This window comes from Eutrigla gurnardus, assembly GCF_963514095.1.
Source record: "Eutrigla gurnardus genome assembly, chromosome: 7".
NCBI lineage: Eukaryota > Metazoa > Chordata > Actinopteri > Perciformes > Triglidae > Eutrigla > Eutrigla gurnardus.
In genome coordinates, this window is record NC_139921.1 from 30,045,934 (window position 1) to 30,173,906 (window position 127,973).

Genomic DNA, 127,973 nt, shown 5'->3' on the forward strand with positions numbered 1-127,973 from the left:
GTTTCTTGTGTTTAACACTTCCCCTGCAGAGAGACATGTGCTTTATGTTGATTTTAAGGATCCAATATAGAGGTCAGGCAGTACCACCCTGGCCTGTTAATGGGCCTAAACAGGCCCGTCGTCATGGTCACACAACAGTCCAAGTCATACATTTTACCATGATGTTATCATATTACATTGAAACATATCACCAGTGGAATTGAAATAGTGTACTACAAGGTTACAACTTATTATTTTTCAAAGATGAACTTTTCACGGCACATATGTGCACATCTATGAATTATTATAAAATATGATGTGTAATTAGAATGGTTAAATGTCAAAGTGGTGTTCAATAGAGCTGTAATCTCTGCATCAAATACACAAACACACACACACACACACACACACACACACACACTGTAATTTTAAATGCATGTTGACAAAATGAACACAGGAACCTGAGGAGACTTCCCCATTTTAATTTGCTGCATTTATGGGCCCCCTGGTGGCTGTGGGGCCCCAAGCAGCCATGTAATTAGCTGCTGCCTCAGGCCAGCTTTGAGGCCTAGTGAAGCGAAACGTGCTTTCAACAGCTATGCATATTTGCTTCTTGACATTGATGTAAACTTCTAACGTAATGCCTCTCCTTGACGTGTAGGCGTGTGTGTGTAGGTGTGTGTGTGTGTGTGTGTAGGCGTGTGTGTGTGTAGGCGTGTGTGTAGGTGTGTGTGTGTGTGTGTGTGTGTGTGTGTAGGTGTGTAGGTGTGTGTGAGTACATACAGCTTGGTAAAGTGCTTCATGTCTACGTGTTGTGTTGTATGTGGGGTGCATTTGCATATTCTGCACAGTCCATGTGCACAAACCTCAGCTTTTGCATCACGTTGGTCCTCTAGCCTACTGCTTGTGCAACAGTTACATTTCTACACTTTTGACATGTATTTTCCGTATATTTCTACCATGTTCTGTGTACTCTTTGGCTGCCGTGATACCTGCGATGTATTTAGGGATAAAAACAGTGTCCTCTTATGCTGTCTCAAGTTGAATTGACCCTTTTCACGACAGACATCCTGACTCATGGTCCACCCATGTGACTAATAACTTTAATTGCTGCGTTGCGTTGCTCCATTAATGTTATTAGTTACACCTATGTTTCCCCTGCTATGACGAATAAATGTCTGCTGTGTTTGATTAATCAGATTAATTTAGGAATAATAAAGAAACGAGAGTCCTCTGACAGTATCGAGCAAATCGATTCAGAAAGTAGAAAAAGGGCACGTAAAGTACAAACTTGAGAGACGAACTTGTACTTTTGCGACGTTCTCATAATGCATGAAGCATGGAAATCCAAAACAATGGAGTTACAGCTGGTGTGGCAGGAAATTCTTTGTCTTTTATGTATAAACCTCTGGAATTTTTATTTGCATTAACTAATAAGAAACATGTAGGAAGAGACCATTCATGTCTTTGATCATGTTACAGTATTTGAGTCAAATTCCGTTACGCTCACTTTGCTAGTTTCTCCAGTTTTGTTACCAGATCATTAAAATTCAAGACTTAGATTGTTTTCGCTTCCAACAGGGTACGACAAAATGAGTTTGGGAACTCCCGTCCTGTAGTCTACATTAAAGGGAGAATGCAAACTCCACCAGCGTGGATGTATCTAAACAACATTGCACACATTTCTCATGCTCAACAAGCAGCACAAGACTCTGTAAAGTAGATTGTCCAACATTCCTGGGTGCACCGGGCTAATCATCTATTCGGCCTTAAGCCCAGCGCTGACCCTGACCAGTTTGGCGCCCTAGGCAAGAATTTAGCTGGTGCACATTTCATCACAGCCAATTCTGTAACCATTCGTTTTGGTGATGCACGGGGCTGACGCTGCAGGCAACACGCAAAATAGGGCCTAATAAATAGGCCATACAGTTATGTTGTTGTGGACCAATATTTAGAAAATAGTATTAATAAAAAGTAATGAACACATTTAGATTTTATTCTCCCTAGCTTTCTCCTGTACTGCCTGTGACTCTGCATGAATCTGAATATTGAAACGGATGTAAGCACATGGCTCATCTCATGCATTCTCGATGTTACTCCTCTGAGCAGGATATTCGTCCTGCACATCTACATTTCATTTCCTAGAGTGCAGCTCGAACGCCGTGTGGACTCTGTTCTTACATGCATCTCATTACGCCGACAGCGACACTCATCCCGTAGACGCCGCTAGTCGGAGACACAGTGAGGTAGATGCTACAGATGCAGGAAGGTTAAAGGCAGAACGGAGCGGCTCCATGTGAGACAGATTGAGCGCACTTTAGGGGCAACGAGGGAGAGAGGAAATGTGTAGCAGCAGGCGGATGTGGTTCACTGATCTGGAAGCAGCGGCGTCTCTCCTTTCAGTTGCACCGAGTGGTTCAACTGAGGACAGCAGCCTCAGCCGCAGAAAAGACAAGCCACATGACCTACAGACAAGAGTGACCTCATTTCACCTGGATAGCCTTTGTCATTATCCGTGAGCCGGAACAGGAAAGAGGCCCGTTTGTGATTTGGGTCTGTAGGTGAAGCAGGAAAGGGCTTTTTGTTGTTGTTGAAACGTTTTAAAATAAGCATAAGCTTGTGAGGGACAGCTCGGGCACAAGAGACACATGGTTTTGTTTTCTTCCATGTCCATGAGAAACAAACCACTTTAACTGGAATGTGCGTACGTTTAAAACAACAAAGAAATAGAGTTATGTCTAGCTCCCTATGAGCTGAGGAAATTAAAAATGAGTTACAAAGAAACAGAAGGGGAAGATTTACGACTACACATGTGGCGATCCGACGATGAACACAAACAGTGTTCAGTGATGGGGAGAAGTCCTCAATGTAGAAATACTCTTATAGTCAAAGTTCTATGTTTAAAAAGTAAAAATTAGAGAAATATTATCAGCAAAATGTGCTGTTACTGTTTGCATAGTACCAAATAACTTCAGCTGTCATGTAATATATAAAAGTGTAATATTTCCTGCTGAAGAGGTGAAAGTAGAAAGGAGTTAGTTAAGAAAAGGGAAATAAAGTTACCTCAAAATGATATTTCAGAAATGTACCTTATTTCCCAACACTGCTTGGAAACGGTAAAGGGACCTTTAGTGATGATCAATGAAAACCACACCAACAATCAGGACATGAGCGGTCGAGGCCATATTTTAAATCTTTTTAATATATCTCACATTTGATTTATTTACAAAAGACAGTGGCTTTGTGACATAAAACTATGTTTAGTAAAATCAACATGAGAAACCAATGTGTAGCAGAAGCGTAACCGTACAGAACACATACATAGATAAGTAACATCAGGGGAGCGTCGTCATCGTGGTTGTCCTCCACGTTCTCTCTCTCTGCAAACAATAAAAGCATCAATGTGTGCACCTCGTTATGACCGGCTGCCTTCTATTTGTGTTGCCCCGAGTAGCTCTGACCGGCTGTGCAGGGTTGCCTCTATAGGCTCTCATGACATCAGTGAGTCTACCAGTAGATTTGGAATGTGTTGTCTGTCTTTATTAACTATTAAGTTTTTTTATTTGCATCTCCAGGCATTCAGTGATAAACTATGGGCAACAACAACATACTAATGCAGACGTATGTATGTATACCTGTCATTTGTATGACACACGATGTCTGCAAACAGTTTGGCACGAATGTAAAGGCTGAGCATGAGTTTCCCCAGAACACGTTAAATAACTAAATAATCTTTACAAAGTCACACATAAAGGCTGATGGATCATGGTATTTGTAACGGTTACTTTTATACAGCACTTTACAGAACAGCTACAGGCACAAACTGAGAGAATGAAAGAAACCTTTGAATTGAAATGCGCGGCCAGAATGAAGGGGAAGACGGTAACTCTTCAAGTTTGAATCATTTCTGCACCGTTTTTTTCCAAACATTTTGACAGCAGTGGTCACAGAATGTTGGCTCTTCAACTTTACATCTTCTTCTTGGTGTTCATTTATAGTTGGGCGTGTACGCGAGTGTGCACGTGAATCTCCGTTTTGACAAACTCATTACATTGACTATTACTGCACTAATACTAAACAATAATGACATAGAATAGAATGGAGAACTGAATAAAAACATCACGTTTAAAATGTGGACAACAGAGAAGCCTCTTTTTGTTCTTGACACAGTGTAGCAGGTTGTTGAAACCTTATACTTAGCTTATGGGATCGGCTTACTGCACACAACTCAACAAACTTCCTTTGAGAGCTGAGCATAATAATCTACTCCCAGACCTTTATCACATTGCATTGACTAAAACACCAAACATGCTCATTTTTGAGATGTATGGTGACCCTGAAGGACAAAAAACATGGAACCAGAAGACAAAAATGAAAAAGGGAAGACGGATGTGACTCAAAATGAACATCCTATCCGGTTGACAGCTACCTCTCACTTTGCTTTTCTGCCAAAGACACAAATTCACACAGACAAACTATATCCAAACACATGCGTCACCAAATAGCACTTCAGAACAAGTTCTCTCCTTCTAATGATCCACGTTCTTCTTGATCCAGCAATTTAATCTCTTGCTGCCGTTTCCTCTATATATTTATTGAAGTGTTTAATTCCGAAATGAGACAAATCGACCGGTGAAACCCTCCATTTTTGATCATCGACCTTTGACCTCCGAGGCCATCAACGTCTAGCAGTTAAAGGACATTACCAACATAAAAGAGTCGCCCTGCAGTCCCTGAGCACCTCATTGCACATAAACACTTTCAGTATTCCTTTATCAAGTAAATAAAGCTCTCCTTTTCCTACTAGCCTACTTGTATAAGTGTTTGATCTGTTCACTACAACTCACTGCCTCCTCCATGACTGTGTAGACATCCTGAGCTACTTCCCTACACTAGTAACAATAAGGACCGGGGCTGCCAGCCAGTCAGGTGTGTTCAGTTTTCACAGGGAGGAAATGAGACTCGGCTCATTGTTGTGTTTGTGGTTTTCTCTTAATCGGCCAGCCCTCGTATTTAGAAGGGACGCTCGCTGAGAGCACAGCAGCAGCAGCAAAGTGTCAGTGTGTGAGTGTTTTCATGCATACGGGGCGCCACGCTCTTTAGACGCCGCCTCTGCACACATTCATAGAAAGAATATTAGCATCATGGAAACGCAGCGGCGGAAAGGAACAGTTCAACATTTTGAGATTATTTACCGTCTTGCCGAGAGTTGGATGAGAACGTCAATACCATTCTCATGTCTGTAAGGAAATAGCTTAGCATAAAGACCCAAAACAGGGGGGAAAGAGCTAGCCTAGCTGTATCGCATTTGTTTTAGCTGTATAAAAACAAAGCGTAAAAATGGTGGTTTTGCCTGTCGGCCTCACTTTAACAGCAGGAAGGCAGGAAGTCACTGTGCTTGACCCAGATATAGGCCAGCAACTAAGATCCTGTAAAACAGTTGATGCTTGATGCTGGTAGGTGGGTTCTGTTACCTCTGGACAGAGCAAATCTAACTGTTACCCTGCTTCCAGTCTTTATGCTAAGCTAAGCTATTTAGCTGCTGGTGGTGGTGCTTCATATTTAGCTTCAGCACTCCTTTTACATTCCCACAGAGCCCGGCTAGCCGTTTCCTCCGGTTTCCGGTCTTTATAAGTAGAATAGAATGTTATTGTCATCGTATGAGTTTTGCTGTTCATCTCCAACACATTCACACAGCTGGTGGTTAGTTAGCTAGTGATGACTAGCTCACTAAGATAACCTTCTTCATGAGAATGGTATCGATCGGAGAATAGGTTCTTTTCCACCATAATGTCAAAGTATTATTCATTAAAACCAGAGCATATCCAGAATTCTGAAGGAAACTTCAGATTGTGAAAGTAAACCCACTCGGCCTGAATTCAGAGGCAACTTCTGACCCTCCAGCTGTCATCACAAACCCACAGAGAGCTGGCGTCGCATGGTAAATACCTACATCCAAACATGGGTGCAACTTCATGCAGAAATAATTTAAACAAATAATAAATAAAAAGAAAATACTACCGCTAATCATAGAAAGTCAATAACGGGGAACATATTGACCCCTTCATCCCGGGGTGGTCATGTGCTTCCAGTATTATATACAGAATGATCTGCTGCGATGGAACAGTTGGGGGAGAAAGCACAGCAAGCCATTCCTTAGCAGTCATGAGGGAAATCATCAATAATTACAGCAGTTTGTGTTTACAGGACAACATACACACTCGCTAATTAGACACATCTCACTACCTGCAAGATGTGAGGAGACTTTTTTTCACATAGTGAAATCCTGTTAGTTTACAGCATGCATTACTCTACGTGCTAATGCCAGGGGTGATTGTTGTTGTTGTTGGTGCTGATTCTTCCCGTTTGATGACTGTGTGTCCTTACAGGGCGGCGTGTTGTTAGCTTGTCCTCAGTGCTTCTGTACTCTCAATGTGCCTGGATTCACACAGAGAAGAGCACTTTTAGTGATGATGCCGGCCTGAGAGCCACGATGTGAAGAAGGGATGCATGTCTGTTTTTGTAGTAGTATTTCTACAGTGTGTTTTGGCGTGGCATCGTGTGGATGGGATGACTGGCTCTGAGAGATTAAAGTAGGGACTATGAGGTTCTGCTGAGACTTACCTCTGTCCCCACCGTTCCTCATAGTTGTCTCCTCATCCAATCCCACGTCATCAACTGAAAATAAAACAGCAGAAGCAGGTGTGAGAATAACAAACATGCAGAGAAATATATCTCAGCAATGACATTTACCAACAATTCTGATTGCTAAACATTTCCTTCTCAAATAAATGATCACATGGAAAAAAAGGAGAATAGGTGAACTGGGAGGTAAATATGTGTTTTATTTAGCTTTCTCAATTACAAAACCAGATTTTAAAAATATAATCCAACTGCATGGCAGTACCTCCAGGGCCCAGTAGATGGCGATGTGAGGCACAGTGGTTGAGAAACATTGGTATAAACTGACCTGAGTGGAGCTCTTTCACCAGTGACGACATGGTGTTTGTGATTGAATCAGCAGCAACTAATAGATCATTCCGGAGATTTCTAGGTACACCTAGAAAACAGACATTTTCAAAACTTCAAAACTCTACTATAAGACTTCATAAAAAGCGCTCCTTGTTTGGGGAGTCTGTGCACACTCACCCTGAGCAAAGGCCTCGAGCACGTCACCCCCCACCCCCGCCAGGCAGTCCTGTGGTGTGTGAGTCGGGGTGGACCCGGCCGAGGTGGAGCGTATGGGCATGGGCATGGAGCAGCCCGCACCGTGGCTCGGGGAGGAATGAGGGGAGCCTCCAGACTGGGACTGCAACGTCACACAGCATCGTCAGTTAGAAAAATGGAACCCAAAGAATCTGGCATTTGTTGTGAAACACGTTTATGAATCGGCCACAATCTTGATGAGCAACTAAATACTACATCACCAAAATAATAAGATATGCATTTTGTATTGTACACTCAACAAAAATATAAACGCAACACTTTTGTTTTTGCTCCCATTTTTCATGAGATGGACTTAAAGATCTAAAATTCATTCCAGATACACAATATTACCATTTCTCTCAAACATTGTTCACAAATCAGTCTAAATGTGTGATAGTGAGCACTTTTGCTTTGCTGAGATAATCCATCCCACCTCACAGGTGTGCCACATCAAGATGCTGATCTGACATCATGATTAGTGCACAGGTGTGCCTTATACTGCCCACAATAAAAGGCCACCCTGAAATGTGCATTTTTTTGCTTTATTGGGGGTCTGGGGACTCAGAACCAGTCAGTATCTGGTGTGACCACCATTTGCCTCATGCAGTGCAACACATCTTCTTCGGATAGAGTTTATCAGATTGTCAATTGTGGCCTGTGGAATGTTGGTCCACTCCTCTTCAATGGCTGTGCGAAGTTGCTGGATATTAGTGGGAACTGGTACACGCTGTCGTATACGCCGGTCTAGCACATCCCAAACATGCTCAATGGGTGACATGTCCGGTGAGTATGCTGGCCATGCAAGAACTGGGACATTTTCAGCTTCCAAGAATTGTGTACAGATCCTTGCAACATGGGGCCGTGCATTATCTTGCTGAAACATGAGGTGATGTTCATGGATGTATGGCACAACAATGGGCCTCAGGATCTCATCACGGTATCTCTGTGCATTCAAAATGCCATCAATAAAATGCACCTGTGTTCTTCGTCCATAACAGATGCCTGCCCATACCATAACCCCACCACCACCATGGGCCACTCGATCCACAACATTGACATCAGCAAAGCGCTCACCCACACGACGCCACACACGCTGTCTGCCATCTGCCCTGAACAATGTAAACCGAGATTCATCCGTGAAGAGAACACCTCTCCAACGTGCCAGACGCCATCGAATGTGAGCATTTGCCCACTCAAGTCTGTGACGGTGACGAGCTGGAGACCCCGATGAGGACGACGAGCATGCAGTTGAGCTTCCCTGAGACGGTTTCTGACAGTTTGTGCAGAAATTGTTTGGTTATGCAAACCAATTGTTTCAGCAGCTGTCTGAGTGGCTGGTCTCAGACGATCTTGGAGGTGAACCTGCTGGATGTGGAGGTCCTGGGCTGGTGTGGTTACACGTGGTCTGCGGTTGTGAGGCCGGTTGGATGTACTGCCATATTCTCTGAAACGCCTTTGGAGACGGCTTATGGTGGAGAAATGAACATTCAATGCACGAGCAACAGATCTGGTTGACATTCCTGCTGTCAGCATGCCAATTGCACGCTCCCTCAATGCTTGTGGCATCTGTGGCATTTTGCTGTGAGACAAAACTGCACATTTCAGAGTGGCCTTTTATTGTGGGCAGTATAAGGTACACCTGTGCACTAATCATGATGTCAGATCAGCATCTTGATGTGGCACACCTGTGAGGTGGGATGGATTATCTCAGCAAAGCAGAAGTGCTCACTATCACACATTTAGACAGATTTGTGAACAATGTTTGAGAGAAATGGTAATATTGTGTATCTGGAATGAATTTTAGATCTTTAAGTCCATCTCATGAAAAATGGGAGCAAAAACAAAAGTGTTGCGTTTATATTTTTGTTGAGTGTATGTATCCAAGCTGACCAACGTTATAGGCATGTCTTTGCTGGTGCATCGTTAGCCGATAACATGGCATACTGGGTAGTCTTCCATCTGCAAGCCTTTACATCAACAAGACCAATTTTGGAACGTCGACGCAGCAACGTATCACAGATTGCACTTTTGACAAGAGAATGGCCGCGCTTCTGCTTCTAAAGGTGACTTTTATTAAGACAAACACAGACACAGACTTGATCCTCATAGGGAGAACAAACAAAAAGCAAGAGACCCTTCTGGAAATCCTATACTGGCTGGCTATACTCCATGTGTCTACAGTGCACCTTTACTGCATCAAGGCAGTAACGAGAAGCATGTGTGGTGGGCGACTGGGCCTGAGCTGAGACGGGAGATGAGGCCGTATCTCACAGAGAAAGGATCCCTGTGTGTCTCGGTGACTGCAGGCCCAGGTCGGTGGCTCTGAGCCAGGCAGCAGATGGCCAGCCAGACTGCAGTCACATTAGACGGGAGGTTGTTAGTGCAGATGAAAGGAACAGGTCCCTGACATTTGGGCTTGTTTGGAACAACGACCTGAGAAGATTTTAAAGATTGTGTCGCCATCTGTAGTTTTAGTTCTGCAATGCTGGTGCTAGCAAGGAAGTGTTGAAGTAGCCGGATTAAGAAGACCAGATCAGTGTAACCCAGTTAGATGATGGGATCCTATTATCTTCCTGAAGATCCTTCCTTTAAAACACTTCCTTCAATCACATCTGTGTGAGCGCGGGAGTCAGTCGCATCAAACTGAGTGCTGAGACTGTGGTCGGGGATTTTAGCCTTGCAAACTGAATTAAGGGCAACTTACAGCCTGTTTCTGCTCCTCATCCTATCAGCCAGCAAAGGTAAGCAGTGAGAGAGAGCAAGAAGAGTGACAGCAACAGAATTAAAGTAAATTAATTACTTAAGATCACCACAAAATGAAATAAACATGCCACTGACTCATATAAATAAGATTAGCACGGTGCAATTCTGATTTAGGCTCAGTGTTTATGCAGCGTCCTACGATATTGTTTGATTCAGAGGGCTTTCACATCGCACCTGATTCTTCTAGAAACATCTGACCATCTTACCTTTAGCAGCCTCATGAGTCCCTCCAGCTGCACCATCAGCTCCCGTCTGCTCTCCTGCAGGGCCGACATACGCCTCTCCAGCTCGTCCTTCCTGTGTCTGCAGGACAGAGTTCAGGGCAAAGACACAATTCTTTAACAAAGTAGTACATCTTGTCTTTAAACCATTGCACAAACACGTGTATTTCCTGTAGGGTTTTTGTTTTGCTGCCAGATACCTGTACAGGTGTGTGTGAGGTGTTCAGATTGACCTGAAGGTCAAGGATCAGTTGCAGACACAGCATGTTGCATCATGTATGTGGAGTCATATTGCATTTGCATCATGCCACTGCAAAGTATTTTAACCACCATGGTTACAAATATCTATAATTATCGTTTTCCACTTTATTTTTAGGGTCGCTGCAGCGTTGGAGCATAACAACGGGCCCACACTTAACATTCACAAGCTGCACCTAGCTGTCTACTGGTCAACATGTGTAAATATCTGTGACCGACACAACTCTTATGAATTGTGGTGCACTTGACCTTTTTAAGAACCAAAAAGGCGTACACATGCGACTATCCATCACCTCGTCGGCGAGGAGAAAGCCGCCATTCACCAGGAAATCTCAGCAGCGTCAGTCGCTCTAAACAAGCGAGCAGAAGGGAACAATGTGTCCCTGTAACTTGAGTTTGACACAGTCAATATTCTGGCTTATTATCACCCTCTGGTGTTCACAACGGGTAACTGCATTTTGCAAAACCTCCAAAGAGTGTGTAGCAATCATCGTATGATCCGAGTCGACGTATCAAAACCTCTGATCTCTGAGCTCTGTTCTGCACCGCCAGACTGGATGAAGGCATTCATCGTCACAGACGTCCTGGTATAGAATGTGTGTACCGATAATGACCCAGCATCAAAGGGTAGCCAATAGTCTATGTAAGAAAAACTTGAATAAACATGAAATTAACATCGTTATGACGGCTGTTGACCGTGAACCTGACAGCTGATTCATTATTTAGGCCAAGCCTGAAAAAACAAGGAGTCATTCAGGGCTGTAATGTGTCCTCTCAGGGTGAGTTTCCTCCAAGAACTGAACCCAAGGGTGTCAGCGTCCTGCCAGCATGACAAATGATCCATCCTGCTGCTGCTGGTGCGACTAATACAAAAACACCCTCCAGAATTAGCAGGACATTAATTCACGGGCCTGAAGTACTACATGATTCTAATATATGGCTCTATATCCCTCTTATCGTTGGGAGGGAGGCGTTCTCGTGAGAGGGGCTCTGGTGCGAGCCGGGATGATACCTGAGGAGTCGCAGCTCGGTCAGAAGCGTGGGGTTCTGCTGGGCTTTCTCTGGGGTCGGCTGAGAGGCCTGCTCGTGCTCCAAACGCAGCCGCTGGATCTCCTGGAGGATCTCCCTGTATGAGATCATCAGTCATTTAAGCAAACGGATACACTGAAGGACCAGGGTGTAGGAAGCAGTGGCATCTACAGTAGCTGAATACCTCTCCCCTTCCAAGAACCTACGGTGGCCTTAAGGTGCATTTGTGCAACCAATTTCAAGCTGCCTGTAATGTACAAACACAAGAGGCCCTCTCTAGAGTGAGTGCTTGGTTTGTCTGTTCTGGGCTGCCGTAGAAACGGAAATACAGTCAAAATCCACCATTGGAAAAACAAATGAAAAGGACTACTCAAATTATTATATGTATGTTTTTATTGGATTATTATTTGTATTATTTTTCATGATTAAAGCAGCTTTTTTAACTGGTTGGCAAATGAATAGTATTCCATGTGTTGCATGTAAGTCTAAATCTGCAAAGTAAGTAAAAAATGATTTTCTGAGAATATAGTAGAAGTATGAATTGGCATAATAATACTCAAGTAAAGTACATGTACCTAGAAAGTATATTTAAGTGCAGTACTGTAATGGAACTGATGATACTTTGACGAAGGTTTCTTTACAGCGCTATCAAGCAACCAGCGAGTCACATGATGCTGTTTGATTCCAGTGAATAAGTGGTGTTTAAATGATGAACGGTACCTGTTTTTGTTCTCCAGCTCTGCAATCAGTTGTCTCTGTTGCTTATTGGCATCAAAGTTGAAAGTCAGATCTGTTGGAGGACACTGTTGCTGAAAAACCAAATGAGCATAGAATAGCATTAATGAGGACCTTCTGACCCCAGTGACCCGCTAGGACTCCCTGCTGGAGACGTGTCATGTTTCTGCATTAACAGGGAGCCGTTTCAGCTCACCACAGCTTTCCTTTCTCCTCCATCTCAAAGTGATGCAAACTCTCAATAAACCCAAAGCAACCCGACATCAACAGCTGTTTCTTGGGAGTCAACGCTTTGAAGATATAACGCTTCAGATTTCACGTCTTTAATAGTCATGAATCTATTCACGTTGGGTAATTATCTCTCCGTGAAGTGGTTTTTGATGGTAGCGGCGGAGTCCCCCATTCCAGCACTGGATTTACATTACCTCCATACAGTACACATGAGGCATTCACGCACAACCAGTGCATCGGTTGTATTTGTCACCGTGGTGATGATGATGATGATGTGTCTATAAAACAAGATTTTGACATTTTTGAGCACTAGTGTAGTGTTACACGGTGGGTTGCCACTGCAGCTTCAGCGTTGAAGTTCTCCAGCCACGATGACGCGGCGCTCAACGATAACTTGTTAGAGCATGAGGAGTGAAATGCGTGTTGACTGAAGCCCACGTCGGGGGGCCGCCCCGTCAGAAACTCACCGTGGAGTTGCCCGCCTCGGCTGCCAGGCGTGCGGCGTAGCGAGCGATGAGGCGGTGCTCTTCATCTAGCCGGCTCGGACTCTCCAACACGCTGCTTAAAGTCACAGAGGAGGAAGATGTCAGACACACACACACACACACACACACACACACACACACACACAGTATGTAAGACAAAAAGAAAGTTTGTCAAAGTAATTCTGTGACACTTGATAATCGAGGTGACCTTTAATATATTTCACTTAGTGTTGATAGACACATAATAGGCCGTAACAATGAGCTGAGATGGATATGAGCGGGGAGAATGCAGAACGGCCGGTTCTGGTCATCGCTGACAGGAAATGTCAAATAGGGCATGATGCTTTCAATGATCGTGGGCGTGGCATATGGCGTGGGCAGATGACGGGACATATGCTGTCCCTTTGCGGCCGGCGGTCTGCAATGGAGAGTGAAGGGAACTGAAATAGTGCAACTCACTCTGACCGGAGAGCTGATTATCACCATTAAACCCAATCTGGCTCCGAAAACCCAGCGCAGCAACAACCAGAGTCCTAAACACACTGCAAACCGGCCTTTTGACCCAATCCTGTAGGAACATCTTATCTTTCTCAAAGCTGCCAGTGTGATGAGATCATTTAGATCTTAAAATACTGACTACCGAGGATCATTCCACTTGTTCAAAGACGATGTCACCTGACTCAGCAAAAAAAGCATTCAGTTGGTCTTCAGTAGACAAGAAATGGGACACTCTCTAAATAATTCACTCTCATCCTCGGGCTACAGCGTAGACAGAGCCTGAGGTATTTTTGTAAAATGAAAGTAATACATTAACGCACATCAGGAAGCTGCTGGTTTGGCTCTGGAAACGCCGCGACCCAACGGGGTCTTGGGGAGCTGGACTGCGTGTCTGGATCTTTGGGCTATCTGTATAGAAGCGGCTCCGTCGGGGAGTTTCCTGGCACTACCTGATGGTTGTACTTGATGTTGTAGGTTTTGGACAAAGATGCATGAACTTGCCTTCAAGCCCTCCTGAACTGGCATCTTTCCCAGATACTTGTATTTTTGTCTCACATCTGAAGATGGCACCAGTTTTGTTACTCTCACACAAAAACTCAGACACCACTCGTCCCATAGGCCGGAAACATGACAGATTCTGCTCTTTAAACGGCGTGTTTTGATTCGCTGGATGGTAATAAACCTAAACCCAAAACAAATGTCATACTTTACTCTGTATTGCAAAGGAGGCATAGTAATCTCTACATCCCTTCAGTCATCCCGGCCTCGTGTTACCTTCCATAAAGATGATTTACATGAGTGGCATGCATGCATGCATCTATTGAATGCAGTGTTTAATTAATTAAATGTTAAAAGAACTTTGTTCCATGGTTACGCATTATGTCTAAGGAAACTCATTTTGTTAGCTTTTCTTTCAAATCTGTGTTTTTAATATAAACCTTTCTGTTTATATATTTTGAGCCCCAGTCATAGAGTTCACCTATCTAACAACATAGCTTAAAAAAATAAAAAAAATCAGTTTGTTCATATTTCTAACTTTAAATCCAATTTGTTTTTCTTCCTGGAAAACAAAATATGACACATACCTAGATCAGCTGGTCCCAACCAATCAGCGATCGCTGAATCAACCTGAGACTTCGGTTCTGCACGGAGCTAGAGAAGGTCGTAATCTTTTCAACCATCAAATCAAATTCCAGCCGGCGTTGTGTCCCGTTTCACTCAGAAATACGGAAGCTAGATACTCCTGAAATGCCGTTTCAGTTGGACGTTCCACTGGTTAAAGGAGTTAAAGTCTTATGTAACAAAGCCTCCTGATAGAAACACAAACGGCCGTGTTTCCATTCTGACTCACATTTGGTCAATTCTCAATTAACTCTGAATTAAAACTCATCAAGCTGAAGACAGCGTTTTCCTTTTTTTCTAACTCTGTCTTCTGCAGCCGCGGTTCTGCATGACTAACAGGTAATAAATTGCGGTTCGCCCTTGGAGGACAAGCTCGTGGTGAGCGATTGTCTGTGAGAGCAGAGCGAGGTGGGAGGGAGCAGATGCCATGTCAGCAGAGCCGACAATATCAGAGAGCACACTGTGATGGAGGCCGGGGAGCGTTCCAGCTTCAGTCCTGCACTGAGAACACACCATCATGAATGTGTTTTGTGTTTTTTTCCCCCTTTTGGATGTGAATGGGTCAACAAACAAGGACAGCACCGGTGCTGCTTTTTCAGTTCGGGGGCTCTTCAGCTGAGGCAGCGCCACAAGGAGCTCTGCATTATTCAGCAGCAGCATCTTTGACTCATAGGACACTCGTGTAAGAGCAGGCAGACTGGTGCCGGCTAATTAGAATAATATAATGGGTTCATAGCTAGGAAAACCAGGCCGGTCCTGAACTCTGCAACCTCTAACTTCCCTCCTCGTTCAACACCTTATCTACCTCTCAACACAATCTATTGTGGAAGCATCACACACAATTGTTGCCCTAAATGTGGCAGCTTTGTTGTTATTATTTCTCCCCAGGCAAATGGCATCATCAGAGCATGACATCTTCCCACAACGGCGCTGACTCACAGCAAAATGTCAAGACAAAGGTCACCAGGCTTCTTCACCGCTGCCACGGTGAAACACCTCAGGAGAGCGTCGCCTCGCTCTCGGACACGCCTGCAACACGTGACGCGTTCCACGGACCTCCACGGATCTGGATGCCGGCATCGCTCACTGCCTCGGGGGTCCCTATCTTCTCAGCTTCCCCTAAAAACCCGCTCTAATCTTGGAAACAAGGCTGCGCTGCAAAAAATGTCAATCTCTGCAAGAAACGTAATCCGGTATTGATCGTTTGCATCTTGTTTTTTTTTTCGAAACGCAGAGCGGAAATCTTCCCACAAGGTTAGATTCTTACACTCGTCATGTAAGTGAAGGAAGTACGGGATGTCGGCTCAGACTTTTGATACACATTTAAAGGTTCAGTCTCTTTTTTGCAGCGTCCATGCTGCCCTTCAGCAGCCGAGTTCCTGGTAGTACGGCATGAAATGGCAGCCACACACTAGATTTCAATCAAACACCTGATCTTAAACAGGGTTGATGTATCCGTACAGCAGACGGTAACGTCCCTTCTAATGTGCCGTGGGAAGCAGACTCATCCTGCAAACACACGTTGTCGGAAAGATGTGAGCGACAGATACTGTACACAAAGGGGAAAATTCCCCCAGCACAGACTGGCAGGACAGCGCGGATACATTACAGCAGCCTCAAAGTGCTCTCCATTATCATTCATAACCACAGCGATTCATTCCCACTGTGAGTAAATAATAACGGAGGTGGCCTTAAACTGAGAGGCTGAAACGAGAGGACAATTAGGAGGACGGGGCTCCAACTCTAATCAGAATCTTTCTGTCAAATCAACCTTTTAAGTAGGAGTGCTCAGATATTCTTCATGACTGCATGACAGATTTCTCTCTAAAAATACTCTCACAAGGGCATGCTGCTCGGATGCACAAGTGTGTAAAGTGTGGGGGATCGAATAACATCTGTAGTCCCATTTTCCTCGCTGGAGAATCTGTCACCTATTCTGAGCACCGACTGAATCCTGTGGGATTACGGGAACTTCTTTTTGCATGTGTGTAACTCGCCGTGACATTCCGCCATCTTCAGAGAATACATGAGCAAATCCCGTCTTAAAAAGAAAATGTGTGCGTTGAGCCCGGGGTGCTTACCTTTTGGTAGGCGTCGGCGTCCCGGAGGACATGAGCATTGTGTCGTTCATGTCGTTGGCCACTGGTTTGGGCTGACTAAAAGACAAGATTACAGGTCTTTAATGCTACGCTGCAGAGGCCTGTGGTGCTCGTCACCAGGGAACGGGGGTCGAGGGCATTTGCATTTTATTAGTAATCATGAATCAGCGATCCTGACTTCAATTGAATCTGTAAAAGAAGGGGGGCGGGGGGGTCATTATGAACTATACTAAGTGTGGTGCACAAAATGTTGTACTTGAGTTAACGAAATAATTGACTTTTGCAGGAACAATTTAAATGTTTTTAGGGCTATTAGCTTCAACCTAATTAACATGAGCAAGAGCAACAACAGCAGACAAGGAAACTAATTAAACTGGAAGTCTGTGAAAAACTAGCAAAGGTGACATTGTGGGAGGTAATTTGTGAGAGTAAACAAAGCGATGGGGTCCATCTGGCGGCGGATTCGATGGCCCCCAGCGAGCTCATCGGAGCCCGAATCCTTGGACCACAGAGTCTCATTAACGGATCACAATATCACCCTGCACATCTCCGGTGCTCCACAGACATCACAGCGTTTCCATGTCGCTGCTGTTCTCGTCTCCTGCACGTAGCATCCCTCCATAGTTGTTTAAAAGCCCTCGTTATCATGTAAAAGGCAAATCGCACCGAACAGCATGGTGTCCTGGTGGGCTTATTTGTCCTATCAGCATTTTTGGGCCAAAATCTAACTCCACATTGTACAGAATAATGTTATCAGCACAAGACACTGAGAGTTTGTCTGCTCCGATGCCTCAACAGCACACGATATTATTGTGCTGCTAAAAATAAGAGCAGGAGAGGCTGCATCCTTTCTGGATCACTAATTGTATTCAAACAATTTGTTAGTTGTTTCACGAACCAAAACATACGTACATATTATTCCCTGCATTCATGTGGATGCTCGTGTGGGTTTTGGCGTGTTCTTTTTAAAGACTCGCTGCAATTATTTATTGCTTTGTACATTTAAATGTCCCTCAGGACTAGCCTAACAAAATCAAAGACAACCCTGGAATTTATATATTAGAACACAATCCTGCTAATTCTTACATTTCAAGCAATAATAACAGGAAGAAGAAAAAGCAACTACTCAACACCTGCACATGCTGCCTTTTTTAGTCTCCTTCACAGACAAAGTTGTGATGTTTACCTCACATTTAACCCTCATGATATTACAATATAATAACAATAACAATAAGCCTGAAGTAGCAGACAGAGAAGAGGAGGCGTCACACTTACCTCTGTCAGGAGAGAGAGCACCTGCCCGGCTGGCAAAATACATCCAACTGCTCCTGTTGCCAGATGCCTAATCTGCCCTCAACTGAGCAAGCGAGCATCTCAATGTACTACACTGCTGCTGTCTCCAAGGAAACTCAGCGGTCACATGACTTCATGACGACACGGGTCTCTCTCTCTCTCTCTCTCTCTCTCTCTCTCTCTCTCTCTCTCTGGCTCGGTCTTTTCACCCCACTTTAACACATGAATTCATACTGGAAATTAGGAAAAGACCACTTGCAACTTAAACAAAAAGGCACAAATCTACTCTCATCCCTCCGGATGAAAAAACAACCCGGCCTCTGCAGTCTGTACTATAATTCCATTTACATATCTAAACTCTTCCTCGTACCTTCAGCGAGTTACATAAGTCAAAGCTCTTCACAGCTATCCTTCTATTAATAATCAGTCCTTTGCAAGCACAAATATAACTCCTGTGGAACTGTGGGGCGCGTTTAAAAAAGAAAAGAAAGAAAGGAGCTTCCTCTTATGTAAAAGTATTTCCTCTCAGATTTAGATTCATTTTAACAGACGTCCTAGTGGGTTCACGTCTGTCTGGAGCCTCGTGGTTCACTGAGGAGGAGGAGGACCGAAGAAATGCTGATTTAAAGACACAGTAACTCAGCTGGTGCCTCAGAGGTCAATGGGAGTGAATTAACACAACGTTTAGGCACTAAGAGATCAAAGTCTGCAATGCGCTACGCCTTGTGTTACCTGCGTGCGGTGAATGACAATGTGCCACCCTTTCCTGGCACTCGGCAGTTGGCAGGGGTACAAAGGGGGGGTGAAGTGTGGTGGGGCTGCACACACACATATTCACCTTATTTCTAACAAACCACGGATGCGTGACTGCCTTCGTTTGCCCTCAGCCTAAAAATAATACGCAGAAGTGAAGCATCCTCTCCTGCTGGCAGAGGTGCTCCTCTCTCCCCGCTGACTAATAGAAAAGTCATGCCTGCTCTCTCCATTTTAACCACATTGATGGAATTTTATTTAAATGTTTAAAACAGAAGAGGGCAGTTTAAAATGTAAAGGGATTTCTGGGGATTATATATGAACATGGCTAAATATTAAATGTGACACTATAGTGTATTTCGGTGCTTCAGGAAGTGCTGCTCAGTGTGAAGGTAAGAAGCCCCATGATAGATTTAAAGTCTCTGAGAACCCAACCTCTCACTCCTACCGACCTCCCAAACGTAACTCCACAATCACTGACAGTTTGAGTGGAAGGGAGACAAATTCTCAGCTCAGCTGTTGGCTTTGCTTTCAGACGCCAGTAAATATTTAAAAAAAGCAGCATCGGAATTCTACTTCAGATTCTTTGTCTGGAGAGGATGTTTGGAGGGGTTTGGACACCCGGGAGACTCATGTCCGTTCAGTTCGGGAGTTTTGAGCAAGTCTGACACTCTACCCTGATTCTGCCATTATGACTCAGTCACAGCCATGTCGTCAGCCTCACACACACACACACACACACACACACACACACACACACACACACACACACACACACACACACACACACACACACACACACACACCTGAGAGACCACTCTGATGTATCCTCTCCTGGTTCACAACATCAACTATCACCTCTTCACAGACAACATTTGTCAGGATCGGCAACTAGCTGCACTAGTCTCTCTCTCTCTCTCTCTCTCTCTCTCTCTCTCTCTCTCTCTCTCTGTTATATATCAATAAAATGAAGTGGATTCAGAATAAAATCGGAGGCTTGGCAGTTTTCCTGTGACTAATTCTCTGAAGGATCCAGTGAGCCAGCAGGGGAATCGTCATGGGAATTGGCAGGCGGACGATTACTGTATTCTGAAACCGACCATTAACAAGTGAGAATTACTCAATTAGTGCCGGCTTCCTTATGGCTCATGTCCCCGGAGAGTGCAGGCGTAGGATTTACCATAGGTGTGTTGTGTTTGAGGAATAGTTCATATGTTTTGCCCCGAGCTAGATGAGACGATTTACCTCTCTCACATCTCAGGTAGATATGAAGTTCTCTTAGCTTAGCATAAAGACAGGAAACCGCTAGCCTGGGATTGTTTAAAGAGGATCAAATCCACCTGCCAGCACTTCTACAAGTGTGTTAAGACACCGCAGTTGCCTCTTCATGAAAAAAACTCCATTTGTTTTATCGTGTGGGGGTTATGTGCAGTCTGGAATCTTGCACTTTGTGTTTGGATTAAACAAACAGGATCAACATGTTAATGAGTGAACTTTAGAAGCGCTGATAGGTGGATTTAGTCCCCGAGGGCAGAGCCTGGCTGGCCGTTTCTCACTGTTTTCAGTCTTCATGCTCAATGTCAAACGATGTGCCGCTTTCCAAACGAATGACAAAATACAATCTGGATATTTAATCAGGATCACAGCATTTTCCTTGCGTGTGATTTCCCAATCTGCACTGCAGTTTGAAGGCGTGCACAGTTAAATATGGAAGCGTTAAATCTGAGTCTAAATTCAGAATGGCAGTCACCGATGAATACGTGTTTTGAATGGTTGTCAGGGTGAGAAAAGATCTTTTCATGGCAACGGCGCTACTTCATCACCACATCCAAATGAAAACATAAATGCTTCTGGAACCAAAAATAGACACTTTTCAAACAAAGGCAGGACTTTTCACTATACAATAGAGACATGCACAACGTCTCAGGAGTCAACAGTCACATCCAATCTCCAAAAAGTCAGCGAACAAGCAGACACACACACACACACGAACACACACACACACACACACACACACACACACACACACACACACACACACACACACACACGATGCCACCAACCATGAAATGCCATCTGAGAGGGCATGAGAATGCACTTTGTCCATTAAAGTATTAAAGGAGACCAGAAGTTTCTTTTACTATATATATATATATATATATATATATATATATATATATATATATATATATATATATATACACTCAACAAAAATATAAACGCAACACTTTTGTTTTTGCTCCCATTTTTCATGAGATGGACTTAAAGATCTAAAATTCATTCCAGATACACAATATTACCATTTCTCTCAAACATTGTTCACAAATCAGTCTAAATGTGTGATAGTGAGCACTTCTGCTTTGCTGAGATAATCCATCCCACCTCACAGGTGTGCCACATCAAGATGCTGATCTGACATCATGATTAGTGCACAGGTGTGCCTTATACTGCCCACAATAAAAGGCCACCCTGAAATGTGCATTTTTTTTGCTTTATTGGGGGTCTGGGGACTCAGAACCAGTCAGTATCTGGTGTGACCACCATTTGCCTCATGCAGTGCAACACATCTTCTTCGCATAGAGTTTATCAGATTGTCAATTGTGGCCTGTGGAATGTTGGTCCACTCCTCTTCAATGGCTGTGCGAAGTTGCTGGATATTAGTGGGAACTGGTACACGCTGTCGTATACGCCGGTCAAGCACATCCCAAACATGCTCAATGGGTGACATGTCCGGTGAGTATGCTGGCCATGCAAGAACTGGGACATTTTCAGCTTCCAAGAATTGTGTACAGATCCTTGCAACATGGGGCCGTGCATTATCTTGCTGAAACATGAGGTGATGTTCATGGATGTATGGCACAACAATGGGCCTCAGGATCTCATCACGGTATCTCTGTGCATTCAAAATGCCATCAATAAAATGCACCTGTGTTCTTCGTCCATAACAGATGCCTGCCCATACCATAACCCCACCACCACCATGGGCCACTCGATCCACAACATTGACATCAGCAAAGCGCTCACCCACACAACGCCACACACGCTGTCTGCCATCTGCCCTGAACAATGTAAACCGAGATTCATCCGTGAAGAGAACACCTCTCCAACGTGCCAGACGCCATCGAATGTGAGCATTTGCCCACTCAAGTCTGTTACGGCGACGAGCTGGAGTCAGGTCAAGACCCCGATGAGGACGACGAGCATGCAGTTGAGCTTCCCTGAGACGGTTTCTGACAGTTTGTGCAGAAATTGTTTGGTTATGCAAACCAATTGTTTCAGCAGCTGTCTGAGTGGCTGGTCTCAGACGATCTTGGAGGTGAACCTGCTGGATGTGGAGGTCCTGGGCTGGTGTGGTTACACGTGGTCTGCGGTTGTGAGGCCGGTTGGATGTACTGCCATATTCTCTGAAACGCCTTTGGAGACGGCTTATGGTGGAGAAATGAACATTCAATGCACGAGCAACAGATCTGGTTGACATTCCTGCTGTCAGCATGCCAATTGCACGCTCCCTCAATGCTTGTGGCATCTGTGGCATTTTGCTGTGAGACAAAACTGCACATTTCAGAGTGGCCTTTTATTGTGGACAGTATAAGGTACACCTGTGCACTAATCATGATGTCAGATCAGCATCTTGATGTGGCACACCTGTGAGGTGGGATGGATTATCTCAGCAAAGCAGAAGTGCTCACTATCACACATTTAGACTGATTTGTGAACAATGTTTGAGAGAAATGGTAATATTGTGTATCTGGAATGAATTTTAGATCTTTAAGTCCATCTCATGAAAAATGGGAGCAAAAACAAAAGTGTTGCGTTTATATTTTTGTTGAGTGTATACTGTATATATATATATACAGTGTATATACAGTGTATATATATATATATATATATATACTGTATATATATGCAGCGATGTGAGAACTGCGTCAGAGAGCATGTCACGCCGTGGAACAGGAAATCCTGTGGATGTATTTCTGTTTGTCTGTGTTTGTTGATATTCACTGCGCCGGTTCCTCCACCGTGATGTCGCTCACTATCAATTACTCACTGACACTTGCCAGAAGCGAAACCGTATACAGGCGGCTTAGATTTATAGTCGTGACTGGAATATGAATGCGAGGATTTTGTCGTGAAATGCGCCGTGAGGAATGTCAAAAGTAAGTTGAGTAAAAGATTAAATCACTTTTTAAAATCTGAAACATTATAAGATTTCCATCTCGGCAGAGGCCAAGAGTTTTGGCGAAGCATGATGAGAGAAATATGACGTGACCTTTGCGATGTGGACTTCTGTGGATGTATCTCAGAGGTGGAATTGATTATGGAAATCATACAGTTTTTCAGCTGGACTGTAAATGAGCATGCAGGATTTAAGACGGCAGTGAAATCTAATGCATTTCCTATAATGACTTCATATGAGAGCGTCAAAGCACGGAGTGTGCTGCTGCAGTATATCACCAAATAATCACGGGCTTGACATCTCAGCGAGATGGCACTTTTATCAGTCAGACGGTGACAGCGGAATGGAAAGATGGCGGCAGTTACATGACGAGGAGCGGCCGTAGATCATGAGCACGCTGCCGGTGAATCGACAAATCGGACAAATTAATGACACAACTAGTGGTGGGATGCGTTGGGAATGGCACTCACACAGTGTGGCTGAGCTCCTGCGGTCTCTCGGCCTGCTCCGGGAACACAGGATGTGGCGGCTCTCCGATGGGGACGCAGCCCAGAGATTTACTGATTGCGTGGCTCAGCTTTTTGGCCGGAGACTTCTGCGAGGAGGGCGGGACAAAGAAGAGTATCTGTCACCTTGCAGGGCTCCACATCCAACATTGCCAACCAACGTTTAAAACATGTCTCTTTAGCTGTATTTGAGAGGGGATTCAGAGGTCTAAACAGGACCCAGACAGACTGGAGGTCATATATCTAGAAGTGGAGAGGGTATTGGTGTCACCCACAATCCAAGACTTCAATGCTGAAGGACTCAATGGATCTCTTGTGGGCAATTGGGTCCAGAAAATACTCTTTTATGAAATAAAATATATAAAAGGTGACTAAAAATGGAAACCATGTTTTCAGTTTCCAAAAGCTGATGCCTGGTTGGAAGTTAGTGTTGAGGCCTGCCTTGTGCGTCATTGTGCTGAAATAGTCAGTTTTAAGCAAAGAATAAGGAAGTGGCAAATAATTTCAGATAATCAGAACTGTGCTGGATGGTTTTTAAAATCAAATAAATAAAATGTGGTGGATAATGCCCCAGATGTGTTTCACATCTGTCACAAAAGAAGGAAATCATCCAGAATAGATTCATCCACCTAACGTTCATGACGAACATCATAACGTTTGTGTGTTACTGGTTTGTGTTTCATGTTATTTAAGTCCTGAGTCATTCTCTTCCGTGCAAAAACCGAGTGGGAAGGGAATTGGATTTGGGATCCAGCGCCTTTGATTTCTCTTGTTTCAATTCATAACATAATTATGAAGCTTGGCGGCGATGCGGCAACACAACAAATTCATTCTATACAACTTAATTTGCCAAAATGTGTGAAACCCCATAAAATCCCTCCTGGCTTCCTTTGACAGGACAACCTGCCATGTTGGTGGATTGTTCTGAAAAGGGAACAGCGCTATGTAAGACTGAGAGAGATCAGGGCTTCGCCTCACCCAAGACGAGTGCTCCTTCATCTGGTGCTGGTTGCTATGGGGACCATTGGCATGACCACGCCAGAAGCAGCTCTGGCAGAGCTGGTAGCCATGGCACTGTTGGCACCGATACCGGAAACCCATCATGCTCTCGCTCCGGCAATATGAACATTCCACCGGATGGAAGACTGTTGGGCAAAAACAACAGCTCACTCGTTTATAGTTTCTATTTGTATCCTATTGTCTTTATTGATATACTTTGAAGGCGATGGTTGGTCTGACGTTCTCCCACAGCCAGGGGTCGACATTTATTCAAGAACCGTACTTGGATCAAAGTTTGAGGCACTTGTACTTTACTTGACCTTGAACTTACTAATTTACATAAAATATATGATCATGTTAAGTGAGTCATTTCTAAACTGTTAGACTTGGGAACCTTTAGAAAGGCAGCAGTAGGTTGAGTCCGACGTCAGTATTGGATGAGTGCATCCTCAGTTAAAAGCATGCATTATTAATTAAACTCCAATATGGATGCAGAGTGAACACAAATATCTGAAGGTCCAGAACTCACCATTTTCAACATTAGCAAGTCGGTGCATGAGGGGAAGCCATACGAGGCATTGAGGTGGAGGATCTGCCATCAACACATCCAAAAAGGTGTTCAGCATAATCTTCTTCTAGATACAAACACACACAAACGGGTCATACAAATGTGTAGATTATTAGAGATGGAAAAGAGGAAAGAGGGCAGGGTGTTCAGGTATCCTCCTCATACCTGCTGAGGGAAGCACGTCCGCACCGAATGCTCCGTGTAGCCGAAGGAAGGGCCCTCGAACACCGCCGTGGGGAGTTTCAGCACCTCCCGGAGAAACTGGTCAAACTTTGCAAACATCATGACTCCTCCGGAGTCCGAGATCTGTGAGAAAATATCTGAGACAGCCGATGTCCGATTTATTACCAAAGTGCAGGCTTTTTGACATTGGTCCACAGTCTGTATGCTGCACTAATGATCTGCATACATGTTGCAACAGTGCCCCCATGTGTTTGACTTGTTTAGCTGCATGAAGGTAGTCGATGACATCAGATTTGAGAATATCTAGCTCATTAAAAAATGCAGCTCGTTCACGTACATATCTACTGGTAGCGAGGGATGTTTAGAAATGTACTTACAGCGTAGTTTGTCCACAATTTTCCCTCCACACATTGTCGACAGCATGGCTTTCATTGAGAACACGGTCAGCTTCCCATGGCTTTCACTGCAAGTAGAAAGAGAGGGTGATTCAGAGGCACTAAAACACACCTTTTTATTCAATCACTGACTGGTTTTGGTCTGATATAACCAGGAGGTTTTGGCTGCTGATCTAATTTTATAATGTCACCTCAGATAAAGTAATGCATACAATATGTACGGTACTGTATGTATCTAATAGTGTATAAAATGCCCAAAATCCTGAACTAAGCCTTAAATCACAGATTAACATGGCATATTCAGGTCAGGCTGCCTCAAGACCCCTTTAAATCATTTCAACTTGCCAAGAGAGACCAGTTCTTTCATTTCAGATTCATTTATACTCCGGTTTCCAAGAGGTGACAGAGGACATGAAAGCTCTTCTGCCTAATTCAATCTGGACCTCAGGGACAGATAGTGAAACTGCTTCCTGTGATCACAGATAGTCATTTCCACAAAAGTTTCTTAGAGATATGGCGGGCATGAATAATACCGAAGCGACACCAGAGCAGCCTGGATGAATGGACGGAGCCAGCAGCCGATCCGTTTGAGCACGGTACAATAATGAGAGAGCTTCACGGTCAATAATACAGCTCCGTGCTGCAGGATGCCGAGTGCAGTGCAGACATTAAGAGGAGGGAGATACAGTAAGGCATCGCCAGGAATACTCCAGCTGATTGGGAGGGTTTGGCATGTGTTGCTGTGACGTCTGAGGACTAGAACCTACAATGAAGTCAGAGTTACCTTGAGAACACTAACGGCATGTGCTTTGTATTTCTTTCTGGGATTTTGGGGGCGTTTACCTTCTATAGTTATAAACCTACACATGGATGATGCATTTTCTTTTTTTTTCTTCTTTTTTTTTTCCTGTAACCTACTTTCTGTAATTGACTTTCCTGGAAACAAAGAAGTATGTATTAATGCTATTAAATGCTATTAAAGCTGATAAGGTTCTGTGACAGTTTTATTCAGTCAGCTCATTAGTCTAAAGATTTGATTTTGACCAACAGTCAAAAACCCAAAGATAATTAATGTGCTATACTTTAAGAAAAGATACTCACATATTTGTTTTAATATTTTGCTATAAATGAACTTTTTTAGCTAATTAGTTGAAAGAAATGTCCTTCAACTGCTTAATTTGAATAATAATAATATAACATTGTAATCAATACATAATGCATAAATAATCCAATAAAATGTAGACTTTTGTTTTCGTGTCATAAAGAGTAATTCATGCTTTAATATCACAAAAATGACTAAACCATGAAGTGATTGCCATCATTTATACCAGGTTCAACACAGCGTTTTGTAAAAATGAAAGTGAACCATCAGTAAATTGATCCCAGTGATCACCACCGGCAGGGCGTTGCCGTCTGCCTGCCCCCCCTACCTGTCGTAAGTGGCCACCATGAAGTTGAGCAGCAGCCCGATGGACTGCTCCACATTGATCTGGTGGGTGGTGGGCAGCCGCTTGTTGAGCTGGTAGTAGATCGAAGACAGGATGGTCTCCAGCCGCGACACATTGATCTCGGCATTGTGGTCCAACGTGTTGAGGCCGTTGTCACGAAAGGCTTCGATCATGTTCCAGACATCCACCAGATGAACTGAGGGGAGAGAAAACCCACTGTGTCTTCAACATGTGTTTCTGAAGGCTTTGCAGCAGAACGGTTGAAATGGGAATCTTCTTACGGTTGCATCTCTTTTGCACAAAGCGGAGTTTGCAGGCAGTCCTGTAAGTCGACAGTCTGATCACATCGAAGTTTTGAGCTCCTGCAAAAGAAAAGCACAAAGAAAAAAACACTTTAGATCCCAGATGAACGTCCGGTTTGATGAAATAACATGGAGGTCTTATCAAACACAATCAGGCTTTTTCAGGAGGAACATTTCATCACGATCGCTGTGTGTGTGTGTGTGTGTGTGTGTGTGTGTGTGTGTGTGTGTGTGTGTGTGTGTGTGTGTGTGTGTGTGTGTGTGTGTGTGTGTGTGTGTGTGTGTGTGTGTGTGTGGGAGGAATTGTACTGTACGTGTGAATCTCCTGCACAGTCAAAGAATCACAAGAATCCGCTCCACTCACTCATCTCCATGAAGAGCTGCCTCTTCTCCACCATGGCCTTGCCCCGCTTGCTGCCTTCCTCGATCATTCTGCAGCAAACAGCAGAACATGCAGCGTTTACTGTTGCTTGTTCACGTCACAGCTTCTTGTCATCATCCAGAGTCAATCAGGAAACCACATGAAGATGATTAATAGCAATTTCAGTGCAATTGATGAAAATGTTTCAGACTATGACTAAGCTCATGAGTTCACATCTCAACAGGAAGATCTCCATGCGTGCGTTATTGGGATATTATATTAGTATATTCTATTTTCAGCTGGTTAGCTCCTGAACGCTGGTTTACCAGCAGTGTACATGGTGTTCTCTCATCTTTGTTATTTCCTCTGTACATCAAGGGTATTAGTCATCACTGGCTATTCACGCCGCTGTCAAACACAGAGATTATATGACTTATATGAGTTATAGAGATGATCTTAACGGGTATGTTTCAGTGTTCAACAGAACAAACAACCTGCCTACCAGCTCCTCTAAAGGTTGCAAAATAACACGAATTACAATCTTTACAAACGCTGGTTCCCGAGCTGGGTGTGTGGCAAACTGAGACAGTTCTGGAAATGTCTTTAATGTGTATTTAGCATTAAAATCTATTGCACAGGAATGATATGTTCATAATACCGCCGTCAAAAAATAGATATGAGATCAATATTCAGAATGCAGGTATCAGATGCCGAGTGGAGGATCACAAAGAGCTAATCGTCTCTTCCATACCAAAGACTCGTCTGCTGTGCACTTTAAACTTGAAGTCTGATTCATGATCAGTGCTGCCTCCGTGTCTGTGTCTAGCACTCCTACTGGAGGAAGAAAACAACATTCATTCCTTCCTTCTACTGTCTTCAACACGTGTCATCGGGGCTTCTAATGTCCTGATCCTTTCTTCTGGTTGCTCTGTGTTGTCATGAAATGATGATGATGGTGGTGGTATCAATATATTAGTGGCATAAAGACCATACATGACAGGGACTCTATTTCTTTAGACACATAAGATAAGTTAGGGATTCAACATTTACCTGTCGCTGATTCGATGTCAAACCAAGTGAAGCCTGAAATGTCGACCCTGTGAAGAAGAGGAGCCGTGATGGAAGAGTTAGTGAGGGTCTCACATTACTGTTAGATAAGACGTTCCTCGCTGACTTCTGAATAAGTGATTAACACCCCCCCCCTCCTCCTGTAGAGATATTGGTGAGCCGGCCGGGGAACATCTCCAGCACCGTGGTCTCTCTGCAAATGATGCTTCTCATCATCCTGACATGACGGCAGACACGGAGCACATGACGGCCGGCCAAGGCGTGAGAAACACGTCTGGATCACATGGTAGTTCAGCGGGGTGCGTTGGCTGGCCAGCAGAACGTGAGCACAGGAACCAAGGTTCTGCTACCCAGGAGGACATCTACACACAGGCAGGATTTCTCTATTGTTTCCTTCTCACACTGACCTCCACCGACAGATCCTCGTCCAGTCACTAACCTTCTGCTCTGTGTGGCTCCTGTTGAGCGGTTCTTATTGCTGGCTATTACAAGTTTTCCACTGACATGCAGTCACGCATCATAAGTGTTAGAATCAGGGTCACAACAAGCGATTCAGTCTATAAAAGTCAAAGAACATCACCAGAGCTGCAACGATGAGTTGATTCATCTACAACCGTATTATTTATATCAACAGGAAGCTAATCAGCTTAAATACAAACATTTGCTAATTGCAGCTTGACGGTTGTGAACATTGAATTTCTTTACTGTCATATGTTTGAATATTTTGAGGTTTGGGAGTGTTGATCGGGATGTATTGATCTGACTTTTTCAATACTGATACCGTTGTAAGGTAACGTCAGGATTCACTTCCACATTGCTTTCCTAACTTTGTAAAAACTGAATAGAACATACGAATACTAGATATAAATGTACCAAATTGTTATTTGTAAAAACGGATTCCCAATTCAGCTATTTGAGTCAATATCGAGCCGATGTCCGATGTGAGTCTCGGTGATCAGATAAAAGCTGAGAAGACGTCCCCTTGGCCTCTACGAAGGCATTTCCACTATATTGTGACATTTTATGGAAAAAACATTGACATTTAGGGGACATTACGATACAACAATAAGTCATTGATTGATTAATAATGTGAAGATGAATCAACAGTGAAAATGAGTCGGTTAGATGCACCATCCCCAGAGTCATCTTTAAGTGTGTTTTTCTCCCCGAACAACAATCCAAACCTCAGAAATGTTGAATTGACAACGATGTCAAACAGAGAAAAGCTCTTTCAAGAAGCCAGAGAATGTTTTTCCTGTTTGCATAAGAACTGACAGAAATGATTCCTCGTTTATATTCGTATCGGTGCGATCCATGAATTGACTGATATGGCTGCATTGTGAGAAAGCTATAAAACACACTATGCTGAAGTAAACAGCATTATTTTACTGCTCCGTGTGGCTCTTTGCAGCTCGGTGGGCAAATCACAGCAATAACCCAGTCAGGATTAAGGCTTCACGTAGAAAACACTCGGTCAGCCTAATTACATATTAAACGTCCTGATGGGGCCACACACACACACACACACACACACACACACACACACACACACACACACACACACACACACACACACACACACACACACGCTGCATTTTGTGTGAGGGGAGCAGTGCTGTACTTTGGGGGGCATTTGCTATGCAGTGGGAGACCCAACAGACACGTCAGCAAAATAACACAACGCTTCATTGTGAATATTGAAACTGCAGAAATCCAGGAGTGGGCGAGCAGGCGTCGTGCATCGGAAGGCAGTGATGGGGGGGGGGGGTGTAAGCATGCTGAATGATTTCACGTTGGATAAGGAAACAGACACAAGTTGTTAATAATTCATAGACCAGAATGAATCCACAGACAGAGTCAGGGCTGAAGTCATGGCCGTGCACATGAATAATCACAGCTTACAGTCACATCGTTGTCAGCTGTTCCTTTGTTGACGGTGTGTGTGTGTGTGTGTGTGCGTGTGTGTGTGGGGCCATTCTAAAGGTGCATGTATCTGTACTCTAACCGCACCTTGAGCTTCGAGCTAATGACAACATCCAGAAGGACTCGGTCACTGCAGTCCCTCCCTTCCGCTGAGATCATCCACCTTCCCGTTCCTCGCAGCGGAATCACATCCACACACGCAGCCCCTTCACCGATTTAACTGCCTGTTTACCTGGTTTCCGCAGCGGGAACGGGGTCGTGATGCTCATACGGTTTTGGGGGGGAGGAGGAGGGGGAGGATGAGGGGGAGGATGAGGGGGGGAGGGGGTTACAAACAATAGCAATCCTGCATCTTTTCAAATGACTCGCGTGTCGACAGTCGAATAAGAGGCATAGCGGAGGAGCTCGGCCTTTACCCGATCACGCAGGTTGCGTTTAGATCCTCCTCATCATCCTCATCATCCTCATCATCAGCGTCATGATCGGCAGCAGCATCCGATGGGAAGATGAGTGGTCCAGGGTGAACAGGAGATATTTCCTCCGTGATTCAGCCGCACTCTCTCTCACCTTTTAATGAATCCCGGGCGCGTGTCCGCCGCCGCCGCCGCCGCCGCCGCCGCCGCTGCTACAGCTGTCCGGGCGATGAGGAACGGCTCGGACGGTCCAGCAGCACCATGTCTCTGCCTCCTCCTCCCCCCGTTCATCCGGCTTCAGTGTTGAGAACTGCGGATGTGCGGCCGCACACGGAGACGTACAGCAGCGCCGCTCGGCATCATCATCATCAGCGACCAGCGGCAGAGGACGGCAGCGCGGAGGGAGATGCCATGCGCGCCACCTACTATACTTCACGCATGTGCGCACGCACGCTGTTAAAGGCGCACTACGTCTGCGTGTCGGTGTTCCGCACTAACGGACAAGAACGCTTATTCAATGGATCTTTGATACTTCCATAAAAAGACGTTTCTAAATAAGAATGGGCAAAACGCGTTATGCTGACTTCATGAATCAAGCTGCAGAAACACTGGATCCACGTTTCCCAGCATGCAATGCGTTTGCGTGGGAGTTTTTTGTTTTACCCAGTATTCAAATTTGGAATTGTTCTCCATTTTTTACATGTGTTGCCCCTGCAGGTTATGCAACAGTTTATCTGCCTTCCTCCACATCAATAAATCATGTTTGTCCGTCTGCATGCAGATGAATTAAAGTCCCATACACAACAATGCTCAGGAGCCTCAGCCTCGGTTGCCATGGAGAGGAAGGTGTCAAAAGTAAATTCAGTCATAAACAGAACAGCATCATAGTTGCTAAATTCATCCAAATTTGACCCAGAATCCAAAAGTACATTATTGTGTGACCATTAGCAGTAGTGGGTACAGAAATGCGATTTGATTTCCCTTTGCCAAAATATTAAAAGTGCTGAGATAACTCCTGTTATAGTTTGGCACTAAAAATAACATTTGCATAGAAAATGCACCCAGGAGTTATTAAATTCTAAATCAAAGGTTTTATTGTTTAAGGTTTTATACACAGAAGTTTTTAATAGTTAAGAACTTTCTGTGTAAACTACAGGTGACCGTTAACATCCCTCTGTATGAGATAAGGGCCAGTAACCACACACAAAATGCTTTTCTTTTCATTATTTATTCATAATAGTCTATAACTTCTGATAAAATACACTTTGTTTACAAGTGCTGATTACTATATTACATTCACCCGATGTTTAGATGAAGACAAAATGACTCGGACATGTAAATGACCAACGTGACATTTCAAACTGGTGGGGATTGCCCGTCACACTTTCTGCCCCGATTCTAATCTTCTGAATGCACAAACAACAGGTGACTGAAGGGCCAGCGGGGGCTGCTGCCCGACTCACGTTTTCAGTCTTTAACAAAGATTTCAGCTGCCTCGCGGGTTGGTTGATTGTTTTTGTTCATTGTCTTTGCAGTGCCATCCAGCCCCCGACTCTACATGAGTAAATACAACATCCTACCCTCACATTCAACCAAATAAGCCCTAAATATTTATTGGTGGGGGGGTACATTACATTTGTGTTAACAGAATAAAATACTGGTACACCAGTTTTAGTGAAACGACTATGTTAAATATGTGCAAACCTCTCTTAGCTAGCCCTGTAATCTTAAAACCAATTCGGACACAACCCCACATTTAATAAAAAACACGTTTAAGATGGACTTTCGATTAATCCACTGACCTAAAATGGTGATTTAATCGTTTTGTTTTCATAAGGTGACACAAATGTAGACAGCTCAAAAGCTACACACAAAAAATAGATCAGTGGATCCGTTAACAAAGCTGGGCCACAGAATGTAGATACCTGGGCAATTTGAATTATAAAAGTTATTCTCTGCATGGCGGTCTGTCCAGTTTAAACACAATTATAGGAAAAACAGACAGCCAGTATATTATTGTAGTAAATACCCTGTTGATTTTCAAAAACAATTAGCAAATAGATTTTTTTAATATCAAAATATATTAATTAAAATATATTACTTTATGATTACTATATTACTTTCTTTAAAGGTGACTTTGGCATATTACCTTGACAATAATTGCTATAAAACAAGCCTACTTTGTACCTCCAGGAGATTTCAAAATAAAGTTGATGCATCTTAATGAAAGATTAATTAAAACCTGCTGAGGAAACGCTTTACACTGACCTTTTTGCATGTTAATATGTGGTAAAGTATGCATTTATACTGTGTTAACATTCACAGTTTTCACCCCACAAATGTGCTCGTACAGTCTTGTACATCACACATGTTACTGTACATTATGTTAACATGATACAGTATTATTTTGTGTTTACTTCACATTAAAATTGAGGGCTAACCCTCAGTTCTCTGGGAAAAAGGCCATTTCAAAGGAAAGCGTTACACCCGCCAGTTAATCCGTTTGTACCTCCAAATCATTTTGTGAAGCATGCTATGCTGAATCATCATATGATAAAGCATTTAGCGTTTTAGCATAATGTACTGTTCTCCATTTTCTTTCCACAGTAAAAATGATTTCATAATTAACAGGATATATTCAAGCAGTGTGTGCTGCATGAATACAATAAAACATATTTCTACATCTAGGCATATACTGTCAGGTAAGCAAATATTTACAAAAAACAAAACAAAAATGTAATTATCTTCATTTTCTCCCCTCGAGTGTTTTTTTACCGTTTGCCACTGCTGATTTATCGATACAGACATACAGCCTCATCGGAGACGACATCTACAAACTTTCTGGGGGGAGAAAATGAAGCTTCACACACTAGGAAGTGACTCTAGACTTTGAATGGAAAATATCTCAATTTGCCAAAAGGAACATTTAGACATATATACAAATGATTATTTTTATCCCCTATGTTTGAATATAAGTACACAGTTACTACCATATATCCAGGTAGTTTTCAAGTGCTTTGCCTTGAAACTGTTAGTCAAAAACATTAAGTGATCATGTCCACATTAGTTTTATAGCATCATTCAAAATGTAATTTATTTGTCTTTCTAAAACTATAAATGGTCTTTCTAGTACTTAAATCTGAATTTGTTATGTACATATTAGATATAAAATATTTACTGTGAGTTGTATATTCCTGCCATGCGTGCATAAATGCCAGGAGGTACTCTACAACCAGTGATTATCATTCGCACCCTTTTTTTGCCTTTAAACCACAACTAATTAGGCCCAATAATAAAAAGTGTCAGTATTAAACAAGACGGTCATTATGTTCTACAAAAATAGCAACATTCATTTTTCCCTCTTTAAAAAAACCTACATATATATATATATATTTAAATCTACCAGACTAATCCTAGCCAAGTGCAAACGTTGCCAGATGTTATATTTGTCACACATCTGACAGACTTGATTTAAAATTGATTGACAACATATCTATCAAAAGAAATGCATGAAACAACTTCTTAAAGATGTTGGTTGAAACAAAAGACCCTCCAGTGTAAATCCTTGCCTCTCCAACAGCGACCGCATGCTGGTGGTTTTTCCCGTTGTGAGGATCATGTGCTTCCCTCCAGCACTGCTTCTGATCTCGTTGTTCATTTTCTATCATCGCACGACTAAACATGACACACACAGTTTTGAGGGGCCGATGCAGTCATCGTGGCAAAAGGCTCCACATCCTTTGCACATGATCATGGCCTTCAGTCGGCAGTAGCATTTAGACTGGACGTCCTCCATGTTGGCGCCCTCGATGAACGACTGCTCAGGTGAGGGCTCGACCTGGTGGCCGTGGTCTAACGAGTGACCGGCAGGTATGGTGGTGACGGTCACTGAGAAAGACATGACGCTCCCGTGGACGCCGCCGCCGCCGCCTGCCTCTGAAGAGGCTGTGGAAGAGCTGATGCCTGCAGCGCTGTGGTTTAAAGTGTGAGGTACAGACATGCTGATGGTGCCGCCATAGCATGACGCTGCCACCGCTTCCTGGTTATCAAGCGTTCTCTGGGTTTGGAAGGCCGACTGCCGCTGGTGACTGGGGTCTGCTTGGGTAAGGTATGGCTCGGAGCTTCCTTGGTTGCTGTTGCAGTGTTGGAGGTGCCTTCGGTGTGACTGAGAGGAAGTGCTGATGTCTTTGGATGTCACGCTGGTGCTGTTGCTGTTTGCCATATCCTCTGATCCAGGCTCAGTCTTTACATTGGAGCGATGCTGAATGATTGCTGCTTCGTCAGACTTGGTTATTGAGTATCCATGCTGCTCTGTTTTAATCCCAGAAGTGAGAAAGAAACATTTCCTGGCAGGTTCTTCTTCCTTCGCCACCTCCTCTCCGTCTGTGCTTTCCCTTTTCAGACTGGACACAGACAGGTTTGGGATGACAGATTGCTGCAGTCTCTTGCTCTCTGGTCCTCGGCCGTATGTGGACACATTGAGCAGATAATGTCCCGTCATGGCAGGCCTCGGCATCCTCTTACGACCTAGAAATCCTACCAAAATCCTGGATTGGTCCTGATGCTCTTCTGCATGCACCATCTGATGCACTTTGTACTGAGGGTGCTGAGGCCCCATACTGCCAGAGAGGTGGCTCTGCTGGCCTTTCCTCTGCATCAGAGCCTGCAGGATCTGCTCCTGAGTCTCCTTATCAGGAAGTTCCCTGTGGTGCCTCGTGTATTCAACAACCCCTGCTCGTCCTGCTGTATTGAATTGGTGGGACACCTGCTTATCAGCCTTGTGCTCAGCAGAGTGTGGCGTCTTGCCCTTACTACCAGAGGTTAAGTTTGACATCTTCACTTCTCCCTTGGATATCGGCTTTGGGAGGATCTGCTCCAACGGAACCTCTTTTCCCTGCAGCAGCTGAGTGACCAGCGGGTTATTTGCAGGAATACAGGCGCTGCTCTTGGTTGATGATCCAGCAAGTGCTGGGTTTTCCTGTCCCTTCAGAGCATGCCCAGGTGACAGAGTGTGCTGGATTTGAATGCCATTGGGTCCTGCAGGGACAGTACCAGCAAAATGGCTTTTCTGTTCTTCATCAGTTTTCATTGTGTGGGACCGGTTTGGGCTTAGCTGTCCAAAAGGGTCCAGTGGACGAGAAGGGGGTGTACTGGTGTGACTGCTGCCGCTGGAGGCTGATAACCTGCTTGATGCCTGCGGGGATGTTGGGCTGGGCAACGGCTGTGTCTGCTCACCACTGCCTCCCCCTGGGCCTGGGCCTGGCACTGCTCCCTTCGATGCAGCTGAAACTGCGGCAGCCGCGGCTCGCTGCGCTCGGGCAAGCTGAGCTTTGGCCTTGATGTCTGCCAAAGTGCGAGCGCCAGTGCGGCCCGGGCTGCTGAGCGGGACCGGGAGGGGAGTCCTGGGTGAGACTTGACTAGGTGACAGAGGGACGGGCAGAATTCGTGACACTGGAATCTGCAAAGTGACGGAACGAAATGTTAGAGAATGATTTCAAGATAAACATATATAAAAGAAAATGAAGAGAAACATCCACAATAAAATGTAAGTAAATGTGTTCTCCACAACATAGCTCATGAACTACTTTTATGTGGCGTTATCGTCTCCTCACAGCTAGAAAACCTTGGCAAAGGTAACTAATTCAGGCATTTAATAGGGAAGCTAAGACTATTTGGAATCTACTGAGCATAAAGATCAATGGAGAGAAATGCAGGAGGGTTTTGAGACATTTCTGTTAACGTTTTGAGACATTTCTGTTAACGCTTTGATCATTTCTGACACATTGACTCTCTAAGTGCTGTGAATCCACTCTGACTACAGCTGCTGCCCTCAGTGAAGAAGTAAGCTACAAACTTGTCAGAGCCAGCTTTCAAGCCTACAAGTGCCGAGTTATATTTGTATACTCAAAAGATAAGATGGATCAGAGGCTTTCACAAACAATTTCCCTACCTTGAGTGGTGGAACCCTTTGATTTGTTGCCGAAGTTGGTGTTGCGGGGCTGGATGTGGATGATGCTGGAGGAGATACAGAGGAGACCGAGGACAATGAGGAAACTGAGGACATACGTGGCCTTTTCTCTGGTGTTAATTCATCCACAATCTCACTGAAAGGTTTCCGCTTCAGCGGCTCCGAGGGGCCACTGGGCTCAAGAATGACCCCTTCGCTCTCCTCAGCAGGCTTAACCACAGACACTGGCTGATCCTCTTTTACCTCTGAAGGAGTCTGTGATGGGCAGCTCTTCTTCACAGGCGACTGGGGGAGTTCGGTTTTCTCCACATTCACTTGCTCTTTATGCTCCCTTTCAGGCCGTACAGCTACCGCGGCCCGTTCAGTCTGTCTCTCCACCTCCGGTGTTTTCGCTGCAGGTGCTGGTCCAGACTGTGCTGCTGCGTTCACCTTACGGTCCTCAGTGTACTGTGAGCGCCTTGTCTTCATGGGCTCTGTGGTGGAGACAGGCTCTCTTGGAGCAGGCTGTGGTTTCACAGAATCCTTTGGCGGCTTCGTGTCTTTCACAGCGGCAGCCTCAGTCCTGCTGCTGTCCTCGGTGCCCTTGGGATCTGCTGGTGCTTGAGTGGCAGGCCCTGTCTGATGAAGGGGGGACCGGGGCCTGGCAGACTCCTGATTCACATCACCCTTTGTCAGCTCTTTGGATTCCTCAAAGCTGAGCCCAGAACTATACAGACAGAGAGAGAAGAGGGAGGTAGAAAGACAGACAAAGAAATAAATCATACATTATACAGATACATTTTAAAGCAGCTGACCAGTAAATTCAATTTGATTTTCCCTTTCTTGAAGCGATATGATGTTACAAAGCAATTCAATACAATGTGACGAATACTGAGAACACCCACTGTGATTCTCTATTCACTTAGTACTTAATATGTTTGTGAGAATTAATCTTAGGGAGCTGAGGGTGGTGTTTAGATCCTATGTAACCTATGTAATCATTTCACACGTGCTGCTATTTAATGCGTGAGATTAGATATTCAATCATGTTAATGACATAAAGAAAAGTAAGACAATCATTCTACTGTTTGTAGGTCCTAGAGGGCTTTTAATGTGTAATGAATTGGCAAGAAAAAAAAATCCAACTTCCCCAAAACTGTATGAATAAATAATATATCATAGTGAAGACTTACTTTTCACCATAATAGTTTTCAAAGAAGGCTTCCTTCCAGTGCTCAACTCTCTTTTCCTTCTCAATTTCTTGGCGCATTCGTAGTTGCAACTCAGGAGTGAATTCCCCTATGAAGGAAAAAGTTCCATAATGGAAAAAGAAGAGTTATACCTTGGTTCTGAGTGGTGGCGCTGAGCCTAGCTGATGAATCGGGACTTTAATATGAACCGAATGCAGTTATTAGCAGTTGGAAAGCGTTGAACTGACCCTCAGCCAGTCTCTCCTTCCACGACTGAGCTGCTGATGTGAAGAACTCATTGTTCAAGGCAGAACTAGTGACCTTCAGAAGGCCGTCCATGCAAGCCTGGGGAGAGGAGGCACAATATTATGACTACCATCATCCCTATCACCATCACTGCGTCAGAACATTGAGTTATGCTTCCCATATGTGATGCACAGTTAAGCATGTAGAATCAGTGCACATTAGTTAATGCTGTACAGAGTTAGATGCGTGTAAAATGAATCGGCTTTTCCACATTGTAAAACAACTACTACTCAGTTTAACATATTATATGACGACTAACAGAAAGATGTGAACATCCATGCAATAATCTACATCTCTACATTCAGTGTTAGATAATGCAACAAAAGCATGAAAAGCATGTATAATTTCACAGCCACCTGCCGGTCAACTTCAGGCAGAAGTTTGAGCAGCCTCTGTTGGCAGTCTGGAGGCAGCACAGAGAACGTGTGCTTGTTGATGATCGCCCGCAAGTTGGTGTTAACCAAAATGGAGTCTGGTGTTTCCACATCTATTTTACACTTGGTACGTTTCAGCTGCCCTGCAACACAAAACAGGAAACAGATGTAAGCCAAGGCAGATCCAGCAACATGCCAATCTTGCAACTGACATCTTGAGTAATTTACTCTCACATGTGGTCATGTTGTTTGTTTTTCTCCGTAACACTGATGCTCATCTTAACGTGTTCCTTCTTGAAATGATGCAGTCGACTCCATCATAGTTCTAGCAACAGGCAGAAATAAGTATGCATCCAATTGCGAGACTATTTTAATGGATAAGTTGGTCGTGTTCAACATCGTGTCAAATAATCCAATGAAAACACCAAAACCAACAATGCATATTTCCATCTCTAAATATGTCCTCCTGTATATCAAACACAGTCAGAGTAGAGGGCTTTATAAGAATGTGTCGCAACTAAACCGATGTGATGGATTTCATGAGTGATGTTTTCATAACGGGGGTAACCTCTGGGTTGACTGAGCATTCAAGGATGTCTGTGTTTTTATACCCAAAATAAAAAGGCACAAAGCCCACAGCACATTCTTTCCAGCTGAAGAAATAAACCTTTATTAAATGCGTTATGTGAGACCACCAAAAATCCAGTCAGTTCACCCTTGAGTCCAGGTGGACATTTGTGCCAAATTTGAAGATATTCCCTCCAGAGTAACCATAAAAGTGTAGCCCATCCATCACCAGCCCCTCCATTCACTTAAAGTAGATGTCTGACGTACCTGCACTCAGGCGGCCTGACCTCTGAGAAACCTTCCTGGGGACCACCGGGTGGCATAGGTCTGTTGGACAGAAGGAAAAAACGTTTCCACACTGATGGTGCCAATTGTACAAGTGATGTTTGGATGATAGCACAATGCCTTTTGTTATGTAACTATGAAAACATGTAATAACAGGACACTACCTAAGAACTGCATCAACATAGGCTATTTAGTGTCAAAACTGTTCCATGAACATGAGTCAAATATCCAAAATTACTTCTACTAATTCCATTTAATATTGTATTTAACAGCTGCCACCTACCAGTCGTCGTAGTAATGTTGTCAGCCATATCTTTGATGGTTTTTAGAAGGAGTCTAGGGCTGGAGGTGGTTGGCATTCCCCCCTGTCTGCGCTGGTTTCTCTGTTGCTGCTGCTTCAAGGCCTGAAAACAAGCAAAAGAGAGGAGCAAGTAGGCAGCAGTATGAGAAAGAGAGAGTGTGAATGTGTGCAACCCTCTGCTTTCTTGCAACTATTCCCCTCGGGCCACTTGCCTGGTTAAATAACAGCTAAATAGCAGTGCAGCAATGAAACATAGGTTGCGTAACACGAGCATAAATCAACTCTGTGTTGGAAATCTGTCGAGAAGTCTGATCACTTCACAGTGTCGACAGATCAAAGAAGCAAAACAAGACAGTCCACTTAGTTTCGTTTCAGCTACACACAAACGCACAACCAGTCTCTTTCATTCAAATGGCCATCTTCTAGCGTTGCTTACGCCCCAATAAATGAACACAAATTGGTCATACAGAGCTGAGAAGTCCACAGCAGCACAGATGGAGTGAATTACAATCCGCGCAATCAAGTGAAATCTAATTAAATGAAACACGGCAAGCCGAAAGGAAAAATGGTTAACAGGGTGGATTACGAGGACTTAATACTGTAAAACCTGCTATAGGCATTTTTCCTGCCGCCTCATTGGTTTTAAATAATGTTTTACAGGCAGAGACTGAGAGGAGAGTTGGCGCCTGCTGACACACCAACATAGATTATGTTTACTGAGAGCATGTTAGCGAAAAAGGTTTAGACAAAAGTGCTGAAATGTAGTATGAGCATATATTTTGGCATGAATTAGAGGTGTGAGATTCAGATTCACATCAGCACTGATTTTTGATTGAAGAGAACCAGTCTCCTTTAAAAACTCTACACTTGGTATGTAAATGCAAGAAAAAATCCATGAAAATATCAGTACACTCAGCAAGAATGTATGTGTGTGTGTTGCGGCGTAGAGTATGAGGGTGTGGCAGGAACTTGTGTCCCATCTGAGAAGTGCTTACACAAGTACTCCATTAAGTAGCTGTTATTAAGAAGAGGTAATAAAAATAAACAAGCCCATCAGTACCTGTTTCAAAGCTTTCTTGCTGTGTTTCTGCGAGGGAGAGATGAGTTTACTGGGGACAGAAGGCGACGAGCATCGAGGCTGCGGAGAGGACGGCTGAGACTGCAGCTTGGAGGGAACTGCCAAATACAAAAGCACAAAACAGATGTTACCAGATACACTTCCTGAGGGTGGTGCACCAACTTTAGCACATCATGCTTTTGTTTTGGTGAAACTGAAACCAGTACAGCGCACAAAGCATCAGCTTGCATTTCCTTGCCAAAATATCATATGACTGAAAATGGGCTGAACATTTCAACAGGAAGATTGTTCAAAACAACCTCTCTGCTCTATATTTCTAATAAAACGCCCTTCCTACCTACCGTAGCTGCTCCACTTGTTTCTTTCTCAATGTCACTGCATTTCCTCTTTTGGCTCTTTGCATTGACTAGTTCAGAAACAAAACAATATCTGAGTCCTCTCACTCGGATATAAAACCATGTTTTTTGCTTGGCAGTTTCTAACTTGTGCATAATGAGGAAGTGGTCACAGGTCATACTGAGAAAATACAGTTTCCTGTTTTAACAGTCACTTAAAATATTCAAGAGGCAGAGAGAATTAATGAGTCAGTGAGAGAACAACCTCAACTGCTCGTTATGTCCAAAATAATTCCCATTTGAAGAAAAGCTCATTCTGCAAAGTTGCTCTGCAGTCCGGTGCAATCAAGTGTGCAATTCACAATAAAGTAATAATTTGACCGCACAGACACACAAAAGTGCACAAACTGCTATGAAGTGACCGTCTTGTGCAGCCGGAGGACGTGATGGATACAACATGTTTGCTTAAAAGATAAAGCCCACCTTTCGCTATCATATCTTTTCATATCTCAGTGTATTCCAGGAATTATTTTGTGAGGAGACGGTGTAATTCATGTTTGCCTGTCATCGTGCTACTTCAGCTGGGTTCCTGTGTTTCCACAGTGACTTTTAACAATGGCTGGGACGGGGCATTACCCCTCATAGTCACAACGAGGTAACCACCTAGCACAAAGGAGCTAAGACTCTACAGTCCTTAGTTACTGCATTCATTTTTATTGGGGCTGCTGTGGATGGAGAACAGAGTATGTTTCTCTTCTGAGGATTCAGCTGAATGATTGTTGAACAACAGTGACAGTGATGAAGAAACACACCTTTACTCTTTAATACTCTAAACAGAGCAGGCGTTTTTCTTTTCTTAAATTAAATGCTGTACAGAAATTCCGTTAATGTAAGCATTAAATATTTATGCATTTAAGCTATCATTAATGCAGATCTGTGATTCCATAATGAGCCATAAAAAGCTGTTTTGGGAAATAATGGTCTGTAAAACCGGTGCCTGTGCCCACAGTACCTCTTCGCATCCACCTCCCTCTCCTGCCCTCTCCTGCGATGGGACTGCTGTTGTTTTCTGTGCTTTGGGAGTCAGAAAGATTGTCGCTGCTCTCCTCAGAACCTTCCTCAGACAGCTCCTTTGCCACATCTGAGGCGTCCTTCTACATAGAAAACAGAGATGGTACAGTTAGAGAAAAGAAGAGCAGTTCTTCAAAAACATCTTGTGGGGAACACGCACATCATACTCAAAATAATGCAACCAAAGAATTCATAATTCAAAAGAATAGGAGTATGAATATCATACTTATGTCATGATTACTTTTTCCTGTCCCTAAAGTAGACGTAACGTTTACATAATAGGGCAGGGCACATAGTGGTAGCTGCTTTGTGTCTAACTAACCTTTAAAGTGTAGACCCCCATTCTGCCTGGAACTTTGTAGAAGATCCCCTCCTCGCCGCGAGAGTTCGTGTGGAGCATTGCGTTCAGACATGCCAGCGGCGAGGTTCCACTGGATCAGGAGAGAAAAATCAAAAATCAATGAAAAAATAAATCAGGCAACTGGGAGGAAAAGGCAAGGTCTGATATCTGGGGAGAAATTGCTGTCATGCGTCACATTTATGAGTTCAGGTCAGATTCACATCAGTGTAGTTGTGGATCATTTACTGAATGTTTTATACAGAATTATAAAACTGGTTCCAGAAGAATCTAATCATTGCAAGGACCTGTTATTTTCAGATTAAACTGGTCTGGCATAACTATGTGCTCTATTTAAATTAAACATATTCAAAACCAACTTGAGTTAATTAAGAGTGCACAATAATCCCTCAGCAGCCATGCAAGAGCTGTATCCAAAGGTACACAGTAAAGTTAAAATACATTGTTGTCAACTCACTTTTATGTCATTTTACACAGTGTAACATACGCTATATCACTTAACGTATACTAAGCAAACAGGTTTGGTAATTAATCACATTGTTCATTTAGAAAATTACACTAGTTAGGCTTAAAAAATCTCACTAAATGTACATTCCCACGACATATTGGATAATGTAAGTGCATTGAACATTTGATTTTATCGAATACAATCTAGCATCAGGATCCATGCTTCACTTTGTTAGAACGTTGTGCAATTAAATTATGTTTGTAACGCAACAGGTGGCTATAGCAAGTCTAGGTAAAATGTGAGTCTCACACCGTCTCATGGAACTGAACCTATTGTTATTGTTAAGAACATGCAAAGTGGCATTGCAGTGAGTTTGTTAAGATAAGGGGGGGCTAGCTTTTTCTTACCTTCTGGATGAGAACAGTGACAATGAAACAAACAGAAACAAAACAAATATTAATTGAGTAAAAAAATAACTGTTAAAATGGGAGGTACATGAGCAGTAACAGGGAGAAAGCTGCATGTTCCTCCGTCACTACGTGTCTGAAGGCATGTTGGGGAGCTACATGTCAGGACAACACTTACCTGATTTCCTTAAGCCTCTCTCTTTGGATCACCTGCAGGATCTCTTTGTGGCTCATGGGCGTGTTGGGGTACTTCTCCAAAACCTACAATTTGAACACGTCATGTTGATAAACGTACCGTGGTTGTCATGTGACCCTGAAGATGTCAGACACTGAAGCTTTCTAGCAAATGCAGGTTATCCCAGAATAATCACGACCAGCACGCTGTGGCTTTTAACCGATTATATCGCTTTAATGCAACGTTAACATGAGCTAACAGCAAAACAGTCTCACCACAAACAAAGTGAGGCAACGGAGCAGAAACTTTGGTCGTAAATACAAACATCTGGTGTTGGGCCAACAGCGCTGCTGTAATAACATGACGGTAACAACATGACGGAGAGACGTTATTACAATTAACTCTAAAGTTATAGCTTCGTTATATGAGCGAACTAATAGCAGGAACTCCGTGGAGCTGATGCATAACTACACGGTGGATGTCCACACAAGCAACCAACGCGTCAATGAGAAAACAGCGTTAGTTGTTGCTATTTTGCAGTCATTAGCATGCTACGCTAGACAGCTAGCTGCAATGCTAGCAACATTGCCGACTGTGTTGTGTATCGCCTAACGTCGGCAACAATATACGACGGTGCCGGTCTGTTGTGGGTGAACGTGTTGGGGGTTTCCTTTAATACAGACGCTGTTCGCGGCGTGTGTGTTGGATTTCAGCTGCTAGCAAACAAACTTGTTGACGAACGTTAGCCGGAGCTAGCGTTGCTAACCCTGACGGTTACTTTACTCCACTTCAAACCGTGACAAACACGTCACACACACACGCGCGCGCGCGCACACACACACGGGGGAGGATTTTATTTTCTCAAACATGCTTGGGGTGCACACAGCTGCCGGTCGCAGCATCGCGCTTCGCCGGGCTACGGTGTCTCGTGCCCGCGGTGCTCCCCGGGCGCCGGACCGTCAACACGGGCCTCGAGCAGCATCGTCTCCGCTAGCGGGTCATGAACTCACAAACACAGTTGTACCAGTGGGAGCGTTGGAAGAAAACAACCACAACAAACGACAGGTCCGAGTACCGTTTTAGCGGCCTCCGCCCACGTCCGGCCCTTCTTCTTCTTCTGCCTCTCCCTCATGTCGGACGCCTCGGCGCAGGGCGGCGTTGGTTCGGTCCGTCCAGTTGAAATGTTGCTGTAGTTACCGCGTAAGGGCCACTCCGTCTGCCATGTTGGACTTACTGTAAAGAAGTCACGTGACTCCAATGGAAACGTCACCTTTACTGTATAATGCTGTCACTGCGAATTAACTGCAATGATGACCCGGGAGCACAGGAAGTCGGCAACATAACGGCGGCTCCAAGATCAGTTTTTATTTTTCACACATGAGCAAATGCATAATTTCACAACTATGAAAAAAATAAGGCAGCTAATCAAGAGAGCATCGCATTAGTGAGGCTTTCTTCACTTATTTGGACTCACGATTTCATTTGCTAGAAACTGAAGCAACAACTCATCAGGCATACAGGCTAACCCAGCATGTAAAATGTGAATTCAAATCAAAATTAAAACTGTAAGGATACTCCAAAACCATTTACCGTATGTCTGCTTCATCCCATGATAAAGTGTTTGCTGTGCTATTTATTGAGACAGGGATACGCCAAGAAACTATGTGGTTTAGAGGCAACTGTCTTTCCAGTTAAGTTGAATACATGCATACTAAAGTGACTTTAACAAAGAAAAGTGAAATCAATTTAAAACAAGGCATAAGATCCCTCCCCCTATGTGGAACTAAGGCCAGCTCTGTGCAGAGTTCAGGGGCTTGTCTGGAATGAAGCTCCCAGTGGAAGACAGGAAGCAGAGGGCGGTCTCTGTCTCTGGGACGGAGAGAAGCTCTGAGACGCTGATGTCAGAGTGGTGGATGATGCCGACGATGGCATGGATGCTGCTTGTGATGCCTGATACCTGCAGACCAGGAAAAGTCACGGGGTTGATGGACAGCAATATATCACTACCCATTTAATCAAGTGCTGAGACATTAGACGTTTATCTATTTGCATAAACTCAGAAAAAGGAGAAGCTTTCAGAATCTGTAAAAGTCTTCCTTTCTCGGTTGTTCTCTCACCAGGATTGGGACTTCCTGACCCTGGGTGATGCTGTGCTCCTCTCTCTGAGGGTAACAGATACCAGAAGATCCGGCATCAGCCTGGGGGAAAAGGCTCTCTCCAGGTGAGTGCCATTAAGGTTCAAGGCGAACATGGTTGGTGGAGACATGTCCAGCTCCAACAGCATTATATTCTCAGCCTGTGAGGACAGATACACGTTGTAGTTTTCATATTATAAGTACATGTCCAAATAGATTTTTAGCGAGAAGCCTCCATCGGAGCAACTAAAGTGTAGACCATAAGGTGCTGTCATTTTTTTAGCCAACTGTCCGGGCACTGACCTGGTATCTAGATGGGGCACCAGTTGCCGTGGAAACAGCCATCTGTGCATATTGGCTGATAGGCCTCTTGTATCCCACAGCTGAGAGAGGCCTTCTCTTGACCTGTGTGGGTGCACTGGGATACAGACATGGGAGAAGAAGGATTTGCTTTCGGTTTGATGCACAAGCTTCTGGAACCTCAAGTGCCCCATATATGGTCAACTGACAGCTCCCACCAGAAAAATCCCCCGTAGTCTGCCCATGTATTATCTTTCATTCAGCTTTAAACCGTCTCAGGAAACAAAGGGTGTCTGCTCTTGTTTATTTAAATACATCCGTTTCCTGGAGAGGCACAGAGCATAATGATCTATAGCATGAAACGTCAGGTTGTTTACAGCCCCACTGTGTACGTTTTTAAATGGATGCTCTGACTTTGGCGACACCTTGTGGTTATACATCCACACTGTGGCTGACACGCAAAAACTTAGGCTACTAAATAATCTGACCGATGCTATAATCACAATTATACAACAGTAAACTCAAATGTATTGTACATTTTTTTGCCATGCTCACTGCTCTTCAGCCTGCTTATCTATTTATACTTCTGGTACTGATTTCCTGCATTTCCCAAAGGTTAACTGGCAGCCCAGCACATTCAGGTTCCAGCATTCAAAAACCCAAAAGGCAATAGCAGAGTTAAAGTTTTGCCAGTTTTAAAGAAACAATCAAAACGTACACAATATACCTTCCAGCTGCATTGTTTTATGGTCTATTTAGGTCACTAATGGTGCAGACACTGGTTTCAGTTTTTCTTACTTCACTAAACCACTTACAGTAGCTTACGTCAGCGATGTGAAATGAAATCACTGACCTCTCTGGTGGAATGACCGGCTGGAGCCTCCACTGATCCTCCTCACTGTCAAAGTGCAGCCTGTTCATGATCTTGTTCTTTTCCTCCGGAGGTATGAAGTTCTCAATCAAGAGATATCTGCAGTGACAAATAGAAGCGTGTCAGCTGAGGTGACAGGGAGCCTTCCAGAACGAGTGCCAGAGTAAACCATGACATACAGAGCTCTTTCCCTGGCGTTGTAACAGACTTTATATGTAAAAGTCCTGAAACTTCACCTTTAAAACAACAGAATCAAACAAACCTACTGTACGGAGTAAACAAGTATTGTACTGTAACAAGTACAGTATACAAAAAAGTCATCCAATAATCATCTCTTGTCCATTTATCCAACCAGGTTGCCAGGCAACAACAAACATCAAATTAATATCTAAAAATGGTGCTTCCTCTTTCTTCGCGTGCATGGAAATGACATAAACATAAATAAAAGACAAATCCACGTACGATGATGGTGACCAGAAGAACAAGACGACACATGATGCACACTCACTTGTACTTGAGTTCTCTGGTGAGTTCGGTCTGTGTCTGTTCGAGCTCCTGTCTGGTGACGACGTGTTCATCAATGACGTCTCTCACCTCTGCCTTCACCAACTGTAGTTTGGCGTACAACTGCACAAATACATTGCAATATTATTACTGTTGTCACTCGACAAGGTGTTGAAAAGGGACTAAATCAGAATGCAAAGTATAGCAATTATTCCAAAACACCAAGAAAGAGCTCCGTCACAAGTGTCACCTCCTCAGGCGGCGTCTCTCTTGGTAAAAAGGAACTGATTAAATTGTGATTAACTGCTTTTTGTGATAATAGCATTGGGATGCGTCAGCAGGTGAGTCATCTCACCCTCTTCAGCTTTTTTGTTTTATGTTCCACCTCCTGCTGCAGGGAGGAGAACGTCTCTCTCATTTCTAAGGTCTCCTCGTCCTGCAGCATCAGCTGCTGCTGGATCTCCCTCTCTCGCCTTATCTGGGAATCACACATTCATGAACCTTTATAAATATATAGGTTATCTTCCCGTGTGACTTCAGACAGCCCATGAAACTTCTGTTACGATAAACACAAAAAGTATGTTTTTTTTATGGATACCTGTTCTGCAATTTCTTGCCTCTTCAGCTCCAGCATTTTTTGCTGTTCGTTGGTGTGATCGATTATATTCTTTCCTCCCACTAACAGTTTACTCTCCATGGCCTGTGAAGAAAGACATACAATTAATTATTTATGTACATTTCTTTTGTTCCACCCGTGTCTCATTCATCACACCCCACGATCTCCACAAAGTACCTTGTATTTCTCGATGATCTTCTCCAAAGCGTCTTGATCCCACTGCATGTCCACTAAACTTTTCCTGTTGTCTTTCAGGTGTTTTAACTTCTCGCCGTTCCTCTGGCAGCTCAGAGCCTTGGGGAAGTCACTCTCCTCTTTCATGTGATGTCTCACCTCCGGTTCCTCCTCAAAAGCCTTCCACTCATCCGCCTCCCTCTCTCTGAGCAACTCCTCATCCATGCCGGCCATACTTCTACTCAGCCTTTTGCTGTTCCTTTTCCTCCTCCGCTCCTTGGCCAGCATCCCACGCTCCTCCAGCTGGGCTTTCAGCCGTGCAATCTCCTCCTGAAACTCCCTCAGCAGGGCATCTTTGGGGTCCTCGTTAATCCGGGGTTTGTTCTTGATGTTCTTGGCCCTGCTGGCGTACCTCAGGGTGGCCAGGGACTCATCAAAGTGCTTGTGCGATGGCCCCACTGTTGCTATCATGACCGTCTTCGCGTTGCCCCCCAGCGAGTCCTGGAGCAAGCGGGTCAGTTTGGAGTCTCTGTAAGGGACGTGGGTGCTCTTCCCGTCCACCAGGGCTGAGATGACGTTCCCCAGCGCCGAGAGGGACAGGTTGATCTTGGCTGCCTCCTTCAGTCGCTTCCCCTTTGCTCCCGTCTTGCTCTGGCGTTCGCTGCCTGCCAGGTCGACCATGTTCAGCTTCCCCACGCGGATGTGGTCCTCGCCGTCCGGCCCCGCTTCGCTGCACTCCACGGTTATGACGAAGATGGCGTGGGACCGAGAGCTGCGCTCGTTCATGTTGGTGAACCCCACGGACCTGGACTGGTTGCCTATGTTCATCACATGCTCAATCTCGGCAGCGTTCTTGGTGACCACCGAGGACAGGTCTCTCACATAAACACCACAGTCAGGGTTTTCCTTCAGCTCCAGCTTCTTGTTGTTGTCCTTACACAGCAGATCTCTGATTTCCTCCTGGTAGATCTCCATGTACGATGACCTCACCAGGTACTTCTGGTTCTGAGTTCTGGATATCTGCGTGAAAATGTGCTGGAATGAATTCGGTATGACCCCCCTCATCTCCGGGTCATTGGAGACCCCCTGCATGGTGTGCGTTTTGCCTGTCCCGGTTTGTCCGTATGCAAAGATGGTCCCGTTGAATCCCCGGAGCACGGACTCCACCAGCGGTCTGACGGCATCGTCGTAGACGTCGCTTTGCTTTGACTCCCAGCCGTACACGGAGTCGAACGTGAACACTTTGCTCGGCTCATCAGGTGGCGCCTTCGGCTTCTTGAGGGTGATCTGCCCCAGTCGGTCATCAATCTCCAAAACGTTCTCGGAGTCCGCCTGCTCTCGGCTGCTGAAGGGCCGGCAGCGGACCACCACCCTGACCGCCTCGCAATGCTTGCTTTTGGGCATTTTGGTTCAAATTAAGTCCTCACCCGTTTATTTTTAAGAAGCCGTTTTCTTGGGTGGGGTCGCCACTGTTCCTGCTGCGTACAGGTGCAGCTGATTCAGCTCACGCGCGCGCTCAGATGCAGCTCACGCGCGCCGCTCGCATCAGCATCCGGATGCACGCGGAGCATCTTTCAGGAAAGAGGCGATGTCACGAGAAGTGGAAAGGATGCTGCTCGCGGAGGAGAAAAGCAGCCAGACGCCCCGGCCCAGCCCACACAGCCTCCCGACGTACACACCCTGCTCTGCGGACAATGGAGCCGAGACATGTGACCTGCGCAACCAATTCGATTGGTGCAAACATATTCTCGTTGGTATACAGCCATGGTCTCATTCCGTTACCGTGATAAATCAACTCCCCAACCAGCACTTGAACGCACCTTGAGTGGAAAAAAAAAGCAGGTTTCATTCAATAACAAATTAATTTTTATTCAGGCTTCACATTTACATCATTATTCCTGTGCCAGGACGTCTTTAATGTACAAAAAAAGTCACTGAACCATACTGGTAGACATTCATAAATAATGAAGAATTAAATTGCCAGTTGGAAAATGTTTTAATTCTTTTGCCGCCACAGCCCGTTTACATCTGCAATGTGTGAATAACTAGCCTCCATCTGATCCTCAATCCATACATCATCATCATCAAGCAAATCAATGTTAAAGTACAAAATAAACTGACATTACACACTCCGTTGTCATTTTATTAGGTGCACCAGCTAAAAATCCTTAACACGAGTCCTGGAATAAATCTTACCTTCATGAAGGTTATAAGGTTGAGGCTTAGGACTGCTGTATTAGACTGCATTACTTTTAGCCAGGTGTAACTAATGAACTGCCAACATGGGGACATTTTAAAGATGTTTCCCACCCCCCCGCCCTCTTGTGGTATAAATGTTAGGCACATTCTAGTGGCAGGCTGGAGGTCTATTAAAAGCTACTGGCACACACGGTGAGTCGGTCACTTGTGAAATCTCTTGCTAGAATCCTTTGCATGATCGAGAAGGAGCTGGCACGGTGTGAACTGATTCCCGTAGACGGCTTCATAATGCCTCATCTTCTCCACCAGCTTGTCAGCGCCGAAGCTGTCCACAAAACGGAAAGGTCCTGAAAGTGGTAAGATGTTAGAAATATATTATTGCAGGATACATTAAATATTAACAACATTGTCCTAGGCTTGTTTTCATAGGACATGAGGATGCGGCTCATATGACCATGACTAAGGTTGAACTCTGACCTCCAAGGCAGGGGGGGAATCCCAGGCCAAACACAGCCCCGATGTCTCCTTCCAGAGGGTTTTTCAAAATGCCCTCCTGCAAACACAGCACAGCCTCGTTGACGAATCGGGAAACGAGCCGGTACTGCACGTCAGAATCCGACGAGCTGTTTCACGAGCAAAAAAAGGATTCACAGGTAAGAACAGAGTAAACGTGTTCAAAATCAGTCATATCATGGCTCAATAGGTCTCTCTTATAAAAGTAACAAATGGAGCAATTTATCCAAATCTACAGCATTCAATTTTATACTTGCAAAGACAAAGTGCGACTTTAATCACTTGGTTGCAACTTACACAGCAGGATTTGGTGGCATCTTGAATTTCTCAAGGATATCTCCGATTTCTGGGTTCACTTCCTTGGTCTTCAGTCCCGGCTGATAGACGTAGCAACCCTTTCCTGATTTGCGGCCTTGAGAATAAAAGAAGAGCAACAATTAATAGATTGAAATAAAATATGTTGCGTGTAGTATTTTATGCAACTAAAATTGGGCACCCATACCCTTGAATCCCAGGTCCACCATCGTCTTCAGAACCTCCACATTTCCACCACCGAAGCGGGAGCCAAAAGCTTTGCCGAGGTCCTCTGCCACATGGGCGGCAACGTCGATGCCAACTTCATCAGCCAGTGTGGCTGCGCCCACGGGGAACCCAAAGCTCGTGGTGAGTGCATCCAACTTCTTGGGGTCAACGCCTTCCTGTCGGTGCAAATGGATAGATGTATCATATCTATAACAGCTAGAGCAGAATGATGAATATGCTTTGTTCACGTGAGCTGTCAATTTCAGGTCCTATATCCTACCACCACAGTACATCACAAAGTCAGTCTTTTTAATTTATATTAATCAAACATCTAGTAATCATTAATGGTTCAGTACAGCATGGTGGTTAAGCTCATTACCGCAGGGTCAGAATATCACAGACATTAACATCACATTAGATGAATGACTGACGAGACAAGACAAAACCTACAATACATCTGCTAGGGTTAGTGAGAAGTGTTCAGAGTTCTTATTGCAGTGGGGAAACAGGATGATTATATAGCGCCTCCTAGTGGGCATCAGCGGGAAGAGGTGGGGGCTGGATGAGAGCGGACAGGGATCATTCAACTGATGGGAGCCTCTATAGTCTTGGATGATTTACTGAAGACGTGCTTGTTGTTTTGCGTGTGATTAGAATGAGGGGATTATGATGGTGGAGGAGGAGGCTTTGTTTTACTTGTGTTTAAGCAGGCTTTCTACTGATTTGCCATTTGAGTGTAATGTGGATGTGACAAGAAATCCCAGAGTCAGCGAGGGTTCTGGGTTCTGCTGAGACTGTATCCACAGTGTTCACAGCTGCGACTTGAACTGCAGTAATACTACTAACCTGAAGTACTCGTACGGCTTCAGCCAACATGGGAGCCAGACACCTTGTCGTATAGAATCCAGGTCCATCCTGAAAAGAAATGTGTGCAATAACGTTATAATTCTTATTTCATATTTCAAGATACTGTTTTTTGCTGAATCACCTTCAGACACTTGGTCATTTTTAAAAGTAAAATAAATAAATAAATACACTAAACCTCACCCCGACAACTATGATGACTTTGCCCTGCTTCAGGCCGACGGCCACAGCGGAGGCTGTAGTGTCCTTCGATGTCTGATCGGTGGTAATGATTTCCAGGAGCTGCATCTTGTCCACTGGAGAGAAGTAGTGCATCCCAATGACCTAAGGACACACAGGAAACCTTCAGAAACCTTTTTCTCTTTAGTTTAGAAGCACTTTTAACCCACAAGGCTCCCAGGTCCCAACCTTGTCTGGTCTCTTGCTGACTGCAGCGATATCCTTGATGGGCAGAGCCGATGTGTTGGTGGCGAATATGCAGTGAGGGGAAACCACCTGCAGACCAATGTTTGTTAGACTGTAGCTCAAAGTCACAACAATACTGTCTTGGATTTAATGCTGCAAATCTACATACAACGGGCTGATATTTACAACTAAGCACTTATGTTATTTTTGTAACAAAGCCTCTTTTCAGTCAAACTTACAGCCTCCACCTCCTTCAGGACCGCATGCTTGATGTTGATGTCCTCAAACACAGCTTCAATAACCATGTCGGCCTTTTTAAAGCCACTGTAATCCAGCTGGCCAGTCAAGCTGGACAGTATGGAATCCCTCTGAAATGACGTGATGCTCTTCTTTTTGGTCTTATCATTGAGCCTTGTTGAAAAGAAGACACATTTTAGGTCCCAACACATTTGTCCTACAAGATGTTCAACTACTTTTTGTAATATTTCATCTCTATACGGCCGAGAATGAGGCAACTCACACCAATCAAGACGAATAACTAGCACCATGGGTAAGAGGAAATATACGCATGTTTGATTTGAATGAACTGTCTCTTTAAGCTAAAGCATAAAAAAACAAAACAAACATTGCAATGAAACAGCTAATATTGAAATGACAGATATGATCACTGACCCTTTGTAAACCTGCTGTTCTCCCCTGGCCAGTCCAGACACGGTGGTGTCCTTCAGGATTGTGTGCACACCCTTGTCCACAGTCACCTGGGCGATACCTGCGCCCATCAGACCGGCCCCCAAGATGGCAAGGGTCCTAGCAGTCAACAACAACCACAAGTTATCTACCACCTAACACAAGCAATAGAGAATAGTGGAGGATTTGTTATTTTTAAGAAATAGTTACTAATTATTTTTGACATTTTAAATAGCAGAAAAACTATTCATAACATTCTACTCCCCATGTCATTTATTAAGACTTTCTACAGATTGATTTAGTATTATTATTTTCAGATTCAAGATGTTTTAAGATCAGTGGGAACCCTGAAAGAAACTGGTCTGACAGTTGAACACAAGACAATACACTTACTTTACTTCTTTTTGAGGAACTCCATAGTGGTTCTTCTTGCAGGCTACCTGGCCATGGTACAGACCAATCAGGGCTGCCGATTCTGAGGTTCTCGCCAACTGACCAAAATTCTGTGAGAAACGCAGAAGATTGGTGACGTTCACTTCAACAATGCAATACTGTAGATTGTAACTTGCCAAAGACGTAGGCCGACAGAGCACACCTGAGACTCAGCCAAGTATCCAGCAACAGGGCCTTGTTCTACTCCAGCCTTCACAGACTGAGAATGGAAAGAATGCACATCATGTTAAACATAAGACCAACTTTCTCAACATATTCTATAATGATTAAAGCAGAGAAAGCAGAAGTGACGTGTACTATGATTATAATTTTATTGTCATTGTTGATTTTTATTACATTTTGTACACAATCCAGAATTTAGACTTCTTGCTTGGAGGGAGATTTGACTTACATCGATTATTTTCAGGGGTGCCGGATAAAGTCCTTTGCTCTGCTTCATAACTTTCCCGTGGACGGTTTTGTAAATCTGATTCCGGACAAACTCAAAGCTCATAACGTAGTCTTGAATTTCTATGAAGATCATAGTTAGAAGAACATAATTATTCATTAACTTAAATGACTACAAAATGAGTCACATGCTCAATAAAGGCAACACAACTTACTCTGCATTTTGCCCTTCTCTTTGCGGAGAGGGATCTTCTTATTGGCAATCCCTCTGGCATACTCAATGGCAACTTCCTCAAGGTAGTCTATTGTTCTTTCCTCTGGACTCTTCAGCCCAGGTCCTTTAACACAAGCACAAATAGCACAAGAATCATGGCGAGTCCAATTTTTCTAACCTGAGGACCAGGTGGTAGAAAGTAAAATATTCTACAGTCAAGCAGTTTGACTAAAGATTACGATTTCTACAGGGGGGGATATTTTCAATCTACCCATTTGAAGCAGTTCAATGTTATTTCATAAGTGCGAGTCGAAGGTAACTTACCTAAGGGGTCTACAAGTTGGTCGACAAGCCCCATCTTCTTTGCTTTGTCTGCTCGGATATTTCTTCCTGTCAGCATCATGTCAAAGGCACTGGGTAAGCCAACCTACAGGTAATGAACAAAACATATCTGATTTATCATCAATACTGGACTTGTTGTGCTGCATAAAGTGAATCTTTTTTGTCATGTTATGGACAGGGGCTGGTTATGACCCTGTGCTTTGAAGGACACCGTTGATGAACACTAGACATGAGGGGCAGTGGGGAAATAAGCGGTTTGCAGGACCCTCAAGAAGCATCTAAACATCTTAAACCAATTATGAGCATTAACCAGATTATTTCACCTCACAGCCGAGCTTAGTCAGGTCTTGTCCTGACACAAGATACTATGTTATAACTTCAAATATTATGATGTGCAACATGCTGCATACTTAAATAAATAATTCAAACCGGAAACGTATGGAATAGAAGTCCAGTACTAACCATTTTAGGGAGTCTCTGAGTACCACCAGCTCCAGGTAGAAGACCCAGCATTACTTCAGGAGTACCAAGAATAGTTTTCTTGCTCTTTGTTGCAACTCTGTACTGGCAGGCCACGGCAAACTAAAATGCAAAAAGAGTCCGTTACCGAAGATGGTATCAAATCATTCTAGTCAAATATTTCCAATGTAGTCAAGCATATAGTTGGCTCCTGAAATAATGTAGTTTACCTCCAAGCCTCCTCCTAAGCAAGAGCCGTTGATGGCAGCGACAATGGGCTTCGATGATTTTTCAATCCGCTCAAACATCTTCTGCCCTTCCTGAGAAAGGGTGGTGACCTCTTCTACACTGTTGCAGGACTGGATCATACTGTAACAGATCAGAAGCATATCGATATATTATATTTATAGATATATTATTAATTCAGGCAACAAAGAGATGTAAACGGCAGTGGATTTAATGAGATTCATCTTACTTAATATCAGCTCCTGCAATGAAGCATCCTGGCTTTGAGGAGATGAGGACGGCACTTTGAACAGCGTTGTTGGCCCACACTTCTTCCATTACTTCTGCCATCTCCTTTTGCATTTGGATCGACAGTGTGTTAACCTGGAAGGAGAAGTCACCGTTTCACATACATCACACCAGGCACACAAGTGAGAACGGTCACATGCGTGTGAATGCGTGCACACCTTGGAGTTTGGGTCGTTGATCCGTACGACAGCAACATCGCCCTTGACTTCATAGTTCACATGGGTCCGGGCTTAAAAACATAAAGAGAGAAGGAAAACAGTGCAGAGTGAGAAAATGAATGAAGATTAATTTTTAACCAATAAACAACATACATGTTTAATTACCCAGCATTGCAGGAGCTACTGAGAAGGTGCGAGAAGTACCGCCTGCAAAAAAACAAGGTAAACGACAGGAAGGTTAGATTATTACAGTCGTGCGTGTCACTGTACACGTCACACAAGCTGCTGCACAAAGCAGCTGTTCACCGTCCATATGAAAACATTACATTAAGCCCCGAAGTGTGGACAGTTCTTGTTTGGGGTCCTCGTGACTATGAGCGTATACGTGACGTCCACACGGCATTTCCGTGACCTCAGACGGTCTCGGCCATGCTTCGCAGCCCTGCTGGAAGAGTGACCCTTCACCTACATTCTCCGCCTCCATTCTGACAGCCGCGACAGTAGGGAACACAATGGCGAATCAATGGCAGTGTTCACTTCCCCGTCTACGCTACACACGGGCCAGCGTAGTAGCCGAAGTGAGAGCAAACAGTCTGACGTTTAAACTTCGTAAACTCCGTAGCAGCGCGCTAACGTTAGCTAGCAAAGGCAGCAAGTTTACGTTCAACTTTGCGCATTAAAAAAAGCCCACAGCGATGCGCGTTTAAGTTAATAACCTGTTTAAACTTGGGATAACGGTTTCAACAAATGTTCGTTGGAAATAAAACGTTAATTGAAGCGCCGGCGTAGCTAACAGGCTAATCACCCATCTAGGACACATAGCAAACCCCGTGTTTTCGGTATCATTCTTCCCGCTCCTTCCCTGTAACGTGTCGACGCATGGATGATACCTGTGAAGAGAGCGTATCTCCTTGATGAGAGTCGGGACAGAACACCAAGGGCTCGAATACCAGCCATCTTGGGAGCGGAGGTCAGTGTGAAGTGAAGCTAGCTCGCTGTCAAAGTGCTATCACCGCGGATACTCCGAACGGAGGTTGGCGACTTTGTGCCACTTCCTGAACGCGATCCATCAGAACAGGATCTGATTGGCGTTCAGTGAAAATGCTCGCATACGATTGGCTGTCGCTCAGGAACTCGCAGCTCATTGGTCCCTAAATAACTACAAATCCTCTCTGCCCGCTTTCCATGCCTGACATGAATGAACCAGACATCTGAACGCAGACGGCTGAAAGGGCTTAGTTTTAGATTCACTTACTCAAATTATATTTTAATATTCGGGACAAATATGTGGTCATTAAAAATGTAAACATGTGGCAAACCTGCAGTGTAAAAAACGAGAAAAAACGACATGCAATAGCAGCATGCTGCCACAAGGCGGAGGCAGAAATCAGCATGTCTGATCTACACAATTTGGATTTCAGACAATTAACATTTATTTACAAAATCGCCAAGATCAGTATAGCCTCTCACAGAATCATCCACAAACCACAAATATGCGCATTGGCAGGGAGTAAAGAACCAAAATCATTTGGACCTTTTCATAATTCAACGTGTTGGTAGCAGTTCTACCAAAGAGACATTTCCCTTCTTAAAGTCTGTTTAAGAGTTTATCCAATATTGAACAAAATCAGAAAATATATATGGAAAGGCTGAAAAATGCCCCTTCTTCCTTCCTATATTCTCTATCGATCACAGCACGAAGGGGACACCCTGTGTACAAATCAGAGAACTGCATTACATTGAGCACTTTTATTGAAATGGACATATATCACGGGGTACATGGCAGCTGATTTAATGCTGAGTGTCCTCCAGGTTTTATGGTGGACAGGGATAATTATAGATGAATGATAACGCCCCAGTCCCATTTGTCATGTAGTGCTTTGCATTATGTTGCCCCCCTATAGCAGGCTCATAAGACATTTCATTGTTGCCTCACACAAAAACCTAAACTGAAAATGAAAAAAAGCAAAACTAAATAACCAAATCCAGCTAGATGAATGATTTAATGGTGATTATAATCTCTGGTTCCTGAGATGTTTTACCTCAAATAACAGGAACTGGCCATTTTCCTGATACTGTTTCTTGGAAAATGTATATTTCAGAAAGGTCGTTAAATGTTATGATATGTACTTCCCCCCCATGGCCAAGTGGTTACTTTAACTGAATACTGCTAGCATTGTCAATGATGAAATAATCCCAGTAATACTGAGTATAACCAGTATTTTTTTGTGTTATATTCGTGCAGTATTGCGCAGTAGTGCATGTAACGCATCGGTAATAATTTCTTGATTTCTGACCTTTGACAGAAGCGTGTACGAGGGACACATGAAGGCAGCGCCGTCTTTTTTAGGAAGGCGGGATCATGTGTCGCTAACAGAAAAAGAACCAATCAGAGATGAGATCTTCCCATAGCAACCCCAATCAACGGAGGGGGACTGGCTGGTTGCGAAGGTAGTGGTAGTGGTGGTGTGTTGGACGAAGTGTTTCCTTTGGACTTGATTGCTGGCAGGTTTAATAGCAACATTCTGCCCATTGATATGTTAAATATGGTGCCTGTCTAACAGGTTTTAGCTCATCATGTTTTTTTGCATGCTAACATTGCAAACCAGCGCGAGAGGTGAACGTAACCTCGTCTGAAACGTATCTTTGAACATAGCTGGAACACGACAGTACTATGCCATCCCCGATGGAGGGATCTTCCAGAGAAGGTGACCTCTTTACTGTGAAACACGAGCTGAAACACGGTAAGTTGGCCGCCAGCTGAACGGGCAATGCATTTCTGTGAGCCGTGTGTCGTTACGGGGGATGCTAGCTGGCTAGCTCGTAGGAGCTGTCACTGAGCGTTAGTGAGCGCTGCCGTTTACGTTACTCGAGTCCAAACATGGCAGAGGAAGGCTAACGTGAGCTGCCTGTCCTTATGACTCGCCAGGCTGCTGGTATCTCAATGCCGTTACCTAACCGACCGACACATGCAACGTTAAGTTCCTTGTTCATCACATTAGCTTACGCTAACTAGCTTAACTCGGCTATATCAAACATCGACTTCCAGCTGTTCATGATGCTGCCAACGCCTTCACTTAACGGGAACTGCTGTCAGTGATGGGTCGGTTTCCCGGTTGTTGTTGGTCGGTTAGTATACAGCTAACTTCAGTTAGCCAGCGAGGCTCTCCGGAGTGAATGTGGCTTCATGCTGGACGCGATACAGATGTGGAGACAGACACGCAGCCCCCGTTTGTTCGGGAGACAGGTACCTGTCTTCGTCTCTTGTGCCTGATGCTGCCGAATCCTTCTGGCTTTAGTTGTGGTCGTAATTGCTTCCCTGAATCGACAGTGGAAAGTTCAACCAGGAAGTTGTAGTTCACGTCACAGTTCCTGCGTGAAGCTGGCTGGTGTGAGCAGGCTGGCTGTCTCTGGCTGACTGCTGAATGCAGTTTGACAACTGCTTCAGCTACAATGGTTTAAATGACACAGTGCTGCTGTTCAGGCTGTAACATGATTATGCTGCACACCCATTCACTGCCCTAAACATGCAGTCAGGCTAGTTGTCACTTGTTTTTATATGTCAAAGGTCCTACAGCATTGTAGCTGCTTTGTACTCTCATTTAACCTACTGTTGACAACATAGCAAAAAACCACAGATAAACGTAGTCCATTCATTTGTTTTAATATTCCTGCTATATATCAAGGGTTTTTGTATGGAAAGTTGTAAAAGAAAATATGCTACAGGGGGCATAATTGCTGTGGTTTGAATAATATTATTCAGAGTTACTTTGCACAATCAAAATATGAAATATCCACTATTCCAAATGAACAGTTTGTTAAAAATATAGTTGCAATTAGATGTTGGGTTTTTATGTTTGATCACTCAGGAAACCAACCAAAACGCACTATTCAAAGTAAGCTTTTTTATTTTGAGGAACATTGACATTTCTCTTCTGTAGACTGAAGAGGAGCCTCTTGTCTAACAGTAAGGAAATCATCTGGACAGACACCGCTGTCACGCTATTAATAAACACTGAAATCAAACTTGGGCTTGGCAGATGAGTTTGACAAGTGTGTTATGCAACCTGAACCTCTGACCTCAGATGTGAAGGACAGTGTTGTTGTTTTGAAATGATACAATATTCTCTGTCTGTCTGATAGTTGCAGCATTTCTACTCCTGCGTAACGGGAGAGGGAGCGGAAAAGATTAAATCGGCCCATTTAATTGCTCGGTAGCCTATTTTCACAGCGTGAGACGGAAAGAATGTGTTCACTACAAAGGACATGCATGTCCAAAAGCGTGTCATGCTCAGTCATCTGTACCAGGAGACCATGATTTAGAAAGGCCACTGACCTTGTGTGCTGAATTCACTTGAGATTCTTGATGAAAGATAATGACATGTTTTGCTGGTTTTGATTTCAGTTGCAAGATTATCTCATGTTTTTTTCTTTTTTAGATCTAGGTTTACTGGTGATGCATGTCATTGTCTTTATACAGTTTTTGCACATTTACATGCATACAATTAACCGAAATCCCCTGTGCGGCCTCAGTCTGCTACTGTTGGCGATGCATTCATTTAGCAGTTGCTGTTTTTAAACACAGCATTCAAAATGTGCCCCTCCTCTCAGGCTCAATGAGGGAGAGAGAGAGCGTGAAGGGTGGTCGAGAGACTAAATGAAGAGGGGGACCGTGTGATGGTGAGAACAAAGTAGTGGATCAGAAGAATACAACATAATTTTCTGATTTGTTTCATGGCGGTTACGCTCTAAAGTGCAAACAACCCTGCAGAAAGGTGCCAGTTTTTGAATGATGCTCAGTGTGTCTGTGGTTTCCCTGTGAGGCTGCAGGGCCTGACAAGGGGGTGTTGGACATGTAACGAGAAGGGCTGTGCACACAATGTTCTTTGCTAATACCCAGAAGAGTCTTCTGGTGTCCAACGTTTGGCAAAGATGGCTTAAAATAGCGGATCAGTTTCAAATGTATTTACAACTTGGCTGTATCAGCGGTATTCAAGAGACAATGAGGATGTCTTCATTATGACCAGAAGATGGCCATTTAATTGTTGAAATGTCTGCTCTTTAGCTTTCTGGTTACCTCAGAATCTTTTCACCTTTTTTATTATTTCTGAGCAGAAAAGTCTATGATTAAAGGCAATCTATAGACTCCTAGTAATGTTTCTGTTAATTAACTCTTCACTTTTATACTCCAACCTGCGTTCATGTACTCATTCATATTTTTGCATTATTAGTGAATGACTTTTTGGTCATTGCCAATTCTTAATGTAGCACAATTATAGTAGGCGGGAGATTTATAATGCAAACGGCAATTGCAGATGCATACTGTAAAATGATGTTTATTATTTATTTTCTGAAGCATTGTATCACTTAAGCCAATTGTGTTGATATGAATTGAGTTGTATATATGATTCTCTTGTCATACTTTATTTCTGCTCTCCCTTCAGCCAACCTGACGGGCCACGTAGAGAGGGTGGGCATTGAAAATTTTGAGCTATTAAAGGTGCTGGGTACAGGAGGTAAGTGAAACTTTTAACTTTAGTGTCTCTCTTTGTTGACCAGAATATGACATCTACATTATAGTTTGCATGCCCGTCTGGCATCTGATATTTTATACTTTTGGAATGATAAGCATGTCATACCAGTCACTTAAGCCTTTGCTCTGCACTGAACTTTGCCCTCTGTCTCTGTTTATTTTAACCACCAGCATATGGCAAGGTGTTCCTGGTGAGGAAAGTGAGTGGTCATGATGCAGGGAAGCTGTACGCCATGAAGGTTTTGAAGAAGGCCACTATAGTACAAAAGGCAAAGACTGCCGAACACACACGAACTGAGCGGCAAGTGCTGGAGCACATCCGTCAGTCTCCTTTCCTTGTCACACTTCACTATGCCTTCCAGACGGATACCAAGCTGCATCTCATTCTCGGTTAGGATATTCTATAGGAAGCGACCTTCTGTTCTTATGTTTATACATGAAAAATAAAAGGTTAACGATTGTCTCTAACCGTGTGAAAGAAGTGGGTTTACACCAGCTAATTTCAAATGCATATTTACACCTCCCTGTAGAAAACTAACACCCATATACCCATATATTTTGGCTGAAACATGACATGCATGGTATCTTTTCATTATAGATTACGTAAATGGCGGGGAACTCTTCACACATTTGGTGCAAAGGGTCCGATTTAAGGAACAAGAAGTTGCCTTGTTCAGTGGAGAGATTGTGTTGGCACTAGAACATCTACACAAGGTAACCCCAGACCCAACACACCCAAGGCCACGTGTCCATTCACAAGTTAGATATTGATGCTTACAGGCTTTTTTTCACTTGCCCCTCATTTTCTTGTTGCAGCTTGGGATTGTCTACCGGGACCTGAAACTTGAGAATATTCTGCTGGATTCAAATGGTCATATAGTTCTCACAGACTTTGGCCTCAGTAAAGAATTTGATCAGGTACAGTATGTCTCAACAATACGTAGAGTATATGCAGAGTATTTGAGAGTTAAAAAATATATTTTTTTTTTCTTCCAAATTGTTGCTCATTTAGTCAAGAATATTAAACATTCGCTGTGGAATTTTATCTTTCTTTGAAAGAAGAACATTTGGAACCAAGGACTGTCTACGTGAAGGCACAGAGAAGACTAATATTCATTGTATTTTTGTTATATTTGGATACTAAAATGTGTCCATTTTGTTAAAACAGCTGGAAAGGGCGTTTTCTGTCTGTGGCACCATTGAATATATGGCTCCAGAAATTGTGGAAGGCGGAGAGTCTGGACATGACAAGGTAATTTGTGGTTTTGGGTTTTATTCTGTCGTCTTTTCGATCAATTCAAGCAGCCCACGCTCTGCTCTCCATATTCCCTGAATGTGTGTGTGCTCTCCACTGAGATTTTTCTTGTAGTCTGTTAAGCCAAAGTCACGGATGGTTGCTCTCATGCATTCCAGGCGGTGGACTGGTGGAGCCTCGGCGTGTTGATGTATGAGCTTTTGACTGGCGGCTCCCCCTTCACCGTTGATGGAGATGAGAACTCGCACACGGCCATTGCCAGGTATGGATTCTCTCTGATCATCAGCTGCAGTGATTAACTAGCCTTCAGTTCTAATCACTCCTCAACACTGATCGTATATGTCTCGCACACCACAGGAGGATTTCAAAAAAAGATCCTCCTTTCCCCAAAGATATGGGACCTCTGGCCAAAGACCTCATCCAGCGACTCCTCATCAAAGACCCAAAGAACAGATTGGGCTCGGGTCCTAATGGAATAGAGAATATTAAAAAACACCCCTTTTACCAGGTGGAGCTCATGGCTTGTCTTGAACATTTCACAATATTTAGAACAACTGAATGGCAGGGTGGGTTGTTACTACTAATGATGGGGGCTGCTTTGAGTGTTTGTATGAGCTACGTTGATCGAACATTTTCTTTTTCTAAACTCACTTAGAAAATAAGCTGGGAGGACTTGGCAGCTAAGAAGGTGCCTGCCCCATTCAAGCCGGTGATTCGGGATGAGCTGGATGTCAGTAACTTTGCAGAGGAGTTCACAGAGATGGACCCCACCTACTCGCCTGCAGCTTTGCCTCAGAACTGTGACCGCATCTTTCAGGTGGGAGAGTGTTCTGGCTTTGTTAGACAAGCGGACTATTTTTTGTTGTTGTGACTCATTGTTTACCAACTGGAACATTCCTTTGCGCTCCTTGCAGGTCATCGCACAGGACAGCATTAATACTTGCTTTGTGCTCAGGTTTGTCTGGGCTTTGGTTGCAGGCAGTGTGAGATGTTGACATGGGTGAAAAATTGCATTAGACATTATTCCCGTTTTGTCTGCGACTATATTTGACATACTCCACAGCAATTGAAGTCATGAAGTGAAGTTTTGAATGTCCTCAAAAGGTTGCTGTAAGTCAACATGAGTCTGTCTGTGTGCACTGGTATTCACATCGACTGAAGAGCCTTTTATTGAAGTAATTGCTGCCATATGCAGTTCTTATTGAAGTAACAGATGTGAATGACTATTTTTGATGTAGCTTTGAACCATAATATGGCCCACAACTCTGTGCCAGCTGATGGCTGTCTGATGTATTGCATGAAATTTCAACTCTGATTGCCTTCTGGATCCTTGAGCTTGGTAGATCAATAGATCCATTAACGGGCTTCTCTCATGGAATAAAAGGTTACACTTTGAGAGCATCACCACGTCTGTCTCGGTTACGCCTTCAGTCTTTGATTGCCAACTTCATCTTGGCTTTTTTCGCTCTCAGCTGCCATTCACATAGTCTGAAATTTTGTGGTCTTTATAATTTGCAAGCCTAGCAATCTCTGAAATAACGACAGCAATCCCAATTTTAAACTGTGCACTTGCTCCCCCACGGTGCCGCACAAAACAAAATTAAAATTGCATTAAGAGCGCCAAGATGTAATTTCACAGCAGAGCAATCAAATATTCAAGCCTGGCAATTTAGGGCATCTCATTCATTCACCACCCATCCTTCCGTCCATCCATGGCTGTCACTACATACCACACAGCTGTGTGTGTGTCGGGGAAAAGGCAGAGATTAATGCCAGCTCTAAGCTTTGGGCTCCCCACAGCTGGAATTAAGCAGGCAGCGCTCCACAATGACAGGTCTAACAATAGGAACAGATGGACAGCCACTGTCACTCACAAATGAACAGAACTCAGTTTATTGTGGAGCTGACAGTCTGGTTTGACATAGAAACATTTGAAGAAAAATGCACAACAATTTAAAGTTTTACAGTAAATATGGAACTATATAAAATGCAGTCAGTGTCTATAAATGTCTATAATATCTGAAATACAGTACAATCTGGGGGATTTTAAGGCTGCAAGCAATGGATGTTTCCTTTCCCTCCCTGTCCTTTTATAATCCAACCCTCACTTTAAAATGTAAACACTTAGAGTTCATGCGTTTCTGTGTGCAGGGCTACTCTTTCATGGCCCCCTCCATCCTGTTCAAGAGGAATGTGGTGATGGACGACCCTGTCCAGCTGTGTGGGGGCTCCGAGAGGCCGGGCTCTGCTGCCGTAGCCCGCAGCGCCATGATGAAGGTGAGATGAATGGACTTGGATCCCCGGCACAAACACACTTAAGCTAATGGTTGCTGTCAGAGACGGATATGTTCTTTTTTTTCCTCCACGCCACTTAAACTTCTTTCCTACAGTATTGGTTTTACTCACTCACACTCAGTCAGTTTTCAGGCATGAGCCTGTTTATTTAATGATATTTGTTCATTACAAACTTGCGTATCTGTTCAACAAAATCCTTTTGGAGAAAGAATGTTGCCTTTTGTGGGCTCATTATGTTTTCAGCTTTTTCTTCAAAATCCTGGGAACCTGCTGCAAAATGCATATATAATGAATTATGATTACAACAACAACAAACTGCTGGAATATTACATTTTTCATCAAAAAGAAAATCAGCATCTTGCCGTACATGTAAGCTTGGTCATAGGCTTCGACTCATTTAGAGCTTGCACTCTTTAAAAGGGGAAGTTTCAGCCGAGCAGTTGGCTATGATATGCTCCAAACATGCTTACAATCCCAGTAAAGCCTCTGCTCACTGGGCTCAACAGGTTTTTATGCCTTTTTCTGTCACAAACAGCAAGCTAGTTAATAGTTTCCTGTCTAGTGATCAGTATATATTATAATTGTAATTACTAGACACGCCTCCTTTTAATAATGTGACCAAAGAAGTTGTTTTTGTCCACTGACCCCCTCTGCAGGACTCGCCTTTCTATATTAGCTATGAGATGGATCTGAAGGACAGTTCTTTAGGAGAAGGCAGCTTCTCCATCTGCAGACGATGCACACACAAGAAGACTGGACAAAAATACGCAGTCAAGATTGTCAGCAAGAGGTACAAACTCAGATCCTGCTTGCTCGGATGTGTTTGTCAACCCAGATGCTTTTGGCTGTGAGTTGTTTATAGATTGACGGGATAAATCGGTCGGCCGCCCTCCTCTCCCTGGAAGAACTTGGACCCTCGTCAACCTACTCAAAACAAAATCTTATCTTAAACCAATGTATTCAGATAATATCGTAATTTAACTCATTGGTTTTATTTGCCCTATGAGTCTGTTAAAGGTTGTCAGATGTAGGTTAAATAAATATAAATGCATCTCCGCCTGGAAACCTGCAAAACGAGCTTTGATCACGTGTGTTGACCTCAGTCCTTCCCTAAACGCCTCCCCTCCTCCACTGACAGTGTGGCACCACATTATGGCTCTAATGAGACACAAGTGTATGCTCCTTTTTCTAACTGGGCCTTAGCAAACGTGCATTTAAAAAGGAAAGAAATTAGAACTGAACTGAACCCCGTGGGCTACCCGAGTTGAATTGTGGGGAACCAAGCAAAATAAAATGTTGTATAATGTCATACAAAAAGTAGAATGTTTATAGGTGTCTTCTTTTCTAATAATAACATGTCACACAAGACACTGCATAATTCAATATAAATTGCCCAGTTTAGTCACTTCCTCTCTCCTGTGTATGTGTGTATTTATGTTGAATTTTATGACGGTTATCTGGTTTCCTGTCTGTGTTTGCTGTAGGATGGAGGCACAGACTCAGCGGGAAATAGCAGCCCTGAAGCTCTGTGATGGCCACCCTAACATTGTCAAGTTACATGAAATTTACCACGACCAGGTGAGGTGCATCGCAGCAGATACATTTGCAGCCATACTTCTTTTTCTTTTCTTGAGCCTGTGGGAACCGCAACCTTATTAAGTCCTGGAACTGGAACAAGGCAGATTAATGTGGATGCTGGAAGCCCTCCAGCTCTTTTTTCTTTATCTCTTCATTTGTTGTGCCGTAAACATCCCCCTGCACGCATGATATTTCACACCAAAGGTATTTTTAAACTGCCGTTGTGCAAACATCTGTTTCCTACCACGGAATAGTAACAACCCAAGATTTCCTGGTGTTGCTAATAGAGCCGCACACTCAAACCAAACTGGGTGTGCGTGTGTTCCCACTGTAGCTTCCCTGGGTTATTGGGATGGAGTGTCTGTATGGCTGACTGTGTACAGGTTCATTAGCCCCGGCCCTTCAAGCCCAGGAGCACCACTTTAGTCCTGATGAGCTCAGTGGGGTTATTACTGTACCTCAGAGGCCTGTGACCCAGATCAAAGCAGCGCTGCCTGGCCTGGCCTCATCCGAGTCCTGCCTTTGTTCCCCAGACCCGGCACTAATGAGAAACTCTACCCTGCCGCCCAGACACATTATTTCCTTCCCACTTTGTTTGGCCCCTTTCCCTTTACTCAACACCATTATGGTTTCAGCTCAATATCATGGGATCAAGGATGGGCTTTTATTTTTGCTATTTTTCTTATGCAACAGAGAAATTCTCACCCACCGTTTCATACGCTAAGATTCAGCAATGTGCAGATGTTTGCACATGCTGTGCTATTTTCAGAGCATGTCAAAGAGTAAAGATTGGAATTGTGTGTAAATAATGGATCTGTGTGTGCGTTTGCTGCAGCTCCACACATACCTGGTTCTGGAGCTGCTCGGTGGAGGGGAGCTGCTGGAGAGGATCCGCAGAAAGCAACATTTCAGCGAAACCGAGGCCAGCCGCATCATGCGAAAACTGGTGTCGGCCGTCAGTCACATGCACGACGTAGGAGTGGTGCACAGGGACCTCAAACCGGAGGTATTGGACACACACTCAGCGGGACAACTGCTTGAAATTCTTTTTCTGTCCAAGCACAGTCCGTGTGTTTGCTGATGAATACGAGACACGCTGATCATAAGCTTTTAAAATAGAATGACTGTGTTTTTCTGAACTTTTTCTGTTGCCATTCTGACTCTGCAATCTTCCACAAAACAAGAGTAAAATTGTTTGACCCTTACATGGGTCAAAAGTACCTGGCCAGACAAGTCTTGATGTCCAATTTAGTTTGCCCTTGAGTGGACCATTTCTACTGAGCAGAAAGAAATGATCGCTGTCCTATTTCCAATTGCTTCGTAGAACCTGCTCTTCACAGACGAGAGTGAGAACTCTGAGATAAAAATCATAGACTTTGGCTTTGCTCGCCTCAAACCACCAGACAATCAGCTCCTGAAGACTCCCTGCTTCACCCTGCAGTATGCAGCACCAGAGATACTCAAGTACGACGGCTACGATGAGTCCTGTGACCTGTGGAGTCTGGGGGTCATTCTGGTGAGTACGTGTGGGAGACAACACAGCCATGCTCGGGTTAAAACAGAGTTGGATGGGCTGGAGAATCGTTCACTATTAACTTCACATTATCCTGAATGGAAGGAAACATCAGAAGCCCACTTTCTACCCAAATATTTAATATTTCTGCAATTTGAACAGAAATGTGTTATTTAACCAATTCAAAATCAGCCCGTGCCTCATTCAGTCGTGTTGTAATTTAAGACTGAGTTAACTTTAAGTTTGCTGATCATTTATTGGATTAAGGACGTGATTTTAGAGCCTCACTTCAGTACCTGCTCTTTTCTGTCAAACCGACTTGCTTAATGGAAGAAATAATTTAGAAGCTGTAAGAAAGTATTGATTAGTGCCAGCATTAATCCAAGTGATGGTTAATGGTCACCGATGGTGTAAATCCCATTGTATTAATAATTTATAATCGTCTGTTAATTAAATATCATCATAATGAATGTCTACATTATGCTATTTATTATTAAATGTGATGAGATTTAAAGTTGCTGTGGATACTTAACACTTAACGATGCTGCTCAGTCCGGAGTAAGAACAGATAACAGATCATTGATTAGCTCATTTCAGGAGCATTATTATTGATAACAAGCATTCTCGTTCCACAACACTCCATGAAAGTGACCTGATTATATAGATTTATGAAAATGTTTTCTAAATCCACAGCTCATACAGGCGTATGAAAGCGTACATGTGTGTATGCATGTGTGTATGTGTTCTCTTTCATCTGGTTTGCATGATATTCATCTCCCGCTCTTGTTCAGCACTACAACCTTCAGCATCCTGTGGTGAGCTGACACATTTGAACACTCGCCACAGAACGAAGAGCCGCCAGTCCGACGCTCAGAGCAGCAGAGATCTCATCCTAGTTCAACCTTCTTCTGTGTAGAGAATTCGGAGTAGTGTTTGGGAATTGGGTGAGGGGTGGAGGCAGAGAAAGATGTCTATACTTGGCCAGTCATCTGTACAGAGTCTGGGCTGTCTGTGCAAGTGCTGTTTCACACCAACGCCCCCTTGGGTGGAAGGGGGGGGCTTTGATGAAATGGCTACCGACAAGCTGTGTGCACAATGCCCTGGAAGCAAAGTGGGCAGACACGGAGAGGGAGGCAGAGCCCAAGACAGATCCTCCACTGCCAAAAGGGCTGTTCCCAACCACTGTCATTTTAATGAGCAATCTCAGGGCAGATGTAGGCAAGCCAAGGTGAGAGTATCCTGTTCATTCAGCAGAGCACAGACTGCTGTTGTGCTTACCGCTGATTCAACCACGGTCAACAACATGCAGAGAAACAGTGGGCCGTCGTGATCGCTCCTCTTTTAAAGCATCTGTTTCAACACCGGTGATACGTTCCCAGCTCATGTTAGGCGTTCCCCTTTGTTTACAGTATACCATGCTGTCTGGCCAGGTGCCTTTTCAATGCCAGGAGAAGAGCCTGACCCACACCAGCGCTGAGGAAATCATGAAGAAAATCAAACAGGGGGACTTCTCTTTTGAAGGCGAGGCCTGGAGGAGTGTGTCCCAGCAGGCCAAGGACCTGATACAAGGTGAGGAGGAATGAGAGCGATGTATTATATCACATCCACACCGGTTTAGAGGACATTTTAATGGATTAGTTACAGAATTTTAAGATTTTGTAAGCAATGTTAACCGGGTAAAATACTGTAATTAAAATACAATAATAAGTACCAGACCACATAGTCTCATGAAGTGAGTACAGTTGTAATCTCACAAAGGATATCATTAATAGCTTTTCAACTATTCATAATTGAAAATACAGGCTTTTTACTCCAATGTCTGATGTTAACTGATGTGAAGGAATCTTTCCAGCATTAGAAAACAACTTAGATTAAGGTGTTTATACAGAGAGTTGGTGTCCGACCTGTCAGCCAGGTTTGGAGTGACAACATGTCCAAAAATATTAGATCTTTAAAAAATGTTGTCAGCATTTACATTTGGATCCCAGATTGAACTTTTAACCTGCAAAGAAGCTCACAGTGTCTGAGCTCCCTCGAAATCACCTCCTTACTTGCGTAGTTAGAGCGCTAAAGTTAATTATGTGCGTCTCGTTCCTGCAGAGCTGCTCACTGTGGATCCAAACAAGAGGATTAAGATGTGCGGCCTACGTTACAATGCCTGGATCCAGGACGACAGCCAGCTGTCGTCCAACCCACTCATGACCCCGGACATTCTGGGCTCCTCCACTGCCTCCGTCCACACTTACGTCAAAGCTACCTTTCATGTAAGAAATAACCAGCAGGGCTTGCTTGTTTGCTTTTTGCTTTTTGAGTAGGTCAGGTCAGACACTTTGGGGCTCATGAACTAAACAGAAGCCCCACTTGAACACAATTGACCTGAAGATAGAAATCATTTTTTTAATGGTTAATTCTCCGAAGAAAAACAACATTGTTTTCAACAAATTCCAGTGAAATTTAGATGTTTTAAATGAAAAATATCAGCCAATTGGTCAATAAACCCATTTCATAAAATTTACATAATGGTATAGAAAAAAATCAGAGCTGATGTTGGTAAAGGATTAATCTTAATAACCGGCTCAACAATCCCCCTTTTTTTGTCCCAGGCATTTAACAAATGTAAGCGGGAAGGTTTCCGCCTGCAGACGGTGGACAAGGCGCCGCTTGCCAAGAGGAGGAAGATGAAAAAGACGAGTACCAGCACAGAGACCCGCAGCAGTTCCAGCGAGAGCACCCATTCCTCGTCCTCCTCCTCCCAGTCTCAGGAGAAGACTTTTCCAGAGGGCAACCCCAAGCTGCAGCCCTCCAACAACACGCCCGTCACCACGCCCGTCACCACGCCCGTCACCACGCCCGTCACCACGCCCGTGGCCCTGGGAACAGACTCTGAGCAACAACCAGCACATCCAGCCTTTCACTTCTCAGAAGGACAGTGAGACAACGAGAGGAAAAGGCAGATTCAGACGGTCAGACGGGATGGCTTGGACTAGTGTAGAGACGGCTCTCTTCTCTTTCTCTCTGTCGCCGGCAGATCTCTGCCTCTGGCTCAATTGCATGGACGTCCGCACGTCTCCAAAGCCAAGCATGCAGCAGGAGCAGCAACCGTCACCTCAATATCAATCAATCAATCAATCCATCATCACTAGCAATAGCCTAGCCCCCTCTCCCCCTCTCTCTCTCTCTCTGTCTCTCTCTCTCTCTCTCTCTCTCTCTCTCTCTCACAAACAGACTGTGTCAATCAGGGACTGGACCAGGAAGAAGTTGTCACCAGTGTCCAAACTGAAAAGGGCTGTCCTACTGCCCCAGGTCCAGACAGACAATGGAGAGACATCTTCGGTCTCGTCATCAAATCGCAGCTCACTCTCTGTCTTTGTCCATGCCTCCGGAGGTTTTAAAGGGAAAGTCGTAGTGTTTACATCATGGATGCTTTGTATTTTTCGTCAAAGGGAGAGAAGAAATGCACCGTGCTGCAGCTTATTGAAACTTTGGCCCACTTCTCTTTTCTGGGAAGTCTCTGCAAGATGCAGCAGGGTGTTTATATGTGAATTTTACAGACTGAGATTTATTTATGATAAGCTATATTGTTAACGTATTTATGGTTCAGACTGATCTGAAAAGAAATAATGGATACAGTGAGTCTTTAAAAAAACATGTTTTGTGTACGTGTGTGTTTTTCCCTATCAGCTCAACAGACTGTTTCCATGTAGTCAGATGCTTCAAATAGGTTATGTAGACTCTGTAAGTTTATTATAGGCAAGAAGAGATTAACACTATTAGCTACTGGTTGTCAAATAGTTGTAACCAAAGTCCTTTGGACTTTATTTATGGGAGCTGGTGACTTTTGGGATTGAACAGCAGCTGTGTCCAGTGGTCAAAAAACAGATGTCCTTGTTCATAAGGATTAAAGAAGCAAAAGTGTAAACATATTTATAGGGACAACCAAATGTGGGTGTAGTCTGTCCAGCCAGATCTGTGGTTTTATATGGTTGTATGGGGGAACTGCTGCCTGAGGGGATGTGACCCTACAAGAAGAGCTTTATTTAGACTTATTTTGACTATGTGAAGAGGCTCATCGCTGCCGTTCCACATGGTCTGATCCTCAAGAAAGTATTTAGGACTTAATTGTCTCATCATCTCTACCACCAATTGGATTGAGCAGAATGACCCAAATGGAAAATCACCGATCAGCTTAGTGATTTTTCTGAGATCCAAACGGAACGGGATCAAATTACTTTAAATGATTTATGTGCCCAAAAAAAGCAACTGGATAAGCTTGAGTCTATGAGTTAAGGGCGGTGATGCATTTGGACATTTTAATGCAATATAATGCAAAGAGTTGCCCTTGTGTCACTGCCCAAAGTCTTAAAACTACAGCAAAACATCTACCCTTCATGAACGCAGCAAGTCCCTGAGGACAGACCTCAAACACTGCTTCGGTTTTGACACCATCCCTTGCTCTATTTACCACGTTGTACTGCATGACTGAGATGGTGATCTTTGCACCGTGTGACAGCTCACACTTTGAGGCAGATAACTGGTTAGTATTAAGTCCCCAGTGCATGAAACTGAAACGTCAACTTCTTTTTTTCCTTTGTTTTTCATGGGCTTGATTCTCACTTGAGTTTTTGTGAGTTTGTTTACTTGCACATTTGAATATATGCCTGATTTAATTCAGGACTCTTTGAGGGGTTTTGATGTAAACGCCAAAACCCCCTTTTTTTATTTTACAATAGCTGAATATTGTAATGACCCGATGTTACAATACTGGTGTTAGCTAGGGGAGTTAGGCAAGTAAATGCCTTGCTGTGTTAATTGTTTTTTTTGCCAGTATGTGGTCGTCTGTTTCCATGGTGATAGTTGAAATACTGTATTCTGTTGATGTGTACAGGGGTATTTGTGTTTATTATGTGAAGCTGCCTAGAAACAGTTTCTCCTGCTCAATCAGGATAGAAATTCTTAGTTGGAATACCGTGTGCATTTAAACACACTCCCTCATCTTCTTCCATTTTAATGCACTCTGAATCTGAACCAAAGCATTAACTTCAAGGTAGCTGCTCTAAGCTGCATGAGATATTTCCTTTCATGCAAATATGCAAAGAAATGCTTCATTCATACATTCATACACACATATATATATATATATATATATATATATATATATATATATATATATATATATATATATATATATATATATATATATATATATATATATATATATATATATATATATTCATGCTTTCTATATGTTTTTGTCCAACTGGTGAAATATGTTAATGTCTTTAGCTCTGGTAATTTTATAATGGTGCTTGTTTTTTTTTTTTGTTTTTTTTTTGTTACAAGATAATTTATTGGATCTACATTATCCACATCCGGCACATCACCACGCTTAAAACTATGCATCTCTTCTCACTGTTGTGTTGCTTTGTTTTCCATTTCAAGAAGACCTCGACAAATGGGTCCAAACATAATGCTTAAAAGGGCGCAGCACCATGTACATACACTGTACTTTTAGTCTCATGGCATCGGCCACAATAGAAATGGCAAAGTGGAATCCGTGGCCTGGATGAAAAGCCGGAATCCTTGGAGCTGAGCACTACAAAGCTCTTGTCTAACTTAGTTCGCATGAGTTCCCTGTTGCTGCCTCATTAATCCTCTTTTCTTTTGTTTGGGTGTATTAATAGCTCAAGTGGAGGAAGAGGAAAAGTGGCCTATATTGAGCTCCCCTCTGGGAGCCAGGCTCTATTAGCTGATATGCTGCAGTGCTGTTTGTTCCAAAGAAAATACCGTACTCCACACACCGCCGCTGTGGGACCCGGCTCATTTCTCTTTTTAAGGGAAAAATAACCGCGTATCACAGGGAAGGGTTGCTTTAGTACCGAGGCCTCTTGAGGGTGGATTTTTAAAACTAGGTTTCCCCCTTTTTAAATGAACAACTTGTTCAGTGTGCCGCTGTGAGGAAGAGACGAGGGAGGCCAGTTTTCATTTGATGTGCTTTTGTCTTTGATAGGTTTTTTGTTTATTGGCTCTCTGGAAATTTAATGAAAGCGTTTTGTCTTGCGTACAGTGCTTTTATTCTGAACTAAGGTTGAAAGTAGCCCGATTGATAAGATAAACCCTTGTACCTCTTTGCAGCATTAATTAGAGGTACTGGTAGTTTGAACGGTTTTGCATAAACCATTGACTACGGTTTGGGATGTCCCTGTGTGCTGCTGTACTTCTGTGCGTATTGTGTGTGAAAGTGATGCCTTTTGTTTTAGACGGACGTTGTGACGAGTGGCTCTGGGATTGTATGGAGCTGTCCGTGGTGCTGAAGTGACCATACCTCTGGTGGTGCTGCAAAAACAAGCGGGTTTCCAAATTGACCGATAATAATGAGATGCTTCAAATGAGTGATTTATAACCATGAGTACAAGTACCCCAGGAGGTATCTGAATCATTTTAATAACTCCAATGTACTGCTCAGGAGGAGAAAAAACACAGAAATAGATTAGAAACTGGTATGAGGCTGATCTAAGAGGAATCCCACTGATTGTACACATCAAAGTTGGTTTACAGGTCTTTGGGAGTACTAGTACCACTACTACTACTCATGTCAAGTCTGGCCGTGTGGAGTTGGTTGGAAGTGAACAGACCGGACATGTTATTCAGTTTTGTGTAAATAATAGTGTTAAATAACATGCTAGTTTTTACAAATAAATATCCATAAACTGTGGGGTGACGACTCCAGACAAAGAAACCACTGCTTTAAATGGTCAGTTACACTCAGTTACAGAAGTGGCTGAAGGTAGTTTAAAAAAAGTTCACAGAATGGTGTTTGCATTATCCAAAGCCACTGGGACGTTGAAATAGAAATGACAGTGTTTCTAGTGAAATACTGAATGGGTCATTGTAATTTGGCTAACTGACCCGTTAATGATTTAATTTGATACTTTTCTCCTACCAGAAAGGTCAAACCACGAGGTCAGCTTCAGATTTGGACTTGAACAAGTGTGAATTGATTTGGTTTTATCAGTCCTGTGCGGCGCAGAGATGAATGCTACATAAGGAGGTTTTAGTGAAATATTGATGCTTTTTGTGTACAAATGATGTTAGAGATGTCATTCAGCGCTCACCAGCCTGCCACTTCAGACATCCTCCTCCTCCTCTCCGGCACCACAATGCATGTGCTCCCGCTTGACCCCTGTCAGTATTTCTCAGTTTTCATTGATTCCTTCCATGTCCTCCTCGTATCGTTACTGAAGCGTGTCAAAAAGTACTGTAGCAGTGATTCCCTTTGAGATTGGTCGATATTAAACTGTTTAAAAACACGCAATCAAGCTTTAAAGGCAAAACTTTGCACTTGTATGTTATTTTTTAATAATTTGTTTGATTTTTGTAAAAAAAAAAAAAAAAAACTGAAAAGGATGTCCTGTTTGACTGTTTGTGTTGATGGCTGTTGGCTGTCAGCCCTGAGCCGATACTATGATATAAACCTCAACACCGAATAGTACTTTTACTGCAAGGATACGCCGCGTGCATACCTGCTTCTTTTAGGGCACTGTGAACATCATCCTTCAGGTCTTTGGGTGAAACATTCATATTGTGAGGAGAAAAAAAACAAACTTGACTTGCTTCAAAAATGCTTTACTTAGTTGCTGAATACATCTGTCCATGTAATAACTGATACCAGTCATGATGGCTCTCTTACTAGACATTAGGTTTCATTTTCAAGAGTATTACTGAAAATGTTTTGTGACATCAGGATTTCTGTGTACGAGTTGTCAGGTGGACAACAAATGTTTACGATTTCCTGTTCATATACTTCACATATTTTTATATTTAAAAATGGTATTCAAATTTAATAGTCATGTTAGGAGTCATGGGGGACTGTATTTCAGCAGGCAGCCTCTAGATGGCAGTGTTTAATAAAGTGCCACTCGGAGAACAATTTCCTCTGCAGCATGAACTCTATTCAGCCTCCACGATTAGGTCTAATATAGGATTGTGTAGAACATGCTTCAAAACTAAATATCATGTCTCATGTTGTCTAGCAGGACTAGAGAATTGTGTCTTTGTACCAGGTCCATTAAATGCATATTTATCACTAAATTAAGATGTGTGTCTTAAAAAGTGAACTGTGGGTATCCTGTAAGTGTCTGGTTATATTAGTTTGTGCTCTGATTAAAACAAGGTTATATGCAATGGACCTGACAAACGGTTTCCAGTCTCTTTAAAGAAGCATTTTTAAGATGCACCCATATTTAGTATTGTGGGAAGCTTCGGCTGGAGATCTGAATGTGGGTGATGAGTGAATAACTGATCTGATGTAAAGTCATAATAAATGAACAGTGTTTGTATTTGCAGACTTTTCTCTGTTAAACTGTCTGTTAAGAAATGTTTGGTTTTTAAGTTAAGGGCTTTAGGGTCTTTGAATCCTTTCAGAAAATATGAAACTGTTTAGTCACATGTTACAATAAAAAAACCTGAATATAACATATCTTCTCCACTAGGGTAGCAACTATTGATTATTTTCATTGTCAATTATCAATTGATTCATTGTTTGACCTAAAATATGGGGAAATTGAGGAATCACAATTTCTCAAGGCTAAAATGGATTTATTAATGGAGCCAAAAACTGTGCATATTTGGCATTTTTGCAACAAACAATAATGAAAATATGAAAGGATTATTAAAGTAGTTGCTGTTTACTTTTCTGTCAATCCACTAATTGATTAATGGGCCGAAAGCTAAAAGTTGTCTTCACTATTGTGTGCTACCATATTCTGACAGGAGAGGACGCTCTTTGGTTCTCAATCAGCTGGACCGCTGCCACCCAAAAAGTTACTCATCAATAAACGTTAAGGCGTTTGAGCAGATTAACACACACGACGGAAGCTCCACTCCAGATTTGTTTTGTGTGACAAAAATCGATATACTCCCAAATCAAGCCAGTATTTTGTCACCAGAGAGGATCTGAATCAATGCAATCGAACAGGTCAAAGGTCATCTTTGTGCACAGAAATACTCTGCCTGAATATCTGTTGCAGTTAATCAGTAATTAAGGTATATATATATATATATATATATATATATATATATATATATATATATATACATTTTTCCAATTGTATGTTTGCTTCTGCAGGACACAATCTGCAATGATACAGCAATGATACAGTACTATATACTATATATATATATATATATATATATATATATATATAAATATACATATTTTTTTATGCATGGCTTTCAATCCACTTACTGTGGTTTCACCCCGCTTGCTACGACAGCATGCAACAATACAGATGATGCACTCACAGAGCACTTTTGCCCGGCAAATTTTGCAATGCGGATGTCATTGTGGAAAAATGTATTACACACAGTGTGTGTGTGTGTGTGTGTGTGTGTGTGTGTGTGTGTGTGAGAGTGTGATACATGATATCTATTTGCTTTGAAATCTCTGCACGACAATACTATCCATTACTAAATAATGTGTTGTATACTGTGATCAAGTATTGGGATGGAAGGCTTGCACTCTAAATGCATCATTGAGGTTTTTTTATGGAGACTGTTTTCTAATACATCAAGAAAGACCAACATTTTAAAATCCTTTCCCACAGACTCAAAGGAAGCCTAGCTAGAAGATGTGGTCAGTGGATTTTTTTCCTTTACTATTTTTGTGTCTAAACACAGATTTCTGATTTCTGTAGAGAATAAGTATAAATATAAAGAAGACAACTATATTATTTCATGCAATGTTGAAGTTACAGTTTTTCTCGATTGTTTACACACATTTTCTGAACGCATGCCTCATACTCTCAGAACTCTACACACAAATCAAAAAAACACACACACAATGGGCAAAACCCCTCAATTCTCCTGCAAAATGAAACTTTACATTCAGAACAATGTTATTTCTTCTCAAAATGGTATTTTGTTTTCAAATGAGACACACAAACCATCATATGAATAGACATTTATAAGAACCAGTTGAACACTGATGTGCTCAATGTAAAACACGATGAACACTTCTCCATTTACCATAATGACTTAGGCCTTTGTTCAGTGTTACACTCACTACAGACAGTACATACATAAATGTGTTGTAAAATAATTTAGAATATTGTTTTTATATATTTTATTTTTCCCACAAGAATACTGTAATGTACACAGTGTTCATCCCAACCAACACAAAGTTGCATATACAGTGGTCTACATACAAAACCAGAAGAAATGACAAATGACAGAAATGACAACTATCCCGCATCCTCTCTTCTGTTTCGGTCTGGCCACAGCACCTCATCCACATCACAGGCAATGCAAGCGATGGCCGAGCAGCGGGGGAAATATCTCCTAGCATGGTAAATCCATGCTAGGCTCCTCCTCGTCTCTCACTCCTCTGGCTCTGCCTCTGTTGCCAATGTTGGCATCCATTGCTCCAAAACAGAAGAGCTCACCTGTTGCACTTTTATGCTAATGCTCTGATTGCAAATTGTAAAACTGTGTTGCAGGTGTTTGCCCATGTGATGAGTCAGTGTGCATAGTAGGGAAATTAACTTTAGAATTTTGAATGGCAGTGTGTTCCTTGTGAAAACGAGAGATTTTCTTCATGAAAATTGTGCCAAATGCAGAGAATTGTGTGTAGTGTTTTGAAAAAAGTGTGTTTTAAAACTGCAATTTGAGTGTAAAGCAGGAATTGTGCTTGCAGTTTAGCAGAGTTAGTTCAGGGTGTTGGTGCATGAGTTACATGTTGTGGTCATTGTGTCTCAAGTACCAGTATTTGTGTGTAAACAATGGAGAAAAACTGTAATAGAAGAAAGAAGGTAATAAGAAAGACATCAAAATTAGTGTGTGTGTGTGTGTGTGTGTGTGTGTGAGTGTGTGTGTGTGTTTGTGAGTGTGTGTGTGTGTGTGTGAGTGTGTGTGTGTGTGTGAGTGTGAGTGTGTGTGTGTGTGTGTGTGTGTGTGAGTGTGTGTGTGTGTGTGTGAGTGTGAGTGTGTGTGTGTGTGTGTGTGTGTGTGTGAGTGTGTGTGTGTGTGTGTGTGTGTGAGTGTGTGTGTGTGTGTGAGTGTGAGTGTGTGTGTGTGTGTGTGTGTGTGTGTGTGAGTGTGTGTGTGTGTGTGAGTGTGAGTGTGTGTGTGTGTGTGTGTGTGTGTGTGTGTGTGTGTGTGTGTGTGTGTGTGTGAGTGTGTGTGTGTGTGTGTGTTTTATGAGAGTACATTTGAAGTGGTTTTACTTCTACTGGAGTAAAGTATTGTAGTATGGGTTAGGGTTAGGGTTAGGGTTAGGGTTAGTATGACCCTAGAGTCAAGGGTCTCTGTAGTTCTGTCTCATCGATTTCCTGAATCTCCACGGAGTTGCTGCTGCTGTTTCAGGGCAGCATACTCCTAAAACAGATGATCTTATACAAAAATATACACATTACCATGAGAATACAAAGATAGGCTAAACATGGTGATAAAGGCTACGTTGAAGTGTTCACAATTCAGATGTCAACATCCCCTAAACATATTCAAATACCCCAAATAGCAAGAATTAAGCAGGCAGGTCCACATGGGTGAGGCTTCGTTTCCTCCACCGGGGAGCTGAGAGATGAATATGTAATAAGACAGGACATGATGGAGGAGTTAGAGCAATTGTGTGTGTGTGTGTGTGTGTGTGTGTGTGTGGTGGTCTAGTTTAGCTTTAGCAGGACTGACTTTTTAACACCCCACCAGTCCAGATATTTTGAACCAGTTCAGGACCGGGGCTAAGTTTATGGTAAGTCAGCAGGACGTGAATGTAAACCAATGCAATGTTCTCTCAAGTATGGCAAAACCAATGTGTGTGTGTGTGTGTGTGTGTGTGTGTGTGTGTGTGTGTGTGTGTGTGTTTCGGAGGGTGGAGTTGAGGACTGTAGAGGGGTGAAGTGCCTCCGATCCTTGGGAGTGGAACGCATTTCCTTTTGTTGCCCTCCCATTTTTGACTGGTTTGCCCCAGCACATGAGCATGATGGGACTGTTTCTATTAATCAGCTTCCCAGACCCCCCCTCCATCCATCCATCCTACCCTGTTCTGCCTGTTCCCAAAGCGATTGGCATTCCTGGGGGCCACCAGTGAAGCAGCTTTAGAGGGAAGGCCCGCTGGCTCCTGGGTGGCCTCTTGTGCACGGCTCCGAGGGGAGGAGACAATGTCTTATTAATTGACTGGGCGTCTTGGGCAGAGTGCAGGAATTTGCAGAAGGGGGAGACAGAAGAAGAGGGATGAGGGATGAGCTGGGAGGGACGTCCGGGGGGGGGATCACCGTCCACCATTGGAGATTCATTGACCTCTGTCTCAGATGAATTTCCGTATGATTTCCGTTGCTGCTGAGAAGGAGAGGCGAGTTGATTTGCTGTAAATAATTCTTTTAAATTATTCTGCTATTAACAGTTTCACATTTAGCCGTAACTGAAGCCCAGTTTCATTCAGGACGTTTATATATATAGTTATATATATATATTTACACTGACTCTGTTACACTCACCCCATAGATTTATGCACTATTTTTGCATTTATTTCATATTTTAATGTATAAATAATGATGATCAAATCATTTAATGAGATAAAATTCTGCAGAAGAGTAGCTTCACCTTTTAATGCCATTTTGCAAGTTGTGGCCAATACTTAGGACTTTTCTTGTAATATAAATTGTATTTGTTGTATTTTTTTACTTGTATAAATGATGTGAATACTTCTTCCACCTCTGCTAACGGATGTAATTCTGCTCAGTACGCGGGAACATTTTGTTTTTGCCTTTTAACTTTCAATCTCATATAATTACAATAGGTTCATAAATCCGAGCCCAGCAGAATATGCTCATCTCATTATCAAACATACTAGTGTTTTGATTTCCAACCTGCAGTCGTCTGTTGATGTTTCCCCTGAGTCGGCACACACACACACACACACACACACACACACACACACACACACACACACACACACATTCTGCAGGTTAGGAAATGGCAAACGTCATGGTGGGCAGTCAGCCGCCCTCTGCAGCAGACTCCCGGTTTTGTGCAAGTTTGATGGAGTGGGACAGCAGCAGAGGGTTGGTGGGTGGGACGGGTGGGATGGGTGTACCATCTCCCCATGTGGTCCCACCCTCCCCCAGGTGTCCTCACCCTAATCCTGTTACATGTGTCCCCCATTAGCACTAATGGGACGGCTATTGTCCCCCCGTTGTGTGCTGTTGTGCCCTCAGCCCAGTCACCTTGAGTCAGTAAACTCAGCCCTGTCATGTTTGGACTGCTTCCCACACACAGGGGTCTCCATGACGACGACGGACACCCCACACACACACACACACACACACACACACACACACACACACCTCGTCCCACCCACTGACACGGTGCTAGGCTGCTGGGATGCTGCGTCTCATAATATCATAATTCATTTATAACATGTTTTTGGGTGATTTTAGCAAACTGATCTTTTGAAGTTGTGCCGTGGAAGTTATATTAAGTTCATAAGATGAAATTAATTCAAATCAAAATGATTAATTACTTCTGCACATTACTGCTCCCCGTGGAAACAACTGTGTGACGATGTATTTTACAATAAAGCCATTACGTTTGTTTTGTTTTGTTTTTTTCAGTGAATCTGAGAAACTTTGAGATTGTTGTGGACGGCAGCCACATGCAGACTTTCATTTCTTGAGCTGGTAGTTGACTGCTGACGTTACAGATTTATATTTTCTGCAGTGTTGCACTAACAAGTTATCCCATAAGCTTTTTGTCTAAAAATAAAAAACTAGCTTTGCATGCTTTAAAACCTTCTGCCTCGGTTTTGTGGCTCAATCCATTAGATGCACCGATGCACAGTGAACTTTTATAACTAAATATAACAGAATGATGTAAACAACAAGGTTGTATATAAAGTACGTTAAATATAAAATGTGTATTGGGCCATCTTGTTTGGTGCATGTTCAGGTGACCCGTCCCCCGCACTGCATCCATCATACAGAGCCTGATTGAGCTGACCTTCAGGCCTGCCCCGCCGACCCCCGGGCTTCCTGTTCTTTGTCAGCCCCTCACAATACCGCTGGTATCACACAGACAGGGGAGGTCTGAGAACCGACCAAGAGAGTCCACCCAGGCCGAGGCGGGGGGGCGAGGTGGAGGGGAGCCGGGGTGGAGGGGGTCTTTCGGGGAGGGAGCTGAGGACCCCCTTTTCAATTTCCCCCTCGGTCTTTCCAAATGGGAGAAAAGGCAGAGTGGTGTCCTCTGTCACGCTGCCACACAGGGACCTTTAAAAAGCAGCCTCAGTGGATTCTCAAGTGAGGTGTCTTCTCAAGAGACACAAAAAAGAGGAAAAGAATGAGTGGGCGAAGAATTTAATTGTGGTCCTGTGTGAGCGACTGGCAGTGGGAGGATGGCCACTCTAGCGTTTGTAAAGGGCCGAGCCAGTTTACTTATCTCTCCTCTGTGTGTCTCTTTGGCCCCGTGAAATCTGAGGTGGGCTCGAGAAGAGAAGCGGCATCACCGGCGTTCCTCAGGTAACGCTCGCCGGCCGCGGCAGAAGAACTAAATGGATGCTTTTATTTTTCATTTCAAGTAAAAGTCCTTCAAGTGTCATCTGCAAAACGTACAGCTCGGCCCAGTGACTGATATATTACATTATTACATTGTTAAGAGCCAGTGGCGGCGCCAGAGTATTTTTTCTGGTTCAACTACGGTGGGGCTAACTCATACGACGGTGGGGCTCAAATCAATGTCAGAATTTCAATGTGAATATATAACAACACCCAGTGGCGCTGCCAGCCGGAATCCAGTACGCACTGGGAGGACTTTTTTTGAAGGTGGAAAAAAAAAATTGATGCTGCTGAACCGGGCCGGATGCAGCCGCATTTGAGAGGACGATCGCGCGTGTGTGCGCAATTGCGCATAGCGTGTGTTGGCCCCTCTACACAATACAGCTCGGCTCTAGTCTCGTCACCTCTCTGCTGCTGAGCACTGTGGGCCGAGCCGATGCATGTCTCTCTCCCCGGGCCGGCAGAGTTATCATACCGTACTGTGCGTGCGTGTCCAAGCGTGTGTGTGCGTGCGTGGAGTGCTCACAAGCGTGCGCTTGTGTTTAGGTCGGGGATGGAGGGCACAAAAAACGATTTGCACCGGGGCCTATCACCATGATATACACTACTGTTTCACTGATACTGAAAACATTAGATTTTGTCTTAAAAAAGTATTTTTCCATTTGTTGTTGTATTTGCCGTTTCTGTGCGTACATTGAAATTGAATCCTGGCGGCGGCGCTGACAACACCCTCCCACAGCTATAAACACGCACACAGTGAGAGAGAGAGACAGCGAAACGTGAATAGTTACGTTAACAGCCGGGACCCGAGTGGTCATCTTCCCCTGCAGGTGTCAACGGTGCGTCCGTAGTTTTATCCAACACGCCCGCCACCGCCATCTGTTGTTCCGTCCGACGACGTTTAAAAACAAATGTATCCATGATCAATTTTGACCAGCTTACTAACGTTAACTTAACGTGAGTGACTATAAGCCGCTAACGCGAACCGCTAGAGCCAGGTAGCTTACACACTAGTAGCCTGCTGTCTCTGTGTCGAGCATACACTAAAAACGGGCTCACATGAGTGACGTTGACGTACGGACAGTACAGTCTGTTAATGAACCCAGATCAGTGACAGTTGTCATCGCAGCTGCCTGAATGCCGTTACGACGTGACGTGGTGCTGCTGTTGAACTCCGCACCTTTCACATGGGAGAGAGAGGGGGATGTGACATGTATCAAAGGATCTCCAGCCGGGATTCGAACCTGAGGCTGCTGCATATATGCAGACATGGGTAAATGGCATGCACTCTAACCACTCAACCACCTGCCTGCCTGCCATGAATAAGCCTTTTTATGACTGTTTTGGACTCACTACACTCAGATTTTGATTGACACGCGATATAGAAGCATATGTGAGGACTTTTACATCATTTTTACAACATTTTATGAATTTTGTCGATTTTTCACTTTTTTTTCGACATGCTATAGTATGACTTTTTTTTTCCCTGAAAAAGTTGACCATGGCTTTTTATGGCTGTTTTAGACTCACTACACTGAGACTTGGCGCGTCAAGCGAGATGAGCGATTTTTATGCCTTTTTAACAATTTTAAATATTTTTTTATGAATATATCCTGACTGACTTTTTCGTGAATTTTCGACGTGCTATAGTATGACTTTTTTTTTGGGGTGGGGGGAATATGACTAAGCCTTTTTATGACTGTTTTGGACTCACTACACTCAGATTTTGATTGACACGCGACATAGAAGCATATGTTAGGACTTTTACATCATTTTTACAACATTTTATGAATTTTGTCGATTTTTCACTTTTTTTTCGACATGCTATAGTATGACTTTTTTTTTCCCTGAAGAAGTTGACCATGGCTTTTTATGGCTGTTTTGGACTCACTACACTGAGACTAGGCGCGTCAAGCGAGATGAGTGATTTTTATGCCTTTTTAACAATTTTAAATATTTTTTTATGAATATATCCTGACTGACTTTTTCGTGAATTTTCGACGTGCTATAGTATGACCTTTTTTGGGGGGGGGGGAATATGACTAAGCCTTTTTATAACTATTTTGCACTCACTACACTCAGATTTTGATTGACACGCGATATAGAAGCATATGTTAGGACTTTTACATCATTTTTACAACATTTTATGAATTTTGTCGATTTTTCACTTTTTTTTCGACATGCTATAGTATGACTTTTTTTTCCCCTGAAAAAGTTGACCATGGCTTTTTATGGCTGTTTTGGACTCACTACACTGAGACTAGGCGCGTCAAGCGAGATGAGTGATTTTTATGCCTTTTTAACAATTTTAAATATTTTTTTATGAATATATCCTGACTGACTTTTTCGTGAATTTTCGACGTGCTAAAGTATGACTTTTTTTTTGGGGTGGGGGGAATATGACTAAGCCTTTTTATGACTGTTTTGGACTCACTACACTCAGATTTTGATTGACACGCGATATAGAAGCATATGTTAGGACTTTTACATCATTTTTACAACATTTTATGAATTTTGTCGATTTTTCACTTTTTTTTCGACATGCTATAGTATGACTTTTTTTTTCCCTGAAAAAGTTGACCATGGCTTTTTATGGCTGTTTTGGACTCACTACACTGAGACTTGGTGCATCAAGCGATATGAGCGATTTTTATGACTCTTTAACAATTTTAAATATTTTTTTATGAATATATTCTGACTGACTTTTTCGTGAATTTTTGACATGCTATAGCATGACCTGTTTTTAACAATATGATCAAGGCTTTTTTTTTTAAAGATTATTTTCTTGCATACACACCTTTGTATTTAGCAGTGGATAGAGAGGAAACATGGGAGAGAGAGGGGGATGTGACATGTATCAAAGGATGTCCAGCCAGGATTCGAACCTGAGGCTGCTGCATATATGGAGACATGGGTAAATGGCATGCACTCTAACCACTCAACCACCTGCCTGCCTGCCATGAATAAGCCTTTTTATGACTGTTTTGGACTCACTACACTCAGATTTTGATTGACACGCGATATAGAAGCATATGTTAGGACTTTTACATCATTTTTACAACATTTTATGAATTTTGTCGATTTTTCACTTTTTTTTCGACATTTTTTTTATGACTTTTTTTTTCCCTGAAAAAGTTGACCATGGCTTTTTATGGCTATTTTTGACTCACTACACTGAGACTTGGCGCGTCAAGCGAGATGAGCGATTTTTATGCCTTTTTAACCATTTTAAATATTTTTTTATGAATATATCCTGACTGACTTTTTCGTGAATTTTCGACGTGCTATAGTATGACTTTTTTTTTGGGGTGGGGGGAATATGACTAAGCCTTTTTATGACTGTTTTGGACTCACTACACTGAGACTAGGCGCGTCAAGCGAGATGAGCGATTTTTATGCCTTTTTAACAATTTTAAATATTTTTTTATGAATATATCCTGACTGACTTTTTCGTGAATTTTCGACGTGCTATAGTATGACTTTTTTTTTGGGGTGGAGGGAATATGACTAAGCCTTTTTATGGCTGTTTTGGACTCACTACACTCAGATTTTGATTGACACGTGATATAGAAGCATATGTTAGGACTTTTACATCATTTTTACAACATTTTATGAATTTTGTCGATTTTTCACTTTTTTTTCGACATGTATGACTTTTTTTTTTCCTGAAAAAATTGATCATGGCTTTTTATGGCTGTTTTGGACTCACTACACTGAGACTTGGTGCATCAAGCGATATGAGCGATTTTTATGACTCTTTAACAATTTTAAATATTTTTTTATGAATATATTCTGACTGACTTTTTCGTGAATTTTTGACATGCTATAGCATGACCTGTTTTTAACAATATGATCAAGGCTTTTTTTTTTAAAGATTATTTTCTTGCATAGACACCTTTGTATTTAGCGGTGGATAGAGAGGAAACATGGGAGAGAGAGGGGGATGTGACATGTATCAAAGGATGTCCAGCCGGGATTCGAACCTGAGGCTGCTGCATATATGGAGACATGGGTAAATGGCATGCACTCTAACCACTCAACCACCTGCCTGCCTGCCATGAATAAGCCTTTTTATGACTGTTTTGGACTCACTACACTCAGATTTTGATTGACACGCGATATAGAAGCATATGTTAGGACTTTTACATCATTTTTACAACATTTTATGAATTTTGTCGATTTTTCACTTTTTTTTCGACATGCTATAGTATGACTTCTTTTTTCCCTGAAAAAGTTGACCATGGCTTTTTATGGCTGTTTTGGACTCACTACACTGAGACTAGGCGCGTCAAGCGAGATGAGCGATTTTTATGCCTTTTTAACAATTTTAAATATTTTTTTATGAATATATCCTGACTGACTTTTTCGTGAATTTTCGACGTGCTATAGTATGACTTTTTTTTTGGGGTGGGGGGAATATGACTAAGCCTTTTTATGACTGTTTTGGACTCACTACACTCAGATTTTGATTGACACGCGATATAGAAGCATATGTTAGGACTTTTACATCATTTTACAACATTTTATGAATTTTGTCGATTTTTCACTTTTTTTTCGACATGCTATAGTATGACTTTTTTTTTCCCTGAAAAAATTGATCATGGCTTTTTATGGCTGTTTTGGACTCACTACACTGAGACTAGGTGCATCAAGCGATATGAGCGATTTTTATGACTCTTTAACAATTTTAAATATTTTTTTATGAATATATCCTGACTGACTTTTTCGTGAATTTTCGACGTGCTATAGTATGACTTTTTTTTTGGGGTGGGGGGAATATGACTAAGCCTTTTTATGACTGTTTTGGACTCACTACACTCAGATTTTGATTGACACGCGATATAGAAGCATATGTTAGGACTTTTACATCATTTTACAACATTTTATGAATTTTGTCGATTTTTCACTTTTTTTTCGACATGCTATAGTATGACTTTTTTTTTTCCTGAAAAAATGGATCATGGCTTTTTATGGCTGTTTTGGACTCACTACACTGAGACTAGGCGCGTCAAGCGAGATGAGTGATTTTTATGCCTTTTTAACAATTTTAAATATTTTTTTATGAATATATCCTGACTGACTTTTTCGTGAATTTTCGACGTGCTATAGTATGACCTTTTTTGGGGGGGGGGGAATATGACTAAGCCTTTTTATAACTATTTTGCACTCACTACACTCAGATTTTGATTGACACGCGATATAGAAGCATATGTTAGGACTTTTACATCATTTTTACAACATTTTATGAATTTTGTCGATTTTTCACTTTTTTTTCGACATGCTATAGTATGACTTTTTTTTCCCCTGAAAAAGTTGACCATGGCTTTTTATGGCTGTTTTGGACTCACTACACTGAGACTAGGCGCGTCAAGCGAGATGAGTGATTTTTATGCCTTTTTAACAATTTTAAATATTTTTTTATGAATATATCCTGACTGACTTTTTCGTGAATTTTCGACGTGCTAAAGTATGACTTTTTTTTTGGGGTGGGGGGAATATGACTAAGCCTTTTTATGACTGTTTTGGACTCACTACACTCAGATTTTGATTGACACGCGATATAGAAGCATATGTTAGGACTTTTACATCATTTTTACAACATTTTATGAATTTTGTCGATTTTTCACTTTTTTTTCGACATGTATGACTTTTTTTTTTCCTGAAAAAATTGATCATGGCTTTTTATGGCTGTTTTGGACTCACTACACTGAGACTTGGTGCATCAAGCGATATGAGCGATTTTTATGACTCTTTAACAATTTTAAATATTTTTTTATGAATATATTCTGACTGACTTTTTCGTGAATTTTTGACATGCTATAGCATGACCTGTTTTTAACAATATGATCAAGGCTTTTTTTTTTAAAGATTATTTTCTTGCATAGACACCTTTGTATTTAGCGGTGGATAGAGAGGAAACATGGGAGAGAGAGGGGGATGTGACATGTATCAAAGGATGTCCAGCCGGGATTCGAACCTGAGGCTGCTGCATATATGGAGACATGGGTAAATGGCATGCACTCTAACCACTCAACCACCTGCCTGCCTGCCATGAATAAGCCTTTTTATGACTGTTTTGGACTCACTACACTCAGATTTTGATTGACACGCGATATAGAAGCATATGTTAGGACTTTTACATCATTTTTACAACATTTTATGAATTTTGTCGATTTTTCACTTTTTTTTCGACATGCTATAGTATGACTTCTTTTTTCCCTGAAAAAGTTGACCATGGCTTTTTATGGCTGTTTTGGACTCACTACACTGAGACTAGGCGCGTCAAGCGAGATGAGCGATTTTTATGCCTTTTTAACAATTTTAAATATTTTTTTATGAATATATCCTGACTGACTTTTTCGTGAATTTTCGACGTGCTATAGTATGACTTTTTTTTTGGGGTGGGGGGAATATGACTAAGCCTTTTTATGACTGTTTTGGACTCACTACACTCAGATTTTGATTGACACGCGATATAGAAGCATATGTTAGGACTTTTACATCATTTTTACAACATTTTATGAATTTTGTCGATTTTTCACTTTTTTTTCGACATGCTATAGTATGACTTCTTTTTTCCCTGAAAAAGTTGACCATGGCTTTTTATGGCTGTTTTGGACTCACTACACTGAGACTAGGCGCGTCAAGCGAGATGAGCGATTTTTATGCCTTTTTAACAATTTTAAATATTTTTTTATGAATATATCCTGACTGACTTTTTCGTGAATTTTCGACGTGCTATAGTATGACTTTTTTTTTGGGGTGGGGGGAATATGACTAAGCCTTTTTATGACTGTTTTGGACTCACTACACTCAGATTTTGATTGACACGCGATATAGAAGCATATGTTAGGACTTTTACATCATTTTACAACATTTTATGAATTTTGTCGATTTTTCACTTTTTTTTCGACATGCTATAGTATGACTTTTTTTTTCCCTGAAAAAATTGATCATGGCTTTTTATGGCTGTTTTGGACTCACTACACTGAGACTAGGTGCATCAAGCGATATGAGCGATTTTTATGACTCTTTAACAATTTTAAATATTTTTTTATGAATATATCCTGACTGACTTTTTCGTGAATTTTCGACGTGCTATAGTATGACTTTTTTTTTGGGGTGGGGGGAATATGACTAAGCCTTTTTATGACTGTTTTGGACTCACTACACTCAGATTTTGATTGACACGCGATATAGAAGCATATGTTAGGACTTTTACATCATTTTACAACATTTTATGAATTTTGTCGATTTTTCACTTTTTTTTCGACATGCTATAGTATGACTTTTTTTTTTCCTGAAAAAATGGATCATGGCTTTTTATGGCTGTTTTGGACTCACTACACTGAGACTAGGCGCGTCAAGCGAGATGAGTGATTTTTATGCCTTTTTAACAATTTTAAATATTTTTTTATGAATATATCCTGACTGACTTTTTCGTGAATTTTCGACGTGCTATAGTATGACCTTTTTTGGGGGGGGGGGGAATATGACTAAGCCTTTTTATAACTATCTTGCACTCACTACACTCAGATTTTGATTGACACGCGATATAGAAGCATATGTTAGGACTTTTACATCATTTTTACAACATTTTATGAATTTTGTCGATTTTTCACTTTTTTTTCGACATGCTATAGTATGACTTTTTTTTCCCCTGAAAAAGTTGACCATGGCTTTTTATGGCTGTTTTGGACTCACTACACTGAGACTAGGCGCGTCAAGCGAGATGAGTGATTTTTATGCCTTTTTAACAATTTTAAATATTTTTTTATGAATATATCCTGACTGACTTTTTCGTGAATTTTCGACGTGCTAAAGTATGACTTTTTTTTTGGGGTGGGGGGAATATGACTAAGCCTTTTTATGACTGTTTTGGACTCACTACACTCAGATTTTGATTGACACGCGATATAGAAGCATATGTTAGGACTTTTACATCATTTTTACAACATTTTATGAATTTTGTCGATTTTTCACTTTTTTTTCGACATGCTATAGTATGACTTTTTTTTTCCCTGAAAAAGTTGACCATGGCTTTTTATGGCTGTTTTGGACTCACTACACTGAGACTTGGTGCATCAAGCGATATGAGCGATTTTTATGACTCTTTAACAATTTTAAATATTTTTTTATGAATATATTCTGACTGACTTTTTCGTGAATTTTTGACATGCTATAGCATGACCTGTTTTTAACAATATGATCAAGGCTTTTTTTTTTAAAGATTATTTTCTTGCATACACACCTTTGTATTTAGCGGTGGATAGAGAGGAAACATGGGAGAGAGAGGGGGATGTGACATGTATCAAAGGATGTCCAGCCAGGATTCGAACCTGAGGCTGCTGCATATATGGAGACATGGGTAAATGGCATGCACTCTAACCACTCAACCACCTGCCTGCCTGCCATGAATAAGCCTTTTTATGACTGTTTTGGACTCACTACACTCAGATTTTGATTGACACGCGATATAGAAGCATATGTTAGGACTTTTACATCATTTTTACAACATTTTATGAATTTTGTCGATTTTTCACTTTTTTTTCGACATGCTATAGTATGACTTTTTTTTTCCCTGAAAAAGTTGACCATGGCTTTTTATGGCTATTTTTGACTCACTACACTGAGACTTGGCGCATCAAGCGAGATGAGCGATTTTTATGCCTTTTTAACCATTTTAAATATTTTTTTATGAATATATCCTGACTGACTTTTTCGTGAATTTTCGACGTGCTATAGTATGACTTTTTTTTTGGGGTGGGGGGAATATGACTAAGCCTTTTTATGACTGTTTTGGACTCACTACACTGAGACTAGGCGCGTCAAGCGAGATGAGCGATTTTTATGCCTTTTTAACAATTTTAAATATTTTTTTATGAATATATCCTGACTGACTTTTTCGTGAATTTTCGACGTGCTATAGTATGACTTTTTTTTTGGGGTGGGGGGAATATGACTAAGCCTTTTTATGGCTGTTTTGGACTCACTACACTCAGATTTTGATTGACACGCGATATAGAAGCATATGTTAGGACTTTTACATCATTTTTACAACATTTTATGAATTTTGTCGATTTTTCACTTTTTTTTCGACATGTATGACTTTTTTTTTTCCTGAAAAAATTGATCATGGCTTTTTATGGCTGTTTTGGACTCACTACACTGAGACTTGGTGCATCAAGCGATATGAGCGATTTTTATGACTCTTTAACAATTTTAAATATTTTTTTATGAATATATTCTGACTGACTTTTTCGTGAATTTTTGACATGCTATAGCATGACCTGTTTTTAACAATATGATCAAGGCTTTTTTTTTTAAAGATTATTTTCTTGCATAGACACCTTTGTATTTAGCGGTGGATAGAGAGGAAACATGGGAGAGAGAGGGGGATGTGACATGTATCAAAGGATGTCCAGCCGGGATTCGAACCTGAGGCTGCTGCATATATGGAGACATGGGTAAATGGCATGCACTCTAACCACTCAACCACCTGCCTGCCTGCCATGAATAAGCCTTTTTATGACTGTTTTGGACTCACTACACTCAGATTTTGATTGACACGCGATATAGAAGCATATGTTAGGACTTTTACATCATTTTTACAACATTTTATGAATTTTGTCGATTTTTCACTTTTTTTTCGACATGCTATAGTATGACTTCTTTTTTCCCTGAAAAAGTTGACCATGGCTTTTTATGGCTGTTTTGGACTCACTACACTGAGACTAGGCGCGTCAAGCGAGATGAGCGATTTTTATGCCTTTTTAACAATTTTAAATATTTTTTTATGAATATATCCTGACTGACTTTTTCGTGAATTTTCGACGTGCTATAGTATGACTTTTTTTTTGGGGTGGGGGGAATATGACTAAGCCTTTTTATGACTGTTTTGGACTCACTACACTCAGATTTTGATTGACACGCGATATAGAAGCATATGTTAGGACTTTTACATCATTTTACAACATTTTATGAATTTTTCGATTTTTCACTTTTTTTTCGACATGCTATAGTATGACTTTTTTTTTCCCTGAAAAAATTGATCATGGCTTTTTATGGCTGTTTTGGACTCACTACACTGAGACTAGGTGCATCAAGCGATATGAGCGATTTTTATGACTCTTTAACAATTTTAAATATTTTTTTATGAATATATCCTGACTGACTTTTTCGTGAATTTTCGACGTGCTATAGTATGACTTTTTTTTTGGGGTGGGGGGAATATGACTAAGCCTTTTTATGACTGTTTTGGACTCACTACACTCAGATTTTGATTGACACGCGATATAGAAGCATATGTTAGGACTTTTACATCATTTTACAACATTTTATGAATTTTGTCGATTTTTCACTTTTTTTTCGACATGCTATAGTATGACTTTTTTTTTTCCTGAAAAAATGGATCATGGCTTTTTATGGCTGTTTTGGACTCACTACACTGAGACTTGGTGCATCAAGCGATATGAGCGATTTTTATGACTCTTTAACAATTTTAAATATTTTTTTATGAATATATTCTGACTGACTTTTTCGTGAATTTTTGACATGCTATAGCATGACCTGTTTTTAACAATATGATCAAGGCTTTTTTTTTTAAAGATTATTTTCTTGCATAGACACCTTTGTATTTAGCGGTGGATAGAGAGGAAACATGGGAGAGAGAGGGGGATGTGACATGTATCAAAGGATGTCCAGCCGGGATTCGAACCTGAGGCTGCTGCATATATGGAGACATGGGTAAATGGCATGCACTCTAACCACTCAACCACCTGCCTGCCTGCCATGAATAAGCCTTTTTATGACTGTTTTGGACTCACTACACTCAGATTTTGATTGACACGCGATATAGAAGCATATGTTAGGACTTTTACATCATTTTTACAACATTTTATGAATTTTGTCGATTTTTCACTTTTTTTTCGACATGCTATAGTATGACTTCTTTTTTCCCTGAAAAAGTTGACCATGGCTTTTTATGGCTGTTTTGGACTCACTACACTGAGACTAGGCGCGTCAAGCGAGATGAGCGATTTTTATGCCTTTTTAACAATTTTAAATATTTTTTTATGAATATATCCTGACTGACTTTTTCGTGAATTTTCGACGTGCTATAGTATGACTTTTTTTTTGGGGTGGGGGGAATATGACTAAGCCTTTTTATGACTGTTTTGGACTCACTACACTCAGATTTTGATTGACACGCGATATAGAAGCATATGTTAGGACTTTTACATCATTTTACAACATTTTATGAATTTTTCGATTTTTCACTTTTTTTTCGACATGCTATAGTATGACTTTTTTTTTCCCTGAAAAAATTGATCATGGCTTTTTATGGCTGTTTTGGACTCACTACACTGAGACTAGGTGCATCAAGCGATATGAGCGATTTTTATGACTCTTTAACAATTTTAAATATTTTTTTATGAATATATCCTGACTGACTTTTTCGTGAATTTTCGACGTGCTATAGTATGACTTTTTTTTTGGGGTGGGGGGAATATGACTAAGCCTTTTTATGACTGTTTTGGACTCACTACACTCAGATTTTGATTGACACGCGATATAGAAGCATATGTTAGGACTTTTACATCATTTTACAACATTTTATGAATTTTGTCGATTTTTCACTTTTTTTTCGACATGCTATAGTATGACTTTTTTTTTTCCTGAAAAAATGGATCATGGCTTTTTATGGCTGTTTTGGACTCACTACACTGAGACTTGGTGCATCAAGCGATATGAGCGATTTTTATGACTCTTTAACAATTTTAAATATTTTTTTATGAATATATTCTGACTGACTTTTTCGTGAATTTTTGACATGCTATAGCATGACCTGTTTTTAACAATATGATCAAGGCTTTTTTTTTTAAAGATTATTTTCTTGCATAGACACCTTTGTATTTAGCGGTGGATAGAGAGGAAACATGGGAGAGAGAGGGGGATGTGACATGTATCAAGGGATGTCCAGCCAGGATTCGAACCTGAGGCTGCTGCATATATGGAGACATGGGTAAATGGCATGCACTCTAACCACTCAACCACCTGCCTGCCTGCCATGAATAAGCCTTTTTATGACTGTTTTGGACTCACTACACTCAGATTTTGATTGACACGCGATATAGAAGCATATGTTAGGACTTTTACATCATTTTTACAACATTTTATGAATTTTGTCGATTTTTCACTTTTTTTTCGACATGCTATAGTATGACTTTTTTTTTCCCTGAAAAAGTTGACCATGGCTTTTTATGGCTGTTTTGGACTCACTGCACTGAGTCTTGGTGCATCAAGCGATATGAGCGATTTTTATGACTCTTTAACAATTTTAAATATTTTTTTATGAATATATTCTGACTGACTTTTTCGTGAATTTTTGACATGCTATAGCATGACCTGTTTTTAACAATATGATCAAGGCTTTTTTTTTTAAAGATTATTTTCTTGCATAGACACCTTTGTATTTAGCGGTGGATAGAGAGGAAACATGGGAGAGAGAGGGGGATGTGACATGTATCAAGGGATGTCCAGCCGGGATTCGAACCTGAGGCTGCTGCATATATGGAGACATGGGTAATTGGCATGCACTCTAACCACTCAACCACCTGCCTGCCTGCCATGAATAAGCCTTTTTATGACTGTTTTGGACTCACTACACTCAGATTTTGATTGACACGCGATATAGAAGCATATGTTAGGACTTTTACATCATTTTACAACATTTTATGAATTTTGTCGATTTTTCACTTTTTTTTCGACATGCTATAGTATGACTTTTTTTTTCCCTGAAAAAATTGATCATGGCTTTTTATGGCTGTTTTGGACTCACTACACTGAGACTAGGTGCATCAAGCGATATGAGCGATTTTTATGACTCTTTAACAATTTTAAATATTTTTTTATGAATATATCCTGACTGACTTTTTCGTGAATTTTCGACGTGCTATAGTATGACTTTTTTTTTGGGGTGGGGGGAATATGACTAAGCCTTTTTATGACTGTTTTGGACTCACTACACTCAGATTTTGATTGACACGCGATATAGAAGCATATGTTAGGACTTTTACATCATTTTACAACATTTTATGAATTTTGTCGATTTTTCACTTTTTTTTCGACATGCTATAGTATGACTTTTTTTTTTCCTGAAAAAATGGATCATGGCTTTTTATGGCTGTTTTGGACTCACTACACTGAGACTTGGTGCATCAAGCGATATGAGCGATTTTTATGACTGTTTAACAATTTTAAACATTTTTTTATGAATATATCCTGACTGACTTTTTCGTGAATTTTCGACGTGCTATAGTATGACTTTTTTTTTTGGGGTGGGGGGAATATGACTAAGCCTTTTTATGACTGTTTTGGACTCACTACACTCAGATTTTGATTGACACGCGATATAGAAGCATATGTTAGGACTTTTACATCATTTTACAACATTTTATGAATTTTGTCGATTTTTCACTTTTTTTTCGACATGCTATAGTATGACTTTTTTTTTTCCTGAAAAAATGGATCATGGCTTTTTATGGCTGTTTTGGACTCACTACACTGAGACTTGGTGCATCAAGCGATATGAGCGATTTTTATGACTCTTTAACAATTTTAAATATTTTTTTATGAATATATTCTGACTGACTTTTTCGTGAATTTTTGACATGCTATAGCATGACCTGTTTTTAACAATATGATCAAGGCTTTTTTTTTTAAAGATTATTTTCTTGCATAGACACCTTTGTATTTAGCGGTGGATAGAGAGGAAACATGGGAGAGAGAGGGGGATGTGACATGTATCAAGGGATGTCCAGCCAGGATTCGAACCTGAGGCTGCTGCATATATGGAGACATGGGTAAATGGCATGCACTCTAACCACTCAACCACCTGCCTGCCTGCCATGAATAAGCCTTTTTATGACTGTTTTGGACTCACTACACTCAGATTTTGATTGACACGCGATATAGAAGCATATGTTAGGACTTTTACATCATTTTTACAACATTTTATGAATTTTGTCGATTTTTCACTTTTTTTTCGACATGCTATAGTATGACTTTTTTTTTCCCTGAAAAAGTTGACCATGGCTTTTTATGGCTGTTTTGGACTCACTGCACTGAGTCTTGGTGCATCAAGCGATATGAGCGATTTTTATGACTCTTTAACAATTTTAAATATTTTTTTATGAATATATTCTGACTGACTTTTTCGTGAATTTTTGACATGCTATAGCATGACCTGTTTTTAACAATATGATCAAGGCTTTTTTTTTTAAAGATTATTTTCTTGCATAGACACCTTTGTATTTAGCGGTGGATAGAGAGGAAACATGGGAGAGAGAGGGGGATGTGACATGTATCAAGGGATGTCCAGCCGGGATTCGAACCTGAGGCTGCTGCATATATGGAGACATGGGTAATTGGCATGCACTCTAACCACTCAACCACCTGCCTGCCTGCCATGAATAAGCCTTTTTATGACTGTTTTGGACTCACTACACTCAGATTTTGATTGACACGCGATATAGAAGCATATGTTAGGACTTTTACATCATTTTACAACATTTTATGAATTTTGTCGATTTTTCACTTTTTTTTCGACATGCTATAGTATGACTTTTTTTTTCCCTGAAAAAATTGATCATGGCTTTTTATGGCTGTTTTGGACTCACTACACTGAGACTAGGTGCATCAAGCGATATGAGCGATTTTTATGACTCTTTAACAATTTTAAATATTTTTTTATGAATATATCCTGACTGACTTTTTCGTGAATTTTCGACGTGCTATAGTATGACTTTTTTTTTGGGGTGGGGGGAATATGACTAAGCCTTTTTATGACTGTTTTGGACTCACTACACTCAGATTTTGATTGACACGCGATATAGAAGCATATGTTAGGACTTTTACATCATTTTACAACATTTTATGAATTTTGTCGATTTTTCACTTTTTTTTCGACATGCTATAGTATGACTTTTTTTTTTCCTGAAAAAATGGATCATGGCTTTTTATGGCTGTTTTGGACTCACTACACTGAGACTTGGTGCATCAAGCGATATGAGCGATTTTTATGACTGTTTAACAATTTTAAACATTTTTTTATGAATATATCCTGACTGACTTTTTCGTGAATTTTCGACGTGCTATAGTATGACTTTTTTTTTTGGGGTGGGGGGAATATGACTAAGCCTTTTTATGACTGTTTTGGACTCACTACACTCAGATTTTGATTGACACGCGATATAGAAGCATATGTTAGGACTTTTACATCATTTTACAACATTTTATGAATTTTGTCGATTTTTCACTTTTTTTTCGACATGCTATAGTATGACTTTTTTTTTTCCTGAAAAAATGGATCATGGCTTTTTATGGCTGTTTTGGACTCACTACACTGAGACTTGGTGCATCAAGCGATATGAGCGATTTTTATGACTCTTTAACAATTTTAAATATTTTTTTATGAATATATTCTGACTGACTTTTTCGTGAATTTTTGACATGCTATAGCATGACCTGTTTTTAACAATATGATCAAGGCTTTTTTTTTTAAAGATTATTTTCTTGCATAGACACCTTTGTATTTAGCGGTGGATAGAGAGGAAACATGGGAGAGAGAGGGGGATGTGACATTTATCAAGGGATGTCCAGCCGGGATTCGAACCTGAGGCTGCTGCATATATGGAGACATGGGTAAATGGCATGCACTCTAACCACTCAACCACCTGCCTGCCATGAATAAGCCTTTTTATGACTGTTTTGGACTCACTACACTCAGATTTTGATTGACACGCGATATAGAAGCATATGTTAGGACTTTCACATCATTTTAACAACATTTTATGAATTTTGTCGATTTTTCACTTTTTTTTCGACATGCTATAGTATGACTTTTTTTTTCCCTGAAAAAGTTGACCATGGCTTTTTATGGCTGTTTTGGACTCACTACACTGAGACTAGGCGCGTGAAGCGAGATGAGCGATTTTTATGCCTTTTTAACCATTTTAAATATTTTTTTATGAATATATCCTGACTGACTTTTTCGTGAATTTTCGACGTGCTATAGTATGACTTTTTTTTAGGGGTGGGGGGAATATGACTAAGCCTTTTTATGACTGTTTTGGACTCACTACACTCAGATTTTGATTGACACGCGATATAGAAGCATATGTTAGGACTTTTACATCATTTTTACAACATTTTATGAATTTTGTCGATTTTTCACTTTTTTTTCGACATGCTATAGTATGACTTTTTTTTCCCCTGAAAAAGTTGACCATGGCTTTTTATGGCTGTTTTGGACTCACTGCACTGAGTCTTGGTGCATCAAGCGATATGAGCGATTTTTATGACTCTTTAACAATTTTAAATATTTTTTTATGAATATATTCTGACTGACTTTTTCGTGAATTTTTGACATGCTATAGCATGACCTGTTTTTAACAATATGATCAAGGCTTTTTTTTTTAAAGATTATTTTCTTGCATAGACACCTTTGTATTTAGCGGTGGATAGAGAGGAAACATGGGAGAGAGAGGGGGATGTGACATGTATCAAGGGATGTCCAGCCGGGATTCGAACCTGAGGCTGCTGCATATATGGAGACATGGGTAATTGGCATGCACTCTAACCACTCAACCACCTGCCTGCCTGCCATGAATAAGCCTTTTTATGACTGTTTTGGACTCACTACACTCAGATTTTGATTGACACGCGATATAGAAGCATATGTTAGGACTTTTACATCATTTTTACAACATTTTATGAATTTTGTCGATTTTTCACTTTTTTTTCGACATGCTATAGTATGACTTTTTTTTCCCCTGAAAAAGTTGACCATGGCTTTTTATGGCTGTTTTGGACTCACTGCACTGAGTCTTGGTGCATCAAGCGATATGAGCGATTTTTATGACTCTTTAACAATTTTAAATATTTTTTTATGAATATATTCTGACTGACTTTTTCGTGAATTTTTGACATGCTATAGCATGACCTGTTTTTAACAATATGATCAAGGCTTTTTTTTTTAAAGATTATTTTCTTGCATAGACACCTTTGTATTTAGCGGTGGATAGAGAGGAAACATGGGAGAGAGAGGGGGATGTGACATGTATCAAGGGATGTCCAGCCGGGATTCGAACCTGAGGCTGCTGCATATATGGAGACATGGGTAAATGGCATGCACTCTAACCACTCAACCACCTGCCTGCCATGAATAAGCCTTTTTATGACTGTTTTGGACTCACTACACTCAGATTTTGATTGACACGCGATATAGAAGCATATGTTAGGACTTTTACATCATTTTTACAACATTTTATGAATTTTGTCGATTTTTCACTTTTTTTTCGACATGCTATAGTATGACTTTTTTTTTCCCTGAAAAAGTTGACCATGGCTTTTTATGGCTGTTTTGGACTCACTACACTGAGACTAGGCGCGTCAAGCGAGATGAGCGATTTTTATGCCTTTTTAACAATTTTAAATATTTTTTTATGAATATATCCTGACTGACTTTTTCGTGAATTTTCGACGTGCTATAGTATGACTTTTTTTTTGGGGTGGGGGGAATATGACTAAGCCTTTTTATGACTGTTTTGGACTCACTACACTCAGATTTTGATTGACACGCGATATAGAAGCATATGTTAGGACTTTTACATCATTTTACAACATTTTATGAATTTTGTCGATTTTTCACTTTTTTTTCGACATGCTATAGTATGACTTTTTTTTTCCCTGAAAAAATTGATCATGGCTTTTTATGGCTGTTTTGGACTCACTACACTGAGACTAGGTGCATCAAGCGATATGAGCGATTTTTATGACTCTTTAACAATTTTAAATATTTTTTTATGAATATATCCTGACTGACTTTTTCGTGAATTTTCGACGTGCTATAGTATGACTTTTTTTTTGGGGTGGGGGGAATATGACTAAGCCTTTTTATGACTGTTTTGGACTCACTACACTCAGATTTTGATTGACACGCGATATAGAAGCATATGTTAGGACTTTTACATCATTTTACAACATTTTATGAATTTTGTCGATTTTTCACTTTTTTTTCGACATGCTATAGTATGACTTTTTTTTTTCCTGAAAAAATGGATCATGGCTTTTTATGGCTGTTTTGGACTCACTACACTGAGACTTGGTGCATCAAGCGATATGAGCGATTTTTATGACTGTTTAACAATTTTAAATATTTTTTTATGAATATATCCTGACTGACTTTTTCGTGAATTTTCGACGTGCTATAGTATGACTTTTTTTTTGGGGTGGGGGGAATATGACTAAGCCTTTTTATGACTGTTTTGGACTCACTACACTCAGATTTTGATTGACACGCGATATAGAAGCATATGTTAGGACTTTTACATCATTTTACAACATTTTATGAATTTTGTCGATTTTTCACTTTTTTTTCGACATGCTATAGTATGACTTTTTTTTTTCCTGAAAAAATGGATCATGGCTTTTTATGGCTGTTTTGGACTCACTACACTGAGACTTGGTGCATCAAGCGATATGAGCGATTTTTATGACTCTTTAACAATTTTAAATATTTTTTTATGAATATATTCTGACTGACTTTTTCGTGAATTTTTGACATGCTATAGCATGACCTGTTTTTAACAATATGATCAAGGCTTTTTTTTTTAAAGATTATTTTCTTGCATAGACACCTTTGTATTTAGCGGTGGATAGAGAGGAAACATGGGAGAGAGAGGGGGATGTGACATGTATCAAGGGATGTCCAGCCGGGATTCGAACCTGAGGCTGCTGCATATATGGAGACATGGGTAAATGGCATGCACTCTAACCACTCAACCACCTGCCTGCCATGAATAAGCCTTTTTATGACTGTTTTGGACTCACTACACTCAGATTTTGATTGACACGCGATATAGAAGCATATGTTAGGACTTTCACATCATTTTAACAACATTTTATGAATTTTGTCGATTTTTCACTTTTTTTTCGACATGCTATAGTATGACTTTTTTTTTCCCTGAAAAAGTTGACCATGGCTTTTTATGGCTGTTTTGGACTCACTACACTGAGACTAGGCGCGTGAAGCGAGATGAGCGATTTTTATGCCTTTTTAACCATTTTAAATATTTTTTTATGAATATATCCTGACTGACTTTTTCGTGAATTTTCGACGTGCTATAGTATGACTTTTTTTTAGGGGTGGGGGGAATATGACTAAGCCTTTTTATGACTGTTTTGGACTCACTACACTCAGATTTTGATTGACACGCGATATAGAAGCATATGTTAGGACTTTTACATCATTTTTACAACATTTTATGAATTTTGTCGATTTTTCACTTTTTTTTCGACATGCTATAGTATGACTTTTTTTTCCCCTGAAAAAGTTGACCATGGCTTTTTATGGCTGTTTTGGACTCACTGCACTGAGTCTTGGTGCATCAAGCGATATGAGCGATTTTTATGACTCTTTAACAATTTTAAATATTTTTTTATGAATATATTCTGACTGACTTTTTCGTGAATTTTTGACATGCTATAGCATGACCTGTTTTTAACAATATGATCAAGGCTTTTTTTTTTAAAGATTATTTTCTTGCATAGACACCTTTGTATTTAGCGGTGGATAGAGAGGAAACATGGGAGAGAGAGGGGGATGTGACATGTATCAAGGGATGTCCAGCCGGGATTCGAACCTGAGGCTGCTGCATATATGGAGACATGGGTAATTGGCATGCACTCTAACCACTCAACCACCTGCCTGCCTGCCATGAATAAGCCTTTTTATGACTGTTTTGGACTCACTACACTCAGATTTTGATTGACACGCGATATAGAAGCATATGTTAGGACTTTTACATCATTTTACAACATTTTATGAATTTTGTCGATTTTTCACTTTTTTTTCGACATGCTATAGTATGACTTTTTTTTTCCCTGAAAAAATTGATCATGGCTTTTTATGGCTGTTTTGGACTCACTACACTGAGACTAGGTGCATCAAGCGATATGAGCGATTTTTATGACTCTTTAACAATTTTAAATATTTTTTTATGAATATATCCTGACTGACTTTTTCGTGAATTTTCGACGTGCTATAGTATGACTTTTTTTTTGGGGTGGGGGGAATATGACTAAGCCTTTTTATGACTGTTTTGGACTCACTACACTCAGATTTTGATTGACACGCAATATAGAAGCATATGTTAGGACTTTTACATCATTTTACAACATTTTATGAATTTTGTCGATTTTTCACTTTTTTTTCGACATGCTATAGTATGACTTTTTTTTTTCCTGAAAAAATGGATCATGGCTTTTTATGGCTGTTTTGGACTCACTACACTGAGACTTGGTGCATCAAGCGATATGAGCGATTTTTATGACTGTTTAACAATTTTAAACATTTTTTTATGAATATATCCTGACTGACTTTTTCGTGAATTTTCGACGTGCTATAGTATGACTTTTTTTTTTGGGGTGGGGGGAATATGACTAAGCCTTTTTATGACTGTTTTGGACTCACTACACTCAGATTTTGATTGACACGCGATATAGAAGCATATGTTAGGACTTTTACATCATTTTACAACATTTTATGAATTTTGTCGATTTTTCACTTTTTTTTCGACATGCTATAGTATGACTTTTTTTTTTCCTGAAAAAATGGATCATGGCTTTTTATGGCTGTTTTGGACTCACTACACTGAGACTTGGTGCATCAAGCGATATGAGCGATTTTTATGACTCTTTAACAATTTTAAATATTTTTTTATGAATATATTCTGACTGACTTTTTCGTGAATTTTTGACATGCTATAGCATGACCTGTTTTTAACAATATGATCAAGGCTTTTTTTTTTAAAGATTATTTTCTTGCATAGACACCTTTGTATTTAGCGGTGGATAGAGAGGAAACATGGGAGAGAGAGGGGGATGTGACATGTATCAAGGGATGTCCAGCCGGGATTCGAACCTGAGGCTGCTGCATATATGGAGACATGGGTAAATGGCATGCACTCTAACCACTCAACCACCTGCCTGCCTGCCATGAATAAGCCTTTTTATGACTGTTTTGGACTCACTACACTCAGATTTTGATTGACACGCGATATAGAAGCATATGTTAGGACTTTTACATCATTTTTACAACATTTTATGAATTTTGTCGATTTTTCACTTTTTTTTCGACATGCTATAGTATGACTTTTTTTTCCCCTGAAAAAGTTGACCATGGCTTTTTATGGCTGTTTTGGACTCACTGCACTGAGTCTTGGTGCATCAAGCGATATGAGCGATTTTTATGACTCTTTAACAATTTTAAATATTTTTTTATGAATATATTCTGACTGACTTTTTCGTGAATTTTTGACATGCTATAGCATGACCTGTTTTTAACAATATGATCAAGGCTTTTTTTTTTAAAGATTATTTTCTTGCATAGACACCTTTGTATTTAGCGGTGGATAGAGAGGAAACATGGGAGAGAGAGGGGGATGTGACATGTATCAAGGGATGTCCAGCCGGGATTCGAACCTGAGGCTGCTGCATATATGGAGACATGGGTAAATGGCATGCACTCTAACCACTCAACCACCTGCCTGCCATGAATAAGCCTTTTTATGACTGTTTTGGACTCACTACACTCAGATTTTGATTGACACGCGATATAGAAGCATATGTTAGGACTTTCACATCATTTTAACAACATTTTATGAATTTTGTCGATTTTTCACTTTTTTTTCGACATGCTATAGTATGACTTTTTTTTTCCCTGAAAAAGTTGACCATGGCTTTTTATGGCTGTTTTGGACTCACTACACTGAGACTAGGCGCGTCAAGCGAGATGAGCGATTTTTATGCCTTTTTAACAATTTTAAATATTTTTTTATGAATATATCCTGACTGACTTTTTCGTGAATTTTCGACGTGCTATAGTATGACTTTTTTTTTGGGGTGGGGGGAATATGACTAAGCCTTTTTATGACTGTTTTGGACTCACTACACTCAGATTTTGATTGACACGCGATATAGAAGCATATGTTAGGACTTTTACATCATTTTACAACATTTTATGAATTTTGTCGATTTTTCACTTTTTTTTCGACATGCTATAGTATGACTTTTTTTTTCCCTGAAAAAATTGATCATGGCTTTTTATGGCTGTTTTGGACTCACTACACTGAGACTAGGTGCATCAAGCGATATGAGCGATTTTTATGACTCTTTAACAATTTTAAATATTTTTTTATGAATATATCCTGACTGACTTTTTCGTGAATTTTCGACGTGCTATAGTATGACTTTTTTTTTGGGGTGGGGGGAATATGACTAAGCCTTTTTATGACTGTTTTGGACTCACTACACTCAGATTTTGATTGACACGCGATATAGAAGCATATGTTAGGACTTTTACATCATTTTACAACATTTTATGAATTTTGTCGATTTTTCACTTTTTTTTCGACATGCTATAGTATGACTTTTTTTTTTCCTGAAAAAATGGATCATGGCTTTTTATGGCTGTTTTGGACTCACTACACTGAGACTTGGTGCATCAAGCGATATGAGCGATTTTTATGACTGTTTAACAATTTTAAATATTTTTTTATGAATATATCCTGACTGACTTTTTCGTGAATTTTCGACGTGCTATAGTATGACTTTTTTTTTGGGGTGGGGGGAATATGACTAAGCCTTTTTATGACTGTTTTGGACTCACTACACTCAGATTTTGATTGACACGCGATATAGAAGCATATGTTAGGACTTTTACATCATTTTACAACATTTTATGAATTTTGTCGATTTTTCACTTTTTTTTCGACATGCTATAGTATGACTTTTTTTTTTCCTGAAAAAATGGATCATGGCTTTTTATGGCTGTTTTGGACTCACTACACTGAGACTTGGTGCATCAAGCGATATGAGCGATTTTTATGACTCTTTAACAATTTTAAATATTTTTTTATGAATATATTCTGACTGACTTTTTCGTGAATTTTTGACATGCTATAGCATGACCTGTTTTTAACAATATGATCAAGGCTTTTTTTTTTAAAGATTATTTTCTTGCATAGACACCTTTGTATTTAGCGGTGGATAGAGAGGAAACATGGGAGAGAGAGGGGGATGTGACATGTATCAAGGGATGTCCAGCCGGGATTCGAACCTGAGGCTGCTGCATATATGGAGACATGGGTAAATGGCATGCACTCTAACCACTCAACCACCTGCCTGCCTGCCATGAATAAGCCTTTTTATGACTGTTTTGGACTCACTACACTCAGATTTTGATTGACACGCGATATAGAAGCATATGTTAGGACTTTTACATCATTTTTACAACATTTTATGAATTTTGTCGATTTTTCACTTTTTTTTCGACATGCTATAGTATGACTTTTTTTTCCCCTGAAAAAGTTGACCATGGCTTTTTATGGCTGTTTTGGACTCACTGCACTGAGTCTTGGTGCATCAAGCGATATGAGCGATTTTTATGACTCTTTAACAATTTTAAATATTTTTTTATGAATATATTCTGACTGACTTTTTCGTGAATTTTTGACATGCTATAGCATGACCTGTTTTTAACAATATGATCAAGGCTTTTTTTTTTAAAGATTATTTTCTTGCATAGACACCTTTGTATTTAGCGGTGGATAGAGAGGAAACATGGGAGAGAGAGGGGGATGTGACATGTATCAAGGGATGTCCAGCCGGGATTCGAACCTGAGGCTGCTGCATATATGGAGACATGGGTAAATGGCATGCACTCTAACCACTCAACCACCTGCCTGCCATGAATAAGCCTTTTTATGACTGTTTTGGACTCACTACACTCAGATTTTGATTGACACGCGATATAGAAGCATATGTTAGGACTTTCACATCATTTTAACAACATTTTATGAATTTTGTCGATTTTTCACTTTTTTTTCGACATGCTATAGTATGACTTTTTTTTTCCCTGAAAAAGTTGACCATGGCTTTTTATGGCTGTTTTGGACTCACTACACTGAGACTAGGCGCGTCAAGCGAGATGAGCGATTTTTATGCCTTTTTAACAATTTTAAATATTTTTTTATGAATATATCCTGACTGACTTTTTCGTGAATTTTCGACGTGCTATAGTATGACTTTTTTTTTGGGGTGGGGGGAATATGACTAAGCCTTTTTATGACTGTTTTGGACTCACTACACTCAGATTTTGATTGACACGCGATATAGAAGCATATGTTAGGACTTTTACATCATTTTACAACATTTTATGAATTTTGTCGATTTTTCACTTTTTTTTCGACATGCTATAGTATGACTTTTTTTTTCCCTGAAAAAATTGATCATGGCTTTTTATGGCTGTTTTGGACTCACTACACTGAGACTAGGTGCATCAAGCGATATGAGCGATTTTTATGACTCTTTAACAATTTTAAATATTTTTTTATGAATATATCCTGACTGACTTTTTCGTGAATTTTCGACGTGCTATAGTATGACTTTTTTTTTGGGGTGGGGGGAATATGACTAAGCCTTTTTATGACTGTTTTGGACTCACTACACTCAGATTTTGATTGACACGCGATATAGAAGCATATGTTAGGACTTTTACATCATTTTACAACATTTTATGAATTTTGTCGATTTTTCACTTTTTTTTCGACATGCTATAGTATGACTTTTTTTTTTCCTGAAAAAATGGATCATGGCTTTTTATGGCTGTTTTGGACTCACTACACTGAGACTTGGTGCATCAAGCGATATGAGCGATTTTTATGACTGTTTAACAATTTTAAATATTTTTTTATGAATATATCCTGACTGACTTTTTCGTGAATTTTCGACGTGCTATAGTATGACTTTTTTTTTGGGGTGGGGGGAATATGACTAAGCCTTTTTATGACTGTTTTGGACTCACTACACTCAGATTTTGATTGACACGCGATATAGAAGCATATGTTAGGACTTTTACATCATTTTACAACATTTTATGAATTTTGTCGATTTTTCACTTTTTTTTCGACATGCTATAGTATGACTTTTTTTTTTCCTGAAAAAATGGATCATGGCTTTTTATGGCTGTTTTGGACTCACTACACTGAGACTTGGTGCATCAAGCGATATGAGCGATTTTTATGACTCTTTAACAATTTTAAATATTTTTTTATGAATATATTCTGACTGACTTTTTCGTGAATTTTTGACATGCTATAGCATGACCTGTTTTTAACAATATGATCAAGGCTTTTTTTTTTAAAGATTATTTTCTTGCATAGACACCTTTGTATTTAGCGGTGGATAGAGAGGAAACATGGGAGAGAGAGGGGGATGTGACATGTATCAAGGGATGTCCAGCCGGGATTCGAACCTGAGGCTGCTGCATATATGGAGACATGGGTAAATGGCATGCACTCTAACCACTCAACCACCTGCCTGCCTGCCATGAATAAGCCTTTTTATGACTGTTTTGGACTCACTACACTCAGATTTTGATTGACACGCGATATAGAAGCATATGTTAGGACTTTTACATCATTTTTACAACATTTTATGAATTTTGTCGATTTTTCACTTTTTTTTCGACATGCTATAGTATGACTTTTTTTTCCCCTGAAAAAGTTGACCATGGCTTTTTATGGCTGTTTTGGACTCACTGCACTGAGTCTTGGTGCATCAAGCGATATGAGCGATTTTTATGACTCTTTAACAATTTTAAATATTTTTTTATGAATATATTCTGACTGACTTTTTCGTGAATTTTTGACATGCTATAGCATGACCTGTTTTTAACAATATGATCAAGGCTTTTTTTTTTAAAGATTATTTTCTTGCATAGACACCTTTGTATTTAGCGGTGGATAGAGAGGAAACATGGGAGAGAGAGGGGGATGTGACATGTATCAAGGGATGTCCAGCCGGGATTCGAACCTGAGGCTGCTGCATATATGGAGACATGGGTAAATGGCATGCACTCTAACCACTCAACCACCTGCCTGCCATGAATAAGCCTTTTTATGACTGTTTTGGACTCACTACACTCAGATTTTGATTGACACGCGATATAGAAGCATATGTTAGGACTTTCACATCATTTTAACAACATTTTATGAATTTTGTCGATTTTTCACTTTTTTTTCGACATGCTATAGTATGACTTTTTTTTTCCCTGAAAAAGTTGACCATGGCTTTTTATGGCTGTTTTGGACTCACTACACTGAGACTAGGCGCGTCAAGCGAGATGAGCGATTTTTATGCCTTTTTAACAATTTTAAATATTTTTTTATGAATATATCCTGACTGACTTTTTCGTGAATTTTCGACGTGCTATAGTATGACTTTTTTTTTGGGGTGGGGGGAATATGACTAAGCCTTTTTATGACTGTTTTGGACTCACTACACTCAGATTTTGATTGACACGCGATATAGAAGCATATGTTAGGACTTTTACATCATTTTACAACATTTTATGAATTTTGTCGATTTTTCACTTTTTTTTCGACATGCTATAGTATGACTTTTTTTTTCCCTGAAAAAATTGATCATGGCTTTTTATGGCTGTTTTGGACTCACTACACTGAGACTAGGTGCATCAAGCGATATGAGCGATTTTTATGACTCTTTAACAATTTTAAATATTTTTTTATGAATATATCCTGACTGACTTTTTCGTGAATTTTCGACGTGCTATAGTATGACTTTTTTTTTGGGGTGGGGGGAATATGACTAAGCCTTTTTATGACTGTTTTGGACTCACTACACTCAGATTTTGATTGACACGCGATATAGAAGCATATGTTAGGACTTTTACATCATTTTACAACATTTTATGAATTTTGTCGATTTTTCACTTTTTTTTCGACATGCTATAGTATGACTTTTTTTTTTCCTGAAAAAATGGATCATGGCTTTTTATGGCTGTTTTGGACTCACTACACTGAGACTTGGTGCATCAAGCGATATGAGCGATTTTTATGACTGTTTAACAATTTTAAATATTTTTTTATGAATATATCCTGACTGACTTTTTCGTGAATTTTCGACGTGCTATAGTATGACTTTTTTTTTGGGGTGGGGGGAATATGACTAAGCCTTTTTATGACTGTTTTGGACTCACTACACTCAGATTTTGATTGACACGCGATATAGAAGCATATGTTAGGACTTTTACATCATTTTACAACATTTTATGAATTTTGTCGATTTTTCACTTTTTTTTCGACATGCTATAGTATGACTTTTTTTTTTCCTGAAAAAATGGATCATGGCTTTTTATGGCTGTTTTGGACTCACTACACTGAGACTAGGTGCATCAAGCGATATGAGCGATTTTTATGACTCTTTAACAATTTTAAATATTTTTTTATGAATATATCCTGACTGACTTTTTCGTGAATTTTCGACGTGCTATAGTATGACTTTTTTTTTGGGGTGGGGGGAATATGACTAAGCCTTTTTATGACTGTTTTGGACTCACTACACTCAGATTTTGATTGACACGCGATATAGAAGCATATGTTAGGACTTTTACATCATTTTACAACATTTTATGAATTTTGTCGATTTTTCACTTTTTTTTCGACATGCTATAGTATGACTTTTTTTTTTCCTGAAAAAATGGATCATGGCTTTTTATGGCTGTTTTGGACTCACTACACTGAGACTTGGTGCATCAAGCGATATGAGCGATTTTTATGACTGTTTAACAATTTTAAATATTTTTTTATGAATATATCCTGACTGACTTTTTCGTGAATTTTCGACGTGCTATAGTATGACTTTTTTTTTGGGGTGGGGGGAATATGACTAAGCCTTTTTATGACTGTTTTGGACTCACTACACTCAGATTTTGATTGACACGCGATATAGAAGCATATGTTAGGACTTTTACATCATTTTACAACATTTTATGAATTTTGTCGATTTTTCACTTTTTTTTCGACATGCTATAGTATGACTTTTTTTTTTCCTGAAAAAATGGATCATGGCTTTTTATGGCTGTTTTGGACTCACTACACTGAGACTTGGTGCATCAAGCGATATGAGCGATTTTTATGACTCTTTAACAATTTTAAATATTTTTTTATGAATATATTCTGACTGACTTTTTCGTGAATTTTTGACATGCTATAGCATGACCTGTTTTTAACAATATGATCAAGGCTTTTTTTTTTAAAGATTATTTTCTTGCATAGACACCTTTGTATTTAGCGGTGGATAGAGAGGAAACATGGGAGAGAGAGGGGGATGTGACATGTATCAAGGGATGTCCAGCCGGGATTCGAACCTGAGGCTGCTGCATATATGGAGACATGGGTAAATGGCATGCACTCTAACCACTCAACCACCTGCCTGCCATGAATAAGCCTTTTTATGACTGTTTTGGACTCACTACACTCAGATTTTGATTGACACGCGATATAGAAGCATATGTTAGGACTTTCACATCATTTTAACAACATTTTATGAATTTTGTCGATTTTTCACTTTTTTTTCGACATGCTATAGTATGACTTTTTTTTTCCCTGAAAAAGTTGACCATGGCTTTTTATGGCTGTTTTGGACTCACTACACTGAGACTAGGCGCGTGAAGCGAGATGAGCGATTTTTATGCCTTTTTAACCATTTTAAATATTTTTTTATGAATATATCCTGACTGACTTTTTCGTGAATTTTCGACGTGCTATAGTATGACTTTTTTTTAGGGGTGGGGGGAATATGACTAAGCCTTTTTATGACTGTTTTGGACTCACTACACTCAGATTTTGATTGACACGCGATATAGAAGCATATGTTAGGACTTTTACATCATTTTTACAACATTTTATGAATTTTGTCGATTTTTCACTTTTTTTTCGACATGCTATAGTATGACTTTTTTTTTTCCTGAAAAAATTGATCATGGCTTTTTATGTCTGTTTTGGACTCACTACACTGAGACTTGGTGCATCAAGCGATATGAGCGATTTTTATGACTCTTTAACAATTTTAAATATTTTTTTATGAATATATTCTGACTGACTTTTTCGTGAATTTTTGACATGCTATAGCATGACCTGTTTTTAACAATATGATCAAGGCTTTTTTTTTTTAAAGATTATTTTCTTGCATAGACACCTTTGTATTTAGCGGTGGATAGAGAGGAAACATGGGAGAGAGAGGGGGATGTGACATGTATCAAGGGATGTCCAGCCGGGATTCGAACCTGAGGCTGCTGCATATATGGAGACATGGGTAAATGGCATGCACTCTAACCACTCAACCACCTGCCTGCCTGTCATGAATAAGCCTTTTTATGACTGTTTTGGACTCACTACACTCAGATTTTGATTGACACGCGATATAGAAGCATATGTTAGGACTTTTACATCATTTTTACAACATTTTATGAATTTTGTCGATTTTTCACTTTTTTTTCGACATGCTATAGTATGACTTTTTTTTCCCCTGAAAAAGTTGACCATGGCTTTTTATGGCTGTTTTGGACTCACTGCACTGAGTCTTGGTGCATCAAGCGATATGAGCGATTTTTATGACTCTTTAACAATTTTAAATATTTTTTTATGAATATATTCTGACTGACTTTTTCGTGAATTTTTGACATGCTATAGCATGACCTGTTTTTAACAATATGATCAAGGCTTTTTTTTTTAAAGATTATTTTCTTGCATAGACACCTTTGTATTTAGCGGTGGATAGAGAGGAAACATGGGAGAGAGAGGGGGATGTGACATGTATCAAGGGATGTCCAGCCGGGATTCGAACCTGAGGCTGCTGCATATATGGAGACATGGGTAAATGGCATGCACTCTAACCACTCAACCACCTGCCTGCCATGAATAAGCCTTTTTATGACTGTTTTGGACTCACTACACTCAGATTTTGATTGACACGCGATATAGAAGCATATGTTAGGACTTTCACATCATTTTAACAACATTTTATGAATTTTGTCGATTTTTCACTTTTTTTTCGACATGCTATAGTATGACTTTTTTTTTCCCTGAAAAAGTTGACCATGGCTTTTTATGGCTGTTTTGGACTCACTACACTGAGACTAGGCGCGTCAAGCGAGATGAGCGATTTTTATGCCTTTTTAACAATTTTAAATATTTTTTTATGAATATATCCTGACTGACTTTTTCGTGAATTTTCGACGTGCTATAGTATGACTTTTTTTTTGGGGTGGGGGGAATATGACTAAGCCTTTTTATGACTGTTTTGGACTCACTACACTCAGATTTTGATTGACACGCGATATAGAAGCATATGTTAGGACTTTTACATCATTTTACAACATTTTATGAATTTTGTCGATTTTTCACTTTTTTTTCGACATGCTATAGTATGACTTTTTTTTTCCCTGAAAAAATTGATCATGGCTTTTTATGGCTGTTTTGGACTCACTACACTGAGACTAGGTGCATCAAGCGATATGAGCGATTTTTATGACTCTTTAACAATTTTAAATATTTTTTTATGAATATATCCTGACTGACTTTTTCGTGAATTTTCGACGTGCTATAGTATGACTTTTTTTTTGGGGTGGGGGGAATATGACTAAGCCTTTTTATGACTGTTTTGGACTCACTACACTCAGATTTTGATTGACACGCGATATAGAAGCATATGTTAGGACTTTTACATCATTTTACAACATTTTATGAATTTTGTCGATTTTTCACTTTTTTTTCGACATGCTATAGTATGACTTTTTTTTTTCCTGAAAAAATGGATCATGGCTTTTTATGGCTGTTTTGGACTCACTACACTGAGACTTGGTGCATCAAGCGATATGAGCGATTTTTATGACTGTTTAACAATTTTAAATATTTTTTTATGAATATATCCTGACTGACTTTTTCGTGAATTTTCGACGTGCTATAGTATGACTTTTTTTTTGGGGTGGGGGGAATATGACTAAGCCTTTTTATGACTGTTTTGGACTCACTACACTCAGATTTTGATTGACACGCGATATAGAAGCATATGTTAGGACTTTTACATCATTTTACAACATTTTATGAATTTTGTCGATTTTTCACTTTTTTTTCGACATGCTATAGTATGACTTTTTTTTTTCCTGAAAAAATGGATCATGGCTTTTTATGGCTGTTTTGGACTCACTACACTGAGACTTGGTGCATCAAGCGATATGAGCGATTTTTATGACTGTTTAACAATTTTAAATATTTTTTTATGAATATATCCTGACTGACTTTTTCGTGAATTTTCGACGTGCTATAGTATGACTTTTTTTTTGGGGTGGGGGGAATATGACTAAGCCTTTTTATGACTGTTTTGGACTCACTACACTCAGATTTTGATTGACACGCGATATAGAAGCATATGTTAGGACTTTTACATCATTTTACAACATTTTATGAATTTTGTCGATTTTTCACTTTTTTTTCGACATGCTATAGTATGACTTTTTTTTTTCCTGAAAAAATGGATCATGGCTTTTTATGGCTGTTTTGGACTCACTACACTGAGACTTGGTGCATCAAGCGATATGAGCGATTTTTATGACTCTTTAACAATTTTAAATATTTTTTTATGAATATATTCTGACTGACTTTTTCGTGAATTTTTGACATGCTATAGCATGACCTGTTTTTAACAATATGATCAAGGCTTTTTTTTTTAAAGATTATTTTCTTGCATAGACACCTTTGTATTTAGCGGTGGATAGAGAGGAAACATGGGAGAGAGAGGGGGATGTGACATGTATCAAGGGATGTCCAGCCGGGATTCGAACCTGAGGCTGCTGCATATATGGAGACATGGGTAAATGGCATGCACTCTAACCACTCAACCACCTGCCTGCCATGAATAAGCCTTTTTATGACTGTTTTGGACTCACTACACTCAGATTTTGATTGACACGCGATATAGAAGCATATGTTAGGACTTTCACATCATTTTAACAACATTTTATGAATTTTGTCGATTTTTCACTTTTTTTTCGACATGCTATAGTATGACTTTTTTTTTCCCTGAAAAAGTTGACCATGGCTTTTTATGGCTGTTTTGGACTCACTACACTGAGACTAGGCGCGTGAAGCGAGATGAGCGATTTTTATGCCTTTTTAACCATTTTAAATATTTTTTTATGAATATATCCTGACTGACTTTTTCGTGAATTTTCGACGTGCTATAGTATGACTTTTTTTTAGGGGTGGGGGGAATATGACTAAGCCTTTTTATGACTGTTTTGGACTCACTACACTCAGATTTTGATTGACACGCGATATAGAAGCATATGTTAGGACTTTTACATCATTTTTACAACATTTTATGAATTTTGTCGATTTTTCACTTTTTTTTCGACATGCTATAGTATGACTTTTTTTTTTCCTGAAAAAATTGATCATGGCTTTTTATGGCTGTTTTGGACTCACTACACTGAGTCTTGGTGCATCAAGCGATATGAGCGATTTTTATGACTCTTTAACCATTTTAAATATTTTTTTATGAATATATTCTGACTGACTTTTTCGTGAATTTTTGACATGCTATAGCATGACCTGTTTTTAACAATATGATCAAGGCTTTTTTTTTTAAAGATTATTTTCTTGCATAGACACCTTTGTATTTAGCGGTGGATAGAGAGGAAACATGGGAGAGAGAGGGGGATGTGACATGTATCAAAGGATGTCCAGCCGGGATTCGAACCTGAGGCTGCTGCATATATGGAGACATGGGTAAATGGCATGCACTCTAACCACTCAACCACCTGCCTGCCTGCCATGAATAAGCCTTTTTATGACTGTTTTGGACTCACTACACTCAGATTTTGATTGACACGCGATATAGAAGCATATGTTAGGACTTTTACATCATTTTTACAACATTTTATGAATTTTGTCGATTTTTCACTTTTTTTTCGACATGCTATAGTATGACTTTTTTTTTCCCTGAAAAAGTTGACCATGGCTTTTTATGGCTGTTTTGGACTCACTACACTCAGATTTTGATTGACACGCGATATAGAAGCATATGTTAGGACTTTCACATCATTTTAACAACATTTTATGAATTTTGTCGATTTTTCACTTTTTTTTCGACATGCTATAGTATGACTTTTTTTTTCCCTGAAAAAGTTGACCATGGCTTTTTATGGCTGTTTTGGACTCACTACACTGAGACTAGGCGCGTCAAGCGAGATGAGCGATTTTTATGCCTTTTTAACCATTTTAAATATTTTTTTATGAATATATCCTGACTGACTTTTTCGTGAATTTTCGACGTGCTATAGTATGACTTTTTTTTTGGGGTGGGGGGAATATGACTAAGCCTTTTTATGACTGTTTTGGACTCACTACACTCAGATTTTTATTGACACGCGATATAGAAGCATATGTTAGGACTTTTACATCATTTTTACAACATTTTATGAATTTTGTCGATTTTTCACTTTTTTTTCGACATGCTATAGTATGACTTTTTTTTTCCCTGAAAAAGTTGACCATGGCTTTTTATGGCTGTTTTGGACTCACTACACTCAGATTTTGATTGACACGCGATATAGAAGCATATGTTAGGACTTTTACATCATTTTTACAACATTTTATGAATTTTGTCGATTTTTCACTTTTTTTTCGACATGCTATAGTATGACTTTTTTTTTTCCTGAAAAAATTGATCATGGCTTTTTATGTCTGTTTTGGACTCACTACACTGAGACTTGGTGCATCAAGCGATATGAGCGATTTTTATGACTCTTTAACAATTTTAAATATTTTTTTATGAATATATTCTGACTGACTTTTTCGTGAATTTTTGACATGCTATAGCATGACCTGTTTTTAACAATATGATCAAGGCTTTTTTTTTTAAAGATTATTTTCTTGCATAGACACCTTTGTATTTAGCGGTGGATAGAGAGGAAACATGGGAGAGAGAGGGGGATGTGACATGTATCAAGGGATGTCCAGCCGGGATTCGAACCTGAGGCTGCTGCATATATGGAGACATGGGTAAATGGCATGCACTCTAACCACTCAACCACCTGCCTGCCTGCCATGAATAAGCCTTTTTATGACTGTTTTGGACTCACTACACTCAGATTTTGATTGACACGCGATATAGAAGCGTATGTTAGGACTTTCACATCATTTTAACAACATTTTATGAATTTTGTCGATTTTTCACTTTTTTTTCGACATGCTATAGTATGACTTTTTTTTTCCCTGAAAAAGTTGACCATGGCTTATTATGGCTGTTTTGGACTCACTACACTGAGACTAGGCGCGTCAAGCGAGATGAGCGATTTTTATGCCTTTTTAACCATTTTAAATATTTTTTTATGAATATATCCTGACTGACTTTTTCGTGAATTTTCGACGTGCTATAGTATGACTTTTTTTTAGGGGTGGGGGGAATATGACTAAGCCTTTTTATGACTGTTTTGGACTCACTACACTCAGATTTTGATTGACACGCGATATAGAAGCATATGTTAGGACTTTTACATCATTTTTACAACATTTTATGAATTTTGTCGATTTTTCACTTTTTTTTCGACATGCTATAGTATGACTTTTTTTTTCCCTGAAAAAGTTGACCATGGCTTTTTATGGCTGTTTTGGACTCACTACACTCAGATTTTGATTGACACGCGATATAGAAGCATATGTTAGGACTTTTACATAATTTTTACAACATTTTATGAATTTTGTCGATTTTTCACTTTTTTTTCGACATGCTATAGTATGACTTTTTTTTTTCCTGAAAAAATTGATCATGGCTTTTTATGGCTGTTTTGGACTCACTACACTGAGACTTGGTGCATCAAGCGATATGAGCGATTTTTATGACTCTTTAACAATTTTAAATATTTTTTTATGAATATATTCTGACTGACTTTTTCGTGAATTTTTGACATGCTATAGCATGACCTTTTTTTAACAATATGATCAAGGCTTTTTTTTTTAAAGATTATTTTCTTGCATAGACACCTTTGTATTTAGTGGTGGATAGAGAGGAAACATGGGAGAGAGAGGGGGATGTGACATGTATCAAGGGATGTCCAGCCGGGATTCGAACCTGAGGCTGCTGCATATATGGAGACATGGGTAAATGGCATGCACTCTAACCACTCAACCACCTGCCTGCCTGCCATGAATAAGCCTTTTTATGACTGTTTTGGACTCACTACACTCAGATTTTGATTGACACGCGATATAGAAGCATATGTTAGGACTTTCACATCATTTTAACAACATTTTATGAATTTTGTCGATTTTTCACTTTTTTTTCGACATGCTATAGTATGACTTTTTTTTTCCCTGAAAAAGTTGACCATGGCTTTTTATGGCTGTTTTGGACTCACTACACTGAGACTAGGCGCGTCAAGCGAGATGAGCGATTTTTATGCCTTTTTAACCATTTTAAATATTTTTTTATGAATATATCCTGACTGACTTTTTCGTGAATTTTCGACGTGCTATAGTATGACTTTTTTTTAGGGGTGGGGGGAATATGACTAAGCCTTTTTATGACTGTTTTGGACTCACTACACTCAGATTTTGATTGACACGCGATATAGAAGCATATGTTAGGACTTTTACATCATTTTTACAACATTTTATGAATTTTGTCGATTTTTCACTTTTTTTTCGACATGCTATAGTATGACTTTTTTTTTCCCTGAAAAAGTTGACCATGGCTTTTTATGGCTGTTTTGGACTCACTACACTGAGTCTTGGTGCATCAAGCGATATGAGCGATTTTTATGACTCTTTAACAATTTTAAATATTTTTTTATGAATATATTCTGACTGACTTTTTCGTGAATTTTTGACATGCTATAGCATGACCTGTTTTTAACAATATGATCAAGGCTTTTTTTTTTAAAGATTATTTTCTTGCATAGACACCTTTGTATTTAGCGGTGGATAGAGAGGAAACATGGGAGAGAGAGGGGGATGTGACATGTATCAAAGGATGTCCAGCCGGGATTCGAACCTGAGGCTGCTGCATATATGGAGACATGGGTAAATGGCATGCACTCTAACCACTCAACCACCTGCCTGCCTGCCATGAATAAGCCTTTTTATGACTGTTTTGGACTCACTACACTCAGATTTTGATTGACACGCGATATAGAAGCATATGTTAGGACTTTTACATCATTTTTACAACATTTTATGAATTTTATCGATTTTTCACTTTTTTTTCGACATGCTATAGTATGACTTTTTTTTTCCCTGAAAAAGTTGACCATGGCTTTTTATGGCTGTTTTGGACTCACTACACTCAGATTTTGATTGACACGCGATATAGAAGCATATGTTAGGACTTTCACATCATTTTAACAACATTTTATGAATTTTGTCGATTTTTCACTTTTTTTTCGACATGCTATAGTATGACTTTTTTTTTCCCTGAAAAAGTTGACCATGGCTTTTTATGGCTGTTTTGGACTCACTACACTGAGACTAGGCGCGTCAAGCGAGATGAGCGATTTTTATGCCTTTTTAACCATTTTAAATATTTTTTTATGAATATATCCTGACTGACTTTTTCGTGAATTTTCGACGTGCTATAGTATGACTTTTTTTTAGGGGTGGGGGGAATATGACTAAGCCTTTTTATGACTGTTTTGGACTCACTACACTCAGATTTTGATTGACACGCGATATAGAAGCATATGTTAGGACTTTTACATCATTTTTACAACATTTTATGAATTTTGTCGATTTTTCACTTTTTTTTCGACATGCTATAGTATGACTTTTTTTTTCCCTGAAAAAGTTGACCATGGCTTTTTATGGCTGTTTTGGACTCACTACACTGAGACTAGGCGCGTCAAGCGAGATGAGCGATTTTTATGCCTTTTTAACCATTTTAAATATTTTTTTATGAATATATCCTGACTGACTTTTTCGTGAATTTTCGACGTGCTATAGTATGACTTTTTTTTAGGGGTGGGGGGAATATGACTAAGCCTTTTTATGACTGTTTTGGACTCACTACACTCAGATTTTGATTGACACGCGATATAGAAGCATATGTTAGGACTTTTACATCATTTTTACAACATTTTATGAATTTTGTCGATTTTTCACTTTTTTTTCGACATGCTATAGTATGACTTTTTTTTTCCCTGAAAAAGTTGACCATGGCTTTTTATGGCTGTTTTGGACTCACTACACTGAGTCTTGGTGCATCAAGCGATATGAGCGATTTTTATGACTCTTTAACAATTTTAAATATTTTTTTATGAATATATTCTGACTGACTTTTTCGTGAATTTTTGACATGCTATAGCATGACCTGTTTTTAACAATATGATCAAGGCTTTTTTTTTTAAAGATTGTTTTCTTGCATAGACACCTTTGTATTTAGCGGTGGATAGAGAGGAAACATGGGAGAGAGAGGGGGATGTGACATGTATCAAAGGATGTCCAGCCGGGATTCGAACCTGAGGCTGCTGCATATATGGAGACATGGGTAAATGGCATGTACTCTAACCACTCAACCACCTGCCTGCCTGCCATGAATAAGCCTTTTTATGACTGTTTTGGACTCACTACACTCAGATTTTGATGGACACGCGATATAGAAGCATATGTTAGGACTTTTACATCATTTTTACAACATTTTATGAATTTTGTCGATTTTTCACTTTTTTTTCGACATGCTATAGTATGACTTTTTTTTTCCCTGAAAAAGTTGACCATGGCTTTTTATGGCTGTTTTGGACTCACTACACTCAGATTTTGATTGACACGCGATATAGAAGCATATGTTAGGACTTTTACATAATTTTTACAACATTTTATGAATTTTGTCGATTTTTCACTTTTTTTTCGACATGCTATAGTATGATTTTTTTTTTTCCTGAAAAAATTGATCATGGCTTTTTATGGCTGTTTTGGACTCACTACACTGAGACTTGGTGCATCAAGCGATATGAGCGATTTTTATGACTCTTTAACAATTTTAAATATTTTTTTATGAATATATTCTGACTGACTTTTTCGTGAATTTTTGACATGCTATAGCATGACCTGTTTTTAACAATATGATCAAGGCTTTTTTTTTAAAGATTATTTTCTTGCATAGACACCTTTGTATTTAGTGGTGGATAGAGAGGAAACATGGGAGAGAGAGGGGGATGTGACATGTATCAAGGGATGTCCAGCCGGGATTCAAACCTGAGGCTGCTGCATATATGGAGACATGGGTAAATGGCATGCACTCTAACCACTCAACCACCTGCCTGCCTGCCATGAACAAGCCTTTTTATGACTGTTTTGGACTCACTACACTCAGATTTTGATTGACACGCGATATAGAAGCATATGTTAGGACTTTCACATCATTTTAACAACATTTTATGAATTTTGTCGATTTTTCACTTTTTTTTCGACATGCTATAGTATGACTTTTTTTTTCCCTGAAAAAGTTGACCATGGCTTTTTATGGCTGTTTTGGACTCACTACACTGAGACTAGGCGCGTCAAGCGAGATGAGCGATTTTTATGCCTTTTTAACCATTTTAAATATTTTTTTATGAATATATCCTGACTGACTTTTTCGTGAATTTTCGACGTGCTATAGTATGACTTTTTTTTAGGGGTGGGGGGAATATGACTAAGCCTTTTTATGACTGTTTTGGACTCACTACACTCAGATTTTGATTGACACGCGATATAGAAGCATATGTTAGGACTTTTACATCATTTTTACAACATTTTATGAATTTTGTCAATTTTTCACTTTTTTTTCGACATGCTATAGTATGACTTTTTTTTTCCCTGAAAAAGTTGACCATGGCTTTTTATGGCTGTTTTGGACTCACTACACTGAGACTAGGCGCGTCAAGCGAGATGAGCGATTTTTATGCCTTTTTAACCATTTTAAATATTTTTTTATGAATATATCCTGACTGACTTTTTCGTGAATTTTCGACGTGCTATAGTATGACTTTTTTTTAGGGGTGGGGGGAATATGACTAAGCCTTTTTATGACTGTTTTGGACTCACTACACTCAGATTTTGATTGACACGCGATATAGAAGCATATGTTAGGACTTTTACATCATTTTTACAACATTTTATGAATTTTGTCAATTTTTCACTTTTTTTTCGACATGCTATAGTATGACTTTTTTTTTCCCTGAAAAAGTTGACCATGGCTTTTTATGGCTGTTTTGGACTCACTACACTGAGACTAGGCGCGTCAAGCGAGATGAGCGATTTTTATGCCTTTTTAACCATTTTAAATATTTTTTTATGAATATATCCTGACTGACTTTTTCGTGAATTTTCGACGTGCTATAGTATGACTTTTTTTTAGGGGTGGGGGGAATATGACTAAGCCTTTTTATGACTGTTTTGGACTCACTACACTCAGATTTTGATTGACACGCGATATAGAAGCATATGTTAGGACTTTTACATCATTTTTACAACATTTTATGAATTTTGTCGATTTTTCACTTTTTTTTCGACATGCTATAGTATGACTTTTTTTTTCCCTGAAAAAGTTGACCATGGCTTTTTATGGCTGTTTTGGACTCACTACACTGAGTCTTGGTGCATCAAGCGATATGAGCGATTTTTATGACTCTTTAACAATTTTAAATATTTTTTTATGAATATATTCTGACTGACTTTTTCGTGAATTTTTGACATGCTATAGCATGACCTGTTTTTAACAATATGATCAAGGCTTTTTTTTTTAAAGATTATTTTCTTGCATAGACACCTTTGTATTTAGCGGTGGATAGAGAGGAAACATGGGAGAGAGAGGGGGATGTGACATGTATCAAAGGATGTCCAGCCGGGATTCGAACCTGAGGCTGCTGCATATATGGAGACATGGGTAAATGGCATGCACTCTAACCACTCAACCACCTGCCTGCCTGCCATGAACAAGCCTTTTTATGACTGTTTTGGACTCACTACACTCAGATTTTGATTGACACGCGATATAGAAGCATATGTTAGGACTTTTACATCATTTTTACAACATTTTATGAATTTTATCGATTTTTCACTTTTTTTTCGACATGCTATAGTATGACTTTTTTTTTCCCTGAAAAAGTTGACCATGGCTTTTTATGGCTGTTTTGGACTCACTACACTCAGATTTTGATTGACACGCGATATAGAAGCATATGTTAGGACTTTCACATCATTTTAACAACATTTTATGAATTTTGTCGATTTTTCACTTTTTTTTCGACATGCTATAGTATGACTTTTTTTTTCCCTGAAAAAGTTGACCATGGCTTTTTATGGCTGTTTTGGACTCACTACACTGAGACTAGGCGCGTCAAGCGAGATGAGCGATTTTTATGCCTTTTTAACCATTTTAAATATTTTTTTATGAATATATCCTGACTGACTTTTTCGTGAATTTTCGACGTGCTATAGTATGACTTTTTTTTAGGGGTGGGGGGAATATGACTAAGCCTTTTTATGACTGTTTTGGACTCACTACACTCAGATTTTGATTGACACGCGATATAGAAGCATATGTTAGGACTTTTACATCATTTTTACAACATTTTATGAATTTTGTCGATTTTTCACTTTTTTTTCGACATGCTATAGTATGACTTTTTTTTTCCCTGAAAAAGTTGACCATGGCTTTTTATGGCTGTTTTGGACTCACTACACTGAGACTAGGCGCGTCAAGCGAGATGAGCGATTTTTATGCCTTTTTAACCATTTTAAATATTTTTTTATGAATATATCCTGACTGACTTTTTCGTGAATTTTCGACGTGCTATAGTATGACTTTTTTTTAGGGGTGGGGGGAATATGACTAAGCCTTTTTATGACTGTTTTGGACTCACTACACTCAGATTTTGATTGACACGCGATATAGAAGCATATGTTAGGACTTTTACATCATTTTTACAACATTTTATGAATTTTGTCGATTTTTCACTTTTTTTTCGACATGCTATAGTATGACTTTTTTTTTCCCTGAAAAAGTTGACCATGGCTTTTTATGGCTGTTTTGGACTCACTACACTGAGTCTTGGTGCATCAAGCGATATGAGCGATTTTTATGACTCTTTAACAATTTTAAATATTTTTTTATGAATATATTCTGACTGACTTTTTCGTGAATTTTTGACATGCTATAGCATGACCTGTTTTTAACAATATGATCAAGGCTTTTTTTTTTAAAGATTGTTTTCTTGCATAGACACCTTTGTATTTAGCGGTGGATAGAGAGGAAACATGGGAGAGAGAGGGGGATGTGACATGTATCAAAGGATGTCCAGCCGGGATTCGAACCTGAGGCTGCTGCATATATGGAGACATGGGTAAATGGCATGTACTCTAACCACTCAACCACCTGCCTGCCTGCCATGAATAAGCCTTTTTATGACTGTTTTGGACTCACTACACTCAGATTTTGATGGACACGCGATATAGAAGCATATGTTAGGACTTTTACATCATTTTTACAACATTTTATGAATTTTGTCGATTTTTCACTTTTTTTTCGACATGCTATAGTATGACTTTTTTTTTCCCTGAAAAAGTTGACCATGGCTTTTTATGGCTGTTTTGGACTCACTACACTCAGATTTTGATTGACACGCGATATAGAAGCATATGTTAGGACTTTTACATCATTTTTACAACATTTTATGAATTTTGTCGATTTTTCACTTTTTTTTCGACATGCTATAGTATGATTTTTTTTTTTCCTGAAAAAATTGATCATGGCTTTTTATGGCTGTTTTGGACTCACTACACTGAGACTAGGCGCGTCAAGCGAGATGAGCGATTTTTATGCCTTTTTAACCATTTTAAATATTTTTTTATGAATATATCCTGACTGACTTTTTCGTGAATTTTCGACGTGCTATAGTATGACTTTTTTTTAGGGGTGGGGGGAATATGACTAAGCCTTTTTATGACTGTTTTGGACTCACTACACTCAGATTTTGATTGACACGCGATATAGAAGCATATGTTAGGACTTTTACATCATTTTTACAACATTTTATGAATTTTGTCGATTTTTCACTTTTTTTTCGACATGCTATAGTATGACTTTTTTTTTCCCTGAAAAAGTTGACCATGGCTTTTTATGGCTGTTTTGGACTCACTACACTGAGTCTTGGTGCATCAAGCGAGATGAGCGATTTTTATGACTCTTTAACAATTTTAAATATTTTTTTATGAATATATTCTGACTGACTTTTTCGTGAATTTTTGACATGCTATAGCATGACCTGTTTTTAACAATATGATCAAGGCTTTTTTTTTTAAAGATTATTTTCTTGCATAGACACCTTTGTATTTAGCGGTGGATAGAGAGGAAACATGGGAGAGAGAGGGGGATGTGACATGTATCAAGGGATGTCCAGCCGGGATTCGAACCTGAGGCTGCTGCATATATGGAGACATGGGTAAATGGCATGCACTCTAACCACTCAACCACCTGCCTGCCATGAATAAGCCTTTTTATGACTGTTTTGGACTCACTACACTCAGATTTTGATTGACACGCGATATAGAAGCATATGTTAGGACTTTTACATCATTTTTACAACATTTTATGAATTTTGTCGATTTTTCACTTTTTTTTTGACATGCTATAGTATGACTTTTTTTTTCCTGAAAAAATTGATCATGGCTTTTTATGGCTGTTTTGGACTCACTACACTGAGACTTGGTGCATCAAGCGATATGAGCGATTTTTATGACTCTTTAACAATTTTAAATATTTTTTTATGAATATATTCTGACTGACTTTTTCGTGAATTTTTGAATTGCTATAGCATGACCTTTTTTTAACAATATGATCAAGGCTTTTTTTTTAAAGATTATTTTCTTGCATGGACACCTTTGTATTTAGCGGTGGATAGAGAGGAAACATGGGAGAGAGAGGGGGATGTGACATGTATCAAAGAGTCGATATCTTTCAGTGAGGGAAGAGGAGCATTTCTATGTCTTTAAAATACGACGTAGGGATTCATTGGATAACTGTGACAAATAGCTCCAGCTTTTTTTTTTTTGGCGGTCACAAGTGGAAACTATGACGACCTACTCGTTCATATTTCATAAACTTCTTTCCATCCGGAAACAAACAAGTAGCCATCATTTGCAAACTGAATGCAGTTTTGTAAACTACCGTAAACCAGTTGGTAGTATTTGAGTAAATTCCACCACTGCTGATTGACAGTGCAACAAATAACCAAGGGCGAAGCTGAAGTGAACATAACATTCGGGTTGAATTATCGCTCATGTAAATGTCACAACCTCTCCCACAACGTGGCTGCCATTGTCTCGTTCCTCTCTGATTTCTGTAGCACTGCTTATGCATTCATGTGCACGTGTGTGTGTGTGTGTGTGTGTGAGAGAGAGTTCTCGGTCCATGAGGATGCATGCAGCTTTGTCTGAAGTACTCGCTGGTTACCATGACAATACTCCTTCTGCGGGGGTCTGGAACAATCACCTATAGCCTCCCGGTGGGAGTGATATTAATAAGATTCGTCCTTGGGCACCAACATAAAGGGTTGAGACATTGTGTTGATCGATCCCGGTTTTATGCGGATGCATTCAGCACACGGCGGGAGGAAGATGCATTTGGCCTCCTTCAGCACAATGTGTGCAGAGGCCTTGCAGCGTTGGATGTTCATGAATAGTGATCAATAATGTTGCATTGATTTTATCGTCTCATGAACCTAACAGGCCATTTGCAAGCACACTTGTTTGTGTGCTTTTAACACACAAGCCTCCTCGTTGTGTGGCCAATGCTCACTTCCTGTTTGTGTAGGCGCTGCGTTAATACACGCCATCCATACAGTTTCCTATCACACCTAGATTCATACGCTTGTGTGGAACAAACCATCTGGTGCATCAGTGGCAAGTGGCCTCTGGGACGAGTCGGCAGGAAGGCTGTAATCAGCTCTTTAAATTAGTGTGTGTGTGTGTGTGTGTGTGTTTTATTATGAAAAAAGGTTGCAAGGTTTGATCGATGGCTGGCAGAGTTATTGGTATTGAAGAGTAAAGACAACACCAGCATCTAATCAGACTGCAGGAACATTTGCATGCTGTTTAATATGCTGCTACTTGGTGCTATGTCTTCCTATTCTTTATATTATTATTATTATTATTATTATTATTATTTAATATTATTTATTATTATATATTTTATCCAATCTAGCGAGTTTGGTACATAGTTTATTTGGACTTCTTACGTTTGGTTGAGGAGACAGAATGACTAACTCTTCAGTCTAATGTAGGTGACACGTGCAGATAAAGTCATAACATTCACCCCTAGGTGGCGCTTCAGTAAAAATATACATCCATCCCCCGACCATCTGCTCCACTTACTGCTGGATCCAAGAAAACGTGTTTAAAAGCAGTTAAATGTCCGACGTGCATGCGGCCACGGATCACCAATGACGTCATCGAGCATGATGTTAATATGTAATCAAAAGGCTGATTGAGTTATTCACCATTATGTATTATTTCCTGCCCGAGGTCCGAGGTGTCCAGGTCCCGCTGTCCGCCGGTCCTGGTCCCACGGTGTCCTGGTCTCCCTCGGTCAGGATGCTGTCTGCTCTCTGGACTTCAGCACACTTCTTCCGTTTCATTTGCATGCTAATGACAGGAGACAGCTGTCATCATCAGCGGCCATGATCAATGGAGGGGGGGGGGAATCAAACTGCTGGGTAAATAGGTCGGCCTGTTATCTTCTGGCCTTGCATGAGAGCGTGCATTTCAATGACAGTGGGGGGGGGGGGGGGGTAACATATGGAAAGGTGCCTACAGAAACAAATGACAGCAGACATGAGAGTGAGAGCGCTTTAAAGTGAGTTTCCCGCCGCCAGCTTGTTGAAAGCCTCTTTATCAAACATCGCAGGGCTTCGTGGAGCGGGACGCCGCGTCGGCGGCGCGCAGACGCGTGAGTGCTCTTCATTTAGGAGCCCGGAGAACACATGTATCTGATTACCCGACTTGGATCCATATTTTTCCCAGAAGCACGTTTGTTAATAACGGCGATGTGCAAATATATGAATATCAATATGAAGTGTAGTTTTGCTCTTGTTGGAACGAGCTTTG

General features: G+C 40.7%; 5 protein-coding genes across 16 annotated transcripts; 1 reads left to right on the top strand and 4 right to left on the bottom strand.

The window, feature by feature from the left end:
- Positions 1–3,170: 3,170 nt before the first annotated feature.
- dtnbb (dystrobrevin, beta b) lies at positions 3,171–31,525 on the bottom strand. Of its 9 annotated transcripts, none has more exons than XM_084013813.1 (21): positions 31,170–31,525; positions 28,662–28,708; positions 27,615–27,682; positions 27,230–27,310; positions 26,931–27,144; positions 25,483–25,568; positions 25,088–25,242; positions 24,884–24,986; positions 24,334–24,500; positions 23,320–23,444; positions 16,609–16,683; positions 12,890–12,980; positions 12,177–12,265; positions 11,440–11,553; positions 10,155–10,251; positions 9,890–9,910; positions 7,129–7,288; positions 6,950–7,039; positions 6,604–6,657; positions 4,863–6,417; positions 3,171–4,825 (listed from the first exon to the last, which is right to left on the bottom strand). In XM_084013813.1, exons 3-20 carry the CDS (start codon positions 27,679–27,681, stop codon positions 6,392–6,394), a joined length of 1,815 nt encoding a protein of 604 aa, XP_083869939.1. In that variant the 5' UTR covers position 27,682; positions 28,662–28,708; positions 31,170–31,525; the 3' UTR covers positions 3,171–4,825; positions 4,863–6,391. The 9 variants fall into 9 exon arrangements, with proteins under 9 accessions (XP_083869939.1, XP_083869940.1, XP_083869941.1 ...); XM_084013814.1 differs by having other exon boundaries at positions 23,320–23,441; positions 24,884–24,989; XM_084013815.1 differs by having other exon boundaries at positions 12,177–12,259; positions 24,884–24,989.
- Positions 31,526–32,233: 708 nt separating this feature from the next.
- asxl2 (ASXL transcriptional regulator 2) lies at positions 32,234–45,117 on the bottom strand. Of its 2 annotated transcripts, XM_084013825.1 has the most exons (12): positions 44,933–45,117; positions 43,861–43,943; positions 42,792–42,900; positions 42,411–42,552; positions 41,046–41,161; positions 39,968–40,088; positions 39,667–39,726; positions 38,815–38,975; positions 38,401–38,497; positions 38,156–38,261; positions 36,966–37,689; positions 32,234–36,473 (listed from the first exon to the last, which is right to left on the bottom strand). In XM_084013825.1, exons 1-12 carry the CDS (start codon positions 44,987–44,989, stop codon positions 34,680–34,682), a joined length of 3,570 nt encoding a protein of 1,189 aa, XP_083869951.1. In that variant the 5' UTR covers positions 44,990–45,117; the 3' UTR covers positions 32,234–34,679. The 2 variants fall into 2 exon arrangements, with proteins under 2 accessions (XP_083869951.1, XP_083869952.1); XM_084013826.1 differs by lacking the exons at positions 42,411–42,552; positions 42,792–42,900; positions 43,861–43,943; positions 44,933–45,117 and adding an exon at positions 41,405–41,541.
- Positions 45,118–45,231: 114 nt separating this feature from the next.
- kif3cb (kinesin family member 3Cb) lies at positions 45,232–50,232 on the bottom strand. The gene is made up of 8 exons (XM_084013827.1): positions 48,461–50,232; positions 48,266–48,367; positions 48,023–48,145; positions 47,672–47,790; positions 47,146–47,262; positions 46,296–46,410; positions 45,975–46,153; positions 45,232–45,814 (listed from the first exon to the last, which is right to left on the bottom strand). Exons 1-8 carry the CDS (start codon positions 49,859–49,861, stop codon positions 45,664–45,666), a joined length of 2,307 nt encoding a protein of 768 aa, XP_083869953.1. The 5' UTR covers positions 49,862–50,232; the 3' UTR covers positions 45,232–45,663.
- Positions 50,233–50,310: 78 nt separating this feature from the next.
- Positions 50,311–57,224, bottom strand: hadhab (hydroxyacyl-CoA dehydrogenase trifunctional multienzyme complex subunit alpha b). Its single transcript, XM_084013828.1, has 20 exons — positions 57,085–57,224; positions 56,360–56,401; positions 56,195–56,265; positions 55,978–56,111; positions 55,733–55,871; positions 55,506–55,625; positions 55,026–55,128; positions 54,703–54,825; positions 54,492–54,610; positions 54,243–54,299; positions 54,041–54,150; positions 53,633–53,767; positions 53,200–53,371; positions 52,964–53,050; positions 52,739–52,879; positions 52,538–52,606; positions 51,672–51,867; positions 51,467–51,581; positions 51,134–51,279; positions 50,311–51,003 (listed from the first exon to the last, which is right to left on the bottom strand). The coding sequence occupies exons 1-20, from the start codon at positions 57,149–57,151 to the stop codon at positions 50,858–50,860; spliced, it is 2,292 nt and encodes a 763-aa protein (XP_083869954.1). The 5' UTR covers positions 57,152–57,224; the 3' UTR covers positions 50,311–50,857.
- Positions 57,225–58,512: 1,288 nt separating this feature from the next.
- Positions 58,513–73,484, top strand: rps6ka5 (ribosomal protein S6 kinase, polypeptide 5). Of its 3 annotated transcripts, XM_084014256.1 has the most exons (18): positions 58,513–58,645; positions 58,851–58,938; positions 61,639–61,710; positions 61,899–62,117; positions 62,326–62,441; positions 62,544–62,645; positions 62,896–62,979; positions 63,141–63,244; positions 63,340–63,490; positions 63,638–63,799; positions 65,134–65,259; positions 65,934–66,067; positions 66,762–66,855; positions 67,691–67,861; positions 68,180–68,371; positions 69,778–69,937; positions 70,469–70,632; positions 70,972–73,484. In XM_084014256.1, exons 2-18 carry the CDS (start codon positions 58,869–58,871, stop codon positions 71,299–71,301), a joined length of 2,451 nt encoding a protein of 816 aa, XP_083870382.1. In that variant the 5' UTR covers positions 58,513–58,645; positions 58,851–58,868; the 3' UTR covers positions 71,302–73,484. The 3 variants fall into 3 exon arrangements, 2 of the variants coding, with proteins under 2 accessions (XP_083870382.1, XP_083870383.1); XM_084014257.1 differs by lacking the exons at positions 58,513–58,645; positions 58,851–58,938 and adding an exon at positions 59,423–59,441; XR_014597499.1 differs by lacking the exons at positions 58,513–58,645; positions 70,469–70,632; positions 70,972–73,484 and having other exon boundaries at positions 58,652–58,938; positions 68,259–68,371; positions 69,778–69,918.
- The last annotated feature ends 54,489 nt before the right edge of the window (positions 73,485–127,973 follow it).

Excerpts from the sequence above, each read along its gene's own strand:
- hadhab (XM_084013828.1), bottom strand. The coding sequence starts at position 57,151 with ATGGCTGGTATTCGAGCCCTTGGTGTTCTGTCCCGACTCTCATCAAGG. Across the intron at positions 53,051-53,199 it reads TCCTGAAGGAGGTGGAGGCT|GTGGTTTCCCCTCACTGCAT; the intron begins GTAAGTTTGACT and ends ATTGGTCTGCAG. Across the intron at positions 51,280-51,466 it reads ATGCCACCAAATCCTGCTGT|CTCGTCGGATTCTGACGTGC; the intron begins GTAAGTTGCAAC and ends CTCGTGAAACAG.
- rps6ka5 (XM_084014256.1), top strand. The coding sequence starts at position 58,869 with ATGCCATCCCCGATGGAGGGATCTTCCAGAGAAGGTGACCTCTTTACT. Across the intron at positions 63,800-65,133 it reads ACTGTGACCGCATCTTTCAG|GGCTACTCTTTCATGGCCCC; the intron begins GTGGGAGAGTGT and ends TTCTGTGTGCAG. Across the intron at positions 66,068-66,761 it reads GTCAAGATTGTCAGCAAGAG|GATGGAGGCACAGACTCAGC; the intron begins GTACAAACTCAG and ends TGTTTGCTGTAG.
- kif3cb (XM_084013827.1), bottom strand. The coding sequence starts at position 49,861 with ATGCCCAAAAGCAAGCATTGCGAGGCGGTCAGGGTGGTGGTCCGCTGC. Across the intron at positions 48,146-48,265 it reads GGCAAGAAATTGCAGAACAG|ATAAGGCGAGAGAGGGAGAT; the intron begins GTATCCATAAAA and ends TGTGATTCCCAG. Across the intron at positions 47,791-48,022 it reads AAACAAAAAAGCTGAAGAGG|TTGTACGCCAAACTACAGTT; the intron begins GTGAGATGACTC and ends GTATTTGTGCAG.
- asxl2 (XM_084013825.1), bottom strand. The coding sequence starts at position 44,989 with ATGAGGGAGAGGCAGAAGAAGAAGAAGGGCCGGACGTGGGCGGAGGCC. Across the intron at positions 42,553-42,791 it reads TGGGGGTCTACACTTTAAAG|AAGGACGCCTCAGATGTGGC; the intron begins GTTAGTTAGACA and ends TTTTCTATGTAG. Across the intron at positions 41,162-42,410 it reads AGGGAGGTGGATGCGAAGAG|TTCCCTCCAAGCTGCAGTCT; the intron begins GTACTGTGGGCA and ends TGTATTTGGCAG.
- dtnbb (XM_084013812.1), bottom strand. The coding sequence starts at position 27,681 with ATGATCGAGGAAGGCAGCAAGCGGGGCAAGGCCATGGTGGAGAAGAGG. Across the intron at positions 25,243-25,482 it reads AATTGTGGACAAACTACGCT|ATATTTTCTCACAGATCTCG; the intron begins GTAAGTACATTT and ends CGGCTGTCTCAG. Across the intron at positions 24,990-25,087 it reads GGACGTGCTTCCCTCAGCAG|AAGAAGATTATGCTGAACAC; the intron begins GTATGAGGAGGA and ends GTTTGTATCTAG.